Here is a 144,179-nt window from a genome sequence, read left to right on the forward strand (position 1 = left end):
TTCAGAGAAGACTGCTTCTTGCTGCTTTTCCTCACATAGCAACCCCAATTTAAGGCTGCAGCTGGACTGGGAGGTAGTTAAACACTTCTCATCATATTGTGCAAGATGGGGATAGACTGTAAAGATGACCCACACGTGGCTCTGAATGATTACACATGACATGTTTATACATCTAACCCATCTCAGAGCTGTTGGTGTGCAGACCAGCTGAGGAGGGCAGTAAGAGAGAGCTGCTCACTGGAAACCACACTTGCAACCATGAGAATTGCACAGCTTCACTGACTAATGGGCAGAGATTCTAATTCATGGTGTGTATGGTACTGGAAGGAGCTTTAGATACTGAGAAATGGGCGGTCGATGCCTGAGAATCCCTGTGGATTCTGATGGGTTTGGAAGTATTGGAGCCCTAAGTGGGGATGGGAATCAGGCTTCATAGGAGGGATGGGATGCTCCTGCTGCCCACCACAGTCAAATGCCTGGCTGGGGACTGTGTAGGACAAAGACAGGATGACACTCAAGGCTTGAAAAAAACTCACAATGGAAAACCACACCTTGTCTTTGATGGGAAAGAGGTAGCAGGACTGTTTTGGGGCAGACTGCTACTTGATGCTGCTGCCTGCTTTGCCTCACTAGCACTAGCTTTAAATAGAGGAGCTTGTCTGATGAAAGCATCAGTTTTTACAGACTTACTAAAAGAAAAAATGTTTATTGCAATTTTGCATAACTGACAGTGTTATCTGAGAAGATAATTGTTGGGTGTGATAGCAAACATTCCTGTTCTCTGCACAGCCAGCAGGTTTTGGGAATGAATAGGGAATTCTTGTTTGAGCAAGAATTCCCTATTCTTGCTCCCTACTGAGCAACCTCTGATGGTTGCAGCTTCTCCCTTGAGACACTGCACCATCCTGGGACACCTGTATCTCTCAAATGCAGCCCACATTTCAAGACTCTCCCAAAGGTCAGCAAGCCCACAAACCAGCAGTTGTGATCCTCGTCTCTTGTGGTTTTTGTTTTTTTTAAACTAATATGGATTATTTAATTATTGTAGTGAGGACCACTGTATAGAAAATCTGGAGACCACCCGAGGTGTGAGCTACAAGACAGTCAACATGGGCTTTTTTCCAAACACTCAAAGGGCCCCCTCTCAGCTCTTTCTACCTCCATAGCCACAACCAAGGAGTGGCACTTTGCTACCACCATGCCCATTCCAAAACCAGCCCTGCCTGGGTGAAAGCCATGTCAGGACAGAAGGGTGGTGCATAACAGACTATGCACTAGCAGTCCCAGTGTGTGTCAGGCTCCACACCTGCTTCAGACCAGGTCTGTCAGATAAGCAGGAGACTCCCACTCCTCTGCCATGGGTGTGAGACAGCTGTGTAAGCACTGTGTTGACCACAATATATCAAGCTGGTGGGAGCACAGTGACAGACCATTATGGAAGTGGTGAAATGGGCTTGGGACTGCAGAATATAGCATATGGTCTATGTTGGTATGGGGTTTGGGACAAGGAATTTCTTGCATGTTTGTTCCTGACTGTGAAGAGATGCTTGGTGGAGGCAGAGATGCACTCTGTGGGGTGAACTTTGCTTTTCTAAGGATTAATTTTCTCTTGTCATTGTGTCTTGGTGGTTTTCACAGAATCACTGCAGATTTCTCTTTGTTGCCTACCACTTGGGCAGGTGCTTGTCAGACTGGCTCACCTGATTGTTATTTTTTCCACAAGCTACCTTTCTTCCTTGTATGTTTGTAAAAGCTTGAACTGGAGTGTGAATTTTTGGCTTCTTGCTTAATAAGGCTATCAAAACTGCTGTGTTCCCTTCCTGGAGAAAAAGTGCATAAGGCTCCCTGCCAAACGCATGAGGGACCAAGCAATGCGTGCTGCAAAAAGCCTTTGTGCTTGGCAGCTTCACATCTTCACCAGCATGTATAAATGCTGTTCTAAATTTTTATCTCTACAGGTGCCTGCAAAGGGGATGCAGGACCCTTGGAATTGTTAAGACCTCTGGACAAGTGCTTTGACTCCGCGAAGTTGCTGCAGCCTTCAGGTTATCTGGGTAAGCATCAGGAGTCCAGTGTGATCCCCTGCATGGCTGTGTGGTTCTGTGGGTCCATCCATATGTAGGGCTGTGGGGAGAGAAGGTGCATCCCATGCTTGACAGGAGGGAAGGCTGTGAGCAAGCCAGATAGAAAGACTCTCTCTGAGAGGGAGTTTGTGAAAACTTCCCATGTTCTCTTGAGTGTGTTTTATGTTTGCTAAGGGAGTAGTTACTGCCTTGTCCTTGTGTGTTGTCTCTGTCAATCTTGTTTTAATTTCTCTTTAAAATAGCATAGTCCATAAAATAGCAGAGAAAGGCTTCATTGTGCTGTGTTTACTGTTTCAGGTACCTGCTTCAGTGAGTAAAGGCACAGATTTTGTAATTTTGGGATAAGCAAGCAGCTACTCAGTGTGAGCAGTGGAAGAGAGAGACACAAGAAACCAGTTGGTGGGGACCTGGGCTTAAGAGAAGGGGAGTAACAGGTGTTGTGGCTGTCAGTAGCTTGAAATGGGAAGATGCTATCTTCTTTGGGCCACAAACATGAAAATCTCAAGAAATGAGAAACTCAAAAAAACCCCATATATTTTTCAAATAAGATGTCTGTGATTTTCTGTGACCATTTTTGGTAATGTGTGTGCATATGCACACCACCCTCAATAATAAAATTTCACAAGAAAACCTCTCTGGTAATGTGTTTTTCTTAAACCAGGCAGCAAGACCAGCAGAAGACTCAAGACTGCCTCCAGCAGCCACTTCAGCATAGAATCCTCTGCATCAAGCAGGACATGACAGAGGCAGACAGAAGTGCTCGGGCCCCTGCAAGGCGCCTGGACGGGCCCCAGGCAGGATGTGCTTCCATGCCACCCACTCCAGCACTTGTGCAAAGGTTGAGTGGGTGGCCAGGGTGTGACATCACAAGCCAGCATCTGCTCAGGTCCTTATGCTGCTCCAAAACACCACGGGCTATAAAGGACACAGAAAGCTCGAAGCCATCTCCCAGGGTTTTATCCCTAAAGCCTCCTGAGAAATCAAGCTCTCGTTCCAGACCCAGACTTAGTCTCATGGGAGATGGCAAACATTGAAATGAGTCTCAGAACTGAAGCTCATCTTTTTCTTGTTGACAGCATTCAAATCTCTCCAGTTTTAGGCCATGTTTTTATACTTGTTTTCTTGTGGTTTTTTTAATCCTTTTTGTTATAAAGTCATCTCTGCAATTCGGAGAGATTTCAAACAGAAATGTCTTATGTGAGTGTGGCAGAAGACAGCTGATTTTCAAAATTACCCTTCAAGCCAACCACAGAAAAAAAGCAGAAAGAGAAGACAAAAATGAATCCATTTCACATAAACAGGCATGAAGTTGCCATTTATGCTGCAGTTCATGTTTTTTTATGTGAGTCCAGTATGTTCCATCAGCACTGTCGATACAAGTGTTATTTGATTAGGAAGCTTGAATTAAGTGGCTGCTCCTTAAAAAGTAGTCTCTCAGTCTAAACTAAGGGATTTTAATTAAGGCACTTCCTTATGAGGAACAGTAAAGGGCACTGGTAACATGAGATGTTCAGTGGATTAGCTCCTGAGAGGAGCCGGATCTTTGAAGCATTGTCAGCTGGAGGTCCCCTGGTCTGCCAGGCAGGCAGGAGAGTTTTGGAGAAGGAATCCTGGCCACAATATGCTGCTGTTCTTGCTGTCTCACATGCACCACAGGCAAGTCTGGTCCTGAGAAAAGCCCTGCAGCAGCTCACACCATCAATGCAGACATAATCATGATGGCTCAGAAAGGAGCAGCAGTGCAGAGAGAGGAGTCCTCTTTAAAAGGAGGACAGAAAACTGCTGGCATGCACAAACAGGGCTTCTTTCAGGCATGTGGACCTAGAGGACTTCATAAATGTCACGGTCAGCAAGAAGAAAGGTAAAACAATTATATCTGTGGTCTACAGAATGGTGTGCAGGTGATTTGTTGTCAATGGTAGCTAGGCAGGGGTGTCTGGAAAATAGCAAACTGTGCTAACAGGAGATGAATAGATAATCCTCTGAGTCACCATCAGTTGGGCAGTTGCTGCGTGGTGGGGAGAAGATGAAGAGTGGAAAATTAGTGTAAAGGGTGTCAGAGGTACATGTTGTTCCAGGTGCAGCAAAACAGAGGACATGCCACTTCCTTGGGGATTTGCATTCTCTGTCTCCCTTCCTCCACCTTTGTTCCCTTGCATCACAGCAAATCCAGCACTCAGCTTCAAGTGCCAGTGACAACACCTTGCTACAAGACTTTCAATTCCTCCAATAGCTCCTAGATATCTCGCTCCTCCCACACCCTTATCCTCTCCTGTACCTACTGCTTTCAGTGTCCCTCCACTGTGACCTGGACAGAAGGCAGAAGATTCTATGCTCTTTAGAGCTATTTAAAATAATTTCAATAAAATTATTGCTCCACTGTGATAATAGAAGCTTTCTTCTCAAAAAGGCAACTAATTTGGGCCTCCTTCCTCTCTGCAGCTGCTTGTTATTCCAATACTCGTATAGGATCTTTGAGATTTCCACCTCACTGTAGAATTTGGTGGAATTCAATCAACCTGAACAGATTGATGAAGAAGGGGACACACACATAAGGATTCCACAGTGCCATAAATGAAATTACCATATGAAATCCAGCTACAAAAGATCTTACTGCTAGTCATAAAAGGAAGAAACTGGTTTCATTTGCAAAGAATTTGCAATCTGGCTTCTGCAGTTTTCTGCAGGGGAGACTGATAAAGGTCTGAATTCCAAGCAAGGGTGTAGGCAGAATAAAAGAATTAGTCTCCTCCTTTAAATGATGGGAAACATCAAACTGATTAGCCCAGAAGACTTGTACAAGGAAACAATTTTTATATCTGTACTCAAATAACAACAATACAGTCCATTCTTATAGTATGCATCAGCTGAGGATCTCAAAATGCCTTGGAGCTTGCTGAGCACTCCCACCTCTGCTTAAAATGTGCCATCTTTGGAGAGATACGCAACAGCTGCTTTGCACAAGAGCTGTTGGAAATGTGGAAGAGTTCCATATTACATCTTTCCTAAATGGGGATTGATCAATATACCAAAGGTGGTGTTTTGTACAGTCAAGAGAAAGGCTTGGGTGAAAGGGACATGGGTGTTACCCTTTGTGGGTTACCTCTTTTGACCTAGCTAGATATGCCTACACAACATTTAGACTGTGTACAGAGCAATCCCGTGGTGCCCATGAGGATTTGGCAATGTCATGTCACCAGATGGCAGAACTGAGGACTGAAAGCTAGGATTTGTTGGTGGTGACCAAAAGTTTGTCTCCCAGGATGGCTGTTTCATCACCCATGGGACACAAGTTGCTGATGTCAGTGCACTGCTCAGAGAGTAAGTTCTCAAATTACCAACACTGTCACCAAGGTCAGCACAATTAGCTTTCCTGCTGGTTGCTTCAGAAATTAGCCCAAGGGTTGTGTTGAGCCTTTTCCCACTTAAAATCTCATGGTGTAAATGTAAGCCAGACCAAAACTTGCAGAGTTATGGTGGGTGTTGTTCCTGTACCCTTAAGAAATGGCTGCTGATAGAATTTGGAAGTGTAATAACAGGCAGCCAACCAATGCTGATTTTCAACATCCAACCTCAGCCTTGCTCCAGCCATATCTGAGCAGTCACATCTCATGGATATGTGTGACACTCACAGATACCTTCTGTCTCACACTGGCCCACCCTGAGGTGCCTTGTACATGCCTAGTGCAGAGCTGCTGTTCGGCCTGGCTGGGGCTCGTGCTGGGGTCAGGCACAGCCTCCTCTGTCACACCTGCCCTGCAGAACTGCAGACATGGAGCAGGGCTGCTTCAAGACAAGGCTCACGCTCCAGCATCATCCCCACTCCTTTAGTTACCAGTGCTCCAGTCCTACATGACCCAGTACCCCACATGCCATGTTAGAATCAGCATGGTCTTCCCAAAAATAAGCATGCACAGGAATTTTTATGTAATCATGGGTTAAGCTACTCATCTAACTTTGTTCATGCTTTTGCAAGAGGATTTTGCTGTTACTGCCCAGGAAAGCTTCCTATCAGCTTAATTTTGTACTCCTGACCATGGCACACAAATGGCAGGCTCCAAAATATACCATGATAACTTTGCAACCCTGCTTTTGTCCATCAAAGGGCTTATTTGTCCTTTGTCACCACATGTGGAATATTGTCTAAATAGAGCAGAGATCTATCCATACACCTTACAAAATTCAGGCTTTAATAGGTACTTGGGTTTCCAATTGTTTACTTTATTTCTACCTCTGGTTTCCAAAATCCTAAGCTCCTGGGTATGCTTTTCCAAAATTTATCCCAGTTGATAGTGCCACACATAAGCTTCTGTATTACCCAAATAACGTCTGTGGTCGCTACTCCAATGGCTCCTCAAGCACTCAGTGCTTGAAGTGTTTGCAAATGATCTTATTGATTCTGTGTCCAGTTTTAAACTGCTTGCATATAGCAACTAAAAGAGCTTCCTACTGGCTCTGTCTGGAAAAGCTGGCCCTCAAAACCACAGTCCCCTGTGCTGCCAGGCTGTTCATTAACACCCTTGCATTATTAATGCACTGAGAACGGAGCTCTGTGGGAAACAAGTGGTCTCTAAATCTCCCTGTATTCAAAAGAGGGTCCCCATGGTTCAAATCTTGCTCCTCCATCACATTTCAGCTCTCTGGTTCTCACTTGCAGGTGCTAAAGCTTAAGGCTGGGTCCACAATGGGTAGTCAGCAACTGTAGAAAGCAGGAGAAAGAGGTCAGGGCAAGACTTGAGGAACACCCAAATATAATGGTGAAAATTGATACCCAAAACTACACCTCTATACCAGGAAAACTTGAAGAACAAGGGATAAATGCAGCCCTTACTGGCAGACATCATGGTGGGTAAGTTATGCTCACCCAGAAGGACATTGGCAAGTTATCCAGCAGATGCCCATGGTCCTATTCATACATTTCATAAAGAAAGGACCTCAGCTCCTTTTATAAAAGAACAATAAATTTGATAATGATATTTTTTTCCAAAATAAGATTTGGAGTGGCATAGCTAGTGATGCTAAGAAGGGAAAGCCATCAGCTGTGACAGATTACTCTGCTGCAGACAGCACATTAATGAACAGCTCTCCTTTAGATAAATTCCTTTATCGAACCCTGACACTCATGTAGAGGAGTCCCCCCTCCCCTTCCCATTTATACATGTTTCCATAGTATTCTTCTTTTCCCTCCCAGTGCCCTCTGTCTTGTGTTGAAAACATTTACATGTAAAGTGGACTGATATCAAGCTCTGGGGCTCTCTGTAGTCACTACAACAAATTACAAATTATGTGAACTGATGGTATGAAATGAATAATCTCTGCAAATGGCACAATGTGCTAGCCTGTTTGCTGCATTAGTCAGACACTTTGCTTCAGTTCAGCAAAGTGCTGCCAAAAATTCTGACCACACCCAGAAAGAAACATGAAAATATTCCTCCCAGGAAAACAGAAAGCTTATTTTAGTTAATTTTTGAAATGACATGGTAGCCAGCTAACTGGATTTGACACAGAAAGAGAAAAAGAAAGCAGTCTAGCCCTCCTTCCTCAGAAGCAAATTATAAATAATTCAAAGAGTTTTTTAATTATTGGGCTATTACAAAAATGCAGACAAATGATGGATGTGTGCAATATATACAATTCCATGTGCAACTTTAGGGGTAAAAATGTGAATAGATTCTAGACAAGCACATTGCATATCATTAATGTCCCCTTTGAGGGTTTCAGAATATCAGAAGGTTAAAAAAAATGAAAGAAAAAAACATCCCTCTTAGGTCAAACATAGGATTGGCAGAGACTTGTGCAGCCCTGTGTCCTGACTCAGAGACTTACCCAACAGATGCTTTGTAAAGAATATAAGGAAAGAAAGCAAATGCAGAGCAATCCTACACTTCCACACTCAAGCAGGCACTGTGGGGACTTTTTAAGCTGGAGGCTACATCTGGAGCTTGATTTTTAATAGCCACAGAGATGCTTACTGCTCAGGTGGTCTTTCTCTGCATGCTGGGGAGGTTCACCTTGTAAATGGAACAGAGGAACAGCCCCAGGGACTGCTCTAGGCTGATGCAGAAACAGCTACCACCTGCCCCTGCTCCTCCAGGGAGCCCCAACTTCGGGGCCCAATCAGTCCTGGGTTCCTTTGCTGAGAAAGCCAACAAAAGTTATTATCATTAATATAAATTGTGGTGATGGACTCCCTAATTCTGTTCAGAGAGGTTATTATACAGCTATTACACTGCAACAAAATGTGACCACTACTGATCTGGGCTGGTTTGAATTAATGATCCAGAAATGAAAGGCTCTATATCCTATTAACAGTCTGCCAAGCAATGCCAAAGCCCATTACTTTGGTTTATTTGTAACCCGTCAGGAAGGACCCAATGCAAATCCAGATCTGGAGTCAATCCAGAGAAACTCAAAAAGGCATCCCTACAGTCTCTCTCACAGGGCAAAGCAGAAACAACAGTGGGGAAACACTCATTTCCATGGTGTTTTGTTCACCCAGATGCATGCTGGAGGGCGATAGTGGAAAGAGACTGGGGAGAGCTGAAGAGGGACTTGGACCCCCCAAAAAAAACCATCTGCTGCACCAGAGCTGCAAGGTGTAAATTCACGACAATTACCTTCAATTTCAGCTCTGGTCAGTGCACAGCCCTGTTTTGTACTTTGCTGGTTGCAGCTGGCCAAAGAGGGGTGGGTTTGGCAGTGGCAGGTGTGCACCATGGGGACAGGTCCAAGTGGGTACACCCCATCGCCTGTGATGTGCAACCCCTTCCCTGCTGGTCCATTTGAGCCAGCAGGACCCTTTAGCTGGCACAGGGCCACCACAACAGGACTGTTCCATAGCATGTTTGAACCCAGCTCCCCACCCTACTACCCACACAACTGTTGATGCAGGGAGTGAAACTTCTCTACCACAGCAATAACTTTATGTTCTTGTGTTAATTCAAGCAATAACGTGATAAGGGAATACCAAGAATACTGTGCTGGGAGCAAGTTATGATTGTGGGGCCATGTGCCAGTCTTGGCAGCTTGATGCAAGTGATTGCCTATGAAATAGCCCAGGTAGGCTGTGTGTTGGGCTGGCAGCCCAGTCACGTGCAGCACTGCAGGTTTTCTATCTGCTTCCTGCTGGAGACTGCAAGTAAGGATAAGCATACAAGTGAGCTGAGGCAATCTGCAAAAAAGAAATCACAGCTTCCCTAGCCATTGTTACCATTTGATGTGAAAGCAGGAGGAGAAGGGGGAGAAAAAGCAGCCTTTCCTCCAGGCCCCCTGCATCCTCTGCTCCTGAAGGAGCTGATGCAACAGCATCACCACCTCAGCAACTGACTGCAGCCTTGATCCAGTCCAGGCTTTCTGCAGATCCCTACTGGAAGGAAGCCATTTTTCTTGAGTGTATTTCCAAGAAACAGTTGACAGCCTTGGCACAGCTATTCCTGGAAATGTTCAATAGGTCATCTTCTGGAAGAGAGTGCTGACTGATGGAATTGAACAGATCTTGTTCTGCGTGCCGTGCACTGCTCGCTCCCTCTCTTGTGATGTCTTGGCTTGCCTTTGCTCTGTGCCCAGGCCCCCCACTGCCTTGGCCTGCCCACCCACTTGCTTCAGAGGCACACCAGCCAGGGTCCAACCTGCTCTGCACCAAAGTGGCCACAGGATTCAGTGTGCTGGGAACTGTATTTCCCTTCTGGCAGCAGTGCTGTGGTTGTCTTGTGCTGCCAGAACAATTGCTGCTGCATGAAGGCAAATGTCCCCAGCCTGTAAATTCCAGAGCTGCCCCCTTTGCACACAAGCACCAGTGCCATGGAAATCTTGCGCATGTACAGAGAGGGGCGTGTGCGTGGCATGGGGATATTGGGTCCCCCCCTGTGCTGTCCCTGCTTGTCCCCAGTACAAGCATATGCTAGAGATGGGCTTTCAGCTTTTGCGTCACGTTGTTGTTTGTCAGCAGCCAGGTAGCTCAGGGTGAAGTCATGCTAGGAGAAAGTTTTTTAAGGTGAGGCACTCTGGTGAGGGAAAAACACAAGATCCATGTTGGGTGATTCCTTCTGAGCTTCTCCTGTGTTTAACCTGCTTCTGGTGGTAATTGCCAAGGAAGATCTATTCCCTTCACTGTTTTTGGGGCGGATCCTGGCATCCCTTACTAACTGAGGAAAAGGTCTTGGACAATGATCATGGCCCAACCTGGGCCAGGGCAGGTCAGGATGTCTTGCTGGCATTCCCACACAGGGTGAAGAAGTGCTGCCATGTGCCAGGACACCCCCGCCGGCAGCAATGGGGAGGGTCTGGGAGCAGGGACAGTCATTCAAACCACTGTTAACCAGTTTTGGCATGTAGAAATTGCCAAGGATTGTGCCTTCAGGGCACCAGTCAGGAGGTAAGTTGCTTCATTTTAGAAAAGCACTTAAATTTGCTCCTTGCAGAGTTCCACAGCCTGGCTCTGCAGTGTTCCAACCAGCCTGGCTGCAGATGAGGTAGAGCTCAGGACTCCACTGCATCTGAGCTTCAGGGTCACGCTTGCCCTTCTGCCCACAATAGGTATTTTATATCCATGTTCAGAGAGTTTTAGAATAGCTCAATACTTTTAATTCTGGCCCAGATAGCTTCTTATCTTGATGAAGGATCTTTGCTTCTGTAACAGCACAACCCAGAAGGTATGTGCGTTTACCACCAACAGCAGCCATGTAATGTTCCCTGCCCCTGTCCAATGAGAGGAGCAAAAGCAGGGCTTGTCTTCATGTCCATCCTCAATACTTGGAGATGGGTAAAGCCCTGGAAGTACAGCCTGGGTGTCTAACTAGGATGTGGCACAAAAGAGCTGCCCTGTCGTTTGGGCTGTGGTGATTCTGCAGGTTAAATACTATTTTTCTTCTGCATTCTGTGAATGTAGCTGTTAAATAAAATAACTTTTAAACAATGCTTTGCAGGTTCTATGTTGTCCCACTTCAGTGTTATCCACAAATAATGTACTTGCACTCTGACAGGAGTTAAATTTCAGCTATATCTGTAAAAATATCAAGACCCCTTTACTGGTGAGTGGTGCAAGGGGGGTGACCCTGAGCTCACTGTGGGGTGCACCTGCTCTGCCACATTGGCAAAGCTGTGTTTTTCCAAATCTATGCCTTCTAGTGCTTTTTTAGAGGCATTAATAAACATTTCAAATCATCATTTGTTACTGACTTAATTACTGGTTGTCACCACTCAGTATTTCAAACAGCTGACAGTGAGAAACACCCTGTCATGAGCACTATGCAAGAGGAACTCTTGGTAAAAAAAGAAAAAAATCCTCTAAAATAAAGGCTGAGTCATTCAAAGCAACACCTTTTGGGGTCCTTGCCTCTTAGGGGGTGGATATAGAGAAAAATGCACAAAAGTAATTTATCAAGCATTCATTTTTCATTCGTTCTTTCATTTACTCTTAAAAAGTTTTGAAAGGCTCTGTAATTTTCAGGAACACATGGATGCCAGCAGGACTAGCTGCCATGCCTTCCCTGGGGTCTGGGGTTCCTACCCTGGCAGTGGAGGCTGCAATTCCATGGTCCTCCATTTCAGCGCAGTCTTGGGCAGTGGGAGGGCCTCCTACAAGGGCAGGCTTGGCAGAGCTGTGTCCAGCTGAAGAACACACCTTTCACCTGATCCTCTAAGAGACCACTTTCTTTATACAAGACTTGCTGAGTCAGCAGGAAAAGCCATTTATGGCTAAATGCAAGTAGGTCAGGGTAAGACTTGGGGAAGGGGTACAGCAGAAGGGGACAAGTTGAGGGTTTTGGGTAACTGCAGGAGAACTGATTGTCCTCTAGCTGAAAAATAAATTCTAGCCTACAGTCTGGGACAAGATTCACATGGAAGATGTATCTTTAAAACCACACAGTGTTTACTAATAGAAAATCCTTTCCCAAACTGAGATTTCTTATAGCTTGATGTCTGCTGATGGGCAGACATCAGCTAACAGTCAGCATTGCTTTGTCATTTTATTCAGAGGTGAGGGTTTTTAGAAGCTGTTTAGAAACATCTCTTCTATTTTACTTGGCTGTGCATCTCCTCAGTATCTGGACAGCTTGTGGCTGGATAGTTCTCAGTGACTCACAGATAAAACCTATTAAAAAAACCCCTTAGCAGTGACGCACCAGATGTGCAGTGAAATTTTAAAAACATGCTATGACTTTTTAGGAATACATGCAATTAATATTAAACAGATGCCTGAAGTTTCCTGCACAGCTGTTTCTCTGTTATGTGTCATGACTTTTAATGGCACTGAGGTGAGACACACAGACATGAGGAAAAGCAAGCCTATTCCAAATTCAAGCTTTTAAAATTCTAGCAACAAAGGGTATAGGGGGTGGCGGGGTGGTGGGGTGAAGCCAAGCCACTGAACCTCTCACAAGGCACAAAATGGAACATATTTGCTCAGGAGTTCTGCAAAGCAGACAGTCAAGTATCTTGGTCAAGATAACAGATACAATCTACTGCTGGGCATTTTATCACCTTTGTTGGGCACCCTCATCTTTGCTGGTTTCCTCTGAAAGATCTATTTTTGTAGCAGTGATCCACTCTGAGTTTTTACACAGCTGGGACTAGAACTCGATTACAAGGCTGCATTTTGTTCCAGAATCCCTCTTGCTGTGCATGAACTGTTTAGACAAACAGAGTAGGTATTTTTCCAAGGAAGCTTGTCTACCAAGTTTCAATTTCCTTTTATTGGATACATGAACCCTTTATTACCCCCAGAAAGGCCTCCCTGAAATTCACCTTATCAGGATATCCACAGCTGGTGAGATGGCAGAATTAATGCAGCAGCCATCAGCGTTGGCAGCCAGAAGCATCAGGAGCTGAAAACACCTTGTCTGAAAAATCAGTACTTTGGTGGGGGGTGGGGGCATTGATTTAATCTGACACAAGGGATGGGATCTCAATTAATGTACAAACCTATGGATGATCTAGGCATCAATTATAGTCACTGGGGTGAGAACTCATCCTAGGAAAAATAAGAAAAGGTAAACAAATTGCACCCACAAGGCACTGCCTTCTCTCCCTTGACTGTAAAAGGATATGACAGGGATCGGCTCTGATGTAGTTGTCACTATGGGAGTTGTCTAAAGTTAGGTGAATTCTTTGGCTTTATAACACTAAATGTTTGGCCAAAGCTACACTCCTTCAAGTGTCAGTGAAAAAGAGCTCCTTCTAGAAGATGTCAGGCACTTCTACCTGACAGGTGGGCTGAACTGCCTGCCAATAGGGCCCATCTTCATTCTGCTGTCCATAAGAGAAGTGGAGGAGACATGCCTGATCATTAGCTGAAAGTCAGTGAAGCTGGTGAAGGGATGATGTCAGGTCTCCATCTTGTAGGATTTCTTTTCTTCAAGCTCACATCCTCCTCATTCTTGACCTCAGTAAGGCCACAGCTCATCTTTTGGCTGGCACGGCACAAATGTGTCGGTACCTTCGCATTTCCTTGTGTATCTTTTCTGCCTCCAGGGATAAGCAGCTACAGTGACACAGGAAAGCCCCTGGATGATGAGCAGTTCCAAACTAGATACTCTCTGGTCCCTTACATATGGTGCAGCTCCCCTTCCCACCGATCCCTCCCACGGGGATCTCCGTGGCCCCAGATTTCTCCAGCAAGAGCTGCTGTCATTCCCTGTGTCATTTTGGAGGCTTGTTATAGTTCTGATATTTGCTTTCTCACTATTCATCATGCCTTCTGCAGAGAGTCACAGCCAGTTTATCAGTTACCAGGAGCATGCTTTCTGGGCTGAAAAGCAATTTCCTTTTCTCCTCTTATTGCAGGAGCCTAAAGAGAGTTTGATTTATGCCATCAGTTTTAGATTTAAAAATCTTCAGCTTCACCTAGGTACATTTCCTGGAGATCAGCAATGCTTAGTATAGTAAGCATTTAGTAATGCTTAACAGATGAGCAATTCTGTTATGCCATATGATCATCTCTCATACATTAGGTCTGGATTTTTCCTACCATGTTAGTTATAGCCACTGTCAAACGGTGTTACTCTTCTTTTCCTCTTTCTCCTACCAAGCTTATGATCCCAGGAGAAGTCACAGCAGTGAATGTGGCAACCCTGCATTTGCCTCTTCTGATTAGCTGCACTTCTGGCTTGCTATTGTGCAGCACTCCCCCACTTTGTTTCTGTAATAGCCCTTAAAACATAAGTGTTCACCAATGTGCTCACATAGGAGAACACAATGGCAGTATCTGAGAAACATTTGCTGGGCAAGTGGCATTCACCACTGCATGGATGGCTTAAACTCAACTGTTGGATTTCTGCAGGGTTTTTCAGAACCACAGCCACTGTGGTTCACCCTGAGGGTCTACACAAACCCACACTGTCCATGGTGGGGGAGGCACAGGGGTACTGGCCATGCATCAGGCCCAGCTTGGGCATGCAGCAAAGAGGTGCTGTGAGGAACGAGCAGGAACACATCCTCTGTACTGGGCCCAGCACTCACCCCTTAGTTGCCCAGGGAGGAGGTAGATGCCCCAATCCATTCAAGGCCAGGTTGGACAGGTCTCTGAGCAAACTGGTCTAGTTGTTACCCGTTGATTGCAACGGGCTGGACTAGGTGGCCTTTAAAGGTCTTTTCCAACCTAAACTATTCCACGCTTCTATCATTTTATAAAACTTCAGAGAACAATCTGCATTTCTATGATGGGACAGTTGAGAGAGATTTTCAAGCAGCTGATACTTCTGTTGAGTTAATTTGGTTCCCAAGGAACCAGCTATTTTGGTTACCAGTGTATTGAAGCAAGGCTGTGCTTTGACTCACAGGCCCATACCAGAGCAGGGCAAGCCCCTCACAGCCTCAGACAAAGCGGATTTCTCCAGCCAGTGGAGCCATGACACCCTCCAGCTCCACCAGAACTGCACCTAATAGCTTGGGCATTGAAACCTGTCTCCAACCCATGGTGTGAAAACCATCCGGAGGACTTGGATGGGATGGCCAAGCCTCATCATTCAGCCCTGCATGGTGCATGTCCTAAAACTGGCAAAGCACTCCTGTCCCCTGTGTGGTAGGACAGTGGTGGCCCTGCACCCCTCGGCCCTTGCTGGGTGAGCAGCAGCCATGGTCAGAAGTGTTTGCTGTTGTTGCCTGTGCTTGACCAAGTGCCCACTGGTGCTTCTCTCAGGGGATGGCTTTGCTTCATCATTCATGGCTTGTCACCTTGCCAGCATGCACGCTTTGTGGGATTAGCTTTTGGAAATTGCAGCTGAGTGCTCTGTGAGCAATGTCCCTTCCAACAGGAAAGCATATTAAACCCAGAGCCACCCTGTCAGCTGGATTTCAGAATTAAATCTGATGTGTTGGTAGTGCCTGCCTCAGAAGAGAAAAAAAGAGAAAGAAAAATCCTGCTTTCTGTGGCATAAAGACAGGGGACCAGCAGGTAGGGACCTGGGGCAGCACCAGGAGAGAGCTCTCTGGAAGCTCTGAAGCATATTCCCTTCCTCTCTTGACCCCCTTCATTCTTGTCCTCTACATGCTTATGCACACACGTCCCTCTCTGACCTGCTTGCTATTGCCTGGCTTTACCAGATGCACAACAGCTGACTTGCCAGAGGCCCATGACATGGAAGCAGGGAAACCAGCAACTCCTCACAGGGAGCTCAGTCTGTAGCTGAAACAGAGAAATCACAGACCTCAAACTCACAGCCAACTGGTCAGCCAGACTCACGACTTCATTTCCACTGTGATTTTCTCCAGATCTTTGTTATTAGTCTTGCCTGCTGATATTATGTGGCTCTTGCTTTAGACTACTAGTTTCAGCGGTTTAGTGGATTTCCTTTTTTCAGAGTTCTGTGGAACCCACATATTCGGTAGTGGGTGAGAAAACCTAAGTGTATCACGAGGACGTAAAACTCTGGTTGTCTCTTCCAAGGCCCATGTTGACGTGCTTTGTACCATGACTGAGAAGCGCACCCATGCTCCTCAGAGCTCCTCTTTGCTCTGCAGAGGTTTTTGGGGCTCCCCCTGCTTGCTGTACAATGGCTGCTTGCTTTGACAGCAACCCTAAGTGTGTACAATCTCAGGCTCACTGTGCCTTCATCGAACTTTGCTCACCAAAAGTCTGCATCACTCTACAAATTGCAGTCTGAAGTGGTTTCTCAAATGTTGCAAATTCAGGGCCAGAAATGGAGAGCAAGAATATGTAATTATTGAGGCTCATTTCACATGCAGACATCAGACCCAATGCTACATAGAGCCCAGTGAGAGGCAAGTAAAATTCCTTCAGAAGGTTTGCTTTCCCAGGTCCCTTTGTGGCTTGTTTATTAATCCTGAGATTTTTCTCAGAAGTCTTTATTATCCAGAACACGGGTGTGTGCTGTTTGCATACTGCTTCTTGGAAATTACTGGGAGGCAACTTACTGGGAGGTAATTCTAGATGGGAATCTGAACCAAAGGTGTTGCTTAAGCATTTCGAAGAATAATTGAGCACTTGCTATGCAGTTTGTTTAATAACCTGAAAGACGGATCCTTATCAGAAGTCTCCACATGCTTTAGTTACTCAATTACTTTCTTATTTAAATAAAGCCTATCAAATATGTCCATAAAAATAAAAGCACCTCATAAGAGGCAGTTTCACTGAGGTGTGCCTCCTCTAGATAATTAAATTAAATGCTGTATTTTCCTGCTAGTATGTATTTATATCCTTTTTCTTTACAGAGTTGCTGAGCTGGGCTTTCAAGGGCAATGACTGTGCCATGAGTCCCCAGCACTACTCCTGTTAAGGTGCCATGGTGGCAGATGTGGTTAACTCATCCTGACTGGTCTCAGCCAAGTGGAAACATTCACAGCCCTTTCCTGGAGTTCACACAGTGAAGCTGGGAAGATTCACGCTCCTGATGGAGAAAGTACGACTAAAAAAATAAACATTGAAGCAGTGTAGGAATCTCTGTGTGCTTGCTTCCTAGAGAATAGTGTTCAGTGTACATGTAAAAAAACCCAGAAACACCCCCCTCTAGTTTCCAAGGAGAACTTAATGATTGTCTTCAGGATAACCCAAAGCTAGTGGTGCAAAGATAGACAAGTATAATAAATGACAATAAAATAGCTAATGATTGAAAACACAGTGAACAGTGACATGCAGAAGTCACAGACAGTAGAATGATTGCACATTTTCAAAGTCAGAAGGGCCAGTATTTGAGGCCCATACCTGAGCTGCATGCCACTGGGCAGGCTTACTTAAGAGCTGCCAAATAACCAAGTGCAAGCATCCCAATGGCAGGGAAAAATTTCCTCTACCAGCACAGAACCCAAACCAGAGAGGAAGTGCTGGACCAATTCTTAATTTAAGAAAAAAAGTGATATTGTTAACCAAAAATTAATCCTGACTCCAGAATTACATCTCTAACTAGGAGCACTGCTGATGGGCACTAAGCTTGAGCAGTGCTCCCAGCTAAGGTGTTGTCCTAGCCTGCCCTGAGCCTGTTCATGGAGGTGACTCTGTCATGCAGGAACAGGACCTTGGGCACTTAAATATTATGCCTTGGCACACATTCCTCAGGACAGCCCTCAGAAGAGACAGAAGTAACTCAGCAGCCAGTGAAACAGCCTTTGAGCATATGTTGCAAGGAGCTGTTAAGGAGGTCTCTGTGCATCCTCTCCATGTGAATGAACTTGTTGCTGGTGTGCTGAAGGTCTGGCTGTCATCCTGAGAACCCAGTGACCTCTCTGCACAAATCTCAGCAGCCAGAGCAAAGCACAGTACCTACTCTGCCCCAGGGTCTAATGGGTTTGTCCCGCTCATGGCCTGAGGCAGTTCAAGTACTTGGCTCATTTGATCCTGCCTGCCCTTTCCCAAGTCTGACAGCAAGGGCTGGTTCCATGTGGGTCAGATGTCAAAGTTGTAAAGAAAGAAGAAAGAAAACCCACAGATTTCTATTACATTGTGCTTCTTTTGGGTCAGCAGTGGCTTTGCAACATTGATCTCAAGGTGGAAAACTCCACGAATGTATTAATAGTCTCCTGAGCCACCAAATCCCAAGTTTTATGGGATTATTCTCATTCCAAAACGCAACATTATCTTGGTTTTGGACATTTTCAATATCCTTTGCTGCATGGCTCCACTTTTCTGGTTGTGCTTTTTTGGTTTTTTTTTTCCTTTTTCATGGCACTTACTTGGAAGTGAATAGTGCAAAGTAGTACTTGTGGCAGTGAAAAGAGGACCCCCTAGCCTAGAATTCCTACTACATCTACAAAACTCCCTTTCCTTTTGATTGCCTCAAATCCAAAAAGCCTGCTTTTTCACAAGGAGATAGTAAATGCTACAACCATGCTTCAGCAGGTTCCAATTAAAGAAGGCCTAATCCAAAGTACACTAAAGTTAATAAGAGACTTTTTGTCTCTTTGCTGTTGGGGCTTGGAGCAGACATCAGCTTCAGAAATGGTACCTGCATCACCTACAGATGTTTAAATGCAGTCTCTTCCTGCAGAAGAGACAGGAATCCTCCTGTGCCATCATCAGCTCTACCCACCAGTTTCAAAAGGAAAATGCAAAAATGCAATTAATCTTTTTTCACAACTAAGATGCTATGTTTGGAAGTGGATTCTGTTAAAATACATATTAATTTTTTTAATCTGCTTTTTTTGTTTCTGGCAAATGCTCATTTTTTTCAGGTCATTAGTTAAAAAAACCACAACATTTGGGGGGGGGGGGGCTGGGAAGCCAAATCACTATTTTTAGATCGTTACATCTTAGGTGACAGTAAGGTACCTTGAAAGTTAAAATTCTTTTCATTTAGGGAAATCTGGAGAAAGATTTTGAATATTCACTGTAAACAGAAAAAGGTTTTGTCAACTGTCCTTTTAGCTCTACTTCTACTATGTCGTGACATTGGTCTATGTCTATGGAGAATATGGAAGCTTATAAACAGATTAGCTCTCAGAGAGTGTTTTCCTTTCCAATAAGAAACAAAATTGGCAGCATGACCACATTTAGCATGAGATGAGCCTGCCTTTTATTTTCTTTGAATATAATATGACATTGTTTATTTTTCCAGACTTTGGCAAAATGTTTTATTCTATATATCAATGACTGTCATAAAATATGGCTCCAGATGGAAACTTCCCCCACTATATCTGGGAGAAGTGGCTCACAGATGACTGCATTTTCATTTTACACTCTAGCCACTCTTAAATGCTGGGTGTCTGACATGCTTTTACTCTGAGAAGATCCTTCCCTTGTGATCATTCATACAGCTTATGCAGGTGAGAATTAGTGCTCTTTGGTCTTGCCTATTGCCATGCTAAGAGTCCACTTGTACTTCCAGAGTACAAACCAGATTTTTTTAGTTTTAGTTTTTTAATAGAGCTTCTTTACAACTTAGAAGAGTTAAATGAGATGTCAAAGTCTCCCCTGGAGACCAAGGAAGAAAATCAATGATGACTTCTTCCAAGGACTGGAAGTTATGCCATCTGTTTCAGTGGAAGCTCCAGCAGTGGCCACATTTATGCTTTCCTGTCTTGCAGCTCCTAAACTCTGCCACAAATAAGTAGATACCAATAATACCAGTTTCACTAGTGAGGATTTTTTGACATTGGTTAAGAAACCTGAACACATCAGAGAGCAGTTTCTGCTGGCTCACTTGGCCAAACTTATGCTCCATCCCAAAGCCCAAAGGGGCTGCAGGCCTCACCAAAGTAGTGGAACTAGGGTTCCCCTGCACCAGTCCTGGGTGCACAGTGGGCAGGGAGGACAGGAGCCCCTGTGCAAGTCTCCTGTCATCACCTAAACTTTGGCACAAAGGAGTTTGAGGCAAAGGGAGACACAGGGAAACTCACTGAGTTGCCTCAGTCCTGAACAATACTCAAGTCGCAGGCTTGCCCACGAGATTTAAATAAATAACATTTTGTCTTAAACTAGCAGAAAAGAATAAACATTTTAAGATCTTCTGAGTGTTCTATGAGAGAAAAAGAGGCCCTGAAGAATTAAATTGTCTTAATTGCATCCTTGTGCAAAATAAAGCATTACATACAGAAGAAAAATATTTTTAAGCGGATGGAAAAATCCACTGGGTTAAAGAAATACTACTGTCAGTTAAATGCATCCCTGCACTTGTGTAATGCAAAAACAAGCTTTAATAAAAATGAAGAGTCTAATAGGAACATTTCCATGAATTTAAAATATCAGCAATGGAAACAATCTCATAAAACAAGTAAACCTCTCCCTTCAATATTTGCAACTCAAGTATTACAGCATTCATTTAGGCCCTGGGAACGTGAAAGCAACTATAAATTATTAATTATATGCTTTGCTCTACAATATGAGAGGCCAGGTTTTATAATCCTTGTCTAGCTGTGGCTCCTATAATTTTAGTACCAGGTGCAAGGGCTGTACGATTTAACCCACCTAAAGAAGTTGGAGAAATTACCTGATATGACACTTACCCATCAGGTTTCCAGTGTCCCATAGCAGATACTCAGACAGATACCTGGCTTGAAAGGAAGCCTTATTTGGCATGAAATTTCATACCTGCTGAAGGTTGCTTTCTTAACCATTAAAAAGACTCTAAGTATATTAGTTATGGATAACCTGACATTGGCCAACCATATCCTGGGTTGCATCAAAAGAAGCATGGCCAGCAGATTGAGGGAGGTGAGTCTCTACCTCTTCTCCACTCTCATAAGACCCCACCTGGAGTGCTGCTAACAGCTCTGGAGTCCACATACAGGAAGGATATAGAAGCACTGGAGTGAGTCCAGAGAAGCCCCATCAAGAGGACCAGAGGGCTGGAGCACCTCTCCTACGAGGAAAGGTTGTGATAGTTGGGACTGCTCAGCCTGGAGAAGAATAGGCTATGGGGAGACCTTATAGCACCATCCACTATCTAAAAGGGACCTACAAGAAACCTTGAGAGGGACTTTTTACAAGGACATGTAGTGATTGGACATGGAGGAGTGGCTTCAAACTGGAAGAGGGTAGGTTTAGATTAAATATTAGGGAGAAATTCTTAATTGTGAGGGCGATGAGGCACTGGAACAGATTGCCCAGATATGTTTGGATGCCTCATTCCTGGAAGCATTCAAGGCCAGGCTGGATTGGGCATTGAGCAAACTGGTGTAACTGAAAGGTGCCCATGGTACATGCGTTGGAGCTAGATGATCTTGGACGTCCTTTTGAACCCAAACCATCCTATGATTTCATGAAATTAAGAACATGAAATGCAAAGTTCACCCAGAGAAGAAGGTATCAGGGTCATGTGAGTGTGCCCATTACATTGCTTTACTGCCCAGACTGGTTGCCTCCTTGGAGCACTGTGCTCATTCTGGGTTAACTGGGGATGAACTGCCTTGAAGACCAGCCTGTGTTCAGACTTGGTCCTTGTTGGTTCAGAGCAAGATAAGGTACTTACATTTATGACACCGGGAGTCAACTTCTTCCTCTACATCACATTTTCAGTAGTTCCTCCTGTCAACCATCTATAGCTTTTTTTCCTCCAAACTGCTGCCAGGAAGACTGCTTTGCCTCTCTTCCCTAATACGTAAACCATGCTCCTGTCAAGCTCACTGTCAGAATTGCTTCAAAGTTCTCATCCCACTCCCTGTGCTGGGCTGTGCTCATATGAATTTGCCAAATGTCTGTACACCTGCTCTGGGATGGTTTTCCACCTAAAAAAGAACATGTTGGCATTAAAGCATCATGCAAAAGAAAAAATAAAACTCAAACCCTAAATAATTTACCTTGTTTATCTGGAATTTTGGATATAGTTAATCTCTGGAAGTAGAATATGCCTAGTTAAGATCTGAGTGAGGTATAACAGTTTCACAATTTTCTGAAGGTCAGAACTCGATACAGAAGATTAAAACCAAAATATTACCAGATTGCTTCAGAACCTGCAGGAGCCAGATCCTGACAGAATATATTTTCTGTTTCCATGCTTCTAAAAACCAAGGCATATAGGATTTCTTTAAAATCTCTTTGTCTTTTCTAATTTCCCATGTATTTCAAAGTTTGCATATAAAAAGAACAAATTTTTTAAAATGAAAAGCAGTGAAGTTCATTCTTGCCCCAGTAAAAACTTCAGACAAGGCTGTTAAGCTGTGAAATTAGAGCAAATTTTGCAGGATGGGAAATTCTTTGGCAATGACTCTGTAGATGAAACAGTCTAAAGTAACTTGCTCATAAATAGACCTTGAAACTCAGCATCAAAATTCTGTTCATCATTTACTGTACAGCAAACTGCTCAGGGAGAATTCAAATGTATTCTGCCTCTTATCAATAGGCCTCAGAGAGTATCTGGTCACTCCCATTGCCTTTGGATATCCTGCAGACTGATCCCCCCTTGCCTGGTCAGCAAAGATCTCAGTATTTTTTCCCAGCAGGAATAAAATCTCCATGACAGAAGAGAAGGAGGAAAAGAACATAAGCTTCACTGTTTTTCTGCATAAAATCTTATTTTCATTGGTGGTACAATTACACTGGCAAAGAACTGAGAATAGCAGTGTCAAAGCTGCCCCCACTAGGTGCAGAAAAGCTGGTAGAAAGCAAATGAGCCTGGTGGATGGCTGGAGAGAAGCTGGAGGGAGAGCACTGGGAAGTTCATTTTGACCAGCAAGGACCCGCAGAATTCCCAACCCTGTTGGGTGTGCAGTGGTCAGAGCAACGTGCCTGTGGATGCTTGACCTCACCACGAAACAAGGCTGCCCGGATACCGAGCACAGTTCAAAGATCGGCAGGCATCCGAGGTCTCCCAGTTTATTAGCAGAGACAAAAATGGACAACTTAGAAGTTGTCTCCTTTTTTATGCTGCTTCTTGCACAGTTTACCTGGTTCTTGCCTACTTCTGGTCACTTTTCTACTGTGTGTCTTTGAGAACTTCCCACCTGTGACAAGGCATATGCACATAGGGCTTGCCTGCAGAAACCTACACCCATTAAATTATAACAGCAGAAACCCTCACAGGCACACTACATTCCTGCTACTTCCACTTAGGGCCTTTTTCAAAGACAGATCAAAGTGCCAACCATCTATCCTAGCAAGAAACTCTACATGCTGAAACTTTTATAAATGTGAAATTAGCCACCTGCAATAACTGTTGTAAAATTGTTAAATTAGTAATGGTGATTAGTCTCATTTCTTGCTGTTATATCAGGCAACTAGCATGAAACAGCAGTAAAAAGGCTTCTACACAGTCCAGAAAATAAGTTAAACCCAGTCTTACTCCCTCGGTGAAATCAAAAACCTTGCTGAACTCACTGCAGGCTCGCCGGTTGCAAGAACTTTGTCACCCTATATCCCCACTGAAATAGCACAAAAGGGAACAGGAAAGAGTGATCCATTTTTTAATGCCTGCTAAAAATTAATCTGGCATGAAAAGAATTACAAGTCACAAGATGCCACAGAAAACTGGAATGTTTAAGCTTAATAAAATCACAGTTCCCAGCCCCATTTTTTTTTTACAGCTTGAAGCATCCAGTCTTCAACATACATTTCCATCCTCTTCACTGAATTGAACGAAACCCGTGGAGGCTCTGAATAAATGGCATGGCTTCACTCAAGCATGTACTGTATCACTGAAGGATCCACTTCCTCTGCCATCAGACTGGAGTGCAGGCTCTGGATTGTTGCTTTTTTCCCCAGGCGCTGTTTCCATAGCACAAATGCAGCTACAATCTGTGACTGCAGGTTGTGAGGGTGATTGACTTTACATCGATAGATGTCAGTGTGGGACAAACCCAAGCACAGAGCCACATGCTCCCACTCAGGTCCCAGCCTCCTTGCCAGCTTGTTCAGCTGCTGATCTGTTGGCGACATCTCCAAAATGCATGGTGCAACTTCAGGGAGGTCTGTAAAAGAGGAGAAAAAACAAAAAGAGAAAGAAAAAGCATGTATGTCACTAGGCAATGCTGCAAGAGTTAATGGGAGACCTTGACAAAGAAGGGAACAAGAATGAGCAAAGCTGAGGCAAAAGAGTTAATTAATTAAAGAAACAGAATACATATTTACCTAGAAAAATTAATAACATGATCAACCAGAAGATTAATCAGAGGAAAACTAATGCTCAGTAGACCATACTAGGGAGCCTTGTGGTTTTCAATGTCAGTAACCCAGACATCAGAACTGTACACCAAAGCAAAGACCTCCAAAAGTACTTATAAATTTTGGGGTAGTGAACAAGAAAGGTTTTCAGGGAACCTGTTTCCAGCAGCCATCATCCTCAATATGCTTGCACCAGTATGATACAGTGACAAGTGACAAACATGGGACTAATAATACCTTATTACTCCTATTCTGGGACTCCATTTATACACTTCAGAAATAACTTTGATTCCTTAGTTAATAGGTATTACACTATTTTTTTTCTCAGAGGGTTGTTCGCAGGAAATTCTGTCCTAAGACACCACTTAACCCTTTCTGCCCTGTCATACATGGCAAACTCATCTTGAGGAGACCAGCCTTGAGGGCTTTTCCTCTATTTGAATGAAGCCATAAGCATGGTTCAGATGAACCCAAATGAACAGGGCATCAACACTGTTCACAAATACAAATTATGCTTCCTTATCCCTCAGTTCTTGTTCTCAGATCTTGTAACATTCCTGAAATCAGGCATGCGTGTGCTACAGCTCCACTCATCTGACCTCTTTGAAGATGTTTTCAGGAGAATGCAAGGAGGTCCCCTTTTTTCTCAGAGATTTTTGCCTGATGTTAGGTCCCTTAGGATTGTCCACGTACCCAAGAGAATGCACTCTTCATCCAAAGAGACACTTCACATTGAACTGGAACCTGAGGAGGACAGGATCAATGCAACTACCAAAACAGCCTTCATAGGAAGCATTAGATAGCTGTAATTATCAGCAGTAAAAATCTTGTAGGGACTGAATGAAATTTTTTTGCATTCACAATTGATCTCTTTATGTGTTCCCTAGGATAATCTGATAATTAAAATAAAACCCCAAAAGTATTAATACAAAAAAGTGTCAGCAGTCAAGTGAGAATACATAGTATTCAGAAACATGCTGTGTGGGATCCAGCTCACCTAACTACAGGTAAAACCTCCTGAACTAAATATGCTAGGATTAATTACTGCTGAGAAGAGAAATAGACTCTTCTAAAATACAAATCCTTTCACTGGAAAGAAGATGTCTAAAATAATCAGAATAATTAACTCCACTAAATGTGCACATTTCTCTCCACTGATTGTAAAAGGAGCATTAGGTACAAGCTCAAATGTTGATGTTGATGCTGTAAACAGCCAGTGACAGCAAAATCATTCTCTGCCTATAAGTTCAAACCATATGCCAGCCTTTAAAAAGGTACATTTAGAAAAGCAGCACAGAATACCTACAAAGCATATTTGTTCTTTGATAGCCTTTGTGATCAAAAGCTGAAACAAAGAGTCAATGCAGTCTGCAATTGCTGCTCTACTTCTCTTGCTGAAGATACTGCAACAAAACATGGGCAAAATACCCCCTTGAAAAATGCTGATTATAGCCTGTTGGTCTGAAGCAGCAGACTCCCTACAGAAATGCTGCTTTGCAAAATCTAATTTATAGCTCCAATATCATGCTCACAGTCTCCACTACAGCAGAACAGAAACTCCAAAAAGCACCATTCCTTCATTTTATCAAAAGTATTGTTTTTGCATAGAAGACCCAGAGCCTGCAAATGTTTGTACAATTTCAGCCAAATAATACACAAGAACTATACAAAGCTACTTTGAGTAAAGAGAAAATTACTTTCTGAAGAATATTTAGGTCTTTTCATCTTTCTGTCTCCAAACAGCCAAAGGAATCTGGGGCAAGTGCTGGTTTGTGGATAGGGCAGAGGATGCACAGCTTCTGAAGAAGGCTGAGTAATACCTGTGGGGCTGCCCTATGCTGTCACACCAGATGTGATACCAGTTTCACAGGCAAGTCAAGGACAAGGCAGTGTCTTTCATGAATGCAAATAGCTGAGAATAAAATAAATATAGCTACACTGTGCTGTCACCAACAATACTTTTTGGTATTAAACCCTTTCTTTGGCTTATGGTCAGCTACTGTGTACCCACAGCAGCAATACCTGACAGCCTGGGCTTTTTGCTCTCACACTGAAGTTTTCATACGTCACATCCACTAGCAGAATGATTTTATGATACTGAAATGTGATCAGGCAGGAAGGCCTAACAATAATACATGTCAGCTTGTCCATCCAGCCTTTGATATTAAGCAGACTTTACAACAACAACTATCTTGCCTTCAGTCTGTTATCAGCCCTTTAATAAGGATCAGAATAAAACCCATCCAGGAGATCTTTTCATCTTACACTACCATCTGATTCTAATATGGATGTGGAAAACTCTGGGACAGAAGCCAAATGTTAAATTTAATACAAAGGACTGGTATTTCAGTCCCATTTTATTTTCTGTGATAGCTCATTTTCAGTTCTGATACAAAAACACTGAGGAAAATTGGAGATAAATATTACATGACAGGCAATATTATTTAGAGGTATAGAGAAATATTTAGTGAGATCTTTCAGTTATGACAAATGCAAAATCACAAAAAGATCTCAATATGTTCTAGGATTAACGCTACTCCTAATTTAATAAACATAATGGCATTTGAGGTGAAATAGAAATGAGTTCTCTGTGCTCATGCCCAAACTGCTTTGAATATATTGCAAAAATAATAAAGACACCTTTTTTTAGCTATGTTTACTACAAACTCTCATTTATAATCTCCACTTGTCAGGAACTGCCTGAGGGAGGTGATGAGATTAGAGCAGAAGTTTCAATTATGCAGATTCTGCAGTTGCATTTGAAAGGTACTTTTAGGATACTGAGACCTCATTTTTGAAAAAAAAAAAAAAAAAAGGTCAAGTTTTTCTTCTGTCAGGCATGTGCTTCCGCTTAGCAAAACGAGGACTGCGCTGGTAAAAATGGGAAGATGTGGAAGGAGCAGTGGTGGTGCCTGGGGCACCACCAGAGGGTGTTGAGGGTTGCTCTGGAGAAGGAATTTGTGCTGCTGTCGCCTCCAGTGAGAGCACCAAGTGAAACACTCTGTCCAGCTGTGGGCACGGTCCAAGCTGCAGGGTGCCAGGGCCGCATGCCGCAGAGATTTAGAGGCTGAAGTCTCACTGCTCGTGCTGAAGCCACTAAGATCCTGAGGAATGAGGAGCCAACAGCTCTGTGCTGGGGAGAGAGACAGCCTGGTGCTTTCTTGGGACCACCAGCCACCTGGTTCTTGGGACCATGAAAATCCCCTTCCACAGGGCTGGAGATGGGAAGGACACTCTCTGCACTGGTTGTGAAGTTGAAACTGACCCAGAGAAAGACCTGTGGCTTCTTCTAGTCAAAGCTGTAGCATGAGGGAATGTGCCTCTCCCCATGGCTGCTGAAGGAAGCTCATCCACACTAAGCTTTATCCTAATTGTTCCAGTTAAAAAACAGGAGATGTTGACAACTTGTGGCCTATGTGTTCATCTGTACTTCCAGGCCATTGGACAAACCAAGAGTTACAATGGTGCTGGTGAATGTGGACAGGAAACAGAGCTGGATATAAATAGTATCACAGATATAGACCAGACAAAACAGAGTCACCCAAATAACAAAGATACAAAAAACCACATGGGGCAAAGGCAGACAGTCACCATTTTGCATTTTTTTTTCTTCAGAACCTCTGGAGCTTTTCAGTAGGAGACACCAAGAAGATACTGGAAAAATCAGGGGGACAGAAAACAAACTCACCTCAGCTGTGTCCCACTTGGCACAAATGGGAGGATGTAAGATAAGGCCCACACAGGAGACAGCAGTCAAAAGGGCTGAGGCATTTCTGGGTGACCTGTGAAGTACCCAGCTAATCCCTCAGAACTGCTGGGGCCCAATGTGCCTTACAGTTTTAGCTAAAGGACCCTTCTCCATGTACATGTGACTTCTTTGTGCATGACCAAAAGCATTTGTTGGCATTTCAGAGAGACTTCTCCCCTGCAAAGTCATTACATTTTAATACAAACTCAACTTTTTGGGTTTTGGTCCCTGCTGTGTAAAAGGGACTTGGATGGAAATTGCACCTGAATCGAAAGTACTGAAAAAGTCTCAGTCAGTTGCTGCCTAATCCTATAAGAACAATGCCACAGGTAGTTCAGGAGACAATTGAAGAGTCAGGGATATATCATGACCCATCTTTTATCTAATAACTAATAAATCTGTCTGTTGGGAAAGGTGTTTCTGTAGACTGGTCTCTGCTTCCAGCACTTCCTCTGTATTTTATCCACCTAAAGGACCATGTACATACTTGTTGGATAAGATAGAAGGAGCTCTGGAAGAGGAAGGGGGAATCCAGCTATCTCTGAGCTGCACATTCTAATGCTGAGGTGCACAGACACAGTCCATTTCTCTGGGTAAATCATTACAGAAAAAAGATAAAGATTTCGCTGGGAAGGTCAAGAATGCTTCCTAGCCTCCAGTACAGCACCTGCTTGAGAGAAAACCCTCCTGGGAATCAAGCAGTATGCTGAAATGAAGCATGCAAGAGCCCTTGGCAGGAACAATGCTAGGAAAATACTCTAATTTTTATATAATCACATCAGAAACATGTCAGAGAGTCTGGTCTTCAGACCTTCCATAACTGGAATGGGACTGTAAAGAGGAGTAACTGCTTGGGCATGCATCTGGCCTCAGCATCTCCCCGCTAGGTGTGTGGAGTCCTTCGCAATCTGGACTCAAGACGCTGACTGCTCTTCACTGAACCCTCTTATCAGATCCTCGTCATGATTTCTGAAGAGTTCACAGCAAGCATTTCAGAGTCCTCTTTAATCATCTTTTCTGGCATCTGGAGAACAGCTCTTCCCTGAGAAGTGGTAGAGTTAGATTAAGAGGTTCTACAAGCAGCAAGCCAAAGAAGCCTCATTTCCCCCCCAAGGATGTGAATCCTACAGCTGACTTCAGGTCTTCTCCAGCTGCTTACCTATTCTCAAGACACTCATGAAACTGCTCCTTTACTCAACAGCAAACAGACAGGCTTCTTGATTTTGGACAAGAGGTTCAGAGGCTATAGGGGTACATGCATACACACAACACCCCACAGCAGAGGAGTGCATGGCCCTGGTTACTAGAGGAAATTAAGCTAAAAGGGACTCTGAAGCTCCTCAGAACCATCATGGCTAACATGCCATCAGTAGCATGTAGGGCACTTCAGCTAAAGGAAAACATCCCTAATAATGAATGTAGTGTGAGGTTCTGCTTCCCTCCAGCCCACTTATTCAACTAGCCTGAGCCACAGAGCCAGCACTGGGTACAGAATGGGCATGGTTGCCAAGGCTGTGTGCTGTGTGTTTTGGCAGCTGTTCTATGTTACAGAAATTATTTACCGACTGAATGTCACAACAGCAAACAACGTGCACATAAATAGGTACAATTACTTTAGAGTAAAATCCCCTTGGAGTGAGCAAAACAGTGAGAGTGTGTGATGAAGAAAGATAACTCTTGGCAGATGAGGTTGGGACAGGCTGTCATGAGCAGCAAGGTGGGGTTGCAGAACCTGAACTGAAGGACACTATGTAATATTCCCACTAATGGAGAGACTGGAGATTTCTAGAAGCTGCAACTGCCCTGAGCTGCCAGAGATGCTGGATCAAAGGGACAGCAGAGAAGAAGCATTTTGAGGGATCCCAGTAAGTGCTACAGATCACTGAAGTGAACCACAAGATTATGGTGGAGATCCTGGTGAGAAGGATGGAATAAAGAGAAATTCTTGGGTAACTGCAGGGGATGGCTTGGCTTGATTCGTTAGAAAAGAAAATGGGAGGTTACAGTAAGTCTCCATTAGTACAGTTGCTCTGCTGCTTTTTTGTTCAGATGTACTCTCCCAACACTATATTAACAGGTGAAACTGCAGGAAAATGCCTGTCCTCTTCCTATATCACATTCAAATTCATAAGCCAGCCTGCAGCCATAAATGACTGGAGTGCCAGAGAAGAGAATTTTATGTTTGTTTGAGTAGTCGTGCTTCACAGTCTCTGTAACTCGGTAACTTCTGATCTGATGAATGCAAACATTATATACGGAATTTACATGAATAAAACCAACTTCTGTCAATTAGTGATCATAAAACACACTTAAGCATACTTCTGTCATGGTAATTTACATTTCCAAGTATATTAATTAAATTATGAAAGGCACTAATCAAAATGAAAGCAAATATGAAATACATTTTTAAGACTGGCTGCATTCTTCCTCATTGTACTGGTTTTTGTGACTTGAATTAAAAGATACTAAGTTCTCTGTCTTATTTCTAAAAAACTGGAATCTACCATACATATGACAGCCAATATGCAGAATAAATTGTGACCATGATCCTTTGGTAACCAAATCTATGGCACTTCCCTGAAGTGAAGCACAATCCACCCAAGGTACCAAATTCAGCTCCTTTCTGCCAAAAGCTTGCTGGGACTCTGCATTGGTGGTGTAATTAAAAAGTACATATATCTTCATTTGTTGGCAGCTCTTCTCCTCTGTGAGCTCTAAAATACCACACTTTGTGACGTTAAGTACATTTTGGGTATTAGGGGAAGAAAAACAGCATAAAATTTTGTAAATCTACAGGCAATTCAAGAACACAAATGTTTCTATTTTGGCTCAGTACCAGCAGCTAATTCATGCATTCTTTATCACTTGCTAAGGACTGCCTAGTAGCTGCAGATGTGGAAGCAGACTGCTAAAATCTGAAACATAAACATTCAAATTTCATGACAAAAGTTTTCAGTTGTATTCCCACTATTCAGTTTCAGTAGCTACACAGTTATCTTGGACATGTTTTAATCTCTCCTACAGGTTTTGTACCTCTACAGATCTCTGCTATACTGATAATCTTCAGTATAATCTATATTAAACAGATTGTCAGAGAAGTCTGTAAATGAATTAATTCTCTATTCAATTTCCATCCTTTTCAAGCCATAGGGAACAATCCCCATGTTTAAGGAACTGAAAGAGATCAGGTTTTCACATCTTTGTTCACATTTTACTGGAAAGAGCAGGGAGGAAGTTTCAGCAGTTAATAGTGTGGATGTTATTTTGTCTCCCATGAAAAGAAATTAATTACAATCACACAGTACTTCTCTACTACTATATACTGTGAGATCAAATAATTAATTTCATAAATAAGTGGCAGCTGCAGATGCAAGCAAGGAAAAGAGCACCTATGCAAAGTAAACAGAAACATAACACAATATAATGTTTACTCTCTTTTCAGGCAGGATGACCCTACATTACAGTCAGGATTAGATTTAATCATACTGTGGCTTTATAGCTTGCATTTGATGTTGCTCTAGACACTGAAGTAGAAGTAAAATTTGCTTAATATTTCCTATTGATTTCTATATTGTCATACATAAGTGAGTAATATGCATGAGCACTGAAACCACAGCTAATGATGGCATCTTTGCAGTGTACCTTTGATACAAATGCATGAACAGGTTCAGCATGCAGCAATACACTAAGGGAAAAAAGAAATACCTACTGAATTGTTAAGTTCTGTGGAACATTCAAGCTTTCAGGAACTACTAGACAGCACAAAGACACTTGCTGGTCTGAAAGAGTAGAGATGAGAGGTTTTGTTTTCCAGGCCAGCAGTTACAGCAACAGACAACCCTACAAATAATGCTGAAAAAATCAAATTCTGAAGTATGTCACTGCATTTCTATACAGTTTTCAATGCTCTGCAGTTCCTAGTGAATTGAATGGTGCTTGATAATACAGAACTTTCAACCACTAATTACAGATCTGAAGCCCACAGAGCCATAATTTCTTAGTCAAGTTGTTTCTTCTCCACGCTATCACAAATAAAAATAAATGATCAGCAGGTGATTATATGAAGTTGTGATGATCATAAAATACATTCATATTTGTTGTAGATGTCTCATGGTATCATAGGAGGCAAATATTTACCCTTGTGGGTTGGGCAGCTCTGACAGATTAATTCACCCACTCTAAGTGAAAAACAAAGCCAACTGGAGCAATTAATGATTGTTTTGTCAGTGAGGTGACAAAATCATCATGCAACTTTTGTCAAGGGATTGGAAGCTATCTTCTTTTGACAGACATTACTTGAATGCTTATTTCAAAAAGCCTGAGCTGTCTTTCAAAGAGCTGAGGCAAGTGTTAATCCTGCTGCTCCTTTGCACGCAAGAATCAAAGATTCCTTAGGCTTTTAATCTGCTGAGTACAATAAGTGAGTAAACTTTTTTTACTAGCAACTTTTATCAAGAAATCTTTCTAAAGACTACAGCATTTCAGCAATAAAATCACATGTTTGAACTTCAGCTATCAATACTCCTTTCATGCAACAACAACAACAATGACACTGCTAGTATGAAGGACTGTTTTCTTCTAAAACAAAACTAATCACACATGTTTCCCTCACAGGACTTAAACCAAATGTGACAATAAGCCATTATATTTAGCCTTGACAGAACTTTTCATTCCTCCTCAAGATTTTTTTTTCCTTCAAGTTGGCTCTTCTTTTTGCTTTGGCTCAAGTCATGAGAAATATCAAAGATCTGCACAACAGATGGAGCTTGGTTGTGAAGAATGCCTTTGGCTGGTGAGGATCTTTGCCTGGCAGGTGTCAAACCAAAATTAATACTGCATATATTATAGTGAAGTGAGACTGCATTCCTTTCTGACCACAAACATGTATTAATAGAACAAGCCACGCAGAGCAAGCTAAAACAGTACTATCATTCTGCTGAATCCTCCAGTGCTTGGCATTTTATTTAATCATTTACATCCATGCAAAACAAATAAACAAAGTGCAACAGGTTTGTTTAGTGTCTTTTTAAAGACATTTTGCATCGGTGTAAAAGACTCCACAAAATGCCATAAGCAACACAAACGTAGACCCCTGCTGGTTTCTTTTTTTCTTCCATTTTTTGTATCAGTGCTCTAAATGCTTATGAACTTCAGTAGGCTTTTTAACATTTCAAAATCCACAGGAAAAAAAAGGTAGTAGTATTAAAATACAATGCTCAGCTACCATCAGTTGCTATGCCTGGCTTGCCAAATGCAATTCAACAGCCTGAGTGAGAAGACGGTGCTTTCCACGAGTGTCAGGAAGGAGGGCTTGAGGTGGCATCACCTGCTTCTCTCCATTTTCAGATGAATGGGAGTCTTAGCATCACAACCAGCCCTCTCAAGTGCCAAGTCAGTTGAAGATACGCAAGAAATCAATTTGGAATCTCATGGCTGGTTTCACAGATCCATACTGTCCAACAGCAATTTTAGCTATCCAATAGGGCTGTAATTTTAGAAGGTCACAGCCACAAGACTTTTAGTTCTCTGTAAAGCAAATGTTAGAATGTATTTGTGTGTGTGCACATACATACATGTATATATATAGATATAGATATGTATATAGTATGTATGTATGTATATATGTATACACAAATCCCCCTAATTTTTCAAAATCTTAATTATAGTATATGAAAGTCTTAGATACATACAAGTCAAATTCATTCCTTTTTTAAAATTTCATTTCTACAAATTCAGGTCATGGATCTGTCACTTGACCCTGGTATGAAAAGGGTGAAAACGGGAGCGTGGGTGAAGTAATTTCCGAAAGCAAGGTCCTAACTCAGAGAGCACTTTACGCCAGCAGGGACTGGATGAGCACTTATTTCCCTCCTTGAGTCAGCAGTGACATAACACCCTGCAGCATGTGCTCAGCTGCAGGGCTCGTGGCTGCCCTGTGACATGGCTGCTGCCGGGTGACACAGCACGCTGATCCTCTGCAGTCATTAGAGATCCCAAGACAGCAGGGAAAGCAAGGAGATGACTCACAGCTGCAACCATGCACTCGAGGGCTGAGGACCCAATTACTTTTCTACTCACTCAGGAATAGCACTTTGCCAAAGGAACTGAAGTAAGTTCAAAATTAAACAAGGTATTGGCAAATATTTGCATTACTTAGGCTATTTGTAGAAGATTTATGCTAGTATTAGTGGGATGATTCATATGCAAAACCTAAACATCTGAAAAAATATTTTGCTTAAACAATTAATTTTCATGTCTCATGCATAGAGAACATTTTCCCTCATAGTTCTGTAGTCTACTAGCTGCCAGGCTTTGATCCAGAATTGAAATGTCAATCATTTTGGCTTTTGTACCTAACAAATCAGAAATAAAAATGTTTTAACACATTTTTATTTTAACACATGAAAAGGCTGGAAGATTGGCAGACCATAAAAGATTTGTTTTACCTGGTTTGGGATTTTTGCACAGCTATGTCTAATCTAAGTACGGCTGAAACAAAACAAAAAGGCAGAACTAAAAACTAGACCAATCTCTTCTGTCCCAAACATGCAGAAATACAAGTGATGTTTGTGTCCCTGAAGGAACTAAACCTGAAATCCTGCCACAAACAAGACAGCAGGGCTGTTATTTCCTTGACAACTGACATCACAGGAACCTCTTAGAGGTAACAATGGAAAGCAAATGTTAAAAAAGGATTTTTTTCTTTGCTTAAGCAAACATCTTTTAAGTTCTACAAACTCAGAAACAAAGAAATCAAGATGCTTTTTTTTCCATAATGTTGAAAATGTTACCACCACAACTCTAAACAACCAACCCACCTTCCTTCCTTCCTTCTGCCCCTTCCTTCCTTCTACCCCTTCCTTCCTTCTGCCACTTCCTTCCTTCTGCCAACGTATGAAAACCCAGCTGTGCTGCGTATAAACCACACAGTGCCTACCCACCTAACTGGGCCTTCCACTTGCACTTTAGTGTGTGGAAATATCCTAATAACAGAGGGTTCATGTGCAAGTTTACAAGCACCAAGTACAGAAGACAGATGAAAATTTGGCTGCAATTCTTTGGTGTTCTCTGATCTCAGGAGATTCGAGCTTTCTAAGTCTGTTACAGAGCCTAGGAGTTGAATGCTAAAGCCTATTTAAGTATCTACCTATTTAAGTATTGACCTATTTAAGTATCTTTATTCAGTCTTGCTGATTGAAAATGGGGGCTTCTTATCTACTCAAAAGAGGTTGACAAGAACATGAAGGTACTGCTACAACTCAGGCTTTTCAAGATATGCTATTTACTAGACATTACATACTGATATTTATACTGTATTTGAGACATTTGAGAACTTCAGGCACCCCAAGAAAAATCCTTGCTTGAGGCATCTTGGCATTTATACAGGTATAAAGGTTTTCATGTCAAAAATTGCCAAGTAAATGGGAATAGTCAAGCTGAAAACTGTAAAAAGCCTTACTGTTTTCAGGAAGCTCTGTGCAGGCAGATTGTGAGTCTTGGGACAAGTATCCTTAGATTACCTCAAGAAGCCACACCTCCTTTTTAAACAATCCAGGTCTAAAGCATTTGACAAAGAGACTTAACAGACCCCCTCTGTAAAACAAGCAAAGAAAGTAGAAGCCATTTTTAATATGGTTCTTTGTGTCATGCAAGTATTTCCACATGAAAGTAGAGAAACTCAGTCAACCAAAGATGCCTGTGTCTGTAAGTAAGGCAGGAGCACAGATTTTACAGGGAGCAAGTCTGTTTGGAACAGCCGAACAAAAGCTTGGTGAAGGAATTTCAAGCGACATAGAGAAATGTCTCAGAGACACAACTGAAAAAAAAAATTGTAGCTCTGTAAACCCACAGAATACTCTTTCAAAGACCCTAAGGAACACAGCTTGAGAATATCTATCAAGTAAGATCAGAGCTACATGCAGGGACAGCAGGAGGCAGCTGAAGCAATCTGCAGCACAGCTCTAGTGGTTATCAGTCTCTGACCCTGAGAAAAAAGATAATTACTGCATGAATGTTCACATTAGACCAAACCAGAAAGCCCAGGAAAATACATATCTCTGCTAGAAAGAGAAAGTGAGAACTCCTCAGGTTTTACACAGTGGTCTACAGCTCTGTATGTCCCAATCCAATATATTTTCTTTGACTGACAACACAGCTGTGGCTTTAATTTTGAAGTCCACATTTTTCAGTGTGAATCATTAAATATAACATCTTTGTGCTCCTCAACAGAAAAACAAATCCATCTCTACTTTTTTATTCCTCTGCAGCCTTAATTTAATTGTGCAACATTTGCTTTAGAAACATATTTGAAGATGTTTTAGATGTGACCTCATTTATACAGCATCCCAGGCTTTCCAGGAACCCTCAACCATCAGCCTCCTAGCCTTTCTTGTATGTGAACTACTGTCTTTTATGGCTTCCACACTGTACTGTCTGCATGCTCCCCATGTGACTGGGAGGGGAGATGTTCTGCTAAACACAAACATTTAGGGAGGGGAGCTTGCAGTCTCAGGTGTGGGTTGTGAAAAAGGCTTTGTATGTATTAGGTTATGTACACAGAGTTTGCCAGGATTACGTTCAAATAACTCCAAAGAGCTGAGTCTACACACGTGAAAAAGGAAGAGCACCAGAGGAGCCACCAGCCCAGCAGCTCATCTATCCTGGATTTCCTACTCATCACCACAGCTTTGAAAGGTGCCCATCTTCAGATGCTGATGGAACCCTGCTTCACCTCTGCAGTTTTAATCAAAGACTTAATTAACCAGGTCCCAGAAAAGTAAATAATAGATTGTCCCAAGTAATCTTGAGTAAGGAACTGAGCATACTAGAATATGGAAATCCACTAAGGTACAGAAAAAAAAAAGGGGGCAGACAACCAAAGGGGTCATTTGCTATTTGAGCTAGAAAGGCTGAAATGTTATGCAAACAAATAGGTACATATCTGCACCTCACCTCTACTCTGCCAGCTGCTTCACATGGGATTTTAAGGCATTGGGTTTAATATGGAAAAATATACCTTTGAATCAAATTCTGATGTCTGCATTTACACAAAGTGATAGTTTTTCCAGGACAGTTCACAATGTAGATTCCTTTTGGCCTCTTACTCTTAGCACTGACTTAGTCTATTCCCACCTTCTGCCACCTTCTCAATCTCTCTTCTCCTCCCTGCCTCATGTTACAATTGCTGGAGGATTCTGGAGATGGGACAATGTGCTACCACCACATCTGCCCACCAGAGAAAGGCAGCTGGTCTGTTCCCCAACCCCTGCTGGGCAGGCATGCAGCCCTCCTGCTGGATAGGTGGACTTGTCTGTCAAAGGTATGTTGCAAGTTTTTCCATTACAAAAATCCCCTCCTACTTTTAAAAAACCCATTTGTTTTTTTCTTTTTCTCCTCCTTTTCCAACTTTTTCTGTCCTTCCCCCATTATTTTGAGCAGGAAGGAGAGTGACACAGAGAATAATGCTTTCCTCACCTTCTGTTGGGAAAAAACCCACAAAAAATTTCCACCAAGAGGGAGCTTTTACAGGTTTGTTTTGTTTGGTTGCTCTTTTGTTTTGTTTTGTTTTGGCTCAGTAAGGTTCAGAAGCCATATTTTAAACTTAAAATTTCCTAAATAAGGGTCCAGTTAATACTGTCATTTGGTGTGGAAGGTAGCAAAGACCTGGTACTTCTGTTTCACTTAGCACAGATTCCAGCTGTGTGGCAAGAGGTCAGCTTGAATTTTTCTCGAGCTGTATTTTTTAAAACCTCTTTTCAGGGTTTCAGTTGTATAAATCAAACCCTGAATCCCAGTGTAGATGCACAGCTTGTCAGGCTTTCCTTCTGCCAGTTGGCTCTGCACTTCCCAGTGTTAATTCCCACTGCCTCCACATGTTTGAGAAGGAGGGAGGAAAGCCCTGGTGAGCAAGGAGAGGACCAGAGCAGCCAAAAGCTGCAGGGGGCTTCCCCTGCATGGAGAGAGCATCACAGATGGGTGCAGCTGGTAAGAAAAAGGTGCTGAGGCCACTGATTTTCCAATGGCATTGATGGGCAGGGCTGTGAGCAGGTTTGGGACCCTTCAGTCACTGACAAGAACCGTGTTTGTATGTCCCACACACTGGCTTGGTGACAACTCAGGAGTCAGCCTTGTTTCACGTGTGCTTTGTCTGAGCAGATGGCAAAGCATGATGGCTGCTGGGTTAAGATTTTGCTGCCAAACCCCCCCAGCAGTCTGTTTTCAGACTGCTGCTCTCTTTACCAATGCAAAAATAGCCATCTCCCTAATTTCCTCCTTCAAAGTATTATTTTTGATATTACAGAAGCATACACCTAGCCAGACTATATAATTAACATGACACAATTTTTAATTATCTACCTACAGCCATCTTCCTGCTCTAACTGGTGGTGGTGGTGTTGAAGGGTTGTTTTGCTGGGGGCTTTTTGAGACTATCTTGAAAATTTGAATTCCCAGGTAAAAACTCACTCAGTACAGAGCCTGCATTACCAGGTGTAGAAGGTGACCCATCACTCTAGCTGTACCACATCTCCCATGAAAAAAAGCTTTTGACACAGAAACAACCCCAAATCTCATTTGCAATAGCAAGTACATAAGGCAAGACTGTCCCAGAAAAGACAGTGACAGAAACACGTACTTATTTAGTTTATTCCTTCATCAGCTGGGGTTTCTTCATATATATTTTTGTCCAGGAATGTCCTATAAGGCTAGGTTGTTAGCTGACTGGGACCCTTCCAGCAGTCTCCAAGTTTGTGCTGTGACCACAGGGCAGCACAGTTTCCTTTGGATATCCCTCCTTCTGACAGCACAACAGGGCTCACTAGCACAGCAAGCTGTAACTCCATGCCACCCCGACCCAGCAGCAGGGTGAAACTCCTGAAACTCAACAACTATCTACAAAACGTGAAACAAGGGGAAATCCAACCTTGTGACCTCGTTGGTGGAAGTTCCAGACAAACCAACACAAATACAGCTCTTAGAAACATGATGAGTTCTGGGGATAAACAACCAGCATCTTCTCTCCTCCATACCTCTGCGTTTGCTTGCTCCTAGAAATAGCAGAAGGAACACCCCAACTGCGTGAATACACATGCACCTCTCAGCAGACCAACAGCAAATGTTGATCCAGCAACTGGAGCTGGAACACAGCAACCCTACACCAGCAATAAAGCACCACTGGGTCAGATGTTATGGTGTCAGTCCAAATTAAGCAGCACGAAGCATGCATCAGCCAAGCCAGCAGTCCTCCTTAGCTTCAGTGAGCCTCGAGCTGTGCTATGTGGAATTGCTACTTTCCACATGGAATATCTCATTCAAAGCAGGGGCTGTCACTGCAGCTGCAATAGCAGCACTGATTTTTGGTGTGATAAGCTGTATTTAGAACAGGAAAGTATTGCTCGGTGAGCTGAAAAGCAAACCAAACCACAAGTGATAAAGTCATGAGCTTCAGGTTTTAGTATCTGGTGTCAGTCCCATTTCCCAAAGCAAAGGGTAGTTTATGAACACTGTAGACATTTTCTGTCTGAAGCAATACTAGCATGTAATATCTTTATTTAGACAGCACATGAAGTGTCCTGCATCCCCACCCACACAATGGTCTGATTCTAGATCCACCCTACTGTTGTTTGTGGCAGGAAATCTAGGTGTGTTGCAGAACAAAACCAATGGGTCCTGATATTCTGCAACATCAGACAACTTGTGATTCCTTCCTCACAAGACTCCAAGGTCCTCCTAGACCAATTTTAAAAAAGGAAAGGGCAGGGAGAGGAGGGAATGGTAGACAGATCTGTGGTAGAACTAAAAAGTCAAGATTTCTGGAGCCTTTATCATATGTTGTAATTGCAAAATCATGCCTCCTGTCTTTCACATAAACAGCAAACCTTTTTTTCAGGGTACGAGATGATTAGGAAATTCCCTATGCTCACCTTAATTTGGTTTCTTCCCTCACTTGGAAACATGATTTCAAAAAAAAGATCAGGCCATTAAGTGTAGTCTAGACTATTGTTTCTAAATACTTCTTTCAGCATGGAAAGGACCAACCATGGAATAACCAAGCAAGTCACCCTATTATGCAACAGGCAAGAAAACTATTTGTGCTGTTACAATATGTTTTTAATTCCTCTGAAGGCTGCTTTCCCCCAGGGAATTCCAGTAATCTGACTGATTGAAGTGTGTTTTGACAAGTTACAACAGTCCAGAAAACCCACCTACGAAATTACATCCTGGTACCATCTTCCAAAGTAAACTGAAATCTTGGTATCACAGCTCATTTTGTAAAGTACTGTGCCATAGCTTTCATTTGTTATGAGAACATAGCTTGAGTTTTAGGTGTGGATAACAGGTGGTGTTACACCTATTGATGTACAGCAAGATGTAATCTTCCCTTGTTCCAGGTTTTTGTACCAGCAGAGGCCCCATGGATCGTCTCCTGAAACTGACCAGAATAAAACCATACTGTCTTAATATATTCTTATTTAATCTACTTTCTTACACTTTAGATGAACACACTGCAAAGTCATCAGCTCACCCTGAAGGTTGTTTGTCCACCCCCAACAAAGTAAATCAGAACAAGCTGCCAGCATAGATGTCAGCCTGTTGGAAAGACAGGAATACTAGCAGAGTCTAAGGGCTAGGCAATGTTATGCTGAGAAAGTCTTTTTACTACTCCCATCAGCAGTGCCTGCAGGCTTCATCATGTGCCACATGCCAGGCACACCACATGGTTCCTATCACGTAGGTTTTCTGCCACTACTCCACAACCCTACCAGTCTCATACTGTCTTTTGCTTGCCACTGCCATGGAGAGAAAATATTTGACTGGGTATGAAGCTCTTATATATAAAGAACTTATATATAAAGAAATATAAAGGATTCAGAGAGCAGAAGTTTTAAAATGCTAGAAGGGAAAACATTTTAGCAAGTGAGTCCCAGTAAGTGTGGATGGACCAACCCCATTCTGTCCCTGGGCTCAGCTCCAGCCAGGATGAATTAGAACATCCTGGAGACATCAACTAGGAAGACAAAGAAGAGAGAGGCACTGAAAAGCTAGGAAGTCTCAGACTAACATATTTCATTTTTCCATATTTTTCTTCCTGAATATCCCAAAACAGAAAGCAGACAGATTTTTTGCAGAAGTTACTAGGATTTATTAAAGACAGGATATTGATATGAAACATTCATGACCCTCAACTTAGCAGTATTTCTCTTGGATGGGGTAACGAAGTAAATTTATTACACATCAGTGCCAAGAAGCTCATAATAAAAATACAGATTATAGTTCTCAGATTCATCAACTCAAACCAGATACTGTTGAAAAAACAGTCCAGCAGGAAGAATGTCTCATAAGATGCTTGCACTAGCAAAGCAACATATGAAATACATATTTTATCCAACAATAGGATACAAAGCAAACTATTTGATTTAAGGATCCTGACACAAAGGCAACCTGTGAAGACATGAGGAGACCCCTTGTCATGTTATCCCTGGTGTGGAGTGTGGGGAGGAAAATGATAGATATGTTAGACATGGGCAAAGCAAGCAGAGATTTTATAGCATCCTGAGTTGATGATTTTATGAGACATGAAATAAATTAATAAAGCATGGATAAAGCAAGATAGAGAAATAATGCAACTTCTTGGGAAGCCAGGCTTCAGCAAAGGTTCAGGCAGATCACAGCTACAGCAAATCTTCACATCAATTCCACCCATATTATTTAGTCCCCTCTCCTCTTCCATTTCTGACCTTCATTTCTTCTTTACTGGAACATATCTAGTGAAGAATCAGTAATCGAGGGCTAATTTATTAAATTCCTGATAGTGAGATCTAAATATTTCATTCTGCTTTTGCTGCACTCCCTATAAAAGTAAAGATATCTCTTCAAAATAGTCCCAGAGCTTGCCTGTGTGGCATCTGTATGGCTGCAGGAACACCTAACACATCAGCCTGCTGAGAAAGGAGGAACTCATATGTCCTTAGGTATGATTGAAGGCATTGTCACTGCTGAAAGTTTCCATAAATCACAGTATAACACACCAATCCTTTAACAACTCGTCTCTTCTCATTTCCAGACATACTACCAAGGGGAAAAATTTATTCTGCCAAGGATTTCCAGTGTTTCCAATTCCTCACTTCTTCCATCTCATCCTCAGGAAAAACAAAGCAAAGCCAAAAAATCACAATCCTCCCCCAAATTCCCAAAACAAAGAAAAATTAAACAAACAAAACAAGTAAGCACCACTGTGTTTCTAACTGCCTTCCAAAATACAACAAACAAAAGAGCATTTAAAATTGCTTTAGTTTGGGAAAGTTATTAACCATGAGATCTCTAGTGCGTGTCTGTGTTTAATAGAGAATGTAATGGAAAAATAGAACTTTAGTCACCATCCAAGAAAGATTTCATGAAAAACAGGGTGGAAAGGAGTTTGTTTGGATTTAATGTTTCCCCAGAAGCATCTCTATTCCAAACATTACACCACAGGTCAAATGGAGGGGAGCCAGAAAGTGAAACACTTTAAAAATAACCCCTAAAAAGGAAAGTGAAAGTGGCCAGTCTAGTTAGAACCATACAATGGTTTGGGTTGGAAGGGACCATAAAAGACTATAAAGTTCCAATCCCCCTGCCATGGACAGGAGCACCTTTAAGTACACCAGGTTGCTCAAAGCCCCATCTAATCTGGCCTTGAACACTTCCAGGAATGAAGAATCCCTAACACCTCTGGGCAACCTGTTCCATTGCCCCATCCCTCTTACTAAGAATTTCTCCCTAATATTTAATCTAAACCTACCCTCTTTCAGTTTGAAACCTTGCTCTGTCACAACATGTCCTTGTAAAAAGTCTCCCTCCAAGTTCCACCTTTTGTGACCATAAAATGCAAATTCTGTGATAAAAACCAAATTTGGGCTCTGGTACCATCACTGAACATCAGTAAATACTGCAACCTACACATGGGAAGTCAAACAGAAAAATATATGTTCAGCTTGTAAAATTCTTCCTGACTGATACTACTACTTTTAAGTAAGCTTACATTAAAATACTTCAGTTGGAAACTGACACTTTAAAATACTACAAACTGTCCTCAACCCTCCATTGCAACCCTTTCAAGATGCCTCCTTGCAGACAGAGAAGCTCAGCAAAGCTCTCCCACAAAACCACCTGCCAGCAATATCAGAAAACCTGTATGGGGCAGGTGCCTTGGTAATATTTCATAGCAATAAAGTTCACCTTGCCAGTCTGTTTCACACACATATGAATACTCACTTTACTTAAGCTGTTCCTTCCAAATGAAGTAACCTATTCAATGTCTGATAATGCTCAGACACTGCATTGTGATTTTCATGTAAGTTCATTTCTCATTTATAGCCTCTCTCTGGATCTCAAGGCTGAAGATGCTGAGGAAAGAGAGAAGGATGGTGTTGAGCACTATAGCAATTGAAAGCAGTCATATGTTGTCCCAGTAGATTCTCACAGGCAGCCCTTGCAATTCCCTTGGTGCCTGTCAAATTATCAAGATCACAAAATGCCAACAAGGAAATTTTTCTCTCTTCTCCAGCTGCTCTTTGAGACAGAGATGTGTGCCATTCAAAGGGGAACCAGAGGATTAAGCATTAAATTGCCTGTCAGACAGAGCACTTGAGGCCCATGCAAGCTAAATATCTTCATCAAGATAAGACAATTTCAAGAGAAGACAATTCCAAGCTTCTTGTCAAGCATGACTGAGAAAGAAGTGATCTTACTAGAGGAAGAAATGACTAGCAGCTTGAAGCACTCAAGCTAGAAATACAAGCTGTAGAGTAAAATGCTGACACAGCCTCAGAGGATGCTGAGAGGAGCTTTGAAAAGATAATTTTTCCTGAGGCTCAGGAAGCTTCAGGGAAACCCCCTGAGAAGTCAGGGGAGCTGTCACCAATCTACTCTGATGTGTCATCTTGCAGGAAATGTTGTAGCCTGACAAGGTAGCAAAGGTAAAAAAATGAGCAAAGACTAGTTCTGTATCTTGGAATTGACTCAGAGTGGGAGACTTGCCCCAATACTGCAAGCAGAGCACTTCAAGCCTCAGAAGTAAGCAAGCTCTAGAGAGAAACAGGCAAATGCAAACAACACTCCAGGGAAAAGATGCTGATAAAAGGTATTGTGCTGTGTGTTAAAAAAGAAAAAAAGAAGAGTTCTTCAAACAGCTGGAAGTTCCACAGAGGTCTGAACAAATGAAAAGTGGTAAGTACAACATGGGAGATTTCAAAGACTGGATTTTCATGGGACCTCCAGATGCTTTCCTGAAGGCTGAGGCTCCCTCTTTGCTGTGCACAGGGTGAATGAGACTTCTGAGAGCATGGTCCACAGCAGCTGGCAGACTGAGCAAGAAACAAAGCAATGAGAAATGCTGAGCCCCTCAGAAACACAAAAGCCTAACACAGGGCCACAAGGAGGTATATCTCCACTTGTGGTTTGCAGCCTAGAATTCTCTTCCAGAACCAGATAAATACTTCATTTCAAAAGCACACAATGTCATAGCCCTTGCAATGAGATATGAGAACTAGTGCTGCTTGCTGACACCCTTCACACAACATTCCTACACTGACAATTCATTTACAAGGAGGTTTGAAACCACAGCCCTCAGTTCCAGAAGACTGAACTGACCTCTCTGTCAGTGAAGCAGTTCCTCTGGCTGCTCTCAGACACCAAGGGCTTGTACAGCTTTCTAGCCTCCTGCCTCTGTTGACAGCCAGTGGTTGATCAAGGGTCTGCAAATGAATAGTGAAACTCTCAATGTGAGCTACTAAAGGAGATGAGTCTTGAGCAAGGTGCAGCAGAACTTTCTGTCCCAGTGGGGCCAATGGAAGCAAGGGAGGAGATGGGAAAATTCAGTCAATTGAGGAAACCATCCTGGCCAGGAATGCCTTTGGTTTCTTAACTGCCTGGTTTAAAAAGAAAAATAAAACAAACAAACAAACAAGTGAAAAGAAGATGAAGAAGGAAAAAAAAAAGGCTGTGGTAGAAAAGGCCCAGTAATCAATTAGTTAGTCATTCCCAGTTCAAATATTTCCAAAAGTGCTTCCAAAAGGCAGTGTTTTTTCTATGTAAGGGACGTCTACTGCTGGTGAAAGATTTCTTAGATGTCAAAGAATTCCCCTTGATGACAAACTCTCCTCAGACAAGCTCCAGTCTGGGCAATTTCCCTTTGGAACCTTTCACAACTTGTTTGTTCAAGCATTCTGAATCTTCTTAAAAGAAAAGCCAGTTGGCTATCAGTATCATTTCCAAACCTGACTCACTGAGAGAGGCAGTGCTGAAGTGTAGGAAAATTCCTAAATTTAAGACACCAGGAGCATACTACATACTTGACCTGAATACTTTACCTTTACAGAAAACATTTACACAAGTCCTTGGTGTGTCTCAAAAGGTTGTACACACAAGCTGTGTTTAAGAATAATTTTATCTGTTACTAAAATTCATTCTAATCTGGATTATAACTTGGCAACTGAAAACTGGCAATTCTTACACCACAAAGTATCTGGTGGTAAGTAAAGAGAAATACTGCCATCTTGTATGTTCTGATAACCTAAACTCCCCCAGTAGTTCTAAAATCTAAATAATTTTATATTGTCCATTGCTTTGAATTTAGACTTCTTACAGAAAATGTTATGGACTTGTAGTCAGCCCCAGGAGCTAAAGAGGCTGAAGCTTAGCTCTACTAAACTTCCCAGTCTCAAAAGAGATTTACAAGATAAGGAATTCATGACCCGGCTCTGCAAGCAGACAACAGATTGTTCCACTTATTAAAACCATTTAAGCATATATGAACATCACAGCAGTTCTGCCCTCTTCTGCTCTGCTTTTGAATGGTTGTGTCCTTGAGATCACATTCTGTAGTTTGCATGTTAACCAAATCAGCCTTGCAGGTTTGTTGGAAATCTAGAAGGCTTTGCCAAGAAGCTAGAAGCTGTTCTTCCCTTCCCAGTTCACATCTTCCTCTAAGACAGCTGCCTTACAAGTCAAGCAATGTACATATGAACAGAACACACCTTAGTACAAACTGAAGAGCAGAATACAGCTAAACTCTAAGTATTAATCCAAGAGCAGAGCATACTCTCACAAAGGGACATACAGACCAGCCAGCACACAAGTAGGATTATGAACAGTAATGACAAAAAGGAAAATGTTAATTATGGTACATGTCTCCTTTATGAAAAAAAGTCTAAAAATATCTACTCATTTATTCCCAAACTTCAGAAAGCGGTTACTATGCCAGTAACATAGGATCTTCAATCACAGCATTTGTGGCTTTGTCTTATTTTCCTTTGTTGCTTATGTCTGCAAATCACATACAATGACAGCTAATGAATATTCCTCATACTGGAGAATGCTTTAATGCTCTCTGAAAAAAAGATCTAAATGATGCAGTTTCTCTTTCTTTGTGTGTTTGTGTTGAGGGTTTTTTAGCTTTGAAATGGGAAGTGAAGTGCTCATCAGCTGCAAAGCGTCCCTTTAATATCAGCCATGCAACAATTACCTCTGCAATAACCATCATTATATTAAATTACATGCTACCCTTCCTCAGCTCAGTGTGAAGACTAGCTGTAGAACAAAACAAGGAAAAAAATCCAACCCACTGAAAAGCCATTGTAGAGTACTGTGCCCACACCACAAAGGTAAGTATACTTCCTGCAGGGAAACTAAATATCAGTTAAAAACTGCCTGTCTTTGTTGGAAGCCTTAAGTGAAACCTAAGTGAAGGCTCCACACCTGTTCCATTATTCATTTCACTGTAATGATGCAGTGCTATTGCTGAAAATACATACATATTGTGGTATAATTCAAGAGTACACAGTTATGAGGAGTCAAATAGTGAAGACAATTTTGCTTTCAGCATTTTCTTAGTTTTTAATAATTTTCTTAGCAACTCAAACACTTTCATGAGGTCTGTTTTAGTACAGAGCAGGGATTTATGAATTCTGCTCCTTTCTCTGAATAACCAGAAATAGTTCGGTTTTTCCTTGTTAATTTAAAAGATATATTTGGACTTGCTGGCTTTTAACAAACACGTATACCATTCTGAGGCTTTAAAATGAAATTTGTTTTGGAAAGTGGCTTGTTGAAACTACATTCAAATTTTGCATCTTTTACGTCTTAGTAACTTCCAGATAGAATTAATTCCATTTACAATGTATAGGTTTGGGATTTTTTTTTTTTTTGGTGGTGTCTTTTCTTAACTCTTAGCTTGATTGACTGCCCAGAAGCTGAAAAATCAGGTGCACTCTGATTCAGTTATTAACACTGGTAGTTAACTATGCAGGACAAGACACTCAAAAAGAGAATCATTCAAAGAGAACAGGGCAATGTAAGTAAGGTCAGGCTCAGTGTAGGTAAGAACTCAGCAAGGGGTGACATTGAATAGAAAACAGGTCACAGCTATGCATGCATTTCAGCATTCTGAAAAAAAAAATAAAACAGAAATAAACAAACTCCAAGAAGTTTCAAGATTTTGTGGGCAAGGCATGTTCCTTGCTGGTGGATAACTCTGTATCAAGGCCATGAGCAACCACAGCATCATGAACAGAGGTAGAGAGAGGCTGTGCAATGGAGGTGGACACTGATGGACCTGAAGGGAAAGATGAAGAGTCCTCTTCCAGGATCTGCAGTCCCAGACCACAGCTTGAATAGCAAATGACAAATCTCCTCCATGTCCTTGGACAGAAAGTTTGGATGGGGGGCAGGTTCCCTGTCCACAGCAGTCTGTCCAACACTGGGCTATGTGTTGCACGAACCTTAGGATCATCCATTTGATCATAACTTTGTGTAGTTCTGGCTAAGCTGGACCAGTAATAATGACCATGTGGATAACCAATATTTCCTGTAAAGAATGTGGGACTACTTTTGCTGGTTGACATATAACTAGGCTGTGAAGCAAGCACCAGCTGCTGAAGTTTCAATGGATAAAGGGTATTGCCAACTCTATCACAGCCATTTTCCATCTCTGAAAGCAGTCATGACCTTCTCTTCGGCTTTAAGAAACCTTGTTGGAGACTGGGGGAACTGGTTGAGAAAAGAGAGGACCACAAGTAACAAGACAATGATGAATGTCCCTGAACTCATTCTCCTGGAATTAAAATGCTGCTATTGTTGGCACCTGTGGCAGCAATGAGATGCATCACAGGGAATCCTATTAGTGTTTATCATTTCTCTATCAGTTTCTCATGAATTTCCCTTCTACTCTGCAAGGTTACAAGTTTTTTAATTTCTGAGAGTGAACAGCTAGCAGAGATAGTCCACAGTGAGAGCATAAGTTTGCGGGTTTGAAAGCTCTTATGTTTCCAGAGAAAAAACAAATAGGCATCTACTTGATTTTCATGTCAAGCATGACAGAGACAATGTCCATCAAGGTCTCTACTGTGCATTTTTTATAAAAGTAAGAACCATAAGTAAGTACCATATTTATGGTTCAGAGTTCCAAAGTATTCATATGATGTGATGTTTTCAAAATGCTACATCAGAAACTGCATGCTCTACTAAGCTTCCCAAATTATTCTGGAAACATCAATGATCAAATCCTCAACTTGGGAGCCAGTGAGCTAAGAAGGAAAAGTTTCTGTGGGAGTTTAACTCATCTGTCAACTGACAGAACATGAAGCAACATGAAACCTTTTCTGTAAATCTGCTGTTAAAATAAAGAGCAGGTGCACTGAAGTCAGAGCTCTAAGGAACAAAGATAACATCTAGCAAACAGCAGCCCAGTCATGAATATCAAGGTATCTTACAGCACATCAAAGCATATCTAGATAATCCTTAACTGGATTTTATTTCAGGCCATGCAGCACAAATGGCCACAATCCTTAACAAAAACACTTTTTAATCATCATGTTTATCATAGCTCCTAGACAATTTGTCGTCATTGGTTGCATCAGAGATGACATTGCTGCATTTTTTTTAGGACAGAGCACAAACCCTAAGAAGATAACATATTCTAAGCTATTTCCAGTTTCTTTTTCATCTCTTGGGCAGAACTCTCAACTCCTACACTGCAAGACAGTAGGAATTTAATAATTTTACATTTCAAACCATGTGGAGGAATCATATACAAAATTTGATTAGTAGTACAAGTCGATTAGTACTTTATTTATTTTGCAACATCCAAAAATTAGATGAAAGGAGAAAAAAAGATAATCTATTCACCAACAAATCTAGAAAGGGCAAATTTGAAGTCTAATAAAAGTAAATGGTTGGAAACATAATTCGGTTCGTCTCACTGCCACAGAAAGAAAAGGGGAGTAGTACCGCATTTGCTTTATTCTTTCATATCCTCATTGGAAGGACTCACAGGAAGCAGATACACAGAACAAGAATGATATGGACAAACAATACCGTTAAACAAACTCAAGTTTCCTCGAGTTGAGGCACACAGTGGATGGGTGTCCATCAGGATGGAACAGTAACACATAAGTAAAGGAAAAACAATCTGGCCTCTGCCTTCCAAAGGAGCACACATGATGAACTGAACCTGCCCACAGAACACATCAAGCTTGCAATTACCTGGCATATACAAATGCACCCTGGGTGAAATCTTGGTGTAACTGAAGGATCCTATGATCTCTGAATAATTTAGGCTAGAAGGGACCTCAGAAAATCTCCAGGCTGTCAGGTCAGATCAGGTGAATCTTGAAATCTTCAAGAACAAAGTCTGCATTCCCTCTCTGAACAACCACTGCTTAACCATCCTGGTGGAGAAACCATTTCTCCCGAAGTCTCCATTTCAACACACGTCTGTTAACTCTTACCCTACAACTCTGCATCACTGTGAACAGCCTGGTTCCATCTCCTCCATCACTCCAATGTAAGCAGTGAGGGGCAGATGTCAGGTCCCTCCAGAGCAATCTTTTCTGAGGTGAGCCAGGCCTGGTCCCTCAGCCTCTCTTCAAATGGCAGGTGCACCATCATGACAGCTCTTTGCTGAACTCACTCCAGTTTACTGATGTCTTTCCCATGCTCAAGAGACCAAAACAGGCCACAATATCTAAATGTGCCTTCATGAGTGTTGAGGGAGATAAACCCTTCCCTTGATTTACTAATTTCACTCATCCTAAAAGAGCCCAGGGTGCTGTCAGCCATCTTTGCCGCAGAATACTGTTGGCTCATATTTGCTTGCTATTTATAATATATTCACATTCCCTTTCAACACAGTTGCCCCCCACACTCAATCAACTGTTTTGCTTCTTTTCCAGATGCAGGACTGCACATTTGGTCCTGCCCTAGTTTCAGTCAGGATAGAGTTAATTTTTTTTACAGTAACCAGGAAGGGTAAGTGGCCAGACCCGACTGCTACACAATACCATCTCATGCCATTTGCAATGGGCAGGACTAAGGGACTCTTTCTCATTTCAGGACAGGGAAAATAGTGGTGTGGTAGAACAAGTTGGTAGTTTGTCTTGGTTTTTTTCACTGCAAATAGTTTCTTTGTCTTATACCTTTTGTTCTTAATGTTGTTGCTGTTACTGTTCATTATCTTATCTCATTGCTGTTTCCAGTAAGTTGTTTTTATCTCAACCTGTAATTTTCACCTTTTTGTGCTTCCACTTCACAACTCTGTCTTGGCATCAGGAAGGGAAAGGGGAAGTAGGAGGTGAGAGCAAGCAGCATCTGTTTTGGGAGAGTCTTGGTTGGCTGGGGGCACTGAAATGGGAGCTGCATCCCTAAACCACGCCCTATTGCTTTCCTGTTGGCTCAGTCTACCCAGGTCTCTCCAAATGGCAACCCTGTGCATCAGCACACTGACTGGTTCCCCCAGTTTGATGTCATCTGTAAACCAGATGAATGTGCACCTGGTCTCCTCACCAGGTCTCTGATGTTAAACAGGGCATGTCCCAACACAGACCCCATGCTTGTCACAGACCTCCAGGTGGAACATGACCCATTAACCACTAAAACAGTCCAATCTGCTTCACAGCACCATGGAACAGGATACTGCATTGCTTATACAAAACCAAGTGGGTTTGCAACAGCAATATCTCAAACTGCTTTGTGGGCTACAGTAAGTTTCAAAAGGTCATTAAAAAAGGTATGTTCTTATCTTATTTGAAACTGAGTCTGTGAACATTAAGAGCCACCATCTGTGCAGATAATACATAATCTTCTTTATTATTTCTCCTCATGCTCCCCTCTAGGTAATATTTTCTTCTTTTATATTTAGGACATATCACCATGTCAGCAACACTCACTACAAACAAAGGAAAAGAAAGTCGGATGCATACCACCCTTGAGCACAGGTGCTTACCATACATACCTCAACAGGCTGCTTAGAAAGAAAACACAGTAAGGAAAAAAAATAGGTTTTTTTCCTCACTCTACAATTTGCCAAACTCATAGGCACAGGAAGTTCTGGAGGTTAAATAAAACTGAGTTCAAAACAGATTAGATATATTAACAGGACAAACAGTCTCTAGTGACTACAAAACAGTGATCCAAATGCAGCCTTTGGACATAGTGAAGACCTACACATCCCCATCAGTCCCTCTTATCAGCTTCTTTCAGAATACTGCACTTGGGTCTTTTTTCAAGTCTCTCTGACAAAGAGGAAATGTTTTAAATACAGCCTCACATTAAAAACCCCAACAAACAAGCAAAACAATAAACCAAAAAACAACTTCCCATCAACATCCTCATGGTTTGATCTTAAGCTCTCACAGAAAGATCCTACCCTTTTGTCTCAGCTCCCACAGTACTCCAGGTTCATGTTAAATATCCCCACCAGGCTATGTTGCAATATTATGCACTGTGACATAAGAAACAAATTAATTCAGAGATCCAAGTCTGGATCTGAATATGTGGACTAATTAAAAGAATGTTTGTACTTTTAGAAATCTGTATCTCCATTACCAGGCTAAGTCAGCATCTTCTATGAGATAGCATCCATTCCCCAAGGAGCTGGCTAACCTGGAGAAAAAAATCTGTTATTTGTTTCAGATAATCATTTTCCATTTGTCTTTCTACAACATTCCCCTTTGCTATGCTGCCTACAAAATTTCAGCAATAATCAGAGGACAAAGGTGCTGAATTCAGGGCCTACCATCATGCAGACAAACACCACTTATAATGCACTGTGGAGCATGGTGGTTGGTTTGTTTGTTTGCTAAATAATTGAAGTGAAGTAAATATGGGTTGGGATTTCTGAGAGGCACAGCAGATTTTCTGTTAGATGGCCTAAAAGAGAAATATTTTATTTTTTTCAAAACTCAGAAAACAGAATTGTTTCCTGCTAATTAGGTATGAGGCAATGAAATGTTACATAGGCAGCTGGGCAGCTTAAAATGTAATGAGAAGGAGGGGAAGGTGATGTGATATAGGATGATGAAAGTATTTGGATATGATATTATGAGATAAAAAGTTTGGATAAGATATTTGTAGGGCTATTGTTACACTAATTAGATTCAAAATCCAAAATAGGGGTACATGTAATAAAAGCAGGGTTCATATAATAAAAATCAAATCCAGTGGTTTGATTTACATGGCTTATAAAAGCCCAGGTATGTGGAACTTCCTCCAAAATGGTGGCTCTTTTTATCTCAACACAAGATGATCCAAAAAGTAAGTATAAAAGGGATCTCAAAACACTGGTGGAGTTATGCATTTAAACAATCTTCTCTTTGATTTTAGTAACAAAGAAACTTTTTGCTTACATAAATGAATAACTTGCTTTTAGGTATCAAATTATTTATTCTTTGATATGACAGTTTATGCCAAGTATGACTTGGAAGAGGAACCATCTGCAAAATGAAGTTGATGTTTTAAATTTGCATAATGATCTCTGGTTAAGTCCCTAAGCAAATAATAAAACGCATATAATAAAAATAACAACAAAACCACACAACTTACAGCTATGTGTCATAGTAAAAAACTAAACCTCACAACAAATACCACTTTCTCAGCAATGTATTCATTCCTATCATCTTCCCAGCTCTATGCAGAAGAATCAGAGCTGTTCCTGTGCCCTGAGCAAATGTTTCTAGGAATTATAATTGACTGATTTCTGTAATACATTATTAATGCTATTTTTATTTTTTTGAGAGATATTTGAATAGACAACTTTTCTCATAGTTGGAGTTTCTACAGGTAGGCCAGATGACAGCAGGTAATCTGCCTGAGATTTCTAGAGAAGACTACTGGAGTTCAGTGGGAGCTGAACCCTGATGCACAGACATGCTTTATGAAGTCTCAGACTTGGTTCACAAATCTGTTATTTCTGATTCATGAGACCATGGACACATTTCAGTATGATGTCAAACACTGCCACTGCTCCAGTGATTTCAGTAGGAGCCTCATAAGCAGTGACAGAACTATGACCTGGCTACAGGAGCCTAAGTGTATTTTCTGCTGTCTTAAGAAGATAATTTCACTAAATTATACGGGTTTCTTAATTTCTCCACACATTATTAATTCACAGCTGACTCACCTTCAAGACTTACCCACACCCAGAATCACAAGAAATAAACAATATGTAATTGTTGTGCCTTCTGTCTGGGGATCAGAGAGTACCACATCCACACTGCCATGCCTTTATTAATCAGCCAAATGTTTTCTGCATTTTACAAAATGACATGTAGAGCTACAGTACTTTTGTTTTTTGCATTTGTTTTTCCAGAAAAGTATGACTGAGTTTAAGAGAAGTGATGAGGTTCACAGAAGAATTACTGTGCAGAATACAGAACCATAATGAGAGGACAGGTTAAACAGAACCTTCTAACTCCCTATTTTCTCCTGTTAACCCCAGCCTTAAAATGACACTTTCTGCCTTGGTCTTATCACTGGATCATTTTCTGTCGCTTAAGGGCAAGTATGGGGTTCCTCGGCTCCATTCTTGTATGGCTGCACTATGCCAGTGACAGCAACTCTGCTATGAGTTTCTTCCCAGATTTTCCAGCCTTCAGATTTTCTCTGTGGGTAGATCCCTTTGTCTGTCTAAATCATTGTATTCAGGTCTGCCCTATTCAGCATTTTCTCCTATCTAATCCCAGACTACAAACAGACAAGTGCGCCACTAGTTGAACTCCAAGCACCAGTGTTGGTGTTTTAGCAGGGCTACAGCCGGGCTTCCTCATACTCTCCACTGTCCTTGGGCAGAGGGACCTGGGGACAGGTTACCAGCACTAAAGGGGCTCTCTGGCCAAACCTCAGGAGCAGATGTAAAGTGGTCTACATGCTGAACCACTGTTTCTTGTCCTAAGTATCAGCCCCAGTCTTCCCAGAGGCATGCTGCTTTTCACCCCATCTCACAAAGGGTGAGCGCTACAGCAACAGAGGGTGGCAGGCTGGATAAGGGGCCACATGTGATTAGAGTTTGATGCTGAACCCCCCTGCTCTCTCTAGCATTTTGCATTATCACATGCTCTTTTATCACAGACTGCTGCCCTTGCACTAGGTTCAGCTGTGTTGGAATACAGGACAGACTTATGTCTGGCTACAGTGCATCTACCAGGAGATCTTTCAGTCTTTACTAAATAGAAATATTTAATTTGTCAACCAGCAGTTTCCTCTAGAGGTTAGTGACCTCTCCTATTAAAAATATGAACCCTACATCTAATTTGAAATTTTCTGGCCTCAGATTCTAGCCACTGACTCCTGTTATGCCTTCTGTTCCTGTGAAAGTGACCTTTTAGTAACCCCTTATTTTTGCATCACATATTTTCTCCTCATGAAAGCACTTAAACATTACAAATGACCAACACACTAGTTACATTTTAAGAAGAGAACTCAAATGTTAAGCTTAGCATTCTCCTTAAGTAATTGGAGGTTGTGTAAAAAATATCTTGTTGTCCCTCATTTCTACATTCTCTTAATTAGAGCCAAATGTTAGAAATATCCTTAGAAAGACAGAAATAGGCAAGACATCTCTGCTTGGCCTGGTTACACAGCATGACTCACTAGTGGCCACAGATTTGCAACACATTCAAGCTCTTATAAAAAGGGGGAAAAAGAGCACTACTCATGCAGCAAGTGAGACAAAGTTACCCTAGCATTGAGCACTTAGAAATTGTTAACTAGCATGGAAGTTAAAGAAGTTATTTATAATAAAAGGAAACAAAAAATACCCCAACTGGAATAGCAAAACTATACAAAATCATAAACTACAGATTTTATTCTGATTTAACTTGAGGTAAGAAAAAATTTAATCACATTTGAAGAGCCATAAGATTCCAATGTTACCTGGAAGGAAGGCCTTCCTCCCTTTAATGCCTAAAGATTTTACATGTTATTGCTAACCTGCTGCTGCATTCAAAGTCCCAGAATTATTTTTGCAACATTTTTTTTTTCAACTAGAACTTTTAAAAAACTGCTTGAGAAGTTTTACTGGTTATTTGTTAAATTAACTGAAAATACATTTCTTCATCTTAAAAGTAGCCAGATTCAGGCCTAAAATTGCAACTGAGTTTCACAGCTTTGAGAGATTTGACATTTGAGCAGCTAGTTAGCAAATTCACTGGCTGAGACACTAATGCAACAGTGTATTAGCTGTTCTATCCTCAGTGGTTTCCCAACAACCGGGTAACTCAGGCCTTCTCAAAGGAGATGGCTGCTGTGTGGAGATGGGAGAGCAGTGGATGTTGTTTATCTCATAGCTTCAGCAATGCCTTTGACACTGTCTCTCACAACAACCCAGCAGACCAGCGGTGTGGTTTGGTCAGATAAGTGGACAGGGAGATAAACTGACTACAAAAAAACCTGCTGAGCTTTACAGGTTGTGGTTAGCAGCACCAAGTCTAGCAAGACATAGCTGGAGTACCCCAGCAGAAGATCCTGGGGCCAAGACAATTTAGCTTCTTCATCAATGATGTGGATGCTGGGACAGTGGGTACCCTCAGCAGGTCCAGATGACACAAAACTGGGAGCAGTGTCTGATGCACTAGAGCACCTTGCCGCCATCCAGAAGGACATGGACATGCTGAAAAAATTCAGCAGAAAACCCTGTGCAGAAACCTTGCAACAGAAACCTTGTGCAGCTCAACAAAATTAAATACCACATCCTGAGCAGGAATAATTCCAAACACCACTACAGGCTGGGAAGCAGCTCCCTAAAGAAGGACCTGGGCATCTTGATGAACAAGCTCTGAGCCAACAATGCACCCCTGCAGCAAAGCAGGCCAACAGTGTCCAGCAGTGCATTAAGCAGAGCACCACCAGGAGGTCAAGGGAATGATCCCTCCCTTCTCCTCAGTCCTGCTGAGACACGGCTGCAGGGCTGGGTCCAGTGCTGAGATCCCCAAAAAAGAGAGACAGAGGCATGGTGAACTGAGTCAGCCAAAGGACCAGGAAGATTGAGAGGGCTTGGAGCATCTGACAAATGAAGAGAGGCTGAGAGAGCTGGCAGTGTTCAGCCTGGAGAAGCTCAAAGGCATCCTATTCAGCCTAACCATTCCTGATGGGGGAAGCAAAAAAGATGGAGCCAGGCTCTTTTCAGTGGTGTCCAGTTACAGGATGACAAGCAACAGGCAGAAATTCAAATACAGGAAACTCAGTTTAAACACAAGAATACTTCTCACTGAGAGAGTGATTGAACACTGGACCAGGCTGCTCAGAGAGGTTGTGGAGTCTCCACCCTCAGAGATGCTCAGAATCTGATGAGCAACATGTTCAGTCTGGCTGAGATCTCAGCAGGAGGCGTTAGTTTGGATTATGTCTAAGGGTCATTGCCACCTTCAACCATTCTGTGATGATGTGACTATGCATGTGAAAATAGAAACTCTTTTCATTAGAGATATAATTTTGCCCATCTGAGCAATCACTTGCCTTTCACTGCAAACTGTTTTTTGAAACTTTCATGATCTGTAGAATTGTTCTCTTGGCCATTTTAATAAACATTTCTTTTTCCATAACTCATTCACTCTGTTAAGAGGAATTAAATCCTTCCAGTCTAAAAGAGCATAATGTGTTTTCAGGGTGAAAAAGCAGGAAGAGAATAATACTGGATGAATTTCTCATGTGAAGAGAAAATACAAGTGGCTATATTTAGACAAGACAGCAAATGGACTCTCAGAAATGGCTTTGTCAATGCCTGTGATAAGTGGAACTATGCTTGAAGTTAGGCTTGTGATTAAGAACACTGAACAAAGGTCAGAGTATCGTGCAAAGAAGCCCCTTGAATTCTGTCCAGCAAATTAACAAAGTTTAGAGCAACAAAATCAGCCAAACAAGCCAGACTGATATAAATGCAGACATATCCCTGGCTGCCTTTTCACTGCTCATCCCTACTAATAAAGATATACCCACTAACCCTTAAAGTTACATCTTATGTACATACAGAGTTTCTATGCCACAGATACCAATTCACAATCAGTTTGGTCTACACTCATAAAGCTCTTAGGAAATTATTTTCATTCCAGACTCCTAAACATGAATATCAGAAAAAGACACTAAGGTTCCTAGACATGTTCGGATAGAGCCCAAAAGCTTTGCTACCAGGAAACTGAGGTCACTCTCACACATACGTGTGGATTTACAGTGCACATCAGATAGCCACTGATGTGCATCAGTCATATGACAGACAGAACAGGCTGGACATGTATGACATGCACAACACACCATAATGGAATTACAAGTTGTTTTCTTCATTATAGAACCATCTTAGCAGAAACAGGGAACCAGGGTACCACAAATGTAAGATACTCTAACCTTCATTGTGCTTTAAGGTCAAGAGGACTGCAGAAGAAGGACAAGAGAGATCTAACCAGTTTCATCATTGCTGACTAATAAATTAGCTTGGCAACTTTTCCTCATTTTAATTTAGATATTTTGGAGGGAAAATAAAATTGTAATTTGAGAACAGAAGATTTTAGAATAAAGTAGTGTTGTGCAAGGGATTCCCACTCTGGCTGCATGTGGTTTGAAGAGTTGGATGTTTTAGGTTTGTTGTGTTGTTTTGGGTGTGCAAGTTGCTTTTCTCATAACTCAACACACCTGAGAGCTCTGTATTTTTATGTTGCTCAGAAAATATCACTTCCTATAAGGCCGGTGAACAAATACAACTTAATGACACTCAGAGCTATTTTTTATTATTATCTTGAACATTTGGAGAATTCCTTTCTATTATTATATTGAATAAAAGAAACATGGGAGGAAACAATTTCTCCCTTGCTTGTTTGCTCTCCTTCACACAAAAAAAACAAAGCATCCCCAAAATTATTTTCAAGTTGAACATAAAAATTAAAAAATGCAGCTCAGGTTCCTTATCAAATACCAGTAAATTTTATAAAGAAAGGACTGATCAGCCTTCCTCATCTACTGTAGACAAAAAAGGGCCCCAAGAGGCCTCCAGTTCCCTTCATGTTTTGGTAAAAGCAAACTGCAATTTAGATAAAAAGAGAAATTCCATATTTTGGCCTTGATAAACAGATTCTATTGAAATAAACAAATGAATCTCAGGAATGGGGAGATGCTCTGAATATTTAAGCTGCCTGCTCTAGTCTCTTGAACCTCATAAAGTGCACCTAAGTTTCAAGGAGTTTTTAACAAATCCTGGATTCAGGAAGCTCTGATTTATTACCCAAAAAATTCACTTCAAGTCACTTTTAAATCCTACATGTTGTATAATAAAAATAAAAAGCAAAGCAGCAAATACAGCTAGCAGTGCCTGGTTTCTGTGATCTCCTCTGCTATTTGTATCACCCCACCACGCAGAGCTCACTCCAAATGGATGTTCTGGCAGAGGTCCCAGACACACATGCCACCAAGTCATAAGCAGCTCACCATCACACCACTCTCGATAATGAGAGCTACAGCAGCAGTTCTTCAACATCTTTTCCTCTATGCAATCCTGGGATACATTCTTTACGCCCTCTCCTGCCTTCCCAGCCAGATGGAGAACAGCTGACTGCAGGAGAAACAAGGAAGGGAGAGATGGGCATCTGCAGGCTGCCCCATGAGGAAGAGGTTGCTCTTGCAAGGAAAACCATGGGGAGGGCAACTAGCAGAGACTGGGCAGAGGTAGCAGGAGCAGGCACCCAGATCTGACCACAGCTGGAGGAGGGTAGGCTGGCAGCCTCCACAGCTGAAGACTGGTACTGACTGGCCACTATTCCCACAATGCTTCTTGCTGTGTTTGGCCTCCTTCTTCATCTTCCCCAAAGAGCTGAAGACTCCCCAGCTCTGCCAGCCCTGCCCTAGCCACCTCCTCCCAGGTGCTCCCTTTGCTCTGCTCTCTGAAGCACACAAGGCACAACCCTCCCCAACCCCACCCCAGTGTATTCCACATTCCCTAACAGACAGAGGTGTGTCTTGGCTTGGCAAGCCACTGAGCTGCATCACTGGGAAAGGAGAACAGCAAAACATTATATGGTGTGAAAAGCTGCTTGGATGAGAGGGTAGGCAGCTGGTATGTGAGAGGAGGAAGATTCAGAGGGAAAAGCTGCAAAGCAAAGTTGAGTCCAGGTGAGACACTGAGTGGTAGGCACAGCAACAGCAGGAGAGAGAAAAAAGTAGACAAAGATCTTCCTTCAAAAGAGCTGGAAAGGATTATGTAGGATTGTGACCACATTTTTCCCCAACCATCCAAGCCTGCCTTCCAGCTAAGCAAAAAATAGGAAAGCTCATTTTTTATTGTGCACAAGGAAGCTCTGGGAAGCTTCTTTTGAGAAGACTGGCTATTCCTCATTCCGGAGACAAGAAACAGAATTTTCTTTTGCACATTGCTTCAAGCACTGAAACAATCCAGGTGCTAGTTTCCTCCTGAAGCCTGGGAACTGCCCTAAGCATATACAAAATACTGATAGGCTGAGCAGTTAACAAATTCCAGAAAGCAATGGAAAGGAACAGCAAAAAGATCTACCAGACTGTAGCAGCATATGTTTATGCTGGAAAGTGAAAAGGATGCTTTTGGGAGGGACCAGAAAGGATGACAGGTGAGGACAGGGGCCTTAGCCACACTCAGGTCTAATAGAAGGAGCTGAGGGTTTGGAAACCAGAAAGTGGAAGCATGAGCAGCTTGAGGTTTTTATGAGAAAAATCACAAAGAATGTGACAGCTGGGGGGAAATGGGGAGATTCTCTAAGGAAGGCACTGAAACATATGCATATACATCACATTGTTGCCTTGCTCTCTAGGCCAACAATGTAACACATACATATGTTCTCTGTGCTCCATGCTGGGTACCTGGGTGGGTTTGGAGGTACACTGCATCACCAAGAGGGAGGAGACACTGCTGATCAGGATCTAGCACAGCTCTTACCATCCAGTAGAAACCACCACAGTCCTGAAGCCAGATTTACCATTCTGCTAAATCAATGAATTTGCACTACATACAAGTCAAAGACTAAGGAGGACAAAGGCAGTTTCTCATTGCTTTTGTTTTTGGATGCAACATGAACTTCATTATACAACTTTAAATCAGCCTCTCATGTGCAGGAAAGAGATCATTCTTCCTTACAGGCCCACTAGCTGAAGTGACTGGCAGATGAACTTGTTGGCATGTTTTGAGGTGCTGGTAGCCATTCAGAGGATAGGCAGCATGAAAAATCACCAGGTATCTCTGGGTTATGAGATTTTGGATGGTTTATCTTTTACCCACCTTTGTGGTCAGCATAGCTGAATAGGAGAAAAAGCTGTGGTGTGTTCCAAGAAAAGGAGGCTTCAGAGGGAGAAGAGGATGACAAGCATGAGACAGTCTAGTATGTGCCAGCAAAAGCAGGGACATCATAAGGGTGGAATTTGCTGCTTTTTCCTGATGTATGTGTGAGTCCAGCAGGGCTGTGGCAACCACAGCCAGCACCAAGTCCTGCATGAGGCACTTTTGGAGTGGTACAGCTTCAAGAGTTCAGCAAGCCCCTCCTTTCAAGAAAGATATTGTGCAGATTGCCTGACATTTAAAACATGTTTCATCATCAGGGCATATATTCTTCTTTCATAATTTCAATTATCTATCAATAAATCATTCAAATAAAAATTTGCTTTCTGTCTTGGTTTGGAAAGACAGGAGTCTGCTAAGGAAGGCAGGAGCCTCCCCTGAAATGGAGAATGCAAACCCTCCCCACCCCTCCGAATTGCTATAAATTTTAAATTAAGGGGCTCTCAGGCAAAAATATGGGAGCAGGAAATAACACTTCTTTAATAGGGAAAGGAAAAAAATAAAGGATAAAATAAACAATGCAGTACACTAAAACAACACTGACAGAGTCAGAACCCAACCTGACACCCTGTGGGTCAGGGTGTTGGTAGCAGTCCAATTGGAAATGTGGCTGCATTCCTCCTGAAGTGTCAGGTGTGGTTCTGTTGGAGCAGGGATCCTGTAGAAAAGGGTGTATTCTTCCTCCGAAGATCCAGTGGAAGAAAAGGCAGCTGCTGTTCCTCTGGGAAATCCAGTGGAGAAGCCGTGCTGGTGTCTCAAAAACCTCTGGATTATATCTGGGTAGCAATGCTTGGCTCCTCCCTCTGGGCGGAGCATCTCACAATGGGATGTTATAGCTCTTATCAGTCATGCAGTGACATCCAACAGTCTGTTATCAGCAGGTGTCCCCTCCCGAGGGAGGAGTGATTGTGGTCACTCAGAGAGAGAGATAAGGCAAACTGCCCATTTGACAAAGATAATCTGCCATACAGATGTCAATTGAAAACATCTTGCATTGCAACCTTCAACACTTTCCAAGACAGCACAGGCATTTACTATAACTGCCTGACTTCAGCAGCACAAGCAGAGAATTTTTCTAGAGGGATCTTGGGTTTTGGTGGGGTTTTTCTTGCTATTTTTACACATTTCAGCCAGCCAGAGACCTCTGCCAAATAGAATCATGGTATGTGAAAACACTCTTAAGGTTTAAATAATTAATGTCAAATATTAGAAGTTTAGTTCTCAAAGAGAACCTGAAGAGAAAAGCAAAATCACGATTGATATCTCCATTAAAAGTAAGTCTGCAGTAAAATCCAACTCAGTTGTTCCTCAAGAGGGAGAAATTGCAGGTTTGGAAGAAAAAACACCTTACAAGTACAGGGCTTCACTCAAGTTATCTGTTACCTGAAGTGAAGAAATGGATGTTACTCCTGTCACCTGTAAATGCTACAGAGTGGACCCAAGTCAGTCTCTACACACAACTACCAGTTTCACCATGACAAGCAAAGGCATGCATATTGTCAGCAATGTCATTTCCTCAGCATTGAAACTATAATTTAATTTACTGTGGTTGACATAAAGTAAACATCAGCTATTGAAAAGGATATTGTCTGTTTCATTAGAATGCACTGAGAAAATACCACTGGAGAAAAGGAACAGCTTCGACCCGGGAAAATTCAAGTGAGGAAACAGGAAAGGAAGGCAGCAGAAAGATCAATTTTCTGGCCCATCAGTCTAAAAGAACAAGCATTAAATTGTCAAATGGGTTGTAGATCCTGTGTCTGGTTCTGAAGGTATTCTGCAGAAATGCAGGAATTATGTACTGCTTACTTACAATGAGCTTGGCTAAAAGCACACAGCTAGTGTGTCCTATGATATTGGGCCTTGAGTGGAAGAAGTGTGAAATGTGTCCCAGGATACATGCCAGGAAAAGGAGTAGGAAGGTATTGCTTTGGGAAGCAGCAAGTCTTAGCTTTTTGAAGGCTGTTTCAGGGAGGCAAGATACAGGCTCATAGCAGTGGCCTGTGCATGCTGGATAAGCTGCCAAGAGACAGGTTTGATGCAGAGGGAAATAATGAGTCTTCTGCAGAGCTATGGAAGAGCCGATTTCACTACTGTGAAAAATGCATGTATTTTATGATTGGCTTTTTGCAAATATTAAAATGAATATTATATGTGTTGTGTTAGAAAGTAATGCTGTATTAGTTTTCTTAAGTAGTGTGTTAAATATAGTTTTAAGTTATAAAAAGTGTTAAAGTAGAAACTATACTATGTAGGATACTTTTTTAAAAAGAAAGGACTCACAGCGAGATAGCAGCCACAGGACACCTAAATCTTTCAGAGAAGAAGAATTTATTGCCCTCTTATCAGAAGAAATGAACTTCTTCCCACCTTGAAGGCGCTGTTAGGATTTGGAGGAAGAAGTTGACGATGACCAGACAGAATCTTGTATTTGAATGGAATTTATGCATCATGTATGAAGTATATGAATATGTAACAGGCTATTGTTTTTAAGGGTTAATCCTTTGTTAATGGGGGTCCTTTTTCAGGCTCGTGCTGCCCAGAAAAAGGTACCCGGACATCCGTAACTCTTTGTCTTTATTGTCTCATATTGTCCTAATTCAGTTTGTCCAAATTATTATTACTCTAATTGTATTACTATTTTTATAACCATTTTATTACTATTAAACTTTTAAAATTTTGAAAACAAGTGATCGGCGTTTTTAACAACTACCAGCTGTTGTCTGCTTTGGACCTGCTTTCCCCTTAGATACTGTTGGAAAAGACCCTCTTTGCCCACATCAATAATTCTACCTCATAAAATAAACCTGGACTATAATAAATGAAGTACTTGTTGCTGTGCACTGGCTGACTACCAGAAGTGCACTTGTACTCTTGATTGACCACTCAGTTAAGCTGAGCTCAGAGTCTTCCACCAAAGACATTATTCCCTTCTCTCAGATGGCAGAAACTATTGCAATCCCAAGAAGGATTAACAGAGCTGCATCATTTCACATCATGTGGGAACCAGACTATTTACCTTAAACTGCATTTAGGTTCATAGGCCTCTTATTTCAGCTTTTCCTAGGAGTTATTATTGTGACCCTGAAAAAAGAAAGAGAGCTACACTGTGTATTAGGACTCAGCAAGGCAGGTTTGGCAGCTGAGACACATTCTGAGATAACAGAGCAAGTGAAATTCAGTTCCTAAAAACAAGCTTGAATTCTGCTGATGTGATATTTTCTTGTGTTTCACATTTACTAGTCTAGTGTTTCCTTCCCTCTTCTCCCTTTTGTTTTTATTTAAAATAATTTGTAAAATAGTAGGCAATAATAAAAAAATCTCTACTTGCAGCCTCCAGTGACTGACAGAGGGATTGACTTCCTCAATAAGAGCAGGATAGGGAAGTGCAAGCTTAAGGAAAATACTGCCATGGTTTCCTCTGAATACTGAGCACCACTGGACTTAGGCCACAATGAGAGTGGAGAGAATATGAAAATTGCACAAAAGGACTAAAGACAGAATACTTCTAAGGAAACATCTGGGAAGGCAAGAGTATAAAATGAGAGAAAGATTGGCTTATTTAATGCAGAAAGTAATTAGAAAAATTATAGGAAAGAAGGAACATTCTACTTTCATAGAAGCCAGTGAGAAGAAAAAGCCAGTATGTTTAACAGAAGAACAGCAAATGGCAACAAGCTATTGCCTAATTTCTGTATCTTAAAAAAATCAATTTTAATTATTTACTTATCCCTTCCTTCTTTTGTTTTGTTAGTAAAATCACTCTCTTTCAGAGGGAAGTGCTTGTTTGTTTAATGTAGTAAGAACAAATCTGCAATTACTGTTTGTGGGGTTTTTGCCCCATGAAGTATAATTAGACCATATTAAACAATTTGAAAATAATACATAGAGTAAAAAATTAGAAATCTCTGTTTCACTGCTTTCCATGCTTAAAAATAAACTCAATTAATTGATGGCTTTATGTTTTCAAATTCTAAGTAGAACATTTCTTAGTTCCAGAATTCCTGGAAAACAGTAACTAAGAAAAAAACTAGGAACAGCAAAAGCTCAACAAATAGCAACTGTAACTTAATAAAAAATTACTTAATTTTGTACTCAGCTGCAGGAAACACCTGCAATTGTAACAGAAATTTTGGTCTCTTACTCAACTATCAAACTGAAATAGTTCATCAATACTTTAATATGTTCTTAATGTGGGTTTTGCTAGGGAGGAAGGATCATCCACTAATTATTCAAAAGCTTTAAACTTTCCTATTCTACAGAAAAAAAAAAATCCTCAGTCTTGAGAAAGAATAAAAATTTAAAGCTCTGTGATTCCATCAACAAATAGCCTTTAATAATTTCCCACTTACTGTAAAATATTTGCATGAATGTTAAGAAATAATTCTGAATGTTTCCTTCACCTTCAGGCTCAAATGCCCAATGAGAATTTATCATATTAGAATTAATCATATTAAAGGAATATGCTGCCCTCATCTATTACTTAGACTTTTTGAAGGCTTCAGACAGTAAAAGTCAATTTACAGAAGTATCTTCATTTTTCAGGAACATATTCTTAGAAATTGCAGCTTGTTAATACATGCAGTCAAATATTAAAATGCTTTCCTGCAGTGCTGCTATGCTGGGGGTTTTTGGTATGCACTGTAGTCAGATGTTCTTTCAATAAAATAGCAAACAATAATAAATTTATCAACTTTTACTATGCTGTGTGCAACTGCCAGTGTTAAATCTTTCTAGTAAGCAATTCAGCAAATGGCTGGCAGGGAAGAAGACTGGCCAGGCTGAATAAGAGTTTTGGCTGGAACTCAGGAAAAAAAAGAAAAGGAGAGTTTATGACCTTTGGAAGAAGGGGGAAGCAACTAAGGAGGATTACAAGGATGCTGTGCGGTTATGCAGGGAGAAACTTACAAGTGTCAAAGCCCACCTAGAACTTAACCTGGACAGTGCACCCTTGGTAAGTTTGCAAATAACACCAAGTTAGACAGGAGTATTGATCTGCTGGAGGGCAGGAAGGCTCTGCAGAGGGATCTGGACAGGCTGGATCAATAGACCAAGGCTGCACGTGGGTCACAACAACCCCATCCAGCACTACAGGCTGGGGGAAGAGTCGCTGGGAAACTGCTCAGAAGGAAAGGACCTGACTGCGCTGGCCAACAGCAGCTGAACACGAGCCAACATGTGTCTTGGTGGCCAAGAAAGCCAAGGGCATCCTAGCCTGTGTCAGCAACAGTGTGGCCAGCAGGAGCAGGGCAGTGATTGTCTCTCTGTACTCAGCACTTGTGAGGTCACACCTCAAGTATTGTATCCAGTTCTAGCCCCTCACTGTAGGACAGACATTGAGGCACTGGAGCATCCAGAGAAGGGCAGTGAAGGTTAAAGGTCACAAGCCCTATGAGGAACAGCTAAGGGAACTGAGGTTATTTAGCCCAGAGCAAAATGGGCTTAGAGGGGAACTTATCACTCTCTACAACTGCCTGAAGGAGGTTGCAGACAGGTGTGAGTTGGTCTCTTCTCCCAGGTAACAAGAACAAGACAAAACAGCCTCATGTTGCACCAGTGGAGGTTTGGATTGGATATTAGGAAAAATTTCTTCACTGAAAGAGTGGGCAAGCATCAGAACAGGCTATCCAGGGAAAAGGCAGAATCAGCACCCCAGGAAGTACTCAAAAAACATGTAGATGTGGTGCTTAGGGACATGGTTTAGTGGTGAACATGATGGTAGTGGGTTAATGGTTGGACTTGGTGATCTTAAGGGTCTTTCCTAACCTAAATGGTTCCATGATTGTATGAAAAATCTCCTAAATAAAGGTGATCGTGTAGGCAAAGAATGAGCAGCAGAGGGAAAGGGGAACATGAAGAAAATGGTAAAAGGGGAAAAAGAAGGAACATGAGCAAGCAGGATGCTCCACTGACAGTAGAAAAGATGGAAGACAAAGGATTTGTGCCTAAGGAAGGAGGTACACATGATGGGAGGCTGTCCTTAACAGCTGAAAACCTGTCATCTAACTGGATCTGCAAATAAGAATGGCATATCAAATGGATATGGAATTTGGAGTTAGGTTTTTGAACAATACTGCCCTTAAAAGATATGGCAGTGGGCAAAGGAATGTTAGTGAGTAAAAAAAATGAGAAAGAAAACAGATTCGATACTATAGAGAGCAGATTCAATACTATAGAGTGCAGTAATTGAGAGGAAACACAGGATTATGCCTAATCCAGTACGGGAAATGGATGTGGTTAGTGAGAAACAAGTGAAATGATTGTGTACCAATACTTAGGTCATAGAGCAGAGAAGAAAAAATGGAATTTCAATTGCTGATCCTAAATGTGAAGCAATATATTGCGGGAATAACAGAAAATGCAATCAGGATGGGAGCACGACTATGTTTGGGAAAGCTGGAAAAAAAAGTAAAAAATGGTGGACAAGAACTGAACATGAATAATGGCAATGAGATGAGAAGGAATAACATAAATAATACAAAATCCTTTTAGAAGGAAGACACTGTGCAGTATATTCTCAGTTCCTTTGAAATATATCTCTTCCTCTTTTCCCCCAAAGAAATTTTTACCTGACACTCAAAAGACACAATTCATAGTAGAAAACGAGATTTTAAATGATGAGCTAGAAATAACAAAACAAATGGATCTAGTAGCAGCAGAGGCCCAGTTATCTCTGGATGTGAGATTCTATGTTCTTCATTAAAAACAGTTAAACAAGTAGGATGGTGGGTTTTCTTAAGGTTGATTTTGGGAGTAGCAAAGTTTTCTGTAGAACAATTGGATTAAGAAAATAATGAGTTGTGAGACCATTATTTGGGGTTTTTTACACTAAACAGAGGGATAATTAAAATCCTTGTAATAAAAGTTCAGGACTTCAAAGGGGCAATTCTGATAAACTAAATATTCACCTGGCCTGAGGAGGTATCAGATGGGAAGAACTATCTGAGGTCTTGAGGCATTGCTACAGAACTACAACTAAAAAAGCAAGACCAAGAACAGAAGGACTGAAAGCCAAATTTATCCTATAGACTGGAAACTCATAGCTGGAAATATCAAAGAGAAACTCATAAAATCGCACAGATAAAATTATATATATATATTATATATAATTATAATTATATATATATAACATGACATTATATCACCCTGATATAATCATAAAAGACAATGCCACTGCTGAAGTGGATCAGATGTGCTTCTGCTAGACAAAGGTCACTGCAGTGCTCTTGCTGTACAAGTCAAGAGCTCAGCTCAACCACTGAGCAAAGGTGCAGAGCAAGCTTACCAGGGTGGTCAAAAGAACAGATAAGCTTTGCCTAGACAAGAAGAGGAACCTTGGTTAACCTTGGAAGAGGTAGACTTCTAAGAGAGTTACAAGGTTTGTTTCCATAAATATTTTGCGAAGGCAGTAAAAGAGCTATTTGAGCCAAACAACAGTGCTATCTTAAGAACAAGTGGATATAAACAGGCCACAATTAAATTCAGTCTGAAATTAGAAGAGAGCTTCTAGCCTGACTGCACAGAGGTTTTGGAACATAATTTTAATGACAGCAGTGAAGACAAAGAACTTAACAGGATTTTGATCACTTTGCAAATGGCATAGCAGGAGGAGGTTGCCTGGAATAGTGAAAGAACAAATGCTAGGATCAGGAAATGTTTTCCATTCCTAATTTAAATTTTAAAAAATGTTCACTGAGACTTGGCAGAAGCTATTCAATGCTGTGTTTTAATGGCTGTCTTTGTTATTTCATGAAATGCACTTAAAAGGATTGTTAAAAGAAAAACCTTTCTGTTGAAAGAAAACATGGTGTTTTTATGAAGTACAAACAACAAGTATCCTGGAATCCTAGCCAGCATACTGAAAGCCCATTAAAATAAGTTGCAGCAAATTCATTAGGAACAGTGATAACTATAAAAATGAGGATTATTGCAACAGCCCAAAATTCATGTATTCTGGAGTTATGTATTTTGGTAAAATTGATGATAGGAAAAACCATCTGTGGTTTGGACAGTGGACTGGGAGTTAACAGTTCAGTTCCTGAACCTGACATAAACTTTAGGGAAGCCATTCATTCTACTGCTTAATTTGCTAGCTGTAAAAGTAAAATAATTATCTTCTTTTCCCTTGCCCGATATATATCAAGGTCTCCACACCTGGAGATGGTGACTTTGAGAACACCAGGGCTGGTTCTCATATTACATTTCTCATGTTACTGCGACCAGCAAATCGATCATGCAGGATGACTTTGGCTCTGCTGGTTTATTCCCACTGTGCTGGCTTCTAGCAACAGACTGAGTAGTGCTTTTACAAGTAAAATCATACTACAACTTGGAATCCAACCATGACAGAAGTCAACCTTTCTATATCAACCTGAAATATCAAAGCTCTGGCTTGTAAATGAATAATAAGTAAATGGAAGACAGTGCAACTATAACCACTCCTCACACTGTCAGTCACAAAACTCTCATATTAATAACTCCAATCTTCACATTCAAAGGTCCAGATCAGTCACACTCTTTAGATTTAAGTAAAAAATTAAACAAACATTACCTACATCTTTAATATTTTTTCATAGAATATACTCTATATTTTAAGATGTCTCTTTGAATGCTTGTTTTAGACAACTTCAGTATCTCCCACCAACATAACAAAAGGAAATGGGACAAACCCCAAGGATTTCAGTGTAAGCAGAAAACCTTGCTGCACGTCTGAAGAAGTTTATGTGAAAAAACAAGGTAATCCTTGCAAATTCACATTTGCATAAAGGTTGACTTGTTTTAGTCCATATTTTGCCATGGAATTTCATAATTCTCTTGCTTATTATTATTTCTACAACATATAAGGAAACCCATTCTACCTCTTATGAATTGAACACCTACAAACTTTCATCTTCATTTAAAAATCCCAGCAGCTATGCATTAATAAGCCCTACTTAACATGATGCAAGACTGTATCTATCTGGCATCTGCAAGATTGTACCTATCTGGCATACAGAGAGCAGAGTTTTATTATCTTCCTTCTGCCAAAAAAATCCAGTGAAGAGATGAAGCAGCTCTTTGGATAGATCTGGAAGACTGCCCATGTTACACAACGCTTACTCAGGGCACACATTGTTTCGGGTTACTGCTCAATGGCTACGTGAACGGTGCAGATTAATCCCGTGCAGAAAAAAAAAAAGAAACAAACAATGCTTACAGTGTGCAAATCAGAAAGCAGCCACTCACGGTAACACTGCTGGGGACTATTTTATACAAGGGAGACAGACAGATAGACACTGCCTTTTTGCATATGAAGGTGGTTTGTCATGCATTGCACACAGGCCAAGGGAAATGCTTCAGGTCTTTGCGCAAGGCTTTATGTAAATAACACCAAACTGACAGCTTCAGCTAGTCATGTGCCATTATTCTTCATCAGAAGCATTCCTAACTTTACAGGTCCAATCCTAAAAGCAAAAAAAGTTCTCTTAGGTCTCCTGAACCTAGGAAGAATGCTGATGAATGAAGAGGAGATGAAGACTAAAGAGAAAGCGTCTTCCTGCATACAGCTCTTTATACAACTGGAATTTGCCTTTGAAGGCTGATGGTTTTATTACATGGCCACCACAGGCAGCATCCTTGGTGAGAGTGTACCAATCTCTCTCCTTTAAGTCAATCATGTTTGGGGAACAGAAGTGCATCAAATACAACTCAATGGTAAAGCAGATCAAAAGTTAAATCTATCACAATCTCCAGGCACCAGATTCCAACAAGCATGTTCTCAAATTAAGGGAGGGGAAAAATCATGAAAGGCCATGCAACACCAAGATACTAACTGCAGCTCATGAAGCTTCTGAGTTCCAGCCTCCAGGAAAAGCATGGCAGATACCTACTGCTATGGACAGGTCTTCTAGCAGCTTTCCCTCAGCCATTGGGCTACAATCCTAACTGGAAACAAGTTGCCGAGACAGATGGTCTGCTTTCATATGACCATCCTTAGACCTCCTGCAATGAGTCCTCAGAAGAGCCATGAAGATCACCACAGGGCTGGAATTGTATGAAGACAGGCTGAGAGAGTTGGGACTGTTCAGTCTGCAGAAAAGAAGGCTTGCTGGAGACCTTACAGCACCTTCCAGTACCTTAAGGGGCTACAAGAGAGCTGGAGAGGGACTTTTGACTAGGGCACATAGTGACAGAACAAGGGGGAAAGGCTTTACACTGGAAGAAGGCAGATTTAGATTTAAGAAGATGTTTGCATGCAAACAATCTTCCTAACATTTATTTATTAGGAAGAAATTCTTTCCTCAGAGGGTAGTGAGGCACTGGAACCAGTTGCCCAGAAAAGCTGTGGATGCCCCATCCCTGGAAGTGTTCAAGGCCAGATTGTATGGTGCTCTGAACAACTTGGTCTAGCGAAAGGTATCCCACGAGCCCCCATGGCAGGAGGGTTGGAATGAGGTGATCTTTAAGGTCCCTTCCAGCCCAATGGTTATTCTATGATTTTTATGTTCGTATTTTCTCAAAGTCTGTTCGCACACACAAAAAATATGCTTTTTCAAAGAGTCAACACATGGTTTAGTAGAAATCAGTGATAACTTCATAAAATACTGCCAACCCCGAGGGGTTTACAAACAAAATGACAAAACAAAATAAAAATCTGGAAATAGCAGAGGGAGAAGATGAAGTTTATCTCACAAATTTTTGACTAGCTAATTTGTTTTTCAAAGTTTGTTTCCATAATTGGTAGGGGTGATATTTTTACATTATCAAGAATTCTTTGCAGGATTCAAGCTCTTTTGCCATAGGAAATTTAAGCTCTAAAACTGCTACAAATTGCATCAGTACAGTATTCAGCATGTTTTACCCCCTAAGACTGGAATTTCCTTGGGTTTTTTTTCTCTTCTGGTGGTCCTCAATATTAGCTCACATAATGAAGATTGCAAGCGTAAACTGAACCTGCTGATGAAAAGGATGCAGAGCTCTCCCTCCTACATCAAAACTCAGGAAAGGTTTAGGAAGAAAATCAGGGCAGTGTTTTATCTACTGCAGCATTGAGACTTCTCTCCCTCTGCTTATATGGGGGTAACCTGAAGAAGATTCTCAAAATATTTCCTTGATTTTGGGAAATCTCTGGAGTGCCACAACATCATGGGACTATCATTTCATTTCACAGCCATAAGCCTAAACCATGAACATGACTTCGGGGAAGCTGCACCTGCCCTGGCTTGCAATAGGATTCTTGCTGGCACACCTACAACTGCTTGCTAAATGTCCTTTCCTAAGCTGTATGGCACCAACAGTAGGACTGGCACCAAGAATCTATGATAAAGGGCAATGTTCTTCCCTTCAGTCTGCTCCCACCATGTCAATCTGAGATCCTTTTGGCCTATCCTGGGCCTGGGAGAAGATACAGCTCAGCCTTGAATATTCTCTCTGCCTTTTCATAGTAACGAAAAAAATCAATGACCATAGGAAAAGTATTTGTCTATAAGGGCATTCTGTACCACAAGAACAAAATTCCTGAGAATCTCATGCCATGCCAGGCAAACTACAGACAAAAAGACAGAAGACCCTCCTGGTTATAAAACATCCTGTTAATCTTTGCTTTGCTCTTCCTCTTGGCAAGCAAAACAGTCTCAATGCTAGGAATTTTACATAGTTCATTTCACTGCCAATTAACTCAAAATTCTACTGATTCAGATATTAGTGGGGGGTGGGGGGAGGAGGAGATTAACTTCTTCCCCTTCCTAGCCTCAATTTCCCTTGTTTTCCATCACCCTCAGTCTGCTGGAGGACAAGCAGCACAGGCAGCTGGGGGAGGCAGCTACTTCTTTCTGCTGTACCTCCCTTATTCCTTCTCCCCACATCTTGCTCTTCCTGCCCTTCTGAGGACCAGGAGTGGTCCTACAGACATGTCCCTAGTGATGGTCCCTTTCCAGATGTCTCCTCCTGCTTGCTCGTGGCAGCTGCTCATCTCCAAACACAGGTGGGTATGGCAGTGGGGGCTGCTTACTGACACCCTCCATGGGGCACCCCACAGCCTCACTCAAACCTCCTAACTCACACCCCAAACCTCACTGACAGCGAAACCCCAGAAGCCAGGGTTGTTGTAATTTCAGAAATCACGCTGTGAGCCCTTCTTTTGAACCAGCAAAATAAGGGAAAGAAACGGCGAGAGGCCAAAACACGCATTGCCCAGGCATCTCCGAAAGCTGCAGCAGCTGGGCTGCTAACGCACACAGCTGACATCAGCCAGGCTGGGCTTTTGCAAGCAACTCATTCTGGTTTTTCCAGACAAAATCAGTTTTAGCTTCAAAATCCAGTTGTCCAGGTGGGTATCTGGTTTGGGGAAAGAAAGGGGGTGTTTTAAGCATGGGGAAAACGCACTGGCAGGGTGTGGGAAGGGAATGCTGCATCTGCTGGGTTGCAGTTGGCAGAGTCACACCAGCAGGACTGTGAATTTTGTGCCAGTAAAACTTTCAGGGTAATGCTCCAAAAGTAATAGCTGTAAATATTTATCTTTTATGCTTAAAAAGCCTGACTGCACAGAACTGCTAGATGCTAGTGCATGCACTGGAGGGATAGGAGAAGGGGAAAAATGTCAAGGCCCAGCAAGTTGTCTGCTAAGGTCCTTCTAAGGTAAATTTTCTGTAGCCTGTTAGCAAGAAATCGTCCGTTTTAGAGAGAAGCACGCATTGGAGTGTTTTGTTTTCTCAGAGAAGTGTGGAATTTGAAGCCAGGTCCTTTGGCTTATCTGTTGTAAACCATGACTGTTTCTCAGCACCACACCACTCAGTATTTCCTAGAGAAGGGATTCTGAGAAAAAAGAAAGAGCCCCAGTTCCCTAGAAGCATTAAATTAACACAAGGGATCTGTAAACGAAACAGCAGAGGTTTGAAAGCCTTACCCTTTACTGTTTCCTGCTTTCTTGGAAAAATCTCAGTATTAAAACAGATTGGATTACATTACAGGACTAGTTGCTGCTGAAGAATTTTATTTTGGGTTATAAAACACAATGTTTGCTGTTTTTCTAATTCAATTTGCTTTTACCTTCCTTATGTCACACTGTTAGTAAGGCTCCTGTGAGAAAATGCAGGTTGTTATTGCCTGCAAACTACCCCAATTATCATCTGCTCTCACTTTGTAATGTGGGTAGAAACCGTGTAGTAAGTATAATGCTGATCTAGAGAAGTATGTTACAATTTTAAATCCATTTACAGCTTTTGCTTTGGGTATATAAAAAAATGACGTTAAGAACTTGTTTCCCAACAAAATCCCCAACCTTGGAAGGTTAACATATCTCTAAATTAAAACAAACAGTAATCCTAATACTACCAACCAGTTTACATCTCTGAATTATAAAATGTGAACAAGGGATCTTGCAAATTTTATTTTCAAGGGTTTGTGCCTTTGTAGTGAAGTTTTCAGCTAGAATAACAACATCAGCAGCCTCGTGTGGACTCGGAATAATTTCTCCACAAACGGCTGACTGTAACTGCAGCCCTGTGCCTGCAGTCCTGACAAGGAAGACTCGAATTTAACACAGTGGGAATTTCTGCCAGGTGATAGCTACGGGATCAGGCTTCCTGGATAGGATAAAAATCTAAAGCGAATTTTTATTTCACGTTTAAAAGTTTTAAGTAGGTGAAGTGAAAATTCTTGGCTCTCCAAAATGACATCAAAGATTGAGGGAGGAAAAATCCAGGAGATTCTTGGTAGCAATATATTTAGCACCTTTCCTGGAATGTAATTGTTACTGGAAACTTTGGGGGTGTATCCATATGCGTTAACCGCTCTTATACAGTAAAGTCTGGTTTCTGAACTCATAGAAGTATTACACAATAACTACCTCAAGAGGCCTGATAATAAAATCGTAGCATTTCACAATAATTCTAAAGATAAAGAGAATAATCAATTTAAGCTGGAAAAAATATTCCATTGCATATGTTACTGCAATTACAATTTCTCTGCATACTGCAGTGATGCTTCTCACATGGCAAGCATGATCAGAGCTAAAAATATAAAAGTGGCAGGCCTAGGCAAGTAATTGACTCTGCCAAATTTACATATGTGTGTAAAAATTTGATTTAGTTATGTCTTTTTCTAAGTATCCATGGGCTTTGTGAAAAGCGGGGGACAAAGGGAAGCTGCAGTGAAAACAAGTGATGCAGGTCAGGATCAGATTGCTTTTCCTGTTGTCTCTTAATAATATGCATCTGTTTGGCTTCATCTTCCTGATGCCACCTGTAAGCTAAAACAGTGAGCTTTTAATGAAGAACATTAAATGATACCATAATGTCCATAAACATTAATCCTTCTTGAGATGGCACAGGACAGCACAGATTTGAAAAAGAGGAAGCTATGTGACTGAAAATCTATATCCACTGCCCAGTCTGGAGTGTTTATAAGCAGTTTTGTTTAAAGGTAAGAGAACAACAGGACAGTCCACAAAAATCTTATACATTCCTCTTGACAAATACTCTACCACCACTACCTTTTTTTAAAAAAGGACATGCATCAATGTAAAATCAAACTGCCGAGCCATTTTTAAGCTAGACAGGAAGAAAATATAAATGACATGGACTAACTAAGAAAAATGATGCAAGAATTCTACAGATTTTAAAATTATTTATTGTGGTTCTTCTTACATACTAATGTAGTTTCTAATATCATGAGCAGAAAACATAGACAACCAAACACACAGTTATTACAATATTAAATAATTCAAGTGAAAAAGTTTCTGCATTTTCAACTGAAATACTATGATCTTTTTCAAAAAAATAAATACAAAAATTATTGCTCAGACTTGCCTGCAATTTGCAGGTGACTTAAAATGACCTGAAAAATAAATTAAGATACTATTCATCAAAATGAATTCCTATTTGAGTATTCAAATCAAACAGCAACAAGGACAATAGCTCATATTATCTTTTGAATGTAATTTTAAAACTCACTCACAGAATTATAGTAATTTTTGAGAGCAGAAGGAATAATTATGGTTCATACAGAAGTCTTTCTGTCTCCCAGCTGCACATGTATATATAAAGTTTATTATAAAGTAACTAAGTACTTGCTGAAGGAGAAAAAAAAAAATTTTTGTTGTTCAATACACAGTATGCCTGTTCAGCTCTTAACACTTTCAGACTTATTTTCTTTTACTTCATCTCCTTCAGAATACATTCACCACTGACCATCAGATATTTCTAAGTGCTGCCACTGTCTGCCTTTGGACATGAGGGGTGCTCCTTATTATAACAACTAAGTCCCAGCTGCATTAGAAAAAGCCATTAATGGACTAAAAATATGCCAGGCTGTCACAACCAATAAATATCCATGTCTGAATGTTTTTAAAGGAAGTTAATGTTAAATCTAGGTACTCTGAGTCGCAATTCAAATAGAAAGGAAACTGTCTGAATTCTTCCCTCTCTTCTAGAATGCAATCCCTATAAACTTCTGGGAACTTTGGATTTCAGGAAAATCAGACCAATATTACACAAGCATATTGAACTATATGGAAATTAATTATTTTAAACTCTTTGTAAGTTTTTACACCCACTTCTTTATATAGATATCTATGCGGGTAGATGTGCACACAAATCTATTTTAGACATCTGCATATGTCTGATTTCTTAAAAAATCTTAAATATTGATCAGATATTTTGTGATTAACCTAAGTGCCAAGCTACCCACAACCAACAACAATAAAACTATTCTCAGAAAGCATTTTTCTTAGGCTTTTGTAATATTTGCAGAAACAGTTCCATATTTTTAATATTTATAGCTAAAAAATATTCCACTGACAGATTTATGTAAAAACACAGACATACTAAATATTTGGTAAAAGTCTTTGAAATAAATATGATTAGTGAATATGGTACAGTATTAGCTGTTTTATATAAACATTCAAATTTTTAGACTATTATGCTTTTCTTTTTATAAAGAGGCTGTGCTAACAAATAGATTTTTAAAACTTAACAAATATACAAAATATATTTATTTTGCAAATAATATGCTTGGAGGAATATACTCCCAAATTAAATGTGGATGATCTGACAAAATATTTGCTTTAAGAACAGGGAGTGACCGAATTAGAAAAGCAAATTCATTCTGTCTGAAATATTTAAGCAATTTAGTGGCTTCCTAGTCTAAATCCTACTCACAGTATAGAATATGAAACAAATCAATAAAGCTTGGGAATAAAGCCAGAGATAGTGCTGTAACTTATGGTCTTGGGTGCAAAGGAATAAATGGCTTAAATGCAGAACGTAGACAGATTCTCAGTTGATGGCCCACTTGTTTAGCTGCTTTCAGTGGGACTATGACAATTTAAACCAGCTGAAGACCTACCCCACCATTTTCTTGTTCAAACAATTCAATATGATAATGAAGAGAAAGGAGGAGGAGAAAGGAGGACAAGATTTCTAATAAAAGGAATACTACCACCTGATTTTGTTTTCTTTATTTTTTAAAAAGGCAGAGCTCAAAATCAATAATAATATCCCATTGTAGATGTGGGACTGAAATCAATAAAACACAGTAAATTCAGTTATGGGAAACAGCTTTGAATGGTTTTAATTATATTTTCCTAGAAAGGCTTATAGAACGTTATTGATATTTGACCCGGAAAGTTCTGTTTTCTATTACAAAGTACATAATATCAATACAGCACCATATATGTCTGCATTCAAAGTCCTTAACCCTTTGCAGTCCCCCAATAAAAGGAGAAGCAGGTGGATTTAATTTTTTTTCCTTAATCTGAGTAAAACAAATGTCATCAAACCTGTCACCTGTCATAAAGCATTAATCCTCAGTTGAAGTAAAGAAGTAGTGGGGTCTGAAACACCATCACATTCTAGCATGATGAAGAAAGAGAGCAGACTATTTGTCTATGATGGTAGCTGTACGTTAACTGCTAAGATATCTTATTTTACAGCTGTCTTATTCTTTCTCTCTCCTAAAGCTGGCTTGTTTACCTGGCATCTCTGGAAGCCTCTGCTTTATTCCACTTTTCTAAGTACATATACCAGCTGATTGAATCCTTTATTAAATTAGATACTGATGAAAAAAAAAAAAAAGAAGAAAGAAAGAAAGAAAGAAGAAAAAAAAAAGCCATATAGCATGAGCAAAGAAATCCAGTTTCTCAGTACTATAACTTTCAAATCCATCTGGTCTGGGAGGGGGACAATAAAATATATGGAAAGTGATTATGAAGCACTCCATAACAGCCACTCTAGCTAGCTACCATGGGTCCCTGTGGGTCCATCCACCCTGTGCATTCATAGCCCAGCTAAGCAGCTCCACAAGATGCATAAATGAGTATCATTGCCTCCAGTGAATGTAAGAGAAAGCAAACCAGCAGTAACTTGCCCAAGGCAATGCTTTAAATCAGTGTTAGAACTGGAGTAAAATTCCCAAATCATTCTGCTTTCCTGGTTTAGGCACCATTTAGTGAATCTCAACACACAAAAAAAAAAACGCAGCACACAGACAAAATTTACAGTTTGGTATGAAGGGAAAATTATTTCAAGACAGGAGCATAGTGACCAAGCAAACAACAGCCAAATAAATGCATTCAGGCTCAATCAGAGCACTCACCTAAAATGGGACTGCTGATAATCCTCAGAGAAAAGTGGGTAATTTAAAAGCCCTGGGCATTATGAGCGCACCAGTTCAAGAAAAATGCAGGCACACTGTGGCCAACAGTAACCACTTCTTTACTTACAGTACATATACTCTATATACATATGTTTGTATAAAAACACATACACACATATATATATGTACACACTCCCATAGACACAGAACACAGCTCTCCATGACTCAGTAAGGTTAGAAGTGAAAAGGAGCTGCACAGTACTTGAAAGGATAACAGAAATGAATGGAGACAGCAAGGCTCAGATGCATGCCCCAGTCAGACATCTGCAGGATACAGAAAATCAGAGCTATAAATAGAGGTTAGAAATATACAGGAGTCACTGGTACAATAGGCTGAGGGATTTGTTTCAACACCTTGGCATGCTACGTAGAGCGATCTTTAAATCCATTACAAAGGGAATATATAGTGAGAGTGAAAAGGCAGCAAATGTAAATGATTAAAGGAAACAACCTCCCACCCAGTTAATGCTCTGCTGAGTTATGTCTTGCACCAACACAGCTTCAAACTGATACCAAGGGGACACCAACACACAAAGTGATTTTTCTTCCTCTTTTTCCTCTTTTCTTTTTTGTTTTAAATACTAAAACAAGGTTTCTTAAGAGCCACAGTTAAAATGCAACTGTTAGCCCTAAGAAGGCAGGGAAGGAATTTTTCATGAGTGAAGTTTTATTCATAACTCAGTAATCCAGGGATTCTTTCATGTTTCTCAAGAAGCTTTAAACTAACCAGCTTGATATTTGGATGGATGGCACATATGGGAGTGGTTTGAAAATGCCATTTACTGAAAGTGTAATCAAAAGGCTCTTCGGGTAGTTTTTTGATGCTTGAGGAGGAAGTCTTTGGAGAGACCATATACAGTGATATAAGGGCAGGGACTAAATTCATCAGTCTTAAAGGAGAAGGGAGTTGTAGTGTCCTCAGACTGTGACAATCAGTCTTTACAAGTGAGATTTATGGCACTTGGGTAAAGGCACTGGATCAAGCTAAAACATAAATCAAAATGTAGATGAGACCACAAAGAGGGTTCAGAGACAACTCAACAACAGCATGTCGGGAGATGGCTTGTGACCTGCAAGACAGGATGTAAAAGGTACAGTTAAGCCTGGGTGACAGAGCCAAGAAGTAGGAATGTACAGAGTTACCAGATCCTTTAAAGAACACAAATCTTGCTCATTTACCACAAACAAAGGGAGATCTGCATGTCAAGGAAGGGATGAATTAATTGGGGCAGCAAGACTGCAGCCTGAAGAGGGAGCTAACAGGCTCCAGAAAGTGTTGTCCACATCCCACCCTCCCCTTTGCTACTGGCCCAACACCAGCAGCTCTTTCTCCACAGGAACAACACTTTTGGTTGCTCTGCCTAAATGCCCATCTCCTGGCATCATTTTACCAAACACCTTGGCTGTCCCTGGTTTTTGTGAAGAAAGAGCCCTACATTCTCCACCAAGAGAAAAGGCAGAGGAGACTTGAAAATGTTAACCCCTCAAGAGTTAGAAACTAAACCATGCATTGCTCCCTGTGCCATGCTTGCAGCATGCCCCAAACACCCCTCCAGACCATGCCAGGCAGAAAGGCGAATGGTCTTATGCATGGCCTCAGCAGAGAGCAGATTTCTGGGATCCTGGTTTGGCACCCAGACAAAACTTAGCCATGGTCCAGATCGAGACCAGAGCTCCCCATTTAAATCTCTCTGTACAGGCATAACTGTCATGTGAACAATCATTTAAACCCCATTTTCTTTGGTAATATTTTTAGGAGGAGAACAATGAGATGGCATGTGTGACTGCAACCCATCTCCCCCACCCGTGGGAACAGAGCAAACAATGAGCTTTTTTACATAATTTTTTGCTGTTGACTTAAAAGCAGAAATTCCTTTTTCAAATAATTTTTATGGATAGTAACTGTGTCCTGGACAAAGATTAAGATCCACACAAACTACAGATTAGTTTGGAAAATTCATCTGTCATAAATCAGTTGGATCAGAAATACTGAAAAAAATAGCATAAAGCAGCAATGATGCTTGTTGACAGAGCAAACTGAAACCCTTTAAAAGAGCAAAAATTCCTGAAAAGTCAATTATGCACTGTCAGTTTTAGTAGCCAATTCAAGACAGAACATGACAACCAGACGTTACCAGCTGCAAATCTTATCTCAGTCCCAGAGGAAGGGGGAGAGACAAACTTTAGCTAACGTGCAATATCATACAGACAAATCAAAATAAGTTGAGTAAAGAAAGTGGACGTTTAAGCAGCTACTGAAACCATGAGCTCAGCAGAATGACATGTGACATGTGTATGTCACACTAGTTTCCTCTTTTCCAAATGCAATACAAGGTGTTGTCACAATCTTCTGAAAGCTTTAAAAACCTGTGCTGCAGTTAGCAAAGATTCTGTGGTAAGTTATGAATACCTGGGTACGTGCCGGTGTTAAAACTCTTCTCCAGCAGCCAAAGGTGCTTTGCAAGAAAAATTCAAATCTTTGGAAACACATCCTCTGAAACATCATGCTTCAGGGCCCCTGGGTCCCAAGCATCTTCAGTATTACAGCAGTCAGCTGTATTTTCATTTATGAGTTTTAAACACAAACTACAGTAAAAGCTTCAAAGCCTAACAATAAAGAGCTTACTCTAGATCAAAGCTTTCAAGGTTTATATTTATGTACCTGACAAAAAAATACATCATATTTAAGATGCCTGACAGCTATGTTCCTTTAACAAGAGCTCCTTCTCTAGTCCCAGTGCTTGATGGGAATGTGAGACATTTCTACTCTGAGATGTTACCTAACACTAACTGGTCTAAAGTTCAGATTTCCCATATATGTTCCTTTGGCCAGGCCACAGAGCAGACCTGCAAACTAGTACCTTCATTTTAATATATACATAATAAAAGCCAGCAGATGATGCAGTGACTTCTACTCACTAGACAAGATTCTTTACAACAATTTAAATAAATTATTAGCAAATTAAAAGATTTTTCATGTCACCATCCAAAAGTCCTTCACTATATTCCTTTACAGATTACAATTTACCTTTTCCTCCATAGTAAGAACAAAAGCAGAACAATATATTGTGGAAAAACAAAGGGGCAACAAAAAGACAGCCTCGCCTAATTCATAGAAATGTGTTTATTTACCAAAAAAACTTTGATAAACAGGTATTTTCGACCTGTGGTTCATATTTCTTATGGTACAAAAGAAAATAAGAACGTTGTATATCAAGAACACATTTTCCTTAATCTTCCTTTGAAATGGTTCATTTGTGCTCAGAAAAAAAAACCAGCAATAAAAACAACCCAAAACTCAAATCTTCAACTTGCAGAAGAGTTATGACTGGCTTTATCTTCAAACAAGAAAGATCCTTTAAAGTTCCATTTCAAGACTTTGTAATGAAACTACAGCAATTATTGAGCTTTGAAGATTAATTTAAACTCTACAAAACAGCTGCAGACAACAGGCAAACTTCAGCTTTTCCTCTGGATTTAGTAATGAAGAAAACTGCCCTGAAATTAAATTCTAGTGCATTTTACAGTATAAATGTAACAGACACACACCTTCTGTACCAGGAAAAAGCTCCAGCTGCTATGTATTGTTTGTTCAAGTGCAAGACTATGTTCACCAGGGTGCTGCCTAAAGCAAAACACTCAACTTGTACAGAGGGAAAAAAGTAAGTGATGCAAAACAATTCTAAAGACAAGCCATTTACCTTTCTTCAGTACTGAATATCATTCACTTAATGCGGATTTCCCCCTTTAGAAAACACCAGGAATAGCAACAGTTTCAGCTGCTTTTCTTCCCATAGTCAAAGGGTCACCAGCCAGCCTTAGTACACCACAAGGTAAGAGGATCATAGTCTGCCAGAAGCATCAATTCTCTTGAACAGCCTAATTTCAGTTACTAAAATATATTCCTTTTCCATAGGAAATAAACTACATAGGTATATATATACATTGTGAATTCAAGCTACCAAAGTAGGGTGACCCATTCAAAGCTGAGAACACCTTTCATCACTTCCTCATAACTTGTAGACAAAAACATGTGTAGAATTGGTTGCAGTTCTGTCAAAATGCTACATGCTCTCTGGCATTTGTCTGCAGATGCTAATATTTATTTTATAAATCTGAAGTGGTTGGGGAAAGCTTTGTAATAGCACATTTCCCATATCTTAATCCTAAATCATACGTTGTTTTGAGTGATTGTCCTCTGCCTCTACATCTAAGATAATTAATTTTGGTGTTCCGGACATGGCATATGCATTTTGTTCACATAAATGTTGTATTACTTTGCATCAAAATAGTTATGACTGTGATATTAAAAGACAGAATTTTTATTAGCTACCTCCAGTCAAATGAAAAAAATCAAACTGAGTAGGAAAACCTATGCCTAAGAAGGCAGTCACTGAAAACACTAGGTTTAAATGCTCATTTTCCACTTATCCTTTCCTAGACTACTGTCCTGACTGGATTTCCTACCTGGGACAGGCACCAGAGGGCTAGATGTGGAGAAACCAAGAAAAACACTGCATATGACTACACCCAGGGCAAACAACTAAATAACTATTTAGTGCAATACAACATCAAGGTAAAAGAGAGGCTTGAGGGTCACGGTGTTCAAAAACTGTAAGAGCAGAGGGCCAGAGGGGAGTTTGAAACAAGGCATCTCTGATGCCATTTTTCTGTCTGGAGACAGGACAGTAAAATGGAGTGGAAAGAGGTCCTATCACACCGTTAGGATTCCCCCGTCAAGCTTCCCTCTCATGGCTCTGTGCATATTCAGCTTGACATAGCTTGGCAAAGGTTAACAACAGGTTCCTTGACACCACAGGTGTATTAAGCAAAAGAGACCCAGCATGGCTGTCCTTTCACTGTCTCTCATCCCAGTGGTTATACCACAGAACTGCTGAACAAAAACTCAGGCATCTTTTTACAGCTAAGACCTGATGGGTTAAGAAAGTTTTCAGAGCAACTGCAAGTCTGCTATAGGGGAAGGAATATTACAAATAACATAATAGATCCTACAGATGGGGAAAAAATCATCAAAGCCTTATACATCCCTACAACTCCAAGGCAAGGCAAAAAACACTGGTAAGTTTGTAATGCTGCTTATACAAGGACAGGAAAGGATAAGGATTCCATCTGGAGAAAGCCCTTTCTTTAAAACCAAGATGAGGAAATCTGTAAAGCATAGTATGAGGAGTAAGCCCATCAACTGTGGTCAAGAATCAGTGGGTATCGCTACACAGCTGCAATGATGTAAGAAAAAAGCAGTAACTGTAACAGTGCATTAGAATTTGCATTTGATATATAATATCCTGGAAGAGATAAAAGATCATCTCAGCAAGCTTGAATGTCACCTCTGCAAAAGAAAGATGAACACTTTTGTAGAAGGTTACTTCAGGGTCATTTTGGTATTGACAATTTTTCCCACAAGGAAGAAATAATATCCAAAAACTTAAACACAGTATCCCATTTCAATGTCATTTCCTAATAACCATGTAAATAACTCACAGCAATACCTCATGGTGAGGCAAAGCAGACAGCTCTTCATACTTTATATATTCTATGTGTCAGTGACTTTTTTTATACCTTGTGATACCATTGGACTCAGAAGGCGGCAAGAAAGAACATGAAGTAATGATGTACTCACTCCAAATATCCTTATGAAGGCAGAACATGCAATCCTAGAGAAAGATCCAATTAATAACTTTGCTTTCAGATCATTGAAGATGCAATACAATGACACTCATTTTACTCACAGAAATTACATTAAGCTTTTTCTCTGGTATGCATGGCCAATGCACTTTGCATGCCAGAATTAAATCAACTATATGTTAAAATGTTGACTGATATATAAAATGGTTACGAACAGGAAAAGAGCAAACCAAGAATGAAAAGTCTATCTAGAATGGAGAAAAGGCTCAAAAGTTGTGGCATAGGCATGACTGGAATCGGGTAAGGAGAAAGGAGGCTCTTAAAAATTCATGTAAGGGGGCATTCATGTAAAGAGGACATTCATGTAAGGGGTATAGGATTTTATATCCTATTAGTTTACTCAATAAGCACAGGACCTAACCCATTCAGAGAGTAGCTCTTCATTTTTAACATGATGATATAAATGCTTTTCTTTATGCACAAGATTAAATTAGGAGTCTGAGTAACTAAATAGTGAGAGCTCTATGGGAAGAAAAAGGGCAACAGCTCATAGAGTCAACAGAAACTGAGCAATAATAAAGGCAAAAAGCTACACTTAGAGCACAGAACAGGAGAAAAGGATTTTGTTTATTGGTACATATCTGAGAGGTATACAAATGTTAGCTAGTGCTAAATCAGAAGGGTAATTAATGCCTGGAAGTAGAGAATCTCTTACTACCTTCCTCTTCCCACCAAGAACAGGCATGCTTTGATGCTCCAGGATTAATTAATTAATTAGAGTTATTAGATCCCAAATTCCAGGATTTCTGGTATTTTCCAGCCATGTGTGGAAAGAGTTCATAATTAACCCACAGGCAGTAATGCAAGACAGTGATGAAGTCTGAAGAGCTCTAGGCTTGTGTGGATATGTGTATCCCAGATGATGCTGCTGACATGACAACTGTCCCAGAATGAACCTATGAGTTAAAGACAACACACAAAAATAGTGTTTGTCTGTATGTATGTAAATGGGAGAGTTTGCAATTTTAAGAAGCAGCATACTATTTAGTACAAGAAGTACTAGGAATGATGATTGCACAAATAATTCATAACCCCACCAGGAGGAACCAGTTGGCATGAAAACGGTATCAAGACATAGACATTCTATATATTTCTTCAACCTAGAGCTCTGAAGATTCACAAACAAAACTTACCCAATATCTGATCATATTTAACAAAAGCATGCTGAAGTTGAAAAACCAAGATGTAGTTAGTGTACTTGGTCTTGAGGGGCACTATTACCAGAGCTAGACACTAACAAATACACACAACCTAAGACCTAAGTAAAAGGCCTATACACAAAAGCAAAAAGCTAGTTCTGCCTTTCCTAACACTTACAGGTAATTTAAACACAGAAGACTTACAGAGAAAGTAATGGGATTACTGTTGCTATAGTTATCCAGATTATTTTTCTGCAAGTCCCTAAGTAATTTCAGCACTTGTCAAAGAACTTTGGAATTGGAAGAAACAATATATTTGTGCATACAGAAGAAGAGAAGGAAATCCCAGAACAAGGCCCTTTTAATCAGACAACAAAAATATTCTGATACAGGAGGAATTTTACCAAGTGTACTGAGTAGTGAAAGCCAAAGCTGTTAAATCATAAGTTCAAGGCAGTAAATCACAGTTCCCTTCATATCTGGCTTTGTGGGAAAAAACAAAAACAAAACAAAATAAAAACCAAACAAAACCAGGGAGAAATTCTCTTAACCAAAGCCTGGTATGCCAAGAATTTTGTAAAGGGTGCACATACCAATGGCAAAATGAACACTGGAGTGGACATTTAATCACACTAGGAATGTCTCTGATCAGCAGTATCATTAGTGAGGAAAACACCTTGTCATGCAGCAGGCTAGAACATGACACTCAAGTGAACAGCAGAGTTACACTCCAATGCTTCATGATATTAGTCTGAATAGAAAGGCACCACACTTTTTCTCTAAAATAACTTGATTTTATTCTTTACTGTAGGTGGAAAATTGCAAAACGAAAGAAAAATGCTAACAGAACCCAAACAAGACACATACAACCCTGTAATATTTCCCTGGACTCCCTGTGCTTCCTTCAGTGGAAACACAGTTGGTTTCACTCCTACAGACTCTTTATACACACATTATAGCCCAATCCTGTGGCTAATTAAAGTAAACTTGGAGCAAGTAATCCCACTGAGGCCAATGAGCATGCTAACAAGCATACAGTCACACAAACAAATGTTTGCAGGTTGAGTCTGACAATACAAATATATTAACCCAGATCTCTAAAATTAGTTATTCCAATTAAATTTTAGCAGGGCACATGCTTCCACTAATTGGAATATGGACAGCATGCAAGATGACTATTGCCTTCTGGAGACTGAGGAGCTCCTTTCAGGACTTTGTCTTGTGCAAGGTTATCAGATCAATGTAGTGCCATGCCAGGAGCTGCACAACTTTATCTTATCTCAACAGAAGCATGGTAACAGCCTTCTAATAAAAAATAGACATTGGTATTAATAATTTCTTCTTCTATATTTGACCCCTTTGTCATACTGGAAGCTGCACAATCTCTAACATATGTTACAACTTTAAAGAGACAAGTGAAGTGTGTGTATCTACCCTCTGCACAGGAAAAGCAGTGTTGCACTCAAGTAAACAACATAAAGATCTGTTTAACATTGCTATGTATGGGAACTAGGATGAATGAAACACAATGATAAATGCCAGCAAGACTCTTAGTTACAGGATCAATTCTACTCCATTCAGGTGCAAGGCAGAGACATAGTTTTATCTTCAATCCCCTTACCCCAGAACAGGTCCAAATTATTTTGCTGAAATCCATGCACGATTTCTGAGGAAACTTAGGGGAATTAAGGAGGGGAAGCACACCACACAAAGGCCAGCACACCAACTCAGAAGCTGCCTTAATTAGCCCAGGTGAAAAAAGGAGAGGAACTCAACCCTATCTCTTCCTAGGACTTAAAAAAGTCCTTTCAATTACTGGAAAGGACTTTACTCAAATTTCAATATATGAGCTCTCTCTTGGAGCTATGCCTCCACAAAATATATACAAACACAGCTGAGGGGGCACTGCTTATATAAACCATAGATGAGCTTACCAGGGAAGTGTCTAAGACATTAGGTCACAAGGAGGTATCCTACCTGTCACACTGTGGGGCGATATCAACATGACACTATTCCATGTGAAAAGCTGCACCTCACTGGCAGGACACAGCCCTATCTGCCAGGAGGTGCTGCAAACACCCACGGGGCTCAGCACCGTGGGTGAAATGGCCACAGAAAGGCCTAGCCATGCACCCACCAGCAGTGATGAGAGAGGCACTGCACTGCTTGGCACAGCTGACAGGCAGCCTGGGACCTGCCCAAAGCAGCCTCTGCAGCGCCTGGGCACCTGGCTGAAGGCACAACCAGCAGCTTGCTGGGGAACGATTTAAGGCTCCCCGTTTAGAATCCAGGTGTGCCTGCAAGAGGAATGCCCTGAGAATCCTGAGTTAATTTCTACTGCAAACAGCTGGATAGCATTTCTAGCTATAACCTGAAGTTGCTTTTAAAACAAGCACTTTGCAGATGTACTCACCAGATCCACCAAAAGTACATTAACCAAGGGGATGATGTAAGAGTGTTCTGCCACCCTAACTGCAGCAATCGCTGGTCAAGAATATGGATATTAAACTAATCTTATGTGGGATGTAGGAGAACTGGATGACAAGTAAATAAATGACTTTTTAATTAAATGGAAGAGGAGTATGAATAAAGGACATGTCAGTTTCAAAAGCTGAGCAAACAAAGCCATTGCCTACAGTGAATAAAATCATATTCTTTGCATAGAGATTCTAAAAAGTACTGGCTTTCCTTTTCATTCCAGTTTTTCTTTCTCAGTGGTTACTTTGCCAAGGACTCCTATGCCCCTGCTTAAAGGGAGTACCTGCCTGTGGAGGGAGCCTACCTGCCACCAGAGCCAGCTAGAGAACCCTGGGGCTGCCAGGGCTTAGTCAGCGCTTCACCTGTTGAAGTCCTTTTACTCATTCCTAGCATGTATTTTATTAGAAAAATCAAAAACTGAAATAGGTTGTTTGTTAAAAAACTCAACATATCATTAACTACAAATGAAACCTAAGACTTTTCAAAGCACATGCACAGGACTAAAACTGCCTTCTTTAAAGCCAAGGGGAGCTTACCCTTGACCTCAACAGGAGAAGGGTTGAGTGAGCTTGGGTTAATGATGAGTACTTTTGAAAATCTCAGGCAAAGTAATGAAACAGTAAGATTAAGAAGGCTGACAGAAGAAGTGGTGCACTAGTATGGATTTATTTACCTTGATCCAGTGCATTAATGCTTATTTCCTGCACATACAAACCACCTTATATAAATCAAATTGGCTCCTTCTCTAAATGTAAACTGGAAGGAACATGGAAGCTTCACTTCAGTTTGCAGCAGTGGAGACAGTCAAAACACGTATACCACTCCTCACCAATACATCAAAATATGAGGTTTTCTCCTTCCCAAGAATGAATTACTCAGTTACAAGTTTCCTCAGGTACTCTGGAGCATGTGTTATTGTGTATGTGAGGGGCACAAGGGACATTAATTAGCATCAACAAATTTATTCACAGAAAAAGCAAGAGCAGGAAGAAAAAAAGAAACTGACATTATACTGAAACAATGGCCTAATGGGAAAAAGAAGCAACAAGACTGGTTTTTCCATTTACACGATTGCAAAGTAGATAAAAATTGGCTTTAAAAGTCTTGTATACAAAACAATAAATGTCCTAACAAGGTAAACAGTATCACTTAGAGGTAATGAATGATATTTGGGTGCTCTAGTTCTCCTTCACATAAACAAATATATGACTGTAAACAGATATGGAATGAAAACTTAGTTGCATATGGCAGTGCAGGGAGGGCTTCAAGATGCACTAGCCATGTGTAATTAACTGTATCCCAGAGGAACCTGAGAAACATAATTCCTGATTAGCCACCAGTTAGATGGACATCAAAGCTGCAACCACGATCCTCTTAGACCGGTGGTCCAACCTTTCAACCACTGTGCAGGGCACCCATTCAGTCCATACCTTCCCAGCTAGCCACAAGAATGCTACAAGAGTGTGCTGAAAGCCTTGCTGAAATCAATTAAATGAAATCTGCTGCCTATTCACAGAGGCAGATGTTTTATTATAGAAGGCAAGAATCAAGTTGCTTAAGCTTGTTTTACCTGTGGTGTACCCAGGGTGGCTCTTCCCTGTTACTTTACTGTATTTTGTGCATTTGGCTTACCACAGCCGACCAAACAGAAAACAGCCTCTCAAAGACATAGTCCAGCTCCCTCAGATATATCCCATCCAGCTCCATGGATTTGTGGAGAACACTGCTTGGAATCAATCCCTTCATATGAGATCACCAAGCCCTACAGTCATCTTTAATCTGATGAAGTATTATAACAATATGAGAGAGCAGCAAAGTCTGATGATTGGCCAGGTCTTGGCAACCTTTGTGATCCAGTCCTTTGGGAAGCAGCAAACTTTGGAAGGCATCAGATCTGGTCAGCACATGGAGGTCTCCACTTCCTACACCAGGGAGTCTTCAATACCAGTTACCGATTGCTTCCTCTTAGTGGCATTGGTTAAGAGTAGTTGATTGAGCACAGCTGGTCTAAACACCTCTCGTGCCAGAACTCACTCCTCCTTTCTTGTTTCCAGGCCTATATGTTTTATTAAATCTATATTATTAATATTAGCCTCACATATTTGTGTTACTGAGTACAACACCAAGTATGGGTATATCTTTCCATTAACTTACCTGAAAGAAACTGCTTGAGGCTGGAAACAAGACTTCCTAACACCAATGCCTAAAATTTAGGCCTCTCAAAGTGAAAAAGTAGGATATAAGCAGCATAAAGCCAGCTACTTATGAACACGACAAAAAAATAAAGCAAGCAGATGCTACTTAAATTGAAAGAAAAAGAAGGAAAAAAAAATCTATACACATATTAAACCAAAAATACATACATAGAATGCTCCATAGTACCAGAGATGTCAATGACTTGTCCATGTCATGATGCATACGGTTCATATTGAGTGTGTGCACAAACCTTTACTGCCAGACTTCACAGATCTCACTGCGGTCAGGAACACAGCCAAAGCCATAAATGTAACACCCGATTTTCAGGGGAGATGGGAATGTGGAAAAGAGTTTGGGAAATTCTCCTATGAGGATGCCTTTGAACAGCTCCAGATAACCAGAGGACATTTCCTGCAGCCTCCAGGCATTAGGATGTGGCACAAGGGCATTCCTTCATCTCCAGGTCAACCAAGTGAGGCCAAGACTGCTAAGCCCATCCCTTTCCTTCATACATACATGGGAGGAAACTCCCCCTTCTGCCACTAGACTATACAAGAGAGGGGAGGGAAAGAGAAGAAAGGAAAAAAACTACAGACTTATGTCCATGATTTTAGAGAGAGAAAAGGGATTCCTCAGCTGCTTTTCCTATCTGACATCTAAATGGAAAAGGCAAGAGATCAGGCTGTTTCCTTACTGCATTAGATGGGAGAGGAAGCAGGATAGGAAGAAGGCAGGAAGCAGCCAACAAAAGGTAAGAAGAGATACTAAAATTATGTACTAATGCTTTTGCATTTGAATTCAAATTCTTAGAAATCCACAACCCAGCTGTGGAAAAAGGACTTTGGGAAAGCTGGGAGGGGATGGAGGGAAGTTTGGCTTTCTCGGGATATGTACATGTTTTGCTTTGCTTTGTATCTGCATGCTTCATCCAAAGGGTTAAACAACATGAAGATTTCTACAGCTATACAACAACACACACTCCCCACACATCCAGGGAAAAACCTCAACCAGGCTAAAATTTGTTCAAATGAACACCCAAGTCTAGCAGGACGCTAATGTTTACCACGTACCACAACAAAATTATGCATTAGAAAATATTCCCTGCCTAGTTGTGAGAGTACAGCTTTCCCATGGCAATTCTGATGCCCTAAATTCACTAACATTTGCCAGATAGAAGCAGCTGCTCTAGGACTCCTTTGGCAAACACCGTATCTCACTTTTTTGTTCTCAGTATGCTGCAATTTCCTGTGGAATGAAGAAGTCATCTATACTATAAAGAGGTGCAGTACTAACACTTTTAGAAGTAAATTATTTTACAGCACATATATTATGGAGAGAAATAGAATACTTGGGCTGAGAAATTCCCAAGCAGAGAGAGATTAGAAAAACAATCTGATAAACAAACACCATCAAAACTTGTATTTTTTTTAATTCAGTGCAAAATATATTGGGTAACTGTTGCTGTTCCTAGAAAGAAGGGAATTCTGTTGCCAACAGCTGTAGTTTTTCATGGGAATTATAAGACTATATTGAAGATTTATGCTCCTGACAAAGGCATAAAGCTATCCAAACTAGGGCAGAAAAACCAGAACAGTCATTTCCCAATGAAACAGACACACATTACTTTTGTTAACTCTTACTATGGCAGAAATTTTGATCTTCAAAACCAGAAACTCATGCTGTGGTTGATGTTTATAATGATTAAGTCTTGCAATGCCACTCTGCACAGGGTGAACTGGCTTATCACAGGTTGTTATACAAGCCAGAAAGATACCCTATCACCTTTAAATCAATTCAAGTCATAAATACTTACCTCCAAAAGCACATGACTTTAAACTCCCTTCTTGAGATTTTGGAGTTTTACAACTATGCTTTCCCCAGGTTATGAAAAAAGAATGAGGGTTCCCTTACGAGAAAGGGGACCCTAGGCAAAAGGCTGTCTTTGCATGAAGTAAACAAGCAAGGGGAAGAGATCTTGAGTCTCTTTGCTTCAGTTACACAGAGGCAAGTGGACCTATCTGCCTGCACATCACCCTCCTGATTCTCATGGAAAAACTATTCCTTGTGCTCTGCAGGATTAAGGTCTTCTGTGTTCAATGGAACTACATTAGATGACAGAATACAGAACTATTATTTTTAAGTCAACTGACATTTAGCAATAAAACTCCGGATATCAGAGGTTTTAAAGTTCATTTATTTGCAAGCAGCCAAACAGCATAGTCTGTGTTGAATCCTGGGCCAATTTACAGTTCTACTCTATGCTGTTCCATGAAAATTACACTGAGTTACACAGCTTGGGAATCAATAAAGTCATTGCCTTGAAAGAATTTGCTCAAAGATTCACAATGAGTCAGTGGCAGCATCTTGCCTAGATCTCAGACTTTGGCTTCCATTTTGCAGTTGCTTGGTCCACCAGATCATATTTATACAATATCAACAAAAATATTTTTCTTACTGAAATTGCTGTTTGTTTGATTTGTTGGTTTGGGCTTGTTTTTTACTAGGAAAAGAAAATAAACTAAAAGTTTCTAAATAATTATGGTTGTGATTTTCTTTTACCAACTATACTTCTCAGCTGTAGGAAGGACAGAAAGCATGATCTCTTTGAATAAAATGCAAAATAATTCAAAGGCCTACATAAAAAAATCACTGTGTACATCCCAGTTTTCAGGTTCAGACAGACATAATCTAACAGTCTATTTAATTACTAACTTTAAAAATCCTACATGTAACCTCAGAGAAGCAAAAGATGAAAATAAAACCTTCCATCAAGGATCAATTTACTACCACTCCTTAGTCCTGCAAAACGGTCTGTAAAAACAGAGGATATTTTCCTTAGCAGAATCTTAAGTGACCATAAGCAAGTGAACAGAAAGCATTCCATTTCCATAGTATTTATGATCCAAAGGAAAAAAAAAATTAAAATCTGGGGACTTAAAACCAACTTCCATTTTAAAAGTTTTAGGGTCTAAAAGAAGAATAGTGTATATGTGGCAAGCTTTTTTCACCACAAATGGCTTCTTTAAAATAAATTACCATTGACAAATAATCAGTTAGAAGAGGAGTTTCCAATAAGGCAGAAGTTAAGTTATCTAGCATGGCACTAGAGAACACACTTAATTTTAAATGTGCTTATAGTTTTATTAGAGCCAATGGTTTTTTCCATGCTTAAGGCTGCCCATATGTTCATGTACTCCGCCAAGACAAAAGCTTCCAAGTCTGTTGTTAGAATGCAAAGCGAAGCTTTTTATCCCAAACCACATTTTCTTGCATGTAATCAGCCCTGATGCTGCCACCATAGTTTCCAATTCATTCCAGGGCGCACTCAGCATTTTTGAGGGCACAGATGGTGCTCTCTTTCTTGGGTTTCTAAAGAACATGCCTAAATATTAAAACAAACTTGGCTTTCTGCCTCCTATCCTATTCTTACTCTCTGTATTGCCACCATAAAAGTAACAGTAACCTTTGATCTAACCTGGAAGCCTTTTCTAATTAACACAACTTAGCAATAGGACTATCAAGTACTGTCAGCCCACTCAAAACCAGAGAACCTGATATGCAGAAATCCAGCACACTAGTCACAAGTGATCAAGAGCAGGAACAAGCAATCCACAAAACAACCAAAAGGACAAAAATTGGTAACAATTTTTTCGGTAACAAACTACACGATCCCGACGGTATTTAATGGCTGTGTATGTCTGGAACACACACAAGATTATTCAGCAGCTTAAGCAGCAATTATCAAATAAAGAGGCTGATTTGTAAGGCAAATAAAGAGCACTAGCATGACAGTATTTAAGTGAGCAAGACCTTTTCCAGCACACTCAATGCCATAGTTTGCATTATGCTGAGAACTTTTAGGCAGCACAGGACGTTTATTCCCAAATTTTGAAAATTATTTACTCATCTCCAAGCACGCACACACCAACGTACACAGAGACCAACAGAAAGACCAGCTGTCAGAATATTCCATGAAAAATGTCCTAAGGTAAGATAATCTCAGATTTGTCCAGCAGATCTTGACAAATGTTCTTGAACATGCAGCTAACTGAGACGCAGGTGGACATGATGGTCAACAGGTCTTAGCCACCCTTCTTCACAGGCTTTCAGTCTCACGCAAAGCACACTGACACTGGAAAAATCACATGTCATGGGCATCAAAGTAGGTATGACCACACTCCAATGGGGGTACAGCAGGAGGGAAGGGCTTGGAGAAACATTGATCAGACTGCTTGGAAAAAATGTTCCCAAGTGAGGACTATTTCACTACCTTGCTGGTAACACGAGGTTAGCAGCCAGTGCATGCTGCCAGAAATGTGCATTTAAAGCAATTGTCTTGACTTCAAAACAGCTCAGCAATTGCATGCATAAACTGGTAAATAAATCACATCTGAACAAACATCTAGTCTAGAAAACTAGTTTTAGAAGTACATTTAAATGCCAAAAAGCCATAGATTATAGTAAATAATCAGTTAGCTCCTAAATTTCTTTTAAAAATAAGCAACAGCTAGTAATTTTGCAAGTAATGATCCTAGATATTTGCACTCCACTAAATATAATAAACTAAATAAATCTAAATTAGCATATACTACTAAATAAAAATTACATTAAAATCATAATAAAAGTAAACAAATAAAAACTCTGTAAATATAAATGATTCCTGAACAAACCACTGTAAAACATACATAAATGAAACAGTATTGATATGGATGGCAAAGACACTGTTCTTCAGCTAGTCAAAATTACTTTTTATAGCCCATTCCCTTTGAGGCAATGGATTATGGGTCCTCCTATATCCTAGCCTCTCCCAAGGTAGCCTTTCCTGCTGTCTTCTTGTGTCCTGAAACTCAGCCCTGTTCATGTCTCAAACTTTGCAATATTTCCTGGTGTTTGAGTAGCTTCCAGGAAATTAAGGCTGTTCCCTTTTCTTGGTATCATGAGTTTACATGACACATGACTTGAAATTACTGGTATATTCAATACTTTTGAAATTATGGCTTGAGAACAAGCTTCAAAATAGCAGCAACAGCAACCCTGGCCTTACCTGAAGGATCTTGTATTGTCATTTCCTTACGCTTCCGCATCAGCTTGTCCTTAACCCATGGGAACTCCTGCAAGGAATCCAAGAACACATCAAAAGCTTTGGGTCCTCTGGTGGGGAGAATATCAAGGAGCATCATAGTTTTCCTCTGACTAGTGGTTTGGGCTTTTATTTCTTGAACATGACTGTCTGTGAGAATCCCTTCTTGGTAGAGATACTGAATAACGAGTCCATCCACCAGCACCTCTGTGCAGAGCTCCAGGCGCAGGGAGCGTAAAAGCTGCTTGTCTCTGGCATCCATCAGGCAACCTAGAGTGTGCAAAAAGGAGTAAGGAAATGTGTGAAGATTAAAATACTTCAACCTTTAACATCCAGAAGTGATTTCTGAACATCTAAAAGTGATGTCTGACACCTGTCAACCTTCAGAGAAAACTCCAAACTCAGAATCACCAACCTGGCAAAACTACTAATGATCCCCATCATCTTCTTTCCACTCAGATTTCACTGTCACACAAGGTAAAATGATCCAGTTTCTGGGAAATACTAGACAAGAATAGAACATTTGGCATTGCAAAGACCAGTCCTTTGCTGGAGTGAAACCCATGCCAAATAATCCTGCTAGTTTAGGTCCGTACTAAAGGCAGCTAGGGCACTTGCCAGTCCTTAAGAGACACTAACCCCCCCAAAATCAAAGAGATATCACACCTGACCACTGATACAATTACAAAAACGGCAGCAGTACAGAAGCAGCAGGGACAGAATCAGCAGGTATCTTTGGCCTACAAGATGCAATTCAAGTTTAAGAGGGGTAGAAACATACCTTAGGTATCAGGTCATTCTCACCCCTGAATCATCCTGGAAGACAGCTCTGGAACTCAACTGTTCTGATGAGAAGAAACTTTCTTTGAATTTCCACCTCAAATTTGTCCCCTTCTATTTATAGGCATTTCTTCTGCCAAAACTGTTCCTTAGCTTAAATAGCTCTTCTCCCTCTCTTCTAATGTGTTCACAGGAAGGCATCAGATGCCCTCTGCCAGCTTCTATGTCACTTGACTAACCCTCTGACTAGACAAAAACTGAAAAACATGCATTTTATAGCCACTCTTCAAAAGAATAATCAGGGTCCAGAAAGACCAAGCAGCTCATCCAAGATCAAGTCAGCAGTCCATGCCAGACCTTCAAACCAAATCTAAGTGTCTCGCCCAGTCCTTAATGACAAACATATCACTGGGCCCATTAATGGCACTTGAAAAAGAAAATGACAGGACAACACAATTAAATACCTTCTCATTACTAAATAATGAAGTCAAAAAATAGCAGCAAGTGTTGAGTGTGATTACCAAGAGGGTTTCTCACAACTAAACTAGACAACTGCTGTTTGAACCACTAGACCTTGCAGAAACTCTACTTCGTTCAGCTTGAGGATACAAGCAAGGAGAGACAGGATTTTCAAAGCTTTTGCATGAAAGCTGATGAGGTCTTTTTAAATCAGAGGTGCCTGCTGACTCCCAGGGCCCCATCAAAATTGTGTGGTTGGCCTGGTTGTTAAAATCCAGGAGGGTCACCAACAGAACATACTGGCATGCATGCAGCACCTTGGACAGAATGCAAGAGCACAGAGTCATGAGAGAGAGACTGGAAAACCCTGTCTCACCCTGACATCCTCTGACTTTCCACAAATGCTTTCATCAAGTGTCAAAAGCACTGCTGGAAAGCATCTTGCTGGAGGACTCCATCTTTCCTGGGCTACTCAGTGCATTTCTCATCTACTGAAGTGAATTTCAAGGTGCTTACCTTCTGTCTAGGGATCATGTGGGAATCAAACACTGCTATGCCAGCCCATGTCCCTAAGAAATGCTAGTTTGCCAAGCACAGTTCAAACATCAAACTCCATCATAGACTGAGGCAGTGCAAGCAAGGAGACGGAAAAAGAGCAGGCAGGAAAGAGAACTGGATTTTCCCACTTGATGTTAGGTTGCTAATTTTGGACAGGTGAAGCTGAAGATTCTGGTCTCCAACACATAGAGCCTTTACACTACAGAGAGCAATCTCTGGACTAGAGCAAAATTCAGGCAGTAAATCCTACTACTTCTTCCTTCTAGGAGAACACCCGTGAGCTCATGAAGCACTTGCAGAGTTCAAGAAAGGCATCCAGCAGCACCTCTGAGGGTGTCATCTAAACCCAGGCAGAAAACTGCTTCAGATACTACAGAATTTTTGTGTTTCACATTCTGAATGGGCCCCAAGAGTCCCCATTCAGGAGCCTCCTCACATATTGGATGACTGTACAGAACTTGTCAAGTTCGTCTTCTTCCCAACCAAAGCAGCCAACACTTTTCAAAAATAAAGCTCTTACAAACCAAAGGTTTGCACCTTTGAGCATTGAGAAATGCCTGTCAAGCCAAGAATCAGAAGGGAGAATTTCTGCTGTAAAAGCCCTTTGCCTTGCTGACTGCAGAGGGCACACAACTGAGGGTTTAAAAGTCCTGGCACTGGCCTGGTAAATTTCCAGGATGGGGCATACTGATTTCTAAGGTCTTTTTAAAGATAAAGTATTTCTTTGTGCGTGTTTACTGTGAGAATCAAATGTCTGAGTTAGAAACTAAGCAGCCAGATATGGAAATGTATCAGGATTTTGATGTGTAACAGTGTTGGGACAGAGTGCAACAGCTTTAGTGCAACACAGAATTAACAAGTTCATTTTAACTACAGCCTGTATCTAGGGGTTCAAAGTAAGCTCTGAATTAAATTTAGTCGAGTAATTTTACAGAAAATGAAAAATATGAGATGTCCATTTACCCAAAATATGACTCAAGCATTCCCCAGATACGTCTCAAAATTGACCTTTTCCATTATAAAGCCAAATTTTAAGAAATATAGCCCATGACCTGCTGAATGAGCACACTCCTTGACTCATCCCCACACCAACACAAGCAGGTTTGCATTTTTCTGGATCTGACAGAGTAACTGTCCATGAAGGGGGACAAAATTTTTGGTAAGAACCCCTTCTGACACTAAAAAGGCACATTCACTCAGTTTTCTTGCTAGAAACATTTCACCGTTTTCTGGAACACCCACTGCACTCACCTGCCTAACCCATGAATTATTCTGGCTACTCACAGCAAGCCTGTGGGTCAAAAGTCTTACACATCCCCCTACCCCGCCAGAAATAAAAAAAAAAAAAAAAAAAATTAAAAAAATTAAAAAAAGAAGCAAGTTTTGCTTTTAACGTCTTCCCTGCCGAGGAGTGGCAGCTGCTGCTCCGGTAACAGCCAGGGCCAGCTGCCCGCACGGCGGCCCGAGCCCCCTCAGGCAGCTGCAGCCCCCGGCCTTCCTCCCGTCCCGGCCTCCCGCCGGGCAGGGCTGCGCCAGTGGAGGCGGCCCCGCCGCCCCGGCCCGGCCCGGCCCGGCCTCCCCGCCGAAGCCCGGCCCCTGCCCCGGCCCCCGACCGGCTCCGCGGCACCGCTCTGCTGCTTCCCCCTCGACGGCGCCTGGGGCGGGACGGGACGAACCAAGTGGAGCCGTCGGCAGCGCCCGGGGGAGCGAGCAGTGTGCGGGGAGCGAGCAGTGTGCGGGGAGCGCCCGCCGCTCCCGCCCCGTACTTACACGAGGGGAGCGGGAAGCTACCCAGGACGCGCTGGCGCCCGCGGAGCTTGCGCGGGGAGCACCATCTTTGTTGAAGGCAGGAGGGCTCGGCCGGAAGCCGCCGCCGCCGCCCTGCTGCGGGCCGGCCGAGGAGGGGCGGCCGCTCCCGGCCCGCCAGCGCGGGAGGGGCCCGCGGCCGCCATGTCAGCTGCGGGCAGCCGGGCCCGGGCGGCAGCAGCCGCGGCTGGGGAAGGGGCCCGGCGGGGCCGCCGCTGCTCGGGGCCGCCGCTGCTCGGGGCCGCCGCCGCCGCTGCTCGGGGCCGCCGCCGCCGCTGCTCGGGGCCGCCGCCGCCGCCGCTTCTCAGGGCCGCCGCCGCCGCTGCTCGGTGCCGCCGCCGGGGCGGGGGCGGGAGGTGTCTCCGCCAAGGAGGCGCCTTTCCCGGAGTTCGGAGGACCTGCTGCGCTCTCAGCAGTCAGGGCGGTGGGGTGTTTAGTGAGGGGAGGGGTTGTGTCTAAAATTAAATTAGAAATGACGAAATTAGAGTTTTAATGACATTAGAAACAGCTGATCTCATTACTCTCTAGGCACACTGGTTCCTATTTTTGAGTATGCGCTAAACTGAACTTCATCGTGGTGCTGGCATCCTCATATCAAACACAGAGCAGTATTATATCGAATACTATACACACTTGGCTTCATTACTTTCACCTGGACAGCCTAAAAATGAACAAACTTTAATAGATGAAAATAATTTGTTCAAGTAAGAGCTGGCCTGGGTCTACCACATTGCTATGCACACTCTTGTTGTTTTATTCCTCTATTACTGAATACTGTATTATTCACTTAATTTTATACGGATGCCTGGAAGTGAAATACAGTAGAAAAGAGAAGACGGTGATTCACAGCACTGTAAAAATGAGGCAGTGGGCAGTGTCACTTTCACTCACACATCATGAAATAACTTTTTTCCATCTTTGCATAGGTGTCAGGTGTCACACGGGATTGAGTGGTGTCAGCCCTTTTTCTTTCATGTCGGGACCGCAATGGCGATGAAAGGGGAAAAAAAAAAGATCTTCCAGTGCTGGAACGTACTACCTTTGAAGCTGCAGGCAGGCACAGCAAGCTGGCTGTGGTCTGCACAGCGTGCTAATACCTACCCTCTGGAAAAGCAGGAAAGGTGGTTGCTGCACTGCTGCTAGAAACGTCATCACCTTGTGAATCCCATTTGTACACTCTGTTTGGACTAATCGTACAAATTTAAGGGTATTTGAAATACTTAAGGGTATTTGGAAGCTGGTGGTGGAAACCTTTACGTGCCTTTCCTAGATACTGTACCCAAGAAATACTTGCCATGGAAAAATGTAGCCAAGAGTAGAGTTCACATTCTGCCTATGCTTAACATGATATTTATCTACAAGATTTTGCATAAAGATAGGCAGCCACACTCAAGAATCTTAAATCCTTTTCCTTTGATTTTCCTGTGGCTGACAGTTGAGAATTTATGTAGACACAGAATGTAAATCAGCCTTAAAGGCAAAGTTTGTATGCTGGTTTTAAGAAATGTTTTTAAAAAATGGATACACATATCATGTGGCCAGCTTCTGCAGAGATGCTACTTATTTGGCAGTTTTCAAGCAGTGTTTTGGTTTGATGACATAACACTTTTATCTGTAATTATTTGCAGGTAATAAATTGGATACAGGGGTTCAAATTGCTTGTGAATAATTGATAAATAATATCTTATTACAATACGTCTGATAAACCAAGGTAAATATTTTTTTTGTCTGAGGCACATGTTAGTCTTCTAGGAATGCAGACATAAAAATATCAACTGCTCCTCTGGGTTGTTTCAGAGCAGTGCTTTAACATATTTGACAACACTGGAAGCCACACAAGTAACTCATCGTCGGTAACTCCAAGACAAGAAGTATGCTGCTGTTGTAGCCAAAGTGCAGCTGAGGTGGTTTTAAATTTTCTAGCCATGACGTTTGTAATAGTAGTTGTGAGGAGATGCATTTGTGAACAGTCCAGAGCAGCTCTGGGGAGCAGAGACACCACAAATGTCTACACGATCATTCCTCAGCACAGCACTACACAGCTACTGAGAGCTTCTTGTCCCTTCTTGTACTTCTGATTGTCACTGCTGCTTTTTTTTTATTTCTTTCAGTCATGATCTAAGGAACTGTATTATATCTGGAATTGGAGTGACCAAACTTGGAGACTTCAGAGAATCTCATTATTGCAATCCTGACAGCTGCTTTTAATTGCAGATAATGTGGCTGCATTTTAAAATAGAAAATTAGAACAAGCAGTTACATCACTTCATTTAATGTATCTTTTTGCCAGATGAGGCAATTTGGTTTTTTAATTTTATACTATCCAAGAATGTCTTAGAAAGTTAGCAAAACATATGGATATGCACAGAGCAACTCCAGATTCCACCCAAGGAAATTACAGCAGTTACACAGTCAGCGTTTAGTCACGTATTTGCTTGCAGCCTGAACAGAGATAGAAAGAAGGAAAGCAGTGAAAGGAAACAGATAAGCCTAGGAAGGAAGAGGACAGCACCAGAGGTCCAAATCTCATTAAGGGAAAATCTGACATTTCCTTTTCCTTCCAGTAGTTAATAACTAGTGCTGCAAATTTATTTAGTGGAAACTAAATGTGCTACTGGTGTTTTGAGTTCATCTTTAGCAACGAAGCCAGGTTTTGATTATATAGTACAGGTACAGGATAAAGACCCACAGACCTAATACTTTAAATCCAAGGAGAGAAGTCCTTAAATTCTTTGTTTTGGTCCCATTTGGGTTCAGCCCTCACTAAAGGTCTTCCACTTCCGTTCTGATCCAAGTTCAGTAAAATTTCCGAGATATGGTTTGGTTCTATTTCAGTTTTAAGGACAAATACATACATGTATTTTATATCTATTTGAGCCAGTTTGGTGTCAACTCAGTGCCCCACTAACTGCTCCAATCTCAAAGTTTACCGTGTAGATCAAAAAAACATTTCTGAGATCGCAGATCAATGGACCATAATAGTCAATCCTGCACATCAGTATCCTCAGACTTTTTGTCTTAAAAGCTTGTTCTGTCTCGTTCTGCAGATTGAGGGGCCGTCAGTGGTCATCAGGCCACACTTTTATGGACTGCTGAGTTCAAGGTCTCAAGTCCAAATCTCTGGGAACCAAGCTAAGCAGCATCTCTTCTGACAATGCTGTTCACTTTGTAGGTTATTCCGAGTCATAATCCCAGATTTTTACATTTATTATGCACTTCTAAAAGCTCACTTAAAAGTCACAAACCTTTTAGAAACTGCATCAGAATAATGAGTTTTTTTAAAAACGCTTTTGAGAGGATCCTTTATGCTAATTAGAGTCAAGCTGTATCCAAGCATGTCTGTAATTTGTTTTCTACAGACTAGTTTGTTTTCTGCTGATAACAAGAGGCCAGATGTGTTCTTAAAACTGGCACAAACAGATTTAATGTATTAGGATTGGGCTGTTTTCAATTGTCTGCAGGACAGCATTCCAGCTTTAGGGACAAAAGAAAAAATAGGAGCCTCTAGATTTGTTTATTAAAAGCACATCTAATTGGTTAAATCTCTCACAAAACCTCAGAAATTAAGAAGGGAAAAGAGAAACATATCTTGTCTGCTTGCCTGTCAATTTTAGAAAGAAGAGCGCAGAAAACATTTCTGTAAGTGATATGTCTCAAAAAGAGTGGTAAAATGTAAGGGTGAGCCACACTGGGTGGCCTGAAGGCCAGATGAGGGTTTTGCAAACCATTGCTGTCCACTGCTGTCCCAGGCAGTAACCCCTTCCCTTCCTGCCTCTTCTCCTCCTCCTCACCCTGGCCCCCAATGCCCTCCCCTTTGCAGCTTTGCCCTCTGTAATGCTAACATCGAAATCTCCTGTGCCACTCACTGGAAACCTGGCTGGTGCCAAGGAAGGGAAGGGTTTGGGATAGAAAGTTTCCCCAAACTGTAGACCAAATCTTAGCATGCTGTGCTGGATGCTGGCAGGGTTTGAGGGCACTAGGTGATCAGTTGGGAAAGGGTCTTGCTCTTCAGGTGGCTTTTGCTACTAGAAAAATTATTCCTTATCCCTCCTAAAAAAGATGACAAGCAGGACTGAAGCACATCACTGAAAGGGATCAGATGGGCTGCTGTGTAATTGTTCTGATACTTTGTAACTTCCATTCATTTAAATAATAAAGACTTTAAATTCAATGCAGATCAAAGAGAGGAATTAATATAAAATATAGGTGACACGTCATGAACTTCTTCAAAAGTAGCATTTTATTAAAAGGCACATCCAGCACGTAGATAAAATATAACACACCGAGTTCTAAAGCATCTTAAAACATAGGGTTTGAAGCGACTCTGTAGTGTCTATACATTTACATTTGTTTCCATAATAAAAATATTAGCAGTACTGCAATGAATCTTAGTGCTTTTTACCATGATACAAATAATCTCTAGCAAAAAGTTGAATGAGAAATAGTTATAAAAAGGAAGCAGGCATCCACTGCAAAACTTTAGTATACATTTCATTTTAAAAATCTAGAGAATTGTAAAAAAAAAGTGTAATTAATACTTGCAAAGCATGACTCAGTATTTCTCAGAATTTGTAGTTCTTTAAATATGAGTTAATGTAGTTCTCTATTTTTTAAGTTTAATTTAAAGATTCTTTGAGGAGACAGATGAAATACTGCAAGCTTCTTATTATTTGTAATTTATTCCAGACTTATTAAATTATTTTTTAAATGTAAAGCACCATTTTATTAATATGAGAACAAAGAAAATTCACAAATTAACCTGAAAATCAAACATTGGCAAATAACTAAAACTAAATAAAGATTGAAGTCTGAAATCTTTTCACAAAACCAACTTACTTTACTTGCAAATTACAGCATATGAAATGGTTTCCTAATATTTTAGATAAAAGACTGGAAGGTTGCTTATGTTTAGGGGGAGAATAGCTATTGCTTTTTGCTATCTTCTATTGCTTTCCCTGGATTTGAACTGGACTCATATACTATATTTTGAAAGGTTCTTACTGTAAGGTTAGACTTCAGGAGCTAGCAATGATTCATGGAATGTTTTTACAGATAGCCTCACAAGATATTTGCCACGGCTTACACCTTTCCCATGCATCCTGTTTTCAAACAAAAAAAAATACTCTTCTATTAAAAATTCACTTCATCTATTTTGTTCCATTTCAAAATGAAACCTGCCTGCCTGCAGGCTTGTGAAGCATCCTGTAGTAGGCACTGCATCCTCTGTCAGGGGAGTTAAAAGAAACAGATAAATTTCCAGAAAGCTTCTCACAAGCAGCTTCTCTCACAGAAAAACCACGTCTGAAGCATTCCAGCTCAGGAAGGAGCTGTGCCATATCCACTGCAATCTAGTTCAACGAGGATCTCACTTTCCTAACTTACTTCTCTCTTTTTAGCAGTGCAGCCAGTCAAAGGTATTGCCCTCCTTGCAGCTTAAGTTCCTATCAATGTTATTTGTAGTATAAGCCACTTTTCACCCCATGGTGAGAAATTACAGAATGTTGAGTCTACCGCTTTACAGATGGATAAATTGCAGCTCAGTCTTTAATAGTGCTCTTCCTACGGAAAATCAACCAGTTCAAAATCCCTTGAACAGTAAGAGTTGATCCACAACTTATTCTGCCCTCCAGATGTGCCAAACAGGGTAAGAAAAAAACCAAATGTGTTTAAAAAGGTGTCCAGAGCAATCTCTCAAATTTGGAGATTCCCCCTGAGGCAGAGTGTGGGTACAGTGAGTCAGCCCGACAGACCCTATTTCAGGGCTGCAATCTAAAGACAGTTAAATTGTAACAAAGCATTTTGAAAGGGGATTTTTGCCCTTTCAGCTACCACATTTACAACTATTCTTCATAAAATCCGTTATCAAGCCTGACCCAAACAGAAGAAGAATTTGCACTGGGCTTTGAATCTTGCCCTGTGTCTAACATGCCTCTGCATTTACTATTTGTTAGCTAACAGTGCACCAAGTTGCAAACCTCAGCTATGAAACATCAGTTACAGAACAGTTTGACTGGAATCAAAAGGATTTACTTACATAAAGCCTGCCCTCCAGTGAAAGAGAAATCAAGACAGAAGCACTGAATTTGTTTGTTTGGGGTTTTTTTTAGTGTATTTTGTTCTTTGCACCACTCACCACTAAACTTTTTCTGGATATTACCTGTTTGAAGTTTTTCCTACTAAATGCCAGCTCATTCCTTATGCTAATATAAATGGCTTTTGCTCCAGCATTATATTCCTCCTTAATACCATAAAAAGGAGTGGTATTATTTTGGTATTTCAGTTCCTGGAAAAAGAATGGCTCCAATTCTGGAAGAAAACAAAATGAAACACAGGTGCAATCCCTTTTAAAAAATAGATTCTAAGTAGAATGAGATACACAACTTATCAGGCAGCTTAATCAGCATAATTATGGTGATATATTTTTGTATTTCTATAGACTTTCTCAGAGGCACTGGCTAATTTAAAGCCCTGCAGATAACCTGATCAATAAACATAGTTAATCCCTCTCCTGCTTGGTAACCCTGGCACCAGGACATACTGAATTTGCCATAACTACTTTTTTTTTTCTCAAAATTGAGCAATCTAGCCAGACTTTGTCTATGTGTGGATTCAAGCTGTACTGATACCCAGGACCTTTAATCTCTACTAGTACACCTTTCAGCATTGTACTCATCCAGGTGGTTAGTTATTTGATACACCTTGTGAAAAGTACCACCTCTCATAGGAGCTGCTGGCTTTTCCATGTCCTTTCCCTTCAGTCCCTTCTCAGACATGAAAGCCAGACAAAGTAATCCTCAGAAAGCAGAATATTTTCTCATCTTGTTCCTGGCAGCTGTGTTTCACCTAGCTTGTGCTCTCTAAGACAGGAGATAAGGACCAGTGACGGTCAGCACCTGAACCAAGTGTGCCTCTCCCTTCCTTTGACTGATATTCAGCCTGTTGTAGAAATGACCCAATTTTAGCAATACTGTGGCAAATGGCCATGTTGTTGTAAACAGACCAGTTACGTGTCAGGGGAATGTTCTTTCCAGGCATTTTCAGTCATGCTAATGGCTTAGCAAAATACTGAGACCTGCTGAATCTAATGCTAATAGAGAAGTGCTTTTCAGGAGCTAGGCTGAGATACCAAAGCAGCTTGTCATTCCCACTTCCTTTGTGTATACAGAACTAACCAGCTCAGACCTTTCAACTAACTTCTATTATTCTATTTAGAAATTCTTTGGTTTAGATAGTAAAAGTTTCATTAATTTCTATATTTTTAAAATAAAATTTCTCCTTTCAACAAAGTTTTTTTACTGTTATTGAGAATTAGCAATACAGTTTTTAGAACCCCTCAAGCCATTGTTTCCTCTAACAGTAAATATGATATTTAAAATTATTTTAATGACTGCAAAGTTGGCAGAAATTTTATTTTGCTTTATTTTAAATGACTCTTAGACATGATACCAATGTCTAAAGATATCTCTTCCTATTTCCATTATGTGTTTTGGCTTAAGGAGAGCAAAGCCCTGATATCATTTGACTTACTTTCCACTAGAGCCTAAGATTATAGCCAAAGGAAAAATCAATAGGATCGTTATCAGGAATACAAGAAAAAGCTATTGAAAAGAGCGTATAAATAAATAAAGTTTTTTAAACAATCTTTAACGAGGTAATTTACCTGCAGGGACATTTTGCTAAAACATGAGAGTTGGCTAAGGTACAAAATCCACACAACTACAGAACTCTGTCCTCCCTGTCAGATGTAGATTCTATTTTCTCAAGGTGATGAGACTTAGTCTCATTATAGGAGTAAATTCCTCATTGTGTAAGATATAAAAAACCCCTTTGCCCTCCATATTCTGGTGAACAATTTTTCCTTCTTGCTAATAATTTTATACTGTTTATCTAGAATGTGGTTACATAAAATATAATTAGGACAAGAACGACGAGATCAGAATAAAATAAGATTACTTCTAATGCAATGAGCACAGCTGCTTGGTTACATTCCCATTCTACCCATTCATCTTGTACTCAAACCATTTTCTATCTCAAGTGATACTACCAGCAGGAAGATACCCACACAACTAAAATACTGCCCTAGTTTACACTTCTGCTAGGTTTAGTGCTAAACTAAATACTATCACCAATTCAATTTTCATCATTCATATTGCAATTTTGTTTATTTTGGTTGGTTTTTTTAAGCATCACCTTTTAGGATTGTAGGATTCTCAGATTTCCTTTAAGTAAAGTGAAGAGGTTTTCTAACATTCCAGGTATAAACTGGAAAATCTGAAACTCCAAGACTCAAAAAAGAAAAACCAAATCAATACATGGGGTGAAAAAAAGGTTAGGATTAAAGTCCTTATCATGATTTGACTCATGGGCATTGAACCTGTGAAACTGGCTTTGCTGCACACTCTGTACTAGCAATTCAAGATTATATATATCAGTTAGAAGTAATTTTTATAATCTGAAAGGCCCACAATTTAAAAGCTAGTGCTCTAAACAAGCTACAACATCCATAGGGTAAAGAAAAAAAAAGGCACTGAAAAATTTTTTAAATGTTTGAACATGTCTGAAAATTTTATGTCTGAAAACTCACAAAGTCTTCATGCAAGATCTTTGTACTGCTGAAATCAAATCATGTTCTATCATCAGATTTTTTGGACCAGAATAAGTAATTCCTCTGTGCTGCATTAGAAAGAAGCCAAGCTTTGTGCAAGCTAAACTGTGGTTTAGTTTTACTAGTGCAATGCATCAACCCTAGGACTGGCATCCTAATGAGGACAAGAACTGTGCTTTCATACAAAGAGGACTAGTTCCCCCTCCAGTCTGTTTAAAATATTGTTCACAGCTTCCAGCACACACTGTAGTTACAGAGCCTACTTTTCCTCACAGGAACTGATGCAAATGATACAGTCGAGGTCAGTATGCTCAATGTTTGGTGACTTGGTTCCACATCACAGAACCTTGATTAGTCACAAGAATCGCCACCTTTCACTTTGCCAGCACTCCTTGTTCTCAGCCTGCCATTTGCCCTTATGCTTTGGAGAACTGTTATTAAAAAAACCCAGCAAGCTTCCCTGCACCTGCCCCTTGTTGTTCCTCAGAGCTTGGCTCTGCTGTGGGCTACACTTGGCCTGTGACTGCTCACACAGTCTGCCACCAGCAAGCCACAAATAATTTCTTATATTTGCAACATAGCAGTCTCATTACACCCCAAAGCTCTTATCTTCTCAGTCTGCTTGCTCCAGCACTGGTATTCATGATGTGAAACCCCCAGGGATTTATTTTAAAGGTCCTCAGTGGAATGTGTTTACCATTGAGACCCCAAGTGTATCACCCTGGCTGAAAAGGCACAGTAGGAGAATGTTAACACAGCAGCAGATTAGAGGGTTTGTCACTGTGATGGAAGTTATTCCCTATAGCAGTTCTCTCACCACAGGGTAAAGCTAGGCAAGAACTGTAAGAAAAGATTCATCAGAATGAAAAGTGTTCCCAGGAACACAGTTTTTTGACAGGCTCTGCTCACAGGAAAAGCTCCTCAGCCTGAGGGTGGCAGATCTTAGCAAGACTGATGACAAGAACCATGTAGTTATGACACATACCCAGAATACAAGAGCTCTTTGGGCATGGCAACCAAAAGGTGGCTACCATATAATGTGAAAAACTTCCAAATACATCTTGGCAAGACATGGGGAAAATTTTACATAACAAAATATTTTGATTTGTTTTTCAGAAAAAAATTCCTCCCATTTCTATACTAAAGCTTGAGTTTAAAATGGGGACAGAAAATTTGAGCCATGGAGGAGGAGAAACCCACCTTTTCCACAGAAAGAACAAGAACATATCAAGTATATGTCATATCAAGGAACCATCCACTCTGCCTCATGTTCTTGGTGCCTTCTATTTCTCAATGGCTCTGCTACTCATTTCTGCCAGCATGTTACAGACAGACAGAACTGAGTGTGTAACACTGGGAGTTTAGATGCAACAAATAAGCTGGTCAGGGCCCCAGAGTTTATGAGAAGGGACAGAACATCTTGAAAGTACAACAGAGCAGTTAAGTCACAAGGAAAACAAGATTATTTTATGTTATTTCTATTTCAGCCTGGGCAAAGCTAGATTACAGCAAGTCTTGACAACCCTCCTTGTTCAAGCACAGGTCTTGGCTTTGATCAACAAATAAGCTTGGGAAAGAATTAAAACTTTTAATTTGTTGACTAAGGGTGAGGCTATATCCTTGTTTTTCTCTTACTGCTTTCCTATTTTTCTCATCTTGTGTGTTTCTTCTATTAAATACTTTACCTTTAGGCTGAAGAATGGGTACTGAGGGTCTTAGTCCCCTCTTCTTGTTTGGAAGACTATTGAAACAGAAAAAGCAATGTCCTGTGCTAATACCCAACTACAGGAATTCAGCAGGCAGCCTCTAAGCCACTAATCTGAATGTAATTCAGCTATACTTTTGAGCAGCACCACAAAGGCAAAGCAGGGTTATTCATCCTCACTGATACATGTGCATCTATCTGAGTATTAGCTGGGAACTTATATAAGTTCCTATATAAGAGCACTCTTTCCTGAATGGTAGCAAATCCATACATAAAAAGATTGGGAGATTGTTGTGCACTTTGATTTACTTTATTGAGTAATCATCTGATAGCTACAATGGTGAATTGGAAGTTAAAAAATAAAATAAAATAAAATAAAATAAAATAAAATAAAATAAAATAAAATAAAATAAAATAAAATAAAATAAAGAAACAAAAAGAAAATTTAAAAAAAGAAGAAAAAGGAAAACCAACCTCTTTATAAAAAAAAATCCACATCGTATTTCCCCATATTTTGGGAAACAGGCTGAAGAAAACATTCTACACTGTAGAAGACACATGTAACTGCTGATACCCATGTTTTGACATTGGAACTGCAAGTCTGAAGCATATAGTTCTAAAGCCTCAAGCAAAAGAGGCTTAATAGTAATAGCATGGATACATCACCACTGTGAAGATGTTAACACATTAAGGATCCTGGGATACCAGTCTGGTATAATCAGCAATATACTGGGTTCCTGTGAAAGATGTGGCATTTCTTCTTAAGGTCAGCTTTCAGAGATCTTTGAAAAACAATGTTCTAGACTGATTACTTACAGTACTCCTTTGCTTGCAGAAAAGCAGGAGAGTAGTTCAATAAAAACTGAATACATGATCATTTTTCTGACTGGATTTGATTAGTTGCATAACTTAAGCAAGATTATCACAGTGTGTGATCTAGTTAAGCTTTTAGGATTATATGAACACCAGCACCAAATTAATCTTAGAATCAGACAACTGAGATACTTGTAAACTCTCATATGTCTCTGACCACTTATGAAGTCTCTCCCGGTCCCACTGCTTCAGTAAGCATTTGATAGTTAGTGCAGCATTTTATTGACAAAGCAACACAATCTGGACAGATTCCTCACTTCTCTCTCCTTGCAAGAATAGCATGCCACCTTGTTGAACCCCCAAGGATGCAAACTAGGATTATTTTACATAAAGTCTCCCTTTGTAGCATCTGAAATAAAAACCTTTCCCCCAGAACTGCCACTGTTTTGATAGTGAATTCCATGCTGAGTTGTACAACTGGTTACTCAGTTCTTTGGCCGATTTTAAGAATTGCATTCAAAAGTTACTCTGTGTTAGAGGCATTTAGAAAATATATTTATACCTGGTATTGATACTCTTTCAAGTACTCTTTTAGTCTTGTTGGTAATGGCAGCTCCCAGATCTGATTTGTGCTCTTGTTTATAGCTATTCTGCAGCGGTGTTGCAGAGATGGAGCAGATGTATAGAGGGGTTTGTTCAAGTAAAGATGAACTGTTCCATTTGAAGGTGTTTCAGTTCTATCCTTGCACATGAGAACATAGTACTCAATCAAATGCACAACGCTGTTGAACTGTTTAAGTCTAGATCTGACACAAGTGATAGAGTCCAGTCTAAACTTGCCATCTTGATATTCTATACGTAGATTGGTCGGTCCCGCTGACGTTTTTACTGATATAGTCAGTAGATACTCTGAGTGCGAACTATCCCTAACCAAAAAGGTCCCTTCAGGGGCATCCTGTAACCTTTCTTTGGCTTCAGCAACAGTCATGTTGCCCCAGTACCATCCTGTTAAAAGATGAGAAAAAGAAGGGATTTGTTTATTCCTGTTTGTTTTAAAAGCTGCTCTCTAGCTGATATACTTCTAGTCACCCATTTCTTTTGTTTGAAAGTCACCCATTTCTTTTGTTTGAAAGCTAAAGTCCTGCAGGCACAGTAAATTTTTATTTGCTATTTAAATTCATTTGTTTTACAACGCATCCCGTTTTGACAGAGCTTTCCAGGTCACTTTTTATTTACCTATGTATGCATACACATGCACAAACTTTCCCGCAGAGTCCTGCGGGGCCGACACCGGAGCCGCCGACCCGGCGGGCCGCCCCTGAAGCAGCAGGGACGCGTCCCGCGGCTCCCCGCTGCTCTGCCGCCGGGGCCCGCGCCGCGTCCGCAGGGCACGGGCTGGCAGCCCGCAGAACGCCCGCTTTGGGGAACTCTGAGCAGCCTGCTGCTGAAATGAGCTTTCGCAAGCGATCGAAAGCTAAGGGATAAGAAAACAACTTCGGCGAGGTAGCTGCGGTCCTGGCGCGGCTGCGATGAAGACAAAAAGCTCTTCCCTCCTCCCGCAAGCGAGCCCCGCGTCCTGCGGGGCCGGGCGAGCCGCCGCCACGCCGGCGAGGGGAGCGCAGGTACGCGGGGCCGAGGGGATGCGGCCGCCCCGGCCGGCGGCAGCGCCCGGCCCTCGCCCGGCCGCAGATCCTGGGCTGCCACCGGGGCGCGGCGCTGCCGGCGCTTTCGCTTCGGCCGCCGCCGTCCGCGTAAGGTCGGAGTCGTCGCCGCCCCTCTCCGCCGCGGGAACGCGACCTCGCAGCGCCGGGCGGCGATGGCCAGGCGTCGCACCGCCGCCCGGTTCCCCTCGCCCCGGGGGGGATCCCCGCCGCGCCGCTCTGCCTCCCCCTGGACAGCGCCACCGCCCCGGGCGCTTTCCCCTTCCCGGCCGCCCGGGCTTACCTGCCCGCCGCAGCTCCTCCATAGCCGCGGCCAGCTGCTCCGCCTCACGGCACTCCTCGGCAACGGGCGCCGCCGCCCCGGGGTACCCCCAGCGCTCCCCGGAGCTCTCCGCGCTCTCCAGGGACTCGGCGGAGCGCAGGGTCATGGGCGGCGGCGGCGGGCGCGGCCCCGCTCGCCCGCAGGTCGGGGGCTGCCGGCAGGAGAGAGCTCCGCTTCGCCGCCGCGGGGCTCAGCGCCGCGCTGGGTGCATGGTCCCGGCCCCCGGCCCGGGCGCCGCCTGCGAGCGGAGAGAGAGCGTGGTTAGCGGCGAGCCCCGCGAGAGGAGCTCCCGACGCAGAGCGTGTTTCTGGCGATCCCGCTTCGGAACTTCCCAGCATCCAGAGGAGGGACCCGAGGCGAGAGATCACCTCCCGGCGGAGCGGGGGAGGGACATCTCCTCCTCCCCCCCGCCGCCCAGCCTGTCCTCGGCTCTTCTCCGCCGGGGACTCGGCGGAGGCGGCGTCCCGAGACGGTGGTCTCGCTTTGTCGCAAAGGCGAACCCGCTGATGCCCCGCTCCCTCGGCTGGGGCAGGCGAGCCCGGCCGGCAGCTCTGGGACTTTTGGGGAGGGAGGAGGTCGTGGGGGAGAGCCGGGCACGTAAAGGTATGGGAGAGGAGGGGTAACCAGTGAGGCAGTGGTCCCAGTGGTCCCCGGTGCTGCCCGGGTTCCACGCTGCGGTGCGTACGGACGCCTTCCAGTAAGGTCATCCGCGAAGTCGTACCTGTAGGAACGGGAACGGAAGCCCGGCGTGGGCCATGCTCCCGGGATGGGAGACCTGCTCTCGGGCAGCGGAGTACCCGAGAAGCTGCGGAGCGAGTGCGCCGGCAGCGCCGGCTCCGGGGGCTCGCCGGCCGCTTGGGAGCGGAAGGGGCAGCGCGGTGGAGGACGCGCTATAATTAGCGCGGGGCAGGAAATATGCTTTTCCCGCTCCATTAAATGCTGATATTAGGGAGGAAAAAAGAATCTTTCCTCTTGGCCGAAGCTAACGAGAGGGACAAAAAGAGCCTCTTCTCTCCTGGGTGCGGCGACCGCCACATCAGGAGCGACACAAAGCCGGGCAGTACCAGAGAGGGGGAGCCTATCTGGTTTGGCTGGAGTGGAGGGACGGGGCTCACGGGAAGACCGGGAGCCCCCCGCCGGTGCTTGCGAACCGGGCAGTCTCTGCCTGCGGGTGCGCAGCAGCCGCCAGGTGAGGGGGTTATGCTGAGGTGGTTCCTCCCCTAACAAGTTCCGCAGCGGAGCTCAGAAACTTTTCCAAATTAAACTGTAGTGCCAACTGGTAGGGTGTTCTGATGGGTTTCTACCCCAATATATGTAGGCAGACGCGCGGGAACCCCTCGACAAAGCCCATCCGCTCCTTCCCCCGAGCAGAAGCTCCCGCCGCCGGCCGGGTGGCCGGGCGCAGGTGCGCCTGTCACCGGGAGAGGCTGCGGGCGCGGGGCTGACGGGTGCAGGTGGGAGCAGCCCTGCCAGCGGTGTCCGGGCGCGACCCCTTGTGAAAGGGAGGCTCCGGGAGCGCCTGGCCGCGAAGCGCCGCCGCCACGGGAGTCCGGTGGGGACGGAAGGCTGGCGAGGCGGTGGCGGCTGGCTGCAGCCGGGCGTCCCCCGGCCGAGGCGAGGAGAGCCGGAGCAGCCTGCGGCCGGCTGCGGGGAGCCTCCATCCCGGCGGTCGGCAGCGCCGTACCGGGAGCGGGGCGGCGGGCCGCCGGCTCTCGAAGCGACGCACGGCATCGGGCGGAGGGGGCGACTACAAGGGGACTCACCCGGGCTCGGCGGGACGGGGCTGGTGCCTCCGCTGCCGCCTGGAGGTGGGGCGGTCAGGTTGTTCTGGCTCCCGGCGGCGTCGGGGGGCCGAGGGGACACGGAGAGGCGTCGAGCCTGTGCCGGGGCGGACAGAGGCTGCCGGAGGAAGATGGTGCTCCTGGGGAAACAACACCCTCCTCTCCCCCGCCTCTCCCCGGCGCGGGCGGTCTGCTCGCCTTTGATTGCGAGGCGAGGGCATCCTGCCCCCGCCGCTCCCCCCTCCCGGGATGGTTACATACAAAGGCTGCTTTCCAGGAACTTTCCAGGAACCGCATCATGTGACAGGACCCGCTCCGGCGCCTCCGCCGCGATCGCGGCCAGCCGGGGCCGACGCACCGAGCCGCCGCCCCTGTCACGCCGGGGCAGCGGCCGCCGAACGCTGCCCCGCGGCCCCCCCGCCTCCTCCTCCTGCGCCCGCGGGGCCGCGGGCGACGCGCAGGTCAGTGCCCGGGGCTGCGGGGGGACCGGGCCTGCGGGGCCGTGCGGGCCGCCCCGCGGGGCGCGGTGGGACCCCGGGGGGAGCGGGGCGAGCGCGGCCGCCGGTCCCGGGGCCGCAGGGGCGAGGGGCGCCCGGCCTGCCCGGCGCCGGCAGCCGCGGGCACCTGAGCGCGGCGGCGGGGCCCGCCCGCAGGGCCGGGAGCGCGTCAGGGGCCGGTGCCAGGAGCTCCCTGCCAGGGACTTGCGGCGGCCGAAGCTCCTGGGACACCCCACCCTGGTCTCCACCCCCCTTCACCCTCCGGCGCTAAATACCTCGTTGCTACAAACAGCCATTGCCCGCCGATGCGCGCGCCGATTTCCTCCCCCTCCCCCCCTTTTTTTAATTATTATTCTTTTTTTTTTTTAATAACCACGAAGCTGTTTTCCAGCGTAAAGATGGTTGATTGCGCCCTGGGTGCTGCTCGGTAACCAGCCACCTTCCGCCGCTGCCCCGGCGGCCCCGAGCCGACTTTAGAAAGAGACACACACAGGGAAAAAAAAAAAAAAAAAGGAAAGAAAAGAGGGAAAACAAAGCAAAAGTAGCCGTAATAGTCTCACCCCAGCCCTTGGCTGCAGGTTAGGGCTCCCTGCATATTGTACGGGGGTATCTGGGAGGGAGAATTGATGGCAGAAGGATTAAGGGGTGTCTTTTTAAAGATTTCAGGAAAGAAGCCCAAACCTATAGCATAATAAAAGATAGTATCTTTAAAAATCGGGGCGGGAGGGGCGAGAGAGCCTTTGTTATCAGAGGAGTAAATGAATATGTATTAGGCTGCCCGGTCTGGCTGAGGGAGCGGAGCAGCTCCCCTGCGCAGAGAAACAGAGGAAGCTCCCAGGCTGAGACGCTGCCTTGGGTCGCTGCCTTGGGTCGCACTCCCCAGTAACGTCTGAAATGCAACGTTTCTTAAAAAAAAAAAAAAAAAAAAAAAAAGGACTGAGGAAGGATTACAAATCCTGAAGGATTTTGTAACAGTTATTGCTTATAATTCTTTAGCATCAGAGGATAAGAGAATTAATAGTTCTCTTAAATTTAAGTTCTGTATTTAGTGATTAAGTAAATTCATCTGAGGAAAAAAAAATCTACTTTGTTAAGTGAAATATTGGCCGGCATGATTTCATCTGTTTGTAATGCCTGGGTGCTTTTGAATTTAATTTATTCAGTTTATGAAAAAAAGGTGGTTTTAATCACTGGCAGCAGCACAGATTTAAAATGAGGTCTGAGAAACAAACACGGGCTTTCTTAAGCATTCTCTGAAATGGTTTAAAACAATTTAGGTCTTGAAGGTCATTCTTGTTCCTGTTTTTGTCTGTGAAGTTCAGATAGCCTCAGATCCAGGCTCCAGTGACAGTTGTGGAATTCCCACTAAGTTTTTTCGTTGGATTGATGTGAAGAGAGGAGAGAATGGGTTTGTGCCCCTAGAAATTTAGTTGACAGTTCAGCTACCTATGACATGAGATCTTGCAAAAAATCTCCATTACTTTTCAGAATGGCACTGACTTCACTATGTTCAGGAGAACAATAAAAAATTAATATAGATCTATTTTTATTACTAAAATAATTCTGTATATGTAGGCACACAGCTTTTGCTCAAAAACTATTTTGTTCCGATATCATAGTGTTCAAATTAAGGTTATTTCCTTGAAGTTCATTAATGCATCTTGGAGAAAAGGAATACATCTTGTCTAGATGCAAAGCTGCTTTTTTACAGCTTTGCTGTAGTTCTCTTTCCCTATGTTATTTTATTAATGGGATTTTTATGTGGATAGTCTCTCAAGACTTCCTTTGCTTCTGCTGTTTATTTGTCACTTGAAGTCATAATAATTTGTTTCTAAAACCACAGCTGGCTGCTATAAAGGCAGAGGGAGGAAGACCACGATTTATGTGGTGAATGAGAAACAAGAACAGAAGAATGTAATAAATGTTTGTTACTTAAAACTTCAGATATTGTTATGAAAAAGGTAGCATAAATATTAAATAGGCAGTATATCAGCAGGATCTTTCCTAAACAGAGTTCTGTTAAATTTTTTTTTCATGAGAACCTAATGTCTCTTAAAAATAGCACTAAATATCTGATAAACTTACAAGAGTAATGAAATTCAAACTTAAAAACTGCAAATGGATCTTTAAATGACAATCCTGGCACCTCATAGGAGTGCTCTGGTTTACAGTTACCTTTATTCTCTGGCTTGAGACATCTGAAAGTGCTATAGGCTCAGTGGGCTATGTTTGTATTTTACTGTTTCTTTCAACAATGTTACTTGCTCTTTTTCTCCTCTGTCTGCCTAAGTCTTCCATACAGTCACAAGAGAGAAAAGAAACAACTGTAAGGGTAAAAAAAGGTGACTAAATGAAATTACTTTTGGGACTATGGGCTGTACGTAGTGCATGAAACTACTTAAAGCTACTTTTTAGTTTTTTGGCACTGGGATATTTAATACAGGTTTGGTCTGCCTGAAGAGTTTTACTTTATAAAAGTCAGAATGGAGTAGGAGAAAGATGTGAAATGGAGAAAGAGAAAAGAAGGAGCAGACTCAGAAAACTTAGTTTTCCATAATAGGGTTTTTTAATCTGCCATGTAACAAGCAGGAATTCTTCTAAACAGTCACTACTACAAAAACTATATACAAGTGAGGATTTAAAAATTTTATGTGCAATTCAAACCAAATGCTTTATTTATTTTTAATCTGTTGTTTTGGGGTAGCAATTCTAGGAGAAATATTGCTGTATTCATATATAAATATGAATGCTTCTGAGCCAGTTTTAGAGGCATATCATCTAACTGGAGATGAAAGGCGTCAACTTAAGCAATCCCTATTTTTTTTCCTGATACTACTATTCATGAATGTTGGTTCTGACTGTATATTATCCATATAGTAGATATTTTTAATCTAGTTTTGTATTAGTAGTGAAAATATGAACATTAAGGGTTCCTGAAAATCACAAGCAGAATATATTGTTTGAGCTCAAATGCATATGCTCAAGACAGGGAAGGATGAGTAAATTTATTTTTTATTTTTCCTTTAGGCAAAAATCCCTTTCATGACCAAGGAAGGAGGCAACAACATTTTTACAGTCCTGAGAAGTGCCTGTTACTAGAAATGATTTTCACTTTGTTCCTGAAAAGCATGCCAAGTTTACTGGTGAGCTCGTATGCTGATTTATTTATACAACATGATGTGAGCAGAGGGGGGGCGGGTGGGATTTTGACTCAGCTGATTTTGCTAAATTTGCTCTGATTCACTGAAAAGATTTACTGATTCATTAAGATAGATTTACCTACCTACCTGGAAGAATACAAGGGGCCTTTCCCTGTTCTCTTCATGCTTAACTTCCCAAAGATGCAGCACAGAATATCTGTTATCCATGGCATACCATTTGGTCAGTTAAAATCCCCTTCAGTTAAAAGGACAGCTATTGCTTATCACATAGCTCTACTTACTGAACGTATTTTGACAACTGTTTACCTGAACTAGTCTAAACAACAATGTACAGCTGCCATGGTTTCCCTGTCCTGGGACTGCAGTCTGGTTCTTGAGCAGAGAAATGTGAATATTGAGCCTTTGGCTCCAGCAAATTGGAATGTGTTAAGTGTAAGTCCACAGCACGAGAAAGGTCTGCAATGTGAACTCTTTGAGGATTTCTCACTTAGCAGTTAGGAGAAAGGTTTGCTTATTTCACAAAGAGTTCCTAAAACATAATAAATAAAACATAGAGAAAACAAATATTTCAGTGTGTCGGATCATCCTGCCCTTTCCAGCTGCCTGAGGAACAGAATGTTTTGATGAAATAGATTAAGATTTATACCAAACAGTTTTACTCTTTACCAGCTGCCACCTTATTTCCTGCTATTTTTATCTATTCACATGTGAATGCTTTGCTTTTCTTATTATACATTTGGTAAAGGAGAATAATAAAAGAATTCAGTGAATAATTTCTATAAATCAGGGGTGCTCTAAAAGGAAACCAGCACTTGTGATTTAAAAGCAAACATCAAAAGATGGCATCAAGAGAGTAATACTTTGAAATAACATCTGGATTCTTTTCTTTCAGAGACAGTTGATAAAAAGAAGGATCATTCCCTTTGGTTCAGCGGATAGGTAGACAGATAATCACCGTCAAGCACAAAACTGACCATAAAAAGGTGGCATTTAAGTCCATCTCTGATCTCATCCTGTGCTATCTACTGTCTAAAAGTAAAGGCCTAACCTGCATTGAGTAAAAGGTTACCTAGCCACTTGGGATCTTCAATTAAAAAACTTAAATATAGTGCTTGCTTAGTTTCTCCAATTTACTATTTACAATTTAAGGTAAAACCAAATTAACATAAAAATACTTTCAATAGGCATATAAAGGAAAAGTAGAATGTGGTGACACAGGGTACTAAGTATAAAAAAACAAGGAGAATTTACACAGCAGTTTTTACTTTATGCTATGCTAGGCTTCCTTATAAATAGCAGAATTCTGGTCTATCACTGTGTTATTTTGTGAATTATCGAGTTTCACTCTGACTAAAAGTAGCCAAATATTGCTGAAAGTTATTGGAGAATAAGTTGTAAATATACATGCTTTGGTAGCATTTTCTTCCCATTCATGCTTCCTTCTCACCAACAAGGTAGAAAAAAGGACTGCTGGAAAGGACCAGTTTTGGTACAGTCTTCAAACAACTACAAGGAGAATATTTTATATGGATTTTAATATTCAGATTGTAGCATAAAATGCTGTGACTGTAATATTTATTTACCTTGTTTTTTTGGCTGAGAAAGAGCATGTAGGTATATATGTGCACTACACCTATGCACACACATGTTCAGAACCATGCTCCTTGAAGTTTTGGGTTTTTAGAGAAACATACACTCTTGGGTTTGGTTTTTTTTTTTAGAAAAATCCTAGAGATAGCACAGCTGAAAGCACTGTGAAATCTTGCATTCTTGTCCTAGATGCTGCCAGAAAAAACAAGCCTTTTATGCTTGAGGAGGCTTGAGATGTTTTTCTGCCAGTTGCAAGTCCTACGCCTCAAAGTAAAAGAAAGCAAGTAATGTCTGTGAAAAAAGTTTTCCTGACAGACAGCATGAAAGCAGCTCTCCTATGCTTTGCCAATCCATAAGTAATAAAGTTCCTTTGTTGGCAGAAAGTCAATTTTGAAACTAATAAGGAAAACTAAAACAGGTGATGCAGTGCTTATCTCTAAAGGGGAGATTTTTGAGTGAAAAGTGAAGTAGAAACTGGGTTATGTGTCTCTGAATAAATGGGCCTCCCATCAGAAAAAGATTAATTTTAAATCACTGTTCTAGTTCTTATATTAAGGATAGTTTAATTCACCCAGAGCTATTTGGCCTTGAGGATGAATTCCTACAATTAAGTGTTTATGATTGAAAGTGCTGCCATGGAGAGCAGACAGATGAATATCATTTTAGGAGTACTGTGAATCATTAAATGAGTTGTAGAACCTTTTTTTGGGCATGAGCCACTTTTAAATTTCAGGCTAAGGCTATAATAGACTTCAGCATAAGGCCTGACGTGTTGCTGTCCTTAGGAGTTTGAAGAACAGGATAATCAACGTTTACTAATGTATTTATATAACCTTAAACTTCTTCCAGTTAATTGAAAATAGGTTGCCTGTTGTATGTGAATATGCTGCTGGGCTCAAATACATTTTTCAGATTAGTGCATGAAGTGTTAGTGTCAAGGTAATGAACTTAACCTGCCTCTGACGTGTTGGCTTCTTTTGGCTCAAGATAGGTATGGCTGCTTTCCCTGCTTCAGTATAGAGGCTGCATGTGGAATGTCATACAAACCTGGACAGATGACAAGAAAACAGTGCTAGCTGCCAACTACCTTCTCTGTGTTTGTCAGGATTAGTGCTTGCTCTTTGTCAGGATGGCTCCACGCCTCGTCCTGTATCTGACTGGCATACTGGGAGGACGCAGCCTGACGAAACACTGGCCAGACAGGCTGTCAGTTTTAAGGCTCAGGACAGGAAACAGACATAGGGCTACTCTTTCTGGTTTAGGAAAGACCATTGGTCCACAGCTCGCCTTTTCTTGGCACTGCCTGTCCATTCCCAGAATTTCTTGCTCCTCCTGTAAGCAGTTTTTCCAGGTATGTGGAAATTAAAGCTCAAACAGTAGTAGATAAAATTGGACAGGATCCTTGAAGCAGCATCTCCCACTGTACTGTACCCAAAACCATCCTGTGGCTCTGACAGAGCTCTGCCTGCAGCAGGGAAGAGAAATTAACTCGTGCATCTCCTCCTTAACAACTTCAGCTTTCAGATTGGTGTTTTAAGAACAACTCCAGTTTCAGTGTGGCTTCAAAACTGCCATCCATCAGGAGCAGCCTCGTGAGCTGTTTGGTCTTGAGGTGGCAATTCTGTCCTGAGGTGGGGTGAATGGCTTGGGGGGAGAGTAATAACTCCTTCAGCCATCTGATTTTAATCCCTGACCATATGTGACTTGAAGTCCTTAGATGCCCTCTACTGCCATATACCAGAATTAACAAATGGCTCTGTGTAACCAAATTCAGATTTGCTTAAGTTTGTTATTCTCTCTGTCCTTATAAATGAACAGAGAAGGGGAAATAATACCCATAATTATTACAAAATATGCAAAGCATTTTATAAAGTGTGAGTTTGGGCTAGACATATTTTCTGACTTTCGGTGCCATTGCCCTCCATTTCAAAATTTAACACTAATTTTAGCAGTCTCTTCAGAGCTCATTTCTCTGATAAATTATTCCTCTGTGAATAAATGTAATCTGGAAAGATGCCTGAGGCACAGCAGAATTTTTCCCCAGCATTTCATGCCACATGATGTCAGACAGGAGGAAGCTGCACAGCCTGCTGCTGTAGATCAGCCTTTGTTCTGGGGAGGAAGGAAAGGATGCATTTGGCCATTGGACATGTCTTTTGCATAACACAGAACAGCAGGTAAGAGTGTACCTAAAATGGAACAAGAATGAAATTTCTGTCCTGCCTTTGCCTGTGTTATGAGAGGTTTTGTGTGCTGGCAGGCACAAAGCAATCCTAAGTCAAACAGAACTAATCTTAGAGGAGATCACTCCCCAGGCTCTTAAGAATCAAGTGGCTCTGTTGTGCTTGGGCTTTAGCTGTGTTGGGTATGTCAACTCCTTTTCCTTCTACAAGGAAAAGCCAGCAAAACAATCCCACCTTTAATTCCCTGTCCCAGCTTCCTATCACTGATTTGAAATGAGTGGGTTTGGGCCAAATTAGCAGCCATATTTTGTGTACATTTTTAAACAAGCCTTACCTTTCCTGAGGAGAGTATTATTTCTTTCTACTCTAGGTGTTTGCTGGTGATGTTACAAATAGAAGCAGGCCTGGCAGGAGGGAGCATGAGCTTTCCAGTGGAACCTGTGACAGCAGGGACTTGCTCCTCCTAAATGGAGGACATGCAGGAGAGCCTCTGCCAGGCCCGTAAAAAGCCTGATTTCATGAAGGGTGAAAATTTCACCCTGTGCTTTCTTTGCCCTCCAGCACAGTCCTCTACTTTCAGGCACACTGGTCTAGAATATGCTGCTTACATTTTTCAGGAGCTTTTATAATTTTTTCAGAACATAATCTCAAACTAACATAAGTCCATAGCAAAATCTTATTGAGAATGGGGGCTTTGTTCTGGGAGACTATTTTTGAAAATGCCAGGTTATCAGCTAGCCATTGTGTAAAAGTCTGAAACAGGAATTTGTTCATATGCCTTTGTTTCAACATATTCATTCCTTCAACCCCTCCCCCCAAGAAGGTATTCTCTTGTATTTCTTCTCCAAGAAAGAAATGGTGGCAAACCTGGAAAGCTTTACCAATTCATACCACCCAACAATGTGGTTCATTACATGTATTTTTATTAGATCCCCATTTTCCCAGTTTCTTTAAGGGCATTTCAATCTTTCAGTGGCTTTTTTTCTTCCCCTATCCATCAGGGAGTGAAATCATGTGTCCACAGAATGTAAATAACAGCTGTTTCTATTCAATTTGCATTTATATGCTTAGCACTTAAAAATAGCTTATTTCTAGAGGCTTTCATAATCTATTCAAAATTTCTTCTTAGTCAGAGGTACTAGCAAGATGTTAATGAAATCCCTTTGGACTGGCTGATCAAAAAGGCACAGCAACAACAATGAAATTCTTCAAATGACTGATCAGTTATGCTTCTGAGTTACACTTCAGCAATTGACTGAATCTTTTAATCTCCTTGGGCATTTTAAGATCACTTCCTTGGGCTGCTCTAACAGGGCAAAATATGCCAGGTAAGGAGATTAATGGTTAAAAAAATCTGTGCTGAAATGGTAGTGTATTTCTAGAAAAATTAATTTATCATACAAGTACAGCTGAACAGGGAAAAGAAACAAAAACAACACCTGGCAAGGTATTTAAAGGGACCAGCTCATTTGCTAGTGTCACAGATCTTTGGATAAACAAACCCCTTATGCCCTGAGAATAATTGAAAAACAGCTCTTTGATTTTTATACAATTTTCTTTTGTTGACATGCCTAAATTAAGATTCTAAGAATTATGTCCAATTACTGTGGGTTTTTTCCTCCAGAAAACTTCTGAAGCCTTTCACCTCATTATTTTGCCAAGTGTCTCAACTTGAACCATTTCTTCAGATTTCTTTGATCCTCTGAAGACTGAAAATTACAGAACAATGACATTTAGTGACCTTTGGTATGGTTCATTTACTCCAAGGTTGAATGTGTAAGAAGATGCTTACTCCTAAATGCAGATTTTGTTTGGTATTGCAGAAATGCACTTTCTTCTCTCCATAATTGTTTATTCAGAAGAAAAATCCTTTTATTTTTACAGGAGTCTCAACTGGGGCATCTCTGAATGGGAGACTCTGGACTGGTGACTGAAATTGTTTAGAAAATACTAATTACATGTGTGAGTTGCTATATGTATAAGCCTGTGCCAGACTTATTCAGACTTGGTACTCTGAACAAAGGTAATCTAAGATCAGGTAGTCTCTAAAAATGCTGTGGATTCACACTACCTGATTTCAGAGAGCAAGCTTGTCTTTCTAAATTTAAAAAAAATGTCCCTGATTTCAAGAAGGGCTTGTACTGAGAGGTAAGAGGAATATAGATGGCTTATATTCACACTAGCTGTGCTAGTCCCCTCTAGAGCGGACTGCTGTATTCACATCCCACAGTGCTCCTTGGACTCCTTCTGGTGCCCCTCTGCCCAACATGCAATTGTGATTTTTCTGTGTTGCCTTTCAGTTTGAAGTTTGTGCAATGGTGTGAAACTGTCCCTCAGCCCGTGAGAAGGGTGCTCTCCTGGCAGCAGAGGGAGGGTACGTGCTGCACCTTCTGGGATGCAGTAAGCTTTGAGGGCACAGCCAGCCTGGGTGGTTTAGAAGAGCACATCCTGTGAAGTCAAACAGGATGAGACCTTGGGAGCAGTGCTTGGTGCTGCCCCTGCAGCAGTGGGAAGCCATTGCTTTCAGGAGGGCTTCTGGAGCTGTGGGAGCAGCAGCAGCAGCAGGGGCCTGAGCTTTGCTCCCCGACTGCCACATAACAACGTGCCCAGAGGGATCCTGAAGGTGTCCCTGCTGCTGGCACCACCTCGGTGTGGTAAAGCCCAGGGCCCTGGTTTCACCTGCCAGAATTACACAGGTACTTTCACTGCAGAATAAATGCAGCACTGCTAAAGAAACACACGGCTTTTCTTGCATCATTTCCACAAAGTCGTGAGTTAGAATCTTGGTCGTATTGAAACAGAACACTCACCCAGTTCTAACAATTCAAGCTTTTGTCCCTGGACTGGACAAGGCCTGGCTAGGCACTGTGAAGGTACTACCCACTGCTGCTCTCCTCTTCACAGCCCATGGTGTCACCTTTCAGCCTTACCAGTCTTACTTCAAATCTTTCTCAAACAAATAAGGCCATATAATGCCAGTGAGTTATAACCGCATGCAACCAAAACTAGATCGTGTTTCCTTCAGTATTAAAATACAAATATATACTCTAGAAAGGCAATTTCTCTGTCATTTTTCTGACCTCTGCTTATGAGGAATTTTCCCTGAATTTTATTTCCTCTGTGCTTCTACTCTGGATATCAAATCCTTTTTTTCTTAATCTAGTTCTAAATTTTGTGGAACTCGCCATCACTGTTACTCCATCACTAATGCCAGGGTTTTAACTGTAGGAAAAATGGCATGGGGGAAAGGGAATTCTGTAAACACATATTCTTGGAAAATAACAAATGAACCTATACTGAAGCCAGTCAGTATTAAAAATTACAAAATAAATTTTTAAAAGGATATGAAGCCTTATGTTACTTATAACATCCAAACAAATGTTAACTAATTAAGGGTCAAGGAAATTTTTTTTCCTAGCGTTTTTTTTATTATTCAATAAAAATCATCACTTTGTCTTAACTAAAGCAAATGTGAAGACCACTCCTGCAGCACAGCTCTGATGCAGTGTAACTCCTACAGACGCTGGCTTCAGAAAAGCAGTACTTAGCATATTATTTGTTTAAACAAATCAAACACATTTGAATGAGAAACTAGCAGTGTTTAAGACAAGAAACCTCAGCAGTGTTTAAAAAACTTGGTGCTAATGACTAGGATTGTTTAAGAAACACTAATCTTTGGATTAAACTATTAAGCTCTGTTTTGTTACCATTAGTGAGTAGGAAATACATGTTTATACAGGAGGGTCATGCTTCAATAGTTTAATCTTTTACTTAGGTTAATTTTTATTCAACATGGTAATGGCTTAGTGCAATTACTTTTCACTGTTCTTTGACTTTTTCTCTGTAACTCTCATGGCCAACATTTTATTAGTTTTAGCAGAAGAGATGCTAAAAAACAGTTCTTGCAGAATTTTTTTAATCATCTCACATTTTGCTGGTAGGGGGATCCTTTTGCTGAGTAATCAAACTTTGGTAGCAGTCAAAACTGGTCTTATTTAAAAGGTAAACTGCCTCTGACCTGACACTGTTTTTTATCTTGACAAGCAGTAAAGCTGAATATAAGCACAACCTTTTTCTGTATTTATGTTTGATAAAGACCAGTTGGCAAAGCTTCTTAGTTCTATTGGCTGTGCCAACATCTTGTGTTGTCTCCATGCAATGAAAACCTGTGTGATACGTACACCTAGATCATGACCTTTAATAAAGTGGCATGCCAGGCCATAAACTTCTACTCCTCCAGAAGCCCGGAGATGCAAAATTGCTGACCAAACATGCTGATTAGTTCATGCAGCTTCCACACACCTCCCACTGTCTGATCTGCAGTGTTCCAACAGCTGTAGTTACACACAGTGGAACTAACATTCTGTGTCAATTCTATTTAAAGTTTCAGGTTAATTCCGTGCAAATTGCCCAGTAAATAATAATTTATCATGTTTGCTTCTGTAGAAGTACCAAAAGATAACAGTTGAAATAATAGGCTTATTTCATAAGAGGTACCAGAAAGATATATAAATAAGTTATTTCTCCAAACAGCTTATTACTTTTAGCATTACAGGGTTGATTAAATACAAAGTGAGATTAAAATCTCATACAGAGTGTACATTTACAAATTAAATGTGTGTGAATTACTCTATATAGAAAACTGAGAGCTCCAATATACAGACTATATACTACTGAAGGCTAGCAGAAACATCAAAAATGGTTTTATCTGAATTTTAAGAGTATTTTGCATAGTTGTGCTCCTACATTAAAAAAAAAAATAGAAAGACCCCAATATAGATAAAAAATATCATCTTCATCTTCGCTTCACAGAAAAGGAAAATGCATCTTCAGAGGACAATTGTGTGACATATTCTAGACAATAAAATGTTAAAATAAGATCAACTGACTGTTGCATGTACTTTTTCTGTGCTGACTGACCATAAGGGGAGCCTTTGAAGATTAACTCAGGTTTAGATGTCTAATTAGTATCTGTGTCAATCTTGGAGATAATCCCAAATTTTATGTATCATAGGTACACAATTTGTTCCTTTATACTGGTGACTAGTGGGTTTGCTCTAGGTCAATTTTGTTATATTGTAGCATTAAAATAAAATATACATCATCTATTACAGATGAGGAATGCAGCCTATATCTATTTTATCTCTCCATTTTATAACTTCATATTGGCTTTGAGGATGGAATGAGCATGTGAGAAATTACATGCTGCTAAAATTTATAGACTGGAGAAACTGAGAAATGCAGCTCTGGCTTTGACAAGCAGTCGGTACTGTGACTTATAATGACCTGCCACAAGGATTTATTGTGGTACAGCAGAATTTGGACATGACAGATGAAGTTCAGACCTATTATAACAGCAGAAAGAGAGAAGTTTCCTATAGAACTTAATAGCTGGATGGGGGGGAGGGATGGCAGGATGGGTGGGCAGATGGGCAGGAGGGTAACTGCTGCCTTCACTGCAATCTTGGGGAAGTGAAACAAAGTCATGACATTTGTCACATGGGTCACGTTACTGCCCCACTATCGACTCATTTTTTCCCCAGACTGGGATGGTGGAGCTTTTTTTTGTCTCTGAGACACCCTACAAAAGTTAAACAGGCAAAAAACCTTTAACCCTTTAACTGCAAGTCCTTTGGGCGGTGCTAGGGAGCTGCTTCTGATGCCGTACTCCCGAGTGTCACGAAGGGAGCAGCCCACGGCCGCCTCTCGAGGCTCAAGCTGCCCGCAGAGCCGGTCCTGATCCCGGTCCCGCTCCAGCCCTGGGCGGTGCTGCCTCCCGGTGGTGCCGCACGCAGCCTGCACGGCAGCTCCCGCGGCACACACCGAAGGGAAAAAGCCTCTTAAAAGCATCAGTTCTGTTTTAATCTGGGGATAATTAGAGGAGAGGAAAGAATTCTTTTTGCTAAGGCACCGAGATTAATTGAACTGTGATTTAAATGGTCCGAATTTCTGTTTGGGAGCACAGGAACAGGCTGCTCAAGGAGGTTGTGGAGTTTTCTCCTCTGCAGACATTCCAAATGCACCTGGATGTGTTCCTGTCACCCGCTGCAGGTGGCCTTGCCTTAGCAGAAATGTTGGACTATATGATCTCCAGAAGTCCCTTCCAAACCTAACAATTCTGTGATTCTGTGAATTAAGGGCAAAATTCTTGATACATGACTGAAACAGAGTTTTCTAATGGCATACAGGCCAAGCAAGGCCTGAGGAGACTTTTAGTGAGACATTTGGAAACCAAAAATCCCTCGGTAAGATGTACCCAGCTGTCTACTATCCACAGCAAGGAGCCTAAGATGCTGTGGAACTCAATAGCTACTAGATACAAAACAAATGGCTAAGTGCCCAAACTGGGATACAAAGTGCCAGAACAGACTTAACACTGCGAATTTTACGCAACTTAAGTTTTTAATTACAAAGAACAAGGGCAACAGAAAACAGAAATCCCAAACTAACTTTCAAAATTTTTTTTTTTTTTTGCATAGAAGTGGAACAATAATCAAGTGGATGAATTCTGAATTCTAAGTTTTAAAGTGAAGAGAAACAAAGCCAGTTATTTGCGACCTAGAAAACCAAGAAGAGAGCTTCAGATTACTGTGAGAGTAGTATTTTAATTGTGTCATGCCTCGGGTAACCCAGGAAAAAGATTTAGTAGAAGAAAACAGTAAGACTGAAAGCAGCATCAGAAAAAACAGTAAGACTGAATGCAGGGAAAGATTTTAAAACACCAATGTTACGAATTAGTAACAAAAGGGCACACGGTACATATAGTGAACATGTGTTATAGACAGTTTCCAGCCACTGGTCAGAAGAGGAAGTACTTTAAAGATAGCAGCCAAGCACATCATAGATTTGTAGCTCTCAAAATGCCTGAAAAGCATCCAAAAGTGTTTGGGAAACAATGTAAAAGCCAGTATTTCTAGAGTGATTGTGGATGTTTGATCACAAACAGGGTTTGACAGGCAAGAACAGACAAATGTCATAGCAGAAGGTTATGACTGTAAAGGTTTCTCTGTAGAGCAAAATTTCTTAGCAGCATTAGGCAGCAGTAAGCAAAAATATGGGAAAAAGAATGGGGGAAAATAATTTTAAGTTTAAATTAGTCCAAGGATATCTCTTCTTACAGTGAAGTCAAATGGTGACAAATTAGGTCTCTGCTTTCCAAAAATAAAAGGGACTCAATTTTATGCACTGGAACATAAAACACTGCATGAGATGCAAGTAAGTTTACTTATACACCAGAGTCCTCACCAGGCACCACAAACTGATGAAAATACCAAAATGTGTTGTATTACAAATTGCTACAATCTATTCAAAAAGTTATATTCCAGGCAGAAAAAGCCACTATTATGTTCATGCAATTGAACCTAAAGAGTTAAACAGCCATCCTTCACAGAGACCCCACAGACATTACTTCACAATAGCAGACTTATTATGTGAGCAACAAACCATTAATAAGAAGCCAAAATCACTTGGCTAATGTTGGCTTGAGCACAGACTCTGATATCTTATAAGCACAAGAGTGAAGGAGCAAAAGGATTTCATGCTCTGCCATGATAAACCATTAACCATTATCAGCTGCCCAGCTTTGGAGTTAAAAATGCACTGGCACTAGTCTTCTGTATAAATTCCCACAAGTGTTTAAAGGCACCTTTTTTACACACATCCTACATTGCTTTTTTCACACGTAAAGGATGTTCAAGGGAAAAAAGGTTATTCAGTAGTATCTTTAGAAACTAACTAACAGTTGAGATGTAGTTTCTCTACATCTCAACTGAGAAGAGGAGGGAGGAGTACTCAACTTCTAGCAAAATCTGTAGAAAATGCATGCTGGCAAAATGACACTAGACTAACAGAAGAAACAAATCCCTTCCTTGGTTATCCAAATTGCTTTGGAAGGGAAATGCAATAAAAATATATGATCTACATGAGATAATTATTTTCTCATTCTTTAGAAGGATCGACTAAAAAGGCTTTATGAAGTCACTGGGATCACTGCAGCAGCATAGATCTATTAGATCTATCTTTCTATTAGAGGGCTGATGCCTAAAACTGTAGACTGGAACAAAGGTTTTTTCCCTTTTCCTGAAGGAGAAAAATGCTACATGATGTAGAATATTACAAGAGGAAGAACATTTAAGCACTACAAAATGATAAAGCAATGAAGTAGAATCAGACCAAACTCCTACTGTGATACAACTATTCAAGCTTATGTATGAACACAGCATCCTCACTGAGTGGTAGGTGGGGTGGAATTAAACAAGCAAAAACCCCCCCATGAACCACAAATGCACACAGAAGTTCTTAGCTATCTGAGAATACTGGATTATTTAGAAGAGCAAGTTACTGTGACTTGGATGCTAAAAATTAACCAAGTTGGCCAGTTTTCCATACACAACAACAGGCTTAACTACAATCACTTCGCTGATGTAGAATTGAACATGGAGCCAGGTATCTCACAACTGTAACAGAAGAAGAAAAACTATTTGTTTTCACAAATACCTCATATAATATTTTTAATAGAAACTATATCATTAACACTTCAATAGTCAAGCTCACCTTACTGGATTCCTAAAAGAAAAAAAAAATACTTATCCCACTCAAAACCACCAAACTCTAACACATCCATTTCTAGACTTCCCATTTTGACAAAAGACTTGTATGGCTTCACTTGACCAATGACAATCCTCTGACCTCTTGAATTTAATCAGAGCACTACATCCCTGTTACATCCTGATCTAAGACTAGTCTATTTGCTGACCAGGAATGCACAACTGCCTTCACTGACTCCCTGTTTTGTCAGTGCCATTTTGCTGCTTTTAGTAGAAAATAACAGTCAAATCAAGTTAAGCATGTTCTGTTACAGCCAAACATGTCACCTTCTGTAACTTTTATTTCCAATCAAAATTAACAGCAAAGTCCTGATGAACAAGAAGTTATCTCGGTTATCGGTCTTTGGGAGGATTAGGATTCTTGCGTCTTCTATGATACCTAAAAGAAAAAAAGCATTGCAGTGAGTGCAAGCTGTGGACAGCCTTTATTTTTGTGGTATTTCTGCCCCCAGTGAGTGATCTGAGGTTACACAAGGAAGTGAAATACAAGATACATGAGCACAATCCATCACCACTCATTAGATGTCATCTCTGTTGTTTGTGGAGTTACATAATGCCACTCATTTCTATTGCTACATCTGCTACAAGCACGCAATAATCCAATCAGTTCTACAGCTGAATAGGCACAAAGGCTGCTGTTTATTCTTAATCCTTTGTGTGAAGTTAATTTTATTACATGGTCAGCCTTGCCTTTGGCTAAAATGATTGCTATAGAACAAAGATGTTCAAAGGAGCTGTGCCAGATTGTATATTAAATAGTGTAATATTTTGCAGAAAAACTAAAAAACAAATTATTCTGAACAAATAATGAGCCACACTTTCCTCATAATTATGCATGCTGAACAAGGCAGATCCTGTCTGATCTTCATCGAAGTGACAGCTACCCTTTGGTCATAAAAGTCCTGTCTTTCCATTCATTATATCTACTCCCAAAGCACATTAATTAAAAAGTTTTCTGCACATAGAAAAAAAAAATTGCCTGTATTATGTCTCCATAGCTACAAAATTAGCAGCTATTGAAAGATGGCATACCATGGAGTGGAAGGGTATAACACACACCAGAATGCTGCTTGTTGACATTAGTAATGCCCAGAGTTCCTCTTTAAGCTGAGTCATGTATATGTATACCTCTCCTCCTCCTCCTCCATTTCTGAATACAAGGCACACCAAATAGCACTTTTCACCATTCCAAATGAAAAACCTTTACTACTCTTAAGTCTGAGAATCATCCCATTGAGGTTGCTAACGAATAGGCAATGCATGTTTCCAAGCTGTATTTGGTTATGTCCACTGAGGGTATTTTACAAACTAGATTCTGTTATGGAACTTAGTAAATGACTCAAAGCAGTAGCTAACAGGATGTATGAGAAATTTCTACACTGTCACATATTTTACCGGAAAAAGTGGCGAAGTCTATCAAAGGACCAGTATTTAAAAAAACCCTTATTAAATACAGTCTTCCATTTACCCAACACTGCATTGAAAATTTTATGTAGTAGCCCAAATGCTAGAGGTATCTTGTCTGACATTACTCATCCTAGGTTGAATCTGGTCATTAAATTATTCCTGTATTTCCCTTTACTTCCAAAAGGAACAGACAAACCGAAAATACTTACTGTCCCACAGGATACCAGCGATGTTTTGTTGTGTAAAACATTTTGCTGAGCTCTTCAATTGTAGGACCTCTACTGTTCTTTAGCTCTTTTTCATTCAATCTGGATTTTAAAACTTGATCAAGGTTTTCTTCTTTATTATTCACTGGATCTGGCCGTGGTATGGGCTAGCAAAACAGTAATGTATATGTATGTCCTGTTTCTCCTTGTTTTATTTAATTGAGAAAGTAAAAAAGCCAAGCTCCTAAGAGTAATCTGTAATGCTATCTAACAGCTGAAACCAAAAAAAAACAGAAAAATACCTGCAATTGCACTGGCTGTTTATTGTCCCCACCTTCCCACCCCCAATGAAACCACACCACTGTGGAGCAGATATGTCTAGACACACCTATTTACCCCAGGTTCTACAGCTGATGACCCTACCCCTAAAACCAGCATTCCTGTAGTCACCACTGCAGATCTCAATCTTACAATTCACTAGCTGAATCATCAGCTTCAGTTCCACTAACACAAAAGTATCCAGACCATTCCCAGTCAGAATTTAATGCACAGCAACCATCATCATTGCTAAAAATCTTTTAGAGGACATGTATCTTAGAGAAGAATGTCACTTCCTAATTTTTTATGCAACAGGTAAGACCAAGTTGCTTGTTTTCTATTGGAAATGTAACTACTACCACTATTACAAGTATTTTCCCTTGTTTTAGCCTTTTACACCTGTTTTTCTTGAGGTATGTGCAACTGAGAGATTTAAAAATACTGCTATGTAATTTGCAGGCAAAAAGTGCTAAAATGGTTTAGGTTTCAATGGAGAATTTTCACATTGGGTACTTCAGCAACACAGCTGCCAGCTGCAGTATTTTACTAGCACATGAGAACTGGAAACTCAAAAAAAAGTGTACACTAGAAAAATTTATCTAGGTTTTAAATCACAACACTAGATTTATTTTCATCAATGTAAAGATCACATTGAAAGTACTACTGATAGATAAAAATCAATATTTAAAGTTCTTTGTGGTTTTTATGAACTCAATGCTGAATGGAACCTAAAGTTTGAAAACAGTAGCAGCAGTATTTCTTTGTTTTCTCTTGTGCAGGAGGACATGTGAGCCATAACCTGCATTCCAATCATCCTCTCTGAGTAGTACCCACATAGACAGAGACTATTTTCTCTGTAGTGCACAAGTGTTTTAGTGCCTTTAATTCAACTAGAGCTTATGTATGCTGTGATACCTGAGCTTTTCTCACTCTGCAACCTTCCCTGAATTCAACTAAGAGCAAACTCCTCCTTGTGGCAGCAGCTATATTCATCAGTCATTTACTTCACAGATGTGCAGAAGTAATTTCAAATTAAAAAAGATGCTCTAAAGACTCAAACCTATGAACCACTAAATGCCTTTACAAGAGTAAGAAATATACTTGGACATACTTTTGTATGCTCGTATGGAATCTCAAGCGAAGGGTGGTAGCAGACAATTGTCTTCGAATCGGATGTCACTGCAAGTTCCACTTTGCTATAAAAATAAAAAAACTCATAACTTCCAGAAGTACTGAACAACTGAGCAGCCCATGTCCCAAAGAAAACTGGATTTCACCCTGCATTTATCAATCTTTCATAATTTCTATAAAATAAGGGTCATAAACATTTGATCCAAACCTCCAAGTTTTTGTTTCCTCAGTCATCTTCCTTTTTCTTTTTTGATGGAGAGGAAAAAAAGGGCTAAAATAAATTATTATAATAGCTGGAAATATGAGTTGGAAAAAAAAATCTTAAACACTTAAATAGTTGCATATAAAACTCTAAACAGATTGGGATAATGATCTCTAGGACAGCATGTCTTTATAAGATGTATGACATCTGTAATGAAATAACAGGAAGCAAACTCTGTTTGGGGTTCTAACTTTTCTATTATGTAAAAAATGTTGAACAAGAAGTCCTACTTAGACTGTCATTGTGAGAATATAACTTTTCTCACCTTCCTTCCCCTTCCCATGAGACATTTAGCTTCCTAAAACTGTGGTGACATGAACTCAGTGTTTCTCACTATATTTGTACCATCTTTTCCCATTTCTACACAGATTCCCCATGCAGCAGCACAAAAATACCTGGACCTTGTCTTAACAACAAGCATCAATGGAAATTACTACTCTAAGCTAATTTTGCTCTTCCACAAACAAAACTGCAGGGGTACTGGGAGTCATCAACATGTTTAGAATGAGTCCTGCATGACTTTTCATTACACTGAAACATTAACTTCACAATCATTACTATCAGAGACAGTACTTTAGCTGAAATTATTACATATATCCAATATTGGCAATAGATGTGTTTGATACTATTATATGATGACTTTAGGACAGAGAGAGAAAGTAGCCCTGGAATAAATACATGAAAAGGCCACAGAGCAAAGCACGTTTACATACCAATTGTAGTCTTCAGGGAGAACTGAGTATGTAGATTTATGGCAAGCATGATACACAGCTCCATCTGCAATAAAAATAAAGAACTCTGATGCAGAAACAAGCAGAGCTGTACCCAATAAAGAAAGTTTATATTTTCAATTTTCATTATTTCAAGTCTTAACCAGGGATTATAATCATATTCAGTTTTAGATTAACATAACCCAAATACTGTCTAAATAGAAGTTCATTTTAGTACACAGCTTTCTAGCAGTGCAATCAAAAAAAAAACAGTATGCAGGCAGCTATGACCTATACTTAGCTTCCTAGTTGTATTGTTTTCCTGAGTAAAATCACTATATGAACAAAATACCTACAGAATTCACCATTAGGAAATATCCTTTATATATGTAAAGAACCTTAGGACTTAGAGGGAAGGTCATAATTTCATTCATAGCAATATTTATTATAAAAATCAAAAGGAGGCCCTCTGACTGGATATGTAGAGAAATGTTTTCTTCATGAGGACAGCAAGCCAAGGGGATGGGACTCAGGCAGGTTTGTGAATTCTCTGTCCTTGGAGATTTCAAAGACCCAGCAAGCCCCGAGCAACCCAATATGACTGCAGAGCTGACCCTGCTTTGAGCAGGAGCTTGGATCACAGACCACTCAAAGTCCCTTCCCCATGGTTTGATTCTCATTTTTTTAATAGAATCATAGAATAATTTAGGTTGAAAAGGACTTTAAAGATCACAGAGTCCAAACACAACTAATCTAAGGTGTTCAATAGCCCCTCACACAGGAATCATCCTGTAGGCATTGTCTTCTACAACAAAGCAGATATCCAGGCCTAAGGTGGGCCTGGGAAGTGCTTGGAGTTGACTTCCACTGAGAACCCCTTTCCTAATTGCCAGAACCTGAGAAAAATCCACATGGAAGTTTCTGTGTCCTGTAAAGCTTTATTCAACAACTACGCTTTTAGAACACAATTATGATCACAAGAAACAAGTCTTCACATGTTCTGAGCTTTCTGTTAAGTCATAAAAAGGTTTCAGCTTTATCTGACATTATTTTATTTAGACCATCTTCTAATACAAATAGGATTCTTCATGGCTGCTCCTAGCACAGGGAGAGAGCATTCATTGTGTCAAGACTGCAAAGGCTGAAAAAGCCAAGAAGAAACTTTTGTGTAGCTATTGTCCTTGCAGAAGTATTTTAGATGCAAACTCTTAAATTCAGAATTACTGTTAGCACTTCCACTCTTCAGTTCTTCTAATTAAACCATTCTTAGCTATTAAGGAGTTGAGATCTGGTAAACTGCAACTAGTTTGTACGTCTTCCTAAAATTTCTTTCCCTTCCTTGCCCACTTCCCTCCTTACCTCTAAAAGGTAACATGTCTATTCTATTTTCTCCATTACTGTCTTTTCTATCACCTTTACTGTCGTCCCTATTTCTTTCTCTTGACATCTAAAACATGGACAAAAATCTAAGAAACAGTACTCCCTGTTTCTACTTGTTCTCTGTTTTATGTTAAGTAGTGAGATTTTACTATAGCCTTTTCTCACCACTTTTCTAACGCTGAAAAAATCAACTTAAATCTTCAATGATAATCAGTGGTAAGAGGGTAGTACTTACAAGCTAATCATTAATTTGGGGTGCATCCTACTTAGACCATGAAGGTTTTAAAAGCACAAAAAAAGAAAAAAATAAATGAAGATATCCTTTAGATTACTATTAGAATAGAGCACAGACTAACAGACTTGATTCTGTTCAAATAGAAAAATCACTTCCATGTTTTATTACTTTAAACCCTACAGGAAAGCGGTTCTCAAGGAACAAACTTTAATACAGGACTTCCACAATTTCATCACTACTTACTCTGCAGTGGGACCTGCTTACAGGTTGCTGCTGAACGCATCCAAAGGAGGCTGGGCCATGCAGTTCTAAGTGACATTGCCATGGTGACAGCAGAGAGGAAACCAGTCCTGGATGGATGGAACTCAAAGAACTTTTTCTCTGCAGAACACCCTCTGAAAGAAACCAGTTTTGTAACTATTTAGGATACAAAAGACTAAGAGTTAAATTTCTTGAATATCTTAAGGAAAAAAATTGTGCAACATAATTCTTCATCGTCAATTGTTTAGAAATCCTTATCACTCAGGAAAATGGTACCTGTCTCCTTAACAGTCAAAAATAGCACAAGACTTTATTTACTGAGAGGGAGTCTTTGAAGGTTCAACTTTGAAAAAAAGCTTCCATGCCTGTGCCTTCTCACAGGCTTTTCTACTGGTACTCACTCACATCCTTCCCTCTGCACACTCCCTAAAATTACTCATGAAATATGCTTTTCTTGTTAACAATGTAAATATCATCAGCCGGTACAAAAATAGAAATACTTATAAACTACACTTGCTGTAGTTAAAAAACTCTCTAAACGCAGTTAGTCAGTTTCATCCACTCAGCAATACACCTGAAAACTCACAAACACCATTTAGAATACCTTATATGTTACCCAAAATTTCACAGAAGCAGAAGGACATCTTATGTTTTCACTGTCTACTGAAAAAAAAAAAATGCTTTCAATAGAAACTTATAATGAAATATAGAAAAATGTAACTGGAAACAGTTTAAACACATACACATTAAAAAAGAAACAGGAACCTTTTAAAAGTACTTCATATTTTGGGCTTCAGAACATCACTAGAAACGTGCATTTTCCAATTTTGACATATAATTATTCAGCACTCTTCTTATCTGTGCCAATGCTGCTGAAGTTAGGGGAGCAGCAACACCTACAGAGGTGCTCATAACTTGCCCTCAGAGGCTCATTAACAAAGACGGTGCGAGGAATGCGGCGGATCTCGGTCCAAGGACAGGGTCAGGCACCTGACAGGGGTCAGCCCGTTCCCAGCCCGTTCCCGGCCCCACTGCGAGGACCGCTCCGGTTTGAATGGGAACAGTCCCATCCCCGAGACAGCGCACAGGAAACTCCAGCAACACGCGGGAGCACGAAACCCGCGGCTTAGAACTAAAGAAGATATTTAGCACTACAAACAAACCAAGTCACTAATCCGCCAAAGCAAGAAAAAAAGTACCCGCTATGAAAGTCCTGAGCGTGCCGCACAGGGTTCAGCCCCTCCGAACGCAGGCAGAGCCTCTCCGGCCTTGCCCGGCGCTCCCCCGCGGGCCCCGCACCGGCCCCGTACCAGCCCCGCCGGCGGAAGCGGCGCCGCGCGCCCGTTCCGGCTCCGGCGGCGGCTCGGCCCGCAGCACGCCGGGACTCGTAGTGCGGGCGGCGAGGGGGCAGCGGCACCGCCCGCCTCCCCTCTGCCCTCAGCGCTGGTCCAGCACCGGCGACGAGCCCTCAGCCACTTCATAATAATATGGGTACGGGAAGGGCTAGGCTGGGCCGTGCCCGGCCGGGCCGGGGAGCAAGCAGACACACAAACACATATTCACGGAATCAGTTAGGTTGGAAAAGATCTCTGAGATGATCCAGTCCAATCTTTGACCCATCTTTGTACACCTTGACACCTAGGCCATGGCAATAAGTGCCACGTGCGGTTGTTTCTGGAACACCTCCGGCGATGGCCACTCCACCATCTCTCTGGGGAACCTGTTCCAGTGTTTAACAGTCCTTCCTGTGGAGGAATTCCTCATGATGTCCAACCTGAACCTCCCCTGGCCTGAGGCCGCTTCCTCTTGTGCTGCTGTCCCCAAGAACCCAGATTCATTACCTGGTGTGCAACAAGCCAATAATTAACCGCTGTGGACAACACCGTCACGGGTTGTCCAGCCCCCACCTTATTACAACCTCTTTTCAGGTAGTCGTAGAGAATGAAGAAGCCCCCCCTGAGTCTGCTCCAGGCTAAACACCCCCAGCTCCCTCAGCCGCTCCTCATGGGACCCTTGGTCAAACACTGACTGCTCACTCTGGTGGTCCCTGTGCTGGCAGAGTCTCAAACCCACAGTGGAGGCACGGAGGCAACCTCGGCATTGGCAGCAGCTGTTCGGCTGAGGGAGGGGGCACAACGCCCCAGCAACAGGCAGCAGTGCACCTGCCGGTCCTGGCCATGTGCCAGCGTGCCATAGTCTTATATTAGCTGCAAAATAACCCCCTCTAATCCCATAATTCGAAGGGACATCTCTAACATTATTGGTTATTTCACAAGCTGGCAAGCATAGCCTGCTTGCTTTCCAGGTTAAATTACACGGTGGCTGCAGCAGCTTCCTCAGCCAGCCAGATCTTCACGGTACCTGTAACAATCTTCCACAAAGACCTGTGGATTTTATGTAGATGAAATTGCATGTTTTCAATATTCAAGGCATACAGAAAACTCACCTGAATGTCTCAGGCACACTGCTGCTCTGAGGCTACCTTCTGTACTTCTTTCATAGACTGAGTCACAAAGCATTTCAAAGACAAGGTTACATTTACACAACATTGATAAAAGACAAGAAGAAAAGACAAAAATCAATTGTCTGACCTGCTGCTCTAGTATCCGGAATGGCTCCAGCACTTTAGGCATTTACACATCCACAAAGCCTCTAAGTCACATCAGCAGACTGTGTCTCCATTTCTGTCACAGCATTACCCTTTTGGAGACTCTTGGTTATTGTCTCCTGAAAGGCAGCAACCTCTTCCAGAAAGCTTCCAAGGATTGCGTCTTTTCTGGTCATTGACTGTGGTACTGCAATTTCATGTTGTCATCAGTGAAAGCCTCACAATTTCAGCAATGTTTAACTTTGGTCTGTAGTTGCAGAGTTGTAGTTACACTGATAACTTCCAGCAGTATAGCAGAAGTATAGCCAGAAATCAGTAGTCAAGAGTAGATCACTCCCAGTAGCGCTGACAAAGGTTTCTTCTTGAGTATTTTTCTATATGAAGGAAGATGGAAGACCCCATTTTGGGTCTCCCTGCAATATTAGATTCATTACACCATAGAAAAAGGGAGCACAGATGGGCCAAAATGTTTTACATACTACTTAGAGAGATGCAAACAAGGTGAGAAATCACAGCTCCCCTACAAAGCTCCTCCAGATTTGTGGAGATAAACTCACTTTGTAATTCCAGCAAGTTTCTGTGTGCAGATACAGAGGCATCTGATCTGGGCTCATGCACCAAACAGAAGCAACAGAGTTCTATCTATTTTCTGCTGTGTACTAGCTTATGATTCCCACAAGGAAATCCTTGTGCTGTATAGGATGAGTGCAGCATCCTATACAATGAAGCAAACATCCAATACAAGCAAGACAGTGGTTCTACTGATGGACAAATAAAACACTTTGAGGATTTTAAACTCAAGGACAGTGCTGCAAAAATAAAATGGCAATAAACTGTCCGAAACAAACGCACTCTGGAAATTAAAATAAAGGAATGAATTTTCATTTAAAGAGCCAGCTTCAGGAATATTTTGTCCATAGGCATAGTGGGGGTAAACAGAGTTATTTCAGTATTTTCAGGAGCAGTTTGTGACAATGTGGGAACTGCTCAGGATTCTCCACTTTCTTCTGGTCAGCTGCAGTGTGACACACCTGTATGCAAATGCAATGTGTGCTACTTGTGAGTGTTTGTGTGTGAATCTCTGACAAGTACATTAGGCCTTCATTTCCTTCCTAGGAAATACTAAGTAAAATTAAGGCTTCTCTGACTTTTCTTGAAGATGCTTATGATTTAATTGTCATAGGTTCTTTAAAAGATTGCTTAAACTCAGGGATGATGATGACTGTGGTTGACAACTCTGATTCTTAGCTGTTTTCTCAAAAGGACATTGTTCACCCATGCAGGAGACAAAAATTCTTTGCTGTGCATTGGAAAACTTGAAATTAACTCCCTTCACAATTGAAGACCACTGTAAATTTCACCTGTTTCTTTCTCCAGTGCAAGACACTTTTTAAAAATCTTTTCTATATGGAGCTGTAACTTCTTAAAAAAATTTTAAAACCTCCCTAGCCCCTTAGAAATTGTTTCCCAATACAAAATACTAAAACTTGATATGCTTGAGTATACCAGTCATGATTACAATATAAGACTTCTGTGGTGCTCCTACATTACTGTTTCCTACATCAATTTATTTGCTTAAATAAAGACAATTTTTTACTCTTCAGTGCCATTTGTACTTCCTGAGGACTGCATACAGACACACACTTGCAGATACGTGTGCTCTCCTCAGACACAAGTTTGAAAAAGTAGAGTTTCCAATGTTCCTGATGAATGTGACCAACAAGTCTCCTAATGGTGGGATATTATAGGCTGGTGGCATTGAGTTGTTAATGGCTAAGAAGCTAATTCATTAACGAGATTGTAAAGATCAACAAAAGCTTCAATTTGAAGCTACAGTCTGTACTGCTTGTTTTGAATGACGTACTTTTTTCTGTAAGGTTTTTATTCTGGCTATGTGCGCTTTTAGAACATCCCTGTTGTGACAAATCTTGTAACTTAAATCCTAGTTCTGAAAAGTTGCAAGTGAAGGTACCACAGAACTTTTATTTTTATTTTTTAAAAGCTGAACCACATACCCTGTTAGGCTTCCAGGCTATTTTTAGGTAGTTTCTATAAAAAGATTTTTAGGAGATAGTAGATGAGGTCTACCCCCTCCCTGACGCATAATGTTCTGCAAGTGTATTCTTAGCAGCATGTTCTGACAGATTACAGCTTTCCAAAGGGAGATGGGAATTGCTTAAGGACAGCTCAGAAGCGTGACTGCACACTTCTCCAGCATGTCTGGAGATGGAGTTATTAATAACTGCCAAGGCCCTTGCCTGCCTCAGCAGCTTGTAGACAGCAAAGGGGAGAGTCGCTCAGTCTGTATTTGCTCAGCAGGAAGATTGTTCTTTCTGTTTCCTCTGGAGATACTATGGAGGCACTACTGCTGAGTTCCAGACCTCTGGGACTTCCTGTCTCTGGAAACCTGGGAAGTTTTGTTTCTAGGTTGCTCTCTCACTGAAGATAAACCATCAACCTGCTCTTACGCCAACAGTCAATTACAAACTTCTCCAGGAAATCTCTGACTGATCAGATGGCTGAGCTATAGTTAGGCGCAGATGCTATGCAGTGATGAGGGCAGCACTATGTTGGTTGGCTCTGTTTCAGATGAACAAGTTATAAATCAGAGATATCATCTGCACTGGCGTGGGTTTTGTGTGAGCAGTTGCGCACACACACACACACACACACAGCCCTTCTGAGAAATGGAAAATTAGGACCTGGTTGTTCCAGCTCTTTTGCTGCAGTGACATATTTAGGAAATTGCTTCTTAGGAAAATCATTCAGGCAAACTGAATATAATACACATTTATTGCTTTCATAGAAACCACGATGTTTCAAAATATTCCTAGGAATAAGCATTTGGCTTCCTTTATTTCCTTTTAAACTGGCAAGGTACTACACAATCATACCTAGAAGTGGACCTGAATTTGTGAATGGATGGATGTGTTTCATTGCAAAGGTTGTGTCTTAACAATGGGGACGGAAGGGTCTCCACTCCTGAAATGCTGTCTCTTAATTTCTATGAGGATATCCTATAAATGTAGAAATCAAATTTCTAATGAGACACTGTAGTTTAGTTATGGTCTTAATTCTCAATTTTTCTCAAGTTATGTTGTAGACAGACAGATTTCTGTTTTAAGCCAGTCTGTAAACACACAGAGTAAACATCAAGGCTTATGTCAGTAGGCCCTCCTTATTCTTTAGCATATCTCACACCATCTTATCACTGCTCCATCCTGTTACTGATAAGGAGGAAGCTGCAACTGTAAATAACAGATGACAAAACTACAGTGCCTCAGCAGTCATATGTAGCCTAAATAATTTGTGTTGATTACCATAGTTCAAGGAAACAACACTGTCTCTACTCAAGCAGCCACTTAACGAAAATCAAAAATTATTTGCTACAATGAAGGCTCCTACTCATAGCATCCCATTTTGATGTTCTAAGTTGGTAAAACGTATAACTGGTGGGTTTTTTCCCTCTCTCAGTACAGTTTCACCCAGTCCTGCCAGTTCAGATAATTCTGAAATTGTCCAATGACACTTTAAATTACTGCTAAATGAAAAACACTGCACTTCTGTGCCTTAGTTTCCCCTTTGTACATAGGCATCATAGCAACTCTTGTGACATTACTCTGGGATTTACTGAGCATTTTTAATATAAAATTTGGATATTACTGTGAATATTCATTCTGCATGTGTACATACATCCATCTGGTTTTTGCTGTAGAACAGATTTTCTACAATACTTGGTAAAAATATAGAAATGCTTTTATGCAAAAATAAAGAATCTGGGGTTTGAAAGAGAGCTGTAATTACAGTAACTTCTCTAAGATTGCAAAGAGGGCTAGGAGGAGGAAATAAGATTAGTCAGCCACAGGCTCAGCTGGCCTGGATGCACCCACTCAGTGAGTAATTCGCTGGTAATTCGATGACAGCAGAAGCTGTCACAGGAAGATGGTCAGCAGCTGTATTGAATTGTTCTGGGTGTATTAATTGCCTAATTGCAATTACTTCTTACCTTCCCTGCCTATAGTAGCATTATAGAACCCTGTTGGTGAATGAGGTGGTTGCCTAGCTTTGTTTTTAGAACCACTGTAATCCCAGCAATGGTGTGATAATCACAGATTTGTGGGATGAGTACTGTGCTCTCCATCCTGGCCTGTGCAGTGGGACAAGATCAGCCAACAGAACAGGTCACTGCTGCAGGAGGGGATGGTCCTACACCTGCACCATCTTACCCTGCTTCCTGCTGCTTCTCTTGTGCCAGCTCTGATGCCTCAGTGAGCTGGTCAGAAGGGTAACTTAGCCCAAAACAACCCCCAACAACAACCCCCTATGCCTCAGTAGATACATACCAATGACAAGAGTGGTTCAGGAATACAGGGCAGGGAAAGGGAGCAGGACCTCACTGCTGCCTGCAGCTTCTCCAAAAGGCTGAGGGGCATCCAAAGCTGAGTTAATTACTCAGGGATACTACAGGTACAATTTCACTCCCACTACCTTTTGTTGTCTGGGGCTTGCCAGACCCCACTGTAAGACAAACCAATTCACCAGTCCAGCCTAGACTTAATGACTGTTTTTCTGCCAAGTTAGTGTACTGCATCAGCTCAGCAGAATGAACAGTGGGGAAAATGCCATGTGTAAGGAAGGAAGGTAGGAGTGAGATGGGAAGGGAAGAAAGAAACCTTCTTTTTAAGAGATTGACTCAGCTGTTTGGTTTAACATAACCTCAAGTATGTGGTTTCACTCTACCCCTAATGCAGGGAACTACAGAGTGTCCCTTTCTCACACCCTCAGGCATGAGTTCTTGTCCTTTTTTATGCCTCACCTGTACAGCTGTATGGCTGCCTGTGGTTCACACAGCTGAGGAACCATTTGTGCTTTTGATCAGCTCATCTTAGGTGAGATCATGGTGTGAGCTGAGGGAACAGCAGTGTGTGGCATAGGATGAGGGCAGCAGTCCTTTTTAGCAGCAATGCAAATAAAAAGTGGTGTTCCCTTGACATGAAACTACACACTCAATAACCACTGTGGAGGCAGGCGTTGCTGGAGTTGGGCTATAGGAATGAATGCCCATTTGAATGGGGACTACAGGTGACAGTCTACAGTTGGTATTCTGGAGTAGCCAGTTTGGATGGCTTTTTCAGCCCAATATGGGTACTCAGGGATCTCTGCAGCAGTCCTTCTGGGAGCTAAAATGGCTTAGGGGAACAATCTAAATCTTTGTAGATATAACAAGAGAAATCAATGTTTTTGTTTACTGCCATCTCCTGATCAAGTGGACTTCAAAAGCCCTTTCATAAAAGAAGCCAGAAGGAAAGGTATAATGAAAACTCCCAGGATGTGACAGACCACTTGTTGTGCAACAAAAGATGTCAAAACATAATAAGCCAGATTGACTTGCTGCAGCTTCTGACTGATGCAAGGTTCCTGGTCTATGACTCTTGAAAGGGACCACTGAATTCAACACTGATGAGCATTTATTTGAGCCAACTGTGCTTCACTCTGTTGTTGCGTCTCACAGACTTTCAAGAAACTTTTGGCCTGTGTTTTCTTCCATGTATGCCAGTCCTTGAATGAACAATCTTCTGTGAGAAGTGTAAAAGAGAAAAAAAAATGGGGGTGAAGGCAGAAACAAAGAAAGAGAAGCAATTTAGCATGCACTGTAAGAAAATACAAAATTTTCCAATTACTTTTGTCTTGAGGGTATGGCCCAGTGAAGATGCTTTGATATCTAAATAAGGGTTGGAGTCATGGAGTCTTACTCCTAGATTTGCCATTGCCAGAGAACTTTACTTTCTACCAGAGTACAAAGAAATTATGTCCTGTTTTAATCTGGAAGAAAACACTTGACAGGGAATCATATGCACATAGGGTTCTATTCCTGGCTGTGCTGCTGGCCTGCTTAGTAACCTATGGGAAATTAGTTCAATTTTCTGTGCTTTTATTTCCCCTAAATAATGATGCACATTCTTTGATGTTACTATTACTATGAAGCTGTAGTGATGTCCTAGTACGCTCGTGCAGTAGTTATACTCCAATCTTTACGACATTCCTCTTTCTACTGAAAAAGAAGGAGGTTCACTACCCCGGTGTTATTGAGACAAAGATCACAGAATTGTTAGGGCTGGAAGATCCTATTTCCAACTCTCCTTGCCAAGGCAGGGTCACCAGGAGCAGGTGACACAGGAACATGTCCAGGTGGATTTTCAATGTCTCCAGAGAGGAGACTCCAGAACCTCCCCGGGCAGCCTGTTCCAGTGCTCTGCCACCCTCTACCTCAAGAAGTTCTTCCTCATGTTGAGATGGAACTTCTTGTGTTTTATTTTATGGCCATTGCTCTTTGTCCAGTTGCTGGGCACCACTGAAAAGTCTGGGTTCTATTCTCTTGAAACCCACCCTTGAAATATTTTTATGTATTGATGAGATCCCTTCTCAGCCTTTTCCTCGCTAGACTGAACAGGCCCAGCTCCCTCAGTCTTTCCTTCTTAGTTGTGCCAGACCCC

General features: G+C 41.4%; 3 protein-coding genes across 7 annotated transcripts; all 3 read right to left on the minus strand.

Annotated features, from left to right (window-relative positions):
• Positions 1-23,356: 23,356 nt before the first annotated feature.
• On the minus strand, positions 23,357-98,347 carry CRADD (CASP2 and RIPK1 domain containing adaptor with death domain). 3 transcript variants are annotated; one of them, XM_066550028.1, is made up of 3 exons: positions 98,208-98,347; positions 94,605-94,910; positions 23,357-23,876 (listed from the first exon to the last, which is right to left on the minus strand). In XM_066550028.1, exons 2-3 carry the CDS (start codon positions 94,900-94,902, stop codon positions 23,581-23,583), a joined length of 594 nt encoding a protein of 197 aa, XP_066406125.1. In that variant the 5' UTR covers positions 94,903-94,910; positions 98,208-98,347; the 3' UTR covers positions 23,357-23,580. The 3 variants fall into 3 exon arrangements, with proteins under 3 accessions (XP_066406125.1, XP_066406127.1, XP_066406126.1); XM_066550030.1 differs by lacking the exon at positions 98,208-98,347 and adding an exon at positions 98,114-98,169; XM_066550029.1 differs by lacking the exon at positions 98,208-98,347 and adding an exon at positions 97,689-97,756.
• Positions 98,348-109,050: 10,703 nt separating this feature from the next.
• SOCS2 (suppressor of cytokine signaling 2) lies at positions 109,051-113,930 on the minus strand. 3 transcript variants are annotated; one of them, XM_066549595.1, is made up of 4 exons: positions 113,903-113,930; positions 113,113-113,248; positions 111,311-111,587; positions 109,051-110,371 (listed from the first exon to the last, which is right to left on the minus strand). In XM_066549595.1, the coding sequence occupies exons 3-4, from the start codon at positions 111,453-111,455 to the stop codon at positions 109,923-109,925; spliced, it is 594 nt and encodes a 197-aa protein (XP_066405692.1). In that variant the 5' UTR covers positions 111,456-111,587; positions 113,113-113,248; positions 113,903-113,930; the 3' UTR covers positions 109,051-109,922. The 3 variants fall into 3 exon arrangements, with proteins under 3 accessions (XP_066405692.1, XP_066405694.1, XP_066405693.1); XM_066549597.1 differs by lacking the exon at positions 113,903-113,930 and adding an exon at positions 113,392-113,418 and having other exon boundaries at positions 113,113-113,270; XM_066549596.1 differs by lacking the exon at positions 113,903-113,930 and having other exon boundaries at positions 113,113-113,319.
• A 15,500-nt stretch (positions 113,931-129,430) lies between these two features.
• Positions 129,431-136,386, minus strand: MRPL42 (mitochondrial ribosomal protein L42). The gene is made up of 6 exons (XM_066549598.1): positions 136,277-136,386; positions 135,060-135,211; positions 133,205-133,268; positions 132,210-132,294; positions 130,784-130,947; positions 129,431-129,546 (listed from the first exon to the last, which is right to left on the minus strand). The coding sequence occupies exons 2-6, from the start codon at positions 135,139-135,141 to the stop codon at positions 129,501-129,503; spliced, it is 441 nt and encodes a 146-aa protein (XP_066405695.1). The 5' UTR covers positions 135,142-135,211; positions 136,277-136,386; the 3' UTR covers positions 129,431-129,500.
• Positions 136,387-144,179: the final 7,793 nt, after the last annotated feature.

Source organism: Molothrus aeneus, chromosome 5, assembly GCF_037042795.1.
Source record: "Molothrus aeneus isolate 106 chromosome 5, BPBGC_Maene_1.0, whole genome shotgun sequence".
NCBI classification, from domain to species: domain Eukaryota; kingdom Metazoa; phylum Chordata; class Aves; order Passeriformes; family Icteridae; genus Molothrus; species Molothrus aeneus.

Excerpts from the sequence above, each read along its gene's own strand:
- CRADD (XM_066550028.1), bottom strand. The coding sequence starts at position 94,902 with ATGGATGCCAGAGACAAGCAGCTTTTACGCTCCCTGCGCCTGGAGCTC. Across the intron at positions 23,877-94,604 it reads GACAATACAAGATCCTTCAG|ACCTCCCTGAAGTTGCACCA; the intron begins GTAAGGCCAGGG and ends CCTCTTTTACAG.
- SOCS2 (XM_066549595.1), bottom strand. The coding sequence starts at position 111,455 with ATGACCCTGCGCTCCGCCGAGTCCCTGGAGAGCGCGGAGAGCTCCGGG. Across the intron at positions 110,372-111,310 it reads GGAGGAGCTGCGGCGGGCAG|GATGGTACTGGGGCAACATG; the intron begins GTAAGCCCGGGC and ends ATCTTTTAACAG.
- MRPL42 (XM_066549598.1), bottom strand. The coding sequence starts at position 135,141 with ATGGCAATGTCACTTAGAACTGCATGGCCCAGCCTCCTTTGGATGCGT. Across the intron at positions 133,269-135,059 it reads TAAGCAGGTCCCACTGCAGA|ATGGAGCTGTGTATCATGCT; the intron begins GTAAGTAGTGAT and ends TTTTTATTGCAG. Across the intron at positions 132,295-133,204 it reads CTCCCTGAAGACTACAATTG|CAAAGTGGAACTTGCAGTGA; the intron begins GTATGTAAACGT and ends TTATTTTTATAG.